We start from the raw sequence: 141,035 nt of genomic DNA, 5'->3' as shown, positions 1-141,035 counted from the left end.
AAGGACATGGGTAGTAATTATAATAAACTTATGAAAAATTTAAAAAGAACAAATGCATAAAATAAAATAAAAATTTAAAAATAAAAACAAATAAAGTATTGAAGAAAAATAAATAGAAATAGAAGATAAATAAAATTATTAGAAAAAACAATAGCAATAATTTGATGCATTTTGTACATATAAAAAGAGAAATAAAAAGAAAATATATAATACTTTGGCTGTAATTTGCAGTAAATTTTTATAGAGATGAACACATATATAATATAAGAGAATACTTAAAAATAATATAGACAATAAAAAATTGATATGATAATAATAAAATAATGATAATATATCATAATCTTAATCATTTAATATAATTAATTTTAATAAAATGATAAAATACATTAAATATAATTACATCTAATCATATAAACAACTAGTAAATGTATATAACGCCATATTGTATAAAAGTAATAATTTATCAAATTAAAGCATATACATAGTTTCTTAGGAAAAAGGATATTTTAAAAGGATATTAATATTAATGACATAAAATACTAAAATTATATTAATAACTTAATTTATTAGAATAAAAATTTACAAGAATTGAAATAGGTAAATTTTAATTAATTGAATTAGTATAAAATAAGAAAGTGATGAATAACTATCATTATAATTAATTTTAATTAATTGAATTAGTATAAAATAAGAAAGAGATGAATAACCAAAATAAATTAGGCTAAATAAACTAGGAGATATCAACAAAAAATATCAAGCCAACTATGCTATTTATTAAATAAGAAGAATATTAATTCAATTAATTCAAAATTTAATTTAAAATAAGAAAAATTACCAATAGATGAAAAAAATGGGATATGTTGAAGAATAATTATAATTTTGGTAATATATGAATAATTAAATTTAACTATTAGATACAATTTTGACGTTATTATAATTTAAATGTACAATAATTGATTTTTTATCATTATATATATATATATATATATGTATATATTCGATAGCAATTTATATTATAATTATTTTTATCATTGTTATTTATTTTTTAAAATAAAAAATTGTTATAACTAATAAAAAAATTAATCTAAATAAATCGAGAAATATCTTAAGGAGCATGTGCCATATTACCATGACTAAAGTAGAATAATCCACAATTTTCTATTTTGTGATTAACCATATTTTTAAGCTTTTAGTTGAGTCTTTTCTATTTTATTACTGACAAATTTTTTCTATTAAAAGGTTCATATTAAAGAACATTTTAAGAAAATGAAAACAACGATATCAATAAGTACATACATATAGTAAAATACACAAAGAAAAAATAAATTAATATATAATAGAATTAATTTGAATATATTTATATATAAAAAAAGTATATATAAAAAAATATAAAATAAAAGAAGAATTCAAACATTAAGAGCGATCATTCTTAAACAACGAATTTGGTTTGACCTAATAATTATTAATTTATTAGTATGTTTAAATAAGTGTTAGAGATTCGAATCTCATCTTATGCATGCAACAATCTATTAGTTAGCGACAAATTTTTAAATAAAATTCATTATGACGGATTAATTTTTAATCTACCGGATCAAGAGACACAATGAGAAAAAAATATGAACTCAATTCATATTAACTTATTTCTTTTTAAAGAAAATTAATGAAGAGGTATTAATTAGTTTATAAAATAAAAAATTTAGATATATTTAATCTCGATCATATCCCTAAAATTATAGGCGACTTATATTAATCATATATACGATAAGTGAGATAGATAATTGCACTGTTCTTAGGAAATACAAGATCATAGTCGAATCTATTTACACGAGTGATGATAAATTATTTGTAAGAGAATGAATTAATTTTTAATTTAATTGGAAAATTAATTGTTTTCATCTAATATGAACAGTTTTTTTAAATTATTTTTTAACTTAATTTTGAAATTCTAAATCATAGATAATAAAGTTAAAATCCTAAATCTTAACTTTAAAATTTAATGTCTCTAAAAAATGAGAGTTAAAAAATAATTTTATAATAAAAAATAAACCATTATATTATTGACTTAGTTAAAAGTTAATTCTATACTTTTTTTTTATTTTTTTAACTATGTTATAACTTCAATCTTAAAAGAAAAAATATTAAAGACTTATATATATAGTATAAAAAAGAATATAAGAATAGATGGTATCCAAGTTATTTTCTTATAAAATACCTTTGATCATATATAATTTATAAAATAAAACTTTTCAGTACTTATTATTTTGACTAATTTCAAATTTATTATTATTATTACTATGTTTATATAAAAAAAAAGTTGGATTAATAGACATGTTAGTACCTATTAAATTTGAATGTTTTGTGATTTGCCCTTTTGTAATTTTTTCCTTAGATATGAGCTTTTGCGGAAATTTTTTCAAAATAAATTAAATAAAGTTGTTTTTATTTGTTTTGGGAATAAATAAATTGTTTAATTTATTTTGAAAATTTTGCACCCTTTCTGCTATTCATATAATAAACTTATAATTTTATAAAATGAGCCACCCTGTATTTTATAAGTGCAATACAAAATAGTTTCACATACAATAGTATACATTTATTTTTTATGCACTGTTTAAAAAAAATACACTCCTTGTGTTAGTAAGAAGGAAAATTTACTCCTTCAACCACTACCAGAAATACGGTAGTTTACTATGAAAAATATTCACGAACAAGAAGCAGCGGTAAATCTTTATAATTATGGTAACTATTTGCAACATTTTATTTTTTGTGTGGCTAAATTGTATAAATTTTTTTCACGTTTTTATTTGTTTGTGGCCAACTTGAACTGAATTTTCTCAATTGCCACATATCTAATGCTTTCTATGATGAAATTAAGCAATGTTTACTTTCACTTTGTGCATGTTAACATGTAATAATTTATTGGCCAACGACAAACCTTAAATGGAATTAAGTAAAAAAAGATTACGCGCTTTTAGCATTTCCTTCCATCTCTTTAAAAAATTTTATATGCAGTTTTATCTTTTTTCCAAATTTAAACCTTAATAATAAATTTTAATTTTTAAGGTTGCAGGCTTATCCAGTTTGTGGATAGTTAGTTTTTTTTCACTCTTTTCCATCTATTTTCAATTGATAAGATATACATTAGTTGGAATAATATATAAAAAGAGTACTACTTATAGCTCTAATTAATTGAGAATGAATGTTAAAAATATAAAATTCATGATAAAAAGAATATATTTTTTGTCCCTAATTCACAATATGTATTAATTTTCTTAAATTTTATTTTTTTATTTTTTATATCTTTTTATTAATTTAATAAAAAATATCCGACATAAGTTAAACGTAGATTTATTTCTTAAATAATTACAAAATTTTAATATTTTTTTCCTCCAATCTTTTTTTTATTTTTTAAAATTCAACGAGCCAAAATTCATAATACTAATTAGTATGTACCGTCCTTGAAATATGATATATAATTATAATTTTATATTTTTTTATTATAGTTAACTATTAATTTAAATTAAAAATTTTAATTACTTGACTGAAATAAATTCAAATGAACATTTATAATAACACAAGTGAAATTTTGGACGAAGAAAAAGAGTAACTTTTACTTAGAATCAAAGTAAAGCTCACTTACTAAAAAATCAAAAGAACTTTCTCACATGTTCAGATTATTGTTCAATTTCTCCGTATCCTTGATAAATTTAGTATTGAGCTGCCGAAGATGCATCAATTGAAATAGTATAAAAAGAATACATACTTATTATTTTAGTTAATTGAAAATAAATGTTAAAAGTATATATAAAATTCATGATAAAAAAGAGTACATTTTTTTCTTTAATTCACAATATGTATTAGTTTTTCTAAATTTTATTTTTCTATTTTTTATTATCTTTTTATTAATTTAATAAAAAAATATCCAACATAAATTAACGTAGGTTTATTTTTGAAGCAGTTACAAATTTTTAATATTTTCTTTTTCTGTCAATTTATTTTTATTTTTTTAAATCTAACGGACCAAAATTCATAATCCTAATCAGCCGTCTTTAAAATATGGTATATATTATAATTCTATATTTTTTTATTATAGTTAACTATTAATTTAAATTAAAAATTTTAATTATTTGACTGAAATAAATTCAAATAAACGTTTACAATAATACAGTATTATTTTGTTCAATAATTTTTACCTAGCACTAATGTAAAGTTCACTCACTAAAAAATCGGAAGAATTTTTCACAGGTTTAGACTATTGTTCAGTTTTTCTGTATCCCTAAATTCAGTATTAAGTCACCAAAAAAAGGTTTCAAAATAGCAAAAATCAAGATTTTACAAGCAATCATGAATCACAAAGAAGATTGGAATGAACCTTAGCAGTCCCTTTTTTATGTTTATTTTTTGTCGATGGGATCCTCATGCAAGTTTGTATTTTCTTTTAAATTGTTCAGCTTTTAATTTAGCTTTGTGGCTTTGTAATTATTGAAACTTATATGAATATGGATAAATTTAAACTAAGTAGAAGACAATGCTAAAGGTCATGACGTTACTGTTAGAATTCTACCAACATTGAATAAAGTTGTACTTCTTCATGTTAATTTTTTTTGGCATTATTTTATTTTTATATATTTTTTAATCAACAATGTAAATTAATTTTAGACCTTTCTTTTTTGTTATTCCAATATGCATTCTTTCTTTTGTTATTGGTTTTAGATAGATCCTAAACTACTAATTGACATTTTAAAAAATATTATGCAACTAGCAATTAAAGGCTGCAAAACAATTACAAATTACATTTTCGAAGTAAGTGTTGTACCTTAATTTTTCTGATCATCCTCAAAGGAGTCAAATTATGGCTTATTAATTTCTTAGCTTGATTCTGTGATCTCTATCTTGCTTAGCAAATTTTATTAAAACACACAAAGTAACTGAAGTATTGACAGGATGTATAATTCGTGGCTGAAGTTACATTTTTTTTGCATATAGATTGTATGTGTAACAAGAAATGTAGAAATTAATAAATACATTTTGTCTGGGTACTTTTAGGCTTTCAATTTTTTGTATGATTTTAGCAAAGTCTGATATTTATTTTGTAATAGTTATATTTGAATATTTTTTTAACATTAAACCTATGTAATCCAGGATATTTACTTTTCAATACTAAGTATTAGTTAATTTCATACTTTTATACTATAGAAAATACTTATAGAAATATTATTTTTTTTTTACTAAACTACCAAAAGTAACCATGAAAGATTGATTCGCTGACAAAAGTAACTATGGAAGATCATAACTCCTCAAATATCCACAATTGATTTGCTCCGTTTGTCAAAAAATAGCCAAAGCTAATGTAGCCTTAGTAGAGTGGCATACATGGACTGTTTACTTTGACGATAACATGTGTTGGTAGGCATACATGTATTTAGTATCATTTAGGGTCAATTTGAACCCTAATTCTTCGTTTTTTTTAGTTGAAACCCATTTTTTATAGGGTAAAATTATCCCGAGCACAATCATCCAAGGTAACTATAAATAAAGAATCCGAGTTCCTGAATTAATTTATTCTCATAGAATTTGAGCAATGTAAAGGAGAGAAGTAACTACAAGTGAAGGAAGCAGATTTTTTTAGGAGCTTCACATTCAAAAATAAAGAAGAAGAAAATTATGCATGAAAGATATCACTGTGGTGAGCATGTTGTCTTGTTGGAATATTTAACAGTTATTAATCCCGAAAGATGGTTCATTCGTTGCCCCTTTTCGAAGGTATGAAACATTATTTATGATAATTAGACAAGTATAGGGTTCCTCTGCATCTCTGATATTTCGATTTTTTGGCTTCTGTAGAGTTGAGATTACAATTATTTTGTTTGGGTTGATGAAATTGATGGGGAATGGCAAAGTTTGGCAGAGTGTTTGATTTAAAGACTCAATGAGCATGAATGTGGTGTTGCTAATCAAGATGTGACGATTACTCCAACAGACCACAGTTAGAATGTTAACATACCCACGAAGGTTAAAAAATGTGGTGTTTGGCTATTTTTGACAAACGGAACAAATCAATTGTAAGTATTTGAACAGTTATGATCTTCCATGGTTACTGTTATCAGTGAATCAATTTTTTATGGTTACTTTTGGTGGTTTAGTCTATTTTTTTTAATCTTATCTGGTAAAATTTTATATTAAGGAGCTTTTTTATTATGATGTTTTTTTAATTTAACTTTTATCGTTAGTCACGAACAAAAGCATGGCAAAAAAATTCGGTCTGACCAATTTTATCATGGACAAAGTGTGATAGAAATAATTATTTTTTTGTACATTCTTTCATTTTGTCACAAAAAAAAAACGTGTCTGAACCTGTTAAAATTGTGCCTAACAAAATGTCTCTACAAATATTAAAACTATAACTAATAGAATAAAAAATGTGACTAATTAAAAACACATCACCCTCTTTAACTACGAATGTTTATTTATTGCTAAAATATAATTGTTACCGTTTTTTTAGAGTTTAGCCACGAATTTTTCTGGCTAAATCCCTTGTTTTTGGTCTCTTTATTTGATTTTTAAAATTATACATTATTTTAATCATTAAAATTTTTAAAAATCTCAATGTTGTTTTTACGATAATTTTATTATTACTTAGTTAATCAACCATAAGTTAACACATGCCATTTTATTCTAACATGTCACATTAGCAAAGACATACACGTCAGCATTACATAGCATGTAATAAACAATAATATAAACAAGCTACTTACTATAATCAATCTCCTACTAATAATAAACAATCGTATTAAAGACACAAAATAGACACCAATTAATTATTTATATAAAAATATATATTAAATATGAAATAATCACAATATTTATAATCAAATTTTAAAAATAATATAATCAATTCAGATTTATATTTATAATCAAAATGCGAATAAAATTATAAAAATATAGTCATGTAATTTTTATAATCACTAGTTTGATTATACTACTATAAAAATATTTGATTTTTTTTATGAAAATTTGATTTATTACACAAACTAATAATTTTATTGAAAAAAATGTAAAACATGCATAAAATATTTCTAAAACAAATTTGAATAACGTGCATAAAAAGTTGACCTTATTATATGGTCAATGACATGAATTCCACATCTAGAGAGGGAAACAAATGTCCTAGGCTGCGTGTGTTTATCGGTATAAAATATTGAAATAGACATATAGAGATATAAATTTGTATTTAACAGATGACATATAAATAGAGATATTATATTTAAAAATATTAAATTAATATATTTTGTATGTATCATAATAAAAAAATATAAAAATATTAATAAAAAATATAATTTATTTTTTAATATTTTTATTAGTGTTATTAATTTTGTATAATTATATTTTTAGTATTATATATATTTTTTAATTTTTTAAACAAAAGATAAAAATAAATTACATTTTTATAATTTATTTTAATTTATTATCAAATAAAATATAAAAATACTAATTTTTTTAATCTCTATATCTAGTCTGAGGAACCAAACGCAGCCTTCCACATAAGAAAGAAACAAAAAGAAATTTAAAATTACAAGCTACTAAATACCAATACTACTAAAATTAAATTCTTGCCTCGTTCCAAGTCCCAAGTCCCAATCAGTATTTAAAATTGTTACGCAGTTTTGTTGGGGTGGTTACGTTTTGGTTTTGAAAACAAAACAATAAGTTACATAACATAGCAATAGCAAGCAGTGACTGTTCAAGACAGTCTCCTAACCAAGCGGCACGCGACAACACATTCATTTTCTATGTGTTTTATTTATTTTAATTTCTTCACACATTACATTACTTGCCACCGTTACACGTAATTAATTTAATTTAGTATTTAGTTAGTACTAATAAAATAAACTAAATACTTTGCTCCGATCCTCTTCACCTTGTAACGCGTGGAAATCTTATCTTCACACAAACATGAAACAAATATGGTCCCTCCCCCCATCTCGTTCGTATTTTCCCTTACTCTGTTGCTTATTTACTTTGTTGACCGTTCATCTTGTCACTTTCTTCTCTCCCTCTCTCATCTCTCTCTTTTATTATCTATTTATTTATATTTATATAAATAAAATAACAAATAAATCTTTAAAATTTATATTTTAAATAGATTAACTTTTAATTAAAAAATATTAATTAAATTGTTTAAAATAAAAATATAAATATACTATATTTAAATTAATTTTTATAATTAAAAAAAATTAATTTAAATTAATTTATCTATATTTGTTACTAAAAATTTTTATTAGTAATTATTTTTTAAAATTAATCTGTCTAAAATATAAATTTTTTAAATTTTATTTGTCATTTTATTCTATTTATTATTTTCTGATATTACATGATGTGTGGTGTTTTGATAGTTTTAAAAGTCGGATGAAATTGGTAGATTCAATTAGATTAATTGAGAAGTAATCATTAGTTTGATTAAAGAAAATCAATTTCAAAAAATGGTAAAATTTATTATAAAAATAAAATAAAAAACTTAATGAACTAGATCAACCGATTAAATTTTATATAAAAAAATCGGTTAATTTTTTTGAAAATAATATATATTTTATATTTAAATTAATTTTGATTAAATTTTGATTAAATATTTAATTTTTTAATGATAGATTTGTTTTTTTAGAATTATTTTATATTTTTTATTTATAATATTTTTAATTTAATATTTTATATGGATTATATTAAGTATTTTAATAATTACAAGTATATTGCTTAAAATGTTTTTGTTTAGTAATTTCTACATCATGTTAATATTTTGTGATTTTTATTGTACTCAATTAACTAAACGTGTGTGTGAGGCTAGGTTAAGGTTTTGTAAAATATTAGAATAAGAAAAAAAGATGATGCCATTATTATTGTACGTTAGATGTTATCAATTGAGGAGAGTCCATGTTTACATGAAAACTAAACAACCGTACATTGTTACTCACTTACTATATCATCTTTTTTTTGGTAGAAATTGAAGTGTAGGTAATTTCATATAAAGCTAATAATTGAGAATCGTTAAATTTTATATAAAGTTAATAATTAAAAATTATTAAATAATAATTTAATCAAATTTATTAAATTATTTAATTATTTTTAACTATTAATTTTATATGAAATTAAATATAGTTAAATTTTTATCTATTTTTTAACTAATGACTTTTTTTTTTCACTACCTAATACCTATCCCTATGAATTTATTGCTATTACTATTAATGAGGGAGAACATTTAGAGTTCGTTTAAAAAATTTTAAAAGTATTTATTTTAAGTTTTTGACTTATGAAAAGTAATAATATTAATATTTGGTATAATTTTTAAAATTAAATTATAATTTTTTAAGAAATTATTTAGGAGATTATAGAAAAATAAAAAAATGACTTGTCTCATAACTACTATTTTTTATCACATTTTTATAAAATAAGTTTTTTTTAGAATTAAAATTCAAATACAAAATAACTTATTTATAAGCTATTTTTAATGAGTTAATAGTCAAATTCGTCCCTAAAAGATCATCAATTCTTCAAATTAGTCTTCAAAAGATTTTTTTAGTCATATTCGTCCTTAAAAGATAAAACCTATAAGTCAAATTGGTCCTTCCGTTAGTTAGATGATGACGGCATGATGATGTGTCACGTTAAGTGCTGCGAGGCATGATAACATGGTAGATTAATGTCACATGTCATAATATGATTAGTTGACGTCTCAAGTTAGTGATACCTAGCATGCCACGTGTCACTTGACGTGTAGAAAAGTTATTTATAATCAAAATAGTCCTTAAAAGTTTAGACGTAAATCATTTTTATCCTTAAAATTTTAAAAATTAATCAAATTAGTCCTTATATAATTTTTTTTTATTTTTTTATAATATTAAATTTAAAATACTTTTTATAGTACTAATTTTATATTATTTTTTAGACCATAATAAATAAATTTTTTTACATAAAATAATAAAAATAATTAATTATTATAAAGTTATTTTGTTATTTGTATCTTAAATTTTATATTTTCAAATTGTAATTTTTTATAGTAAATTTTTTTTAAACAAATTTATTAAATTATTATTGATTATATATTAAAAAATTTAATATTTAAAATCTTACTACATAATATAATATTTATTTTAAAATTTAAATCTTTTAAAGTTTAAAATTATGTTTTTTATTATTGTTTAATATATATGGTAGAATTCAATAATTAAAAAATCAATTCTTGAGATCACTTGTTGAATCTCAATATTTTAATATATTTTTTTAAATAACTACTATAGTTATTTAATGAGATATAAAAGATTAAAACATTTAAAATAACTACTATATTTATTTAGTGAAATCTAAAATATTATTTTGGATTTCACTAAATATATTTTGGATTTCACTAAATAAATATAGTAGTTATTTTACATATTTTAATCTTTTATATCTCACTAAATAAATATAGTAGTTGTTTTAAAATATTAAAAAACTAGAGTTTTAACATTTTTAATTTCACTAAATAAATATAATAGTTATTTTAAAATATTAAAAAACTAGAGTTTTAATATTTTAATTTCCACTAAATAAACATAGTAGTTATTTTAAATGTTTTAATCTTTTATATCTCACTAAATAAATATAGTAGTTGTTTTAAAAAAAAACTATAAATTTAAAATATTAAAATTTTAAATATATAATCAATAATAATTTGATAAATTTATTTAAATAAAAAATTATAATTTAAAATACAAATGACAAAATAAATTTATAATAGTTTAATTTTTTTATTATTTTATGTAAAAAAAAAATTATTTATTAAGGTCTAATAATTAATATTAAAATTGGTACTATCAAAAAATACTTCAAATTTAATATTATGACAAAAATAAAAAAATTATATAAGGACTAATTTAATTAATTTTCACAATTTTAAGAATGAAAATGACTTACGTCTAAATTTTCAGGAACTATTTTGATTATAAATAACTTTTTTATACGTCAAGTAACACGTGACATGCTAAGTGTCACTTACCTGACACGTCAACTAATAATATTGTGACACGTAGCATTAACCTACCACGTCATCATTTAACTAACGGAAGGATCACTTTGACTTATGTTTTATCTTTTAAGAACTAATATAACTAAAAAAATCTTTTGATGACTAATTTAAAGAATGAGTAATCTTTTAAGGATGAATTTAACTATTAACCCTATTTTTAATATAGCCATTTATTATTTAAACTATTTTTTTAAAATGAGTTTAATTAAATTGTTTACCCAAATTGAATTTTATAAATTTACAATGACGCATAAGAGCTGACCACTAGATTGGTATAATGATTAATTTATTAATTTATTTAAATAAGTGTTAAAATTTTAAATTATAATTTATATATATATATTAATTTATTGACTAATGATAAATTTTTAAATAGAGCTTATATACGCAACAGATTAATTCTTAATCTGCTATATTAAAAAATAAGGTAAAAAATCGAAAAAAAAGAGCAAGACAAATAATGTGAGGAACCAACCTCCAATTGGATGAGTTGTGAATAATTATTTCTATTTATTTTTCAAAATTAAGATTAATATTTAATGAACATTAATTCATTTAAATTAAACATCTGCTCAATTAGTCAACTTGATGTAATTATATATTTTGAATACTGTTCACTATATTTTGGGCAATGTAATTAAATAAATTAATTGAGAGAAACGTTTATCTCATTGCAACAAATAAAACTTCTTTACGTACATGTCTTATTTTAATATTATGTAATTTGTGGGAGCTAATTACAGTTTCTTATTTACATGTAAATCATGGCAATTTACAACGTTTGTGAAGGAGAAATTTTAAAAGTAAACCGTGACAGGTGACTACGGTTTAAGAAAAAAACAATGTGATCTTAAAATCCTATAGTCAATCATAGTTTATGAAGAATTTTTTAAACTCATAAATTCTTGTAGGCTCCACAGTTTACGAGGAGAGAAATTATATATATATATATATATATATATATATATATATATATATGTGTGTGTGAGCGAGATTAAAGATGCTCAAGAAATTATTATGAAAGAAGGTGCTCAATAAATATATTCTTATTATTTTAATTTTTTAATTTAAATAAACATATTTATATTATTTTAAATAAAATTTAAAATTAATATTAGTAAGTTTATTTAAAATTTAAAATTTTAATATTTTAAATAAACATATTTTTATTATTTTAAAATTTTGTTAAATTTAAATCAACGTACTCATATTATTTTAAATAAGTATATTTTTTAATTTAAAAATAATATAAATCTATTGAAATAAAAAAATTAACCACTAGTATTTTTTAAAAATCAAATAAATATAATTAATCATATGAGTACATTTTAAGTCTTACTAAAAAATTAAAACTAGTTTATCTTTTTTTTTAAGTTAGACAATTTAATTTTAAGTCTTACTAAAAAATTAAAACTAATTTATCTTTTTTGTTAAGTGAGACAATTTAATTTCAAGTCTTACTAAAAAATTAAAACTAGTTTATCTTTTTTTTTAAATATTAGAAATTAATTTTATCCTTTTAATTTATCAAAAATTAATTTGTCTAGTATTTTAAAGGATCTATTCAATATGTCAATTTTTTATTAAGAACTAAATTATTCCGTAATTATTAAGAACTGATTTGATATATCACTCGTGATGGTATGCGTTGATTGGATAGAAAGAAATATTAGCTAAAAAAATTATTGAGTTTCATTTATATGCAAGGTTTCGAAAATTAAAGCAATAAGTAAGTAAATCGATTATTATGAGTTTCATGTATATGCGAAGTTTTGAAAATCAATAATATTTATAATAATATTAAATTTTTTTAATATAAGCGATTTTTGTATTCTTTATACCAATCATTATTCTTTAGAAAACTTGTTACAATCAAACCCTAAAAATATAACAATATTACTAAATATATATTATTTGTTTTGGTGACTTATTACTAAATACATTTAATTATATGACCAGGCTATTACTCAATTAGAGTTACTTAATTGAAAGGGTAATCCATATTTACAGATAATTTTGTAGGAAACAAAGAATATCAACTTTTGCAAGTTGAAATATTTTCAACCTTTTTGTAACCTAATAAGGCCTATTAGAATCAAAGTTAGTTTAGCACTAAGCTAAAGTCCTTCTCACATATCAATGACTCATCACACTATTAGTAAGTTAGTATTTTTCTCACGGTAATTATTATGAAATCTAAAAATGGTGTCTAATTTATTAAAAAAATTAATAATTAATATTTAATTTAAAAGATAAAAAAATAAATTATTTTTAAAAATTTAAATTTTATTATAGAAGATAAAATAAACAAAATTTAAGTACTAAATTATAGACACCATAAATTTATTTTTTTTTGTTTTTTTTATAATATTTTTTAATTCGGTAGGTTAATGACTGACCAATAAGTTATTGCATGTATAAGGCGGCATTCCAATTTTTAACACCAACCCAACTTGATTATTCTATTTATAAATTGAGGTGACAAGGAAATACTTAAGCAATTATTGATGAATAAAACTCAACTTTGTGACGATTTTTACATTTTATTGGGAAAAAGTTTTGGTATTTTTTTTTTTAAATGTTATACTAACTCATCCATTAATTATTTACCATTGCATGTGGTGCATGTGTTAGCTTTATTGGACCTCCATTAACAAAAAGAGTTTCAAGTAAAAATTAAAGAGTGAAATAAAACTACTTTCTCTTTATGAAATGTAGATAAAACACAAGCATTTGAAATATGATGCATGTGAGTTATCCAAGAGGTGTAGGACATATATAGAAACGTGCAATTGTTTCAACTATCTTCTGAGTTGATAGAGCAAAGTACTAGGATATAGATGTGTTGGGGGAAAAGATTTTATGACTATGACAACTCCAAAATGAGATTAACCCACTTTGTTCATCGTATCTTTCTTTGCCTATTTATCTTTTCTTTTTTCTTTCTAAACAAAATATACAATAAAGTTTTGAATTACTACAAAAGGTATTTGTAGATGATACAAATTAAGTTGTTTTCTATTTTTAAGTCTTTCTACAAACAATTTACTAAAAATATTTCTATAAAATTTAAACAAACAACAATAACAAATTCTTGTCTCACTAGATGGAGTTGGCTATATGGATCTAACGACGCTATTAAACTCTATCATGTATCATGTCTACAGAGAGACTATTTACGTGTAGATCTTGTTTGACCACCTCATGGATGGTCTTCTTATATTTTTTTCTGTCTTTCGCCCCTTATCCATCTTTCATTTCATCCACATTCCTGACTGGATGTTCTATCGATATCGTTCTTCTTCTCACATGTCCAAACCACCTAAGATGTGATTCTACCATATTTTCGATAATAGATGCTACTCCAACTCTCTCTTTCTTATATATTCGTTTCTTATTATATAAAATTTAACTTAAAAAAAATTAAAAGAATTTAAGTAATTTGAATAATAGCAATTCTTATGACTAGAACTTCATATTTAAATACTTATTAGGTGATTAAGTAATAATATAATTCCAAGCAGTAAAATTACACTCACAATATTCTTATAAATACAAGATTATTTTTGTTATTAATTATCAATCATAGGTAAAAACAATTCTGTTTTACATTTTTTGCCTTCAATTTCAAAGATAAAAATATAAAACATTTTCAAAAGCTAAATTAAACTAGCACTAATTTGTATGAATTTAGCTAATAAAGATGACCTAATAACATGATTGGTTAATTAAAGAAATGAAAGAAAAGATATATATAGAGATTTATTTTTTTCAATACATTAAATATGTAAAAAAAAACCATTTAATTTATATTTGTAACATCATGATCAAAATTCCATTTTGCATTCACAAATTAAAGAAGCAATGAAAAATGTGGTGGAATGTGGTTTCATTTCATGCCAAGAAGGTGTGTGGCTTATTCAATTCATTCATTCTCATTTCTATCATCACATGCAAACATCCTCTTGGCCTTCTTTAGATCCCATTTTCAAGTGAAGAGACTCAAGAGGGAAAAACAATCAAGTAATGAACCCATTTTTGGACCAACATTTTAAAAGCAGGAATGCACAATTTTGGTAATTTTATACCTGGTTGTGTATGTATTTTTCTGTCCTAATTACTTTAATTTATTATTTTTTTCCTTCCATCAAGTATTGAAAACTTAACTAGGTGGGGGGAAGAATTGTAAAAATTAAAAAAAGATTACAAAATATTTTAGTTAGTTGAGTAGATCTAAAATCACTAAGAATTCTACTTGATGTAGTTAATTAATATGAGTTTATCTAATTTTGCATAAAATTTAAACAGTTATTTACAATATATTTCACAAATTAAATTAGGAAAATGTGGATTATTGTCTTATTATTACATACTGTGTTGTTTTAACATTTTCTTTCTAAACTAGGAAAACAATTTTTGATAGTTAGTTTCAACTATTTGTTTTTAATTTTTTTTATTCACAATCTCCCTTCTCACATTTTTTTTTCTGTTCATAATAATAATAATAATAATAATAATAATAATAATAATCAAATTTTACAAAAAAAAACATTTTCTAAAAATGTAAACTATAAAGAAAGATAATTTGACTTCATGTTATATCTAATATATATCCTCATATTTGAGAATAATTCAACGATGAGTAATGTCAAAATTAAATCACCACTACTTCACACAAACAATACGTCCTTTTAGAAGTAAATTAATTCACCCAAAAATAAGAGAGAGATTTGGAATGAAAGTTAAAAGGTGATTTGTCCTAAGAGTTGTAGTGTTTTTTTGTCTTTCTTATTCATTTATATATTTTAACTCTAATATAATAAAATAAAATATAAAATCCAAAAAATATGAGGGAAAATAATTATGGAGGCGTCGGTGTAAGTAAGCATGGTGTTGTGCAGACAGCGAAGCAGCAAAACCCCATCACTCAACACTATCAATAGTGTCACCCATTCAAGGCTATATCCGTAATTTCAATCACTTTTATTTTGGGTCCGCAATACCTTTCGACTCGAGAGGTTAAGCACTAATCCGTCACAGACTTGAGTTCTATTTAAAAGTTTATCGTTAGTCAATAAATTACTACATATACAAAATAAAATTTAAATTCTCAACACTTATTTAAGTTGACGAATAAATTGACAAGTAACCGAATAAGTTGGTTCATGCTTCACACCCCCCCCCCCCCTTTTAATTTAAGTCGGTTCCAATTTCTTGCAAATTGCAACATCGCATTTGCATAGTTTTTTATTGGTAATTTGGCATTGCCATCTATGGTAGTTTTCATTTGAGAAGCTACTAACAAATTAAGAACATGTATAGGACATTATTTTTTAATTAGTTAATACTGATTAATTTTTTTAACTTTAAAAATTTTCCTTTTCCAAAATTTAAAATTTAAAGATTTAAGGTTTTGGATTAATAATTTAATAGCAAAAAATAATTTAAACAAATGATTGATATTGGCTGAAAATATTATTATAAAGTCATAAGCTAATTAATAATATTGAGTAAATGATTATATAATAATAATATACTAAAGTTACAATAAGAATATAAATAAATAAACCAAAAGTATATGCATCTTAATTTGTAAAAAGGATTATCTCAAATAAAAAAATTTGCTCAACCATGCCAAGTATGAATCTTAATTATTGAGACAAAGTAAATTCTAATCTAATATAGATTCTACAGGAGCATCAAATGAATAATAAAAATTGACACTTTAAATATGTAATTGCTTTAAAACTTAGAAAAAAGGGATATTCTTATTGACTTTAGTAATATTGCATCTAATATGAGAAGAATAAGATGACAAAGAAATTTTTGAATAATTATATTTTGGAAATATTAATTTATGAAGGAAAAAATATTTAAAAAATTTTCAAAGATAGTAAATATAAATAAATTAGTTCGAATTAAGACCGTCTACTGTAATTATAGGAGTTAATTTAAGTATAATGTATTCATATCAATTATTATAAAAGATTTTATTAATATTTTTTTAAAGACTAATTTGTCTAAAGTATAAATTTTTAAAAATTTATGTATCATTTTACTCATAAAAAAATAATACATTCTATAAATATTTTTAAAATACTAAATACAAGCAAATAATTAATCAATGTGTTAAAACTAAAAAAAATATTTTTTTTTCCATTTAATAATTAATATTTGTATAACTTATAAAAAAAATCAATCATTCATCTAATCTAATATAATAATAATAAAGATTAAGGTTAAGCAAAATCAAATCAAAGCTGTAAAGAGAATAGGGTGTAGGGTTGTGGGTCCCTAGTAGATGTTCCCTGTTTAGATTGCATTAGGAGATGATTAAAATTTGTGGGACCCAAATAGGGTATGCCTCCTCTGTCCTTAGCAAAATTCCAGAATTCCCCACTCCATTTCCTCACTCTTTTCCTTTGACCCCTAACCCACAGACCAAACCCTATCTTTTCCCTTCATTTAATACTTTTTTAATTAAACCCTCCCCCTTACTTTCTTCCTTTTCATTTTCTTTCCCTTTTTCAAACTTAAACAAGCTTGGTGCTTCTATCATCCCTCTTACACGATTTTATTTTATTTTTTTACAAACATTATTTAAATAATTTGCAACTATTCAAATTTAGGTTAAATTTTATGGGTTGCCAATGTAAAAATATTTTATATAAATATCTAATCTTATATTGTAATTTACTTAATAATTCATTAATCATTTTTCTTATTCTATTTAATAACAATTAGTTACCAAATCAATTATACTACATATATACTAAAAATTAATTATTAAATTAATTATTTAAATAAAATATATTTAAAAATAAAAAATATATATTAAAAATAAATTTAAAAAATATATATTTATATACAAATATATAATAATTATTTTTTATGTGCAACTAACATTTTTGTTATGTGATACTTAAGTTAGGGCAATATCTATTTCAATAGCAATTTGGAAGGACACGTGGAGGTGAAAGCTAGTAAAGAAAAAGCAAAGGGCTCACTATAGGTTAGGTAGACTATGGTAGTTAATATTTTTTGTTTTGAATAAATTATTTTTTATTAAGAAAAATAATTGAAAAACTAGAACTTGATACTTTAGATATTAGATAAATTAGTATATAACAAAATAAAAAATAAATTAGTCTCCTAATTGTTAGAATTTAAAATAATTTAATCATTTAACCATATTTTCTATAAAAATATAAATAATTATCTTTTTATTATTGGATACTAATTAATTTATCTAATATTAAAAAATTAAAGACTAATTTAAAATGTTACTCATTATTTAGCATGTATTATATCCTATGCTGGTTGGTCAAATATTTCAATGCAACTATAAGCTTCATCATGAATAAAGTATCCTAATATTTTTTTTCTTTTTGATTATATTATAAAAATTAAATTGTAAAATTAAAAAAGAAAAAGCAAGGACACCCATTGGGTAGTATAAATGTGGTAAAAACATTGACATAACGATTAGAACTATGGAAGACAAGATACAACTTCAAAACATGTTATTGGATGAATTGATATCAAAGTAAAAATAAAAAATAAAAAAAAAAACAAAATAAATAAAATCACCCTCCTTTCTTAATTCACCCATTTTTTATTCTACCCTCCAACTTTAATAATTATTTTCCATGAGTAGTTAAACAAGGTTGGAATAAAAAGATGGTAAAACAAGAAAGAAGAAATAAAAGAGTAAATGCAGAATTGATATAAAAAGAGAGACAAAGGTGGGTCAAGGAAGTGAAAAATATGGAGGAAAGGGAATAAAGAAGGCAAATCCTCATTGGTGTGAGGAAAAGAAAGAAAAGCAAGTAAAGAAAACAAACAAACAAAAGGGAAAAGGATGATGAGGTCATGGGAGATTTTTAAGGACTTTTTGGCCTTTTTGGAGGGTTAGGCAAAGGCCTAGTAGGGGCCAAAGGGTAACCAAAGAAAGAAGGACAACACATTCATCCCATGTCATAATCAAATCATCTTTTAATTATTCATAATGACTTGTATTAGAGAGATAATAATACTAATAATTAACTTGTGGAGGTTTGCATATTTGGGTGTGTTAGATTTGTGTATATAATAATGACATGAATTTGATTAATTCTCAATTTCAAGAATAAGTTACTAATTTCACTAATCCATTATTTTATAAGTATCAAATAATTTTTAGAGTAAATGACTTTTATAAATCAAAGGCATGCTAATTTTATGTATATTTTTTAAGTAAAAAATGTTACGTAAATGTTTCGTTACATGTTCTTATGTACATTGAATTTATTGAATTCGAATTAGATTTGATCATATATACTAAATCGAATCTACTTTATTCGAATTAATTGATTTGAGGTTTACACATAAATCGAATTCAATTTAGTAGTAATTTGATTTAATTTGAGGGATACACGTAAAATTGTCATGTCTTTCGTTTATAAAGTTCATTTACCCTAATTTTTATACATTTTTATCGTTAAAATTGTTAGTTTTTAATTTTTTTATGATCGAAAATCATAGTTTATTTTTTTATAAAAGCATTTTATATCTTTTATAATTATAATTGTTACTAATTCTCAATTTCTTTTTTTTTCATTTTATCTTTTATAAAATCATTAAAATAAAAGCATCAAAAACAAAAAAAAAAAACTTAAATCAAACATCTCTTATTACTCAAATTCATCTAATTTTATTAGTTAATATTTTTATAAAAAATAAAAATTACAATCCTATCCTTTGCTTTTGGTTGGTGGGTGAGGGAATGAAGAAGACTTAAAATGGAGCAGAAGGTCACATAAAGCAAATATTATTAGATAATTGTAACACCATTATTGTCTCCTACATACATAATGTATCTATCTTTTCATTTTCCCTTCCACTATTCTCCTTAAGCTTTTCCTCCCATGAATGCTTTGTTTTTTTCCCCTTTGAATATTAGCTAATAAAAAAATGTTAATTATAAATTATATATCTAAAAAGCATGAAAAGATATTACATTTGATTGCTGATCATTAGCTACCTCTCAATTTAAGTATCTAATGATGAGTGAGACATGCATTTTGAAAGGTATGACTTTTATATACATGCAAATTATATTGTTTTAAAATTCTTAAAGGCATTTATTTTTTTTAAAAATCTAATTTATACGCTCTAAAAATATTTAAGAAAAGTTATATATGAAAATGTAAAATTGATACAATTAATCATAAATTTTGTACATGCAAATTGTACAAATTTAAACATTTTAAAGTTTAATTAAGTTGATCAACTCATTTAACCCAAGTTTGCTTTATGAACTCACAGAATCAACTTATTAAACTACTAATAAATAAAACCACTTTTTTTATTTTAAAAATATTTTTTAAGATGAAAATTATGAATTATAATTTTTTTGTTTTTGAATTTGTCTAATATTTTTACTTTTTGCAAAACAAATTTGTTAAAAATACTAATTTTGTTTCAAAACATTCTTACAAATTAATGGCACCATAATAAGTATACATATTGAGCCTTATTGAGATATTAAAATTTTGAATTTTGAATGTGTTTAATGAATGATGAACCTTAACTCAATACTTATTAGCTAAATTCTAATTTTTATATCCTAAAAAATTATAAAAAAGAGCTTATATCTAAAAATGGAAAATTGATAAATAATGTGTCATACATATATACAGAAAAAAAATCATTTTTTTTATCTTAAAATTAATTTTTTTTAATTATCCACGGTATTTCTCAACTCGACAGACTAAAGACTAATTTACCGTGGATTTGAAATCCATTTAAAAGTCTGTCGCTGGACAATGGACTGCTGCATACACAATGCAAAATTTTAACCTCCAATATTTATTTAAACGGACTAGTGAATTGACTACTCGACCAACCCAAAATTAAACATTTATTAGGATATAAAAGCACAACAGATCAATGTGATCCAGCAATCCCCAGGACAGACCAATAATGCACGTACTCACACGAGGGCTTCAGAATTCAGTACATGCATGTTTTGTTCTGCTTCTTTTTTTTTTTTTTTTAAATGCGGAATTTACTGTTTTGAAAAATAAAATAATAGACAGCACTGTGGACGGAATTATGATTGGTGTAATACATCGTACATTCTTTAATTAATGCACCAAAATACATTTATTTTAAAAAAACGAGTAAATTTATTATGCAACAGATGTTATCCAATATAGTGATAAATTTTTTTGAAATAAATTAAAATAATTTTTTATTTTCCAAATTTATTTTTTACGGATAATTAAAAAATTAAAAAAAATAAAATAATATAAATTTTATAATTTAAAATTTAAATTTTGGATAAAATATATACCATCCAATTTGATGAAAACCGGCCATACAAGCAGATGGGTATCCACGTTACCCACTAGAGTGGGCCTTCAAAAATAATTAGATTCTATAAAAAATTAATTAATTTTGGTCTTATATATCATAATTAGTTTATTAATTATTAGGACTTTAGAACTGTTGGAGTGTGGAAGATAATAAACATTATTTTTAAAAGAAAAAACTTTTTGTGTAACCCTATCAAAATAGAAGAAGTGGATTAGTTCAATTGTTTAATGAAATGTTGGCTGAAAAAATAAAAGTTATGCTGCCTCCACCTTATAACATCGTGCTTATCAGAGTTCATTAGGGTTCGTTAAACTATTATTGATAAGATTAGGATCAAAGTTAAGAAATTCTATTTATTTTGTCTTGTTTGAATTCAAGGGGTGACAAGTGGGTTTCTTTTGTTCTCTAGTCATGCATCTATATTTTTAAGGGTTAGGTTTCTTTGATATTGTATGTTAAACAAGATTGATCAAACGGTATTGTATATATATGATTTTTGAGCGAATATCCGATCTGGTTCTTGATAATTTTTTTTTGAAGAGTTACGAAATTTTTAAATAATTTTTTTATTTTTAATATTTAATTTTATAGGATTGGTTATTAGTTTTTTATCAATGATTTTTTTAAATATATTTATATGACACGTTAATTATTAATATATTATCTATTCAATTTTTATAAATAAAAATAATTTAAAATCACTAATATTTTTTAATTTTATACCGTAAATTTAACTAATTATTTGAAAAAGATAATAACAAAATAAAAACGGTCTTAATAATTATCCTTAAAAAATAACGAGACTTTCAACGAAAAAAAATTTGTTAATTCTAGTTGGTTCTTAATGGATAAATCAATAGTTTTTAATATGTTATATAAGCTTATTTTGTTAATACTTAATATAGATAAAAAATATATATTAACAGAAGGACTAATTATCAGTCTTATAAAGTAAAGATTAAAAGTCAAAAAAATATTATTTTTTATTAAAAATCTCGTTATCTTTCGAAATAATTGTTAGAGATAAATCGTTTAAGATTTTTTTCATAAAATTTTTATGGATAATAAATAACTATATATGTGTGTATATATACATTAAAAAAAATAAACACATTTAATACATTAAAAGAATAATATTTTTTGACAAGATATCCAAGAGCTTCTCATCAACAAAACCCTATGTATTTTTTCAATAATTATATTACATATATTTACATAAAAAATTAATTATTTATATAAAATATATATTAAAAAATAATTAAATAATACATATATTTATATATACAAATATATAAAAATTAATTTAATAGCTAATTTTTTTTGTGTATGTAAATAATATTTTTTTTTTAATACATAGGGTAGCACTTCTCTAATTTGCTACAAGGCTTAATTACATTTAAGATTGTGAAAGGTCAAATTTGAAATTAATAAATTTAAAGCCTAATAATAATTAAGGAGGATATTAGTCCAATTTGAGTATAATGAGGATTATTCCTTATTAATCAAATACTATTTGACAAGATTGATGGCATTAGTCATTAGATAAGCATATCACTTTCTTGGAAGCAATTATGACCACTAAACTAACAAAAAAAAAAAACCAAAAAGATAGAAAATATGTATTGCATTCGTTTTAAAGATTGCAAAGTGATTTTGTGACACATATGCTTCCATTTAAGAATATTACTTCCTTTTTCCACCACTATATATTTATAGGAACTTCATCATAATAATCATGATCTTATTTTATTATTATATTATATATCTCAAATTGATGGGTACAAGTCAACAAGTCAACTATGATTGCTTTTAACTCCAATGCATCTACTTAAAAACTTTAGCCCTAAATCCTGTATTGACTTCATCAACAAATATTTCATCACTTTTTTGCCCCCTTGAATTGTCAAAATCCATTTTCTTGTTTTGATAATCTCCTTTTTCTCGATTCCATATGCGACATGCAACCCATTGTTTATAGAAAAACAATAACGGAGAAATGTTGAAAAGGTTTTCCATTGTTTAGGATTCATTGTTGATAATTTTTTTTATGGATCTGAGTTTTATTTAAAATTCTATTTGACTAATAAATTAGTGTATATATTAGACGAAATTTAAATTTTTAATAATTATTTAAGTAGACGAATAAACTGATCACTCCACCAATCCAAATTAATTGAAAAAAAAATAACAACTTAACAACACGAGTTTGGTTTTCTAAATCGACATCGTTTTGATGCTATCAAAACATAGAAGTTAACGGTCCACACAAGATTTTCATTATCAACATTAAGTTGATGGTTGACAGAAAGATTATGTTAATTTTAAATTTTTTTAGTATATATTTAAATAAGTTTTTAAAAATTTTTATCCTAACATTTTTGTTCAATTTTTTTTATATTGAGATCTCTGAATTTTATAAAAATATGACATATAAGTTTTTCTATTACATTTTTAAAAATTTATTTATTAAAGTGAAAATAATAAATTTGACTAAAATAAAAACTTATATATCTTACTTTTGCAAAATTAAAAAATCTCATTATAATAATTTTTTTTACGAACAAAAATGTCTAACACAAAATTTTTTATTGACTTATTTGAGTATATATATTATAGGAGATCACTTTAATAAAGATACTAAAAATGACTCTTTTTAAAAATATTTATATATGTTATGTTATTATTGGACATCTTTATTAAATCAGTTAATAATTTAATTTTTAATAAATTAGAACAAAATCAATTTGTTATAGCAATAATAATAAACCCAATTGTCTGTATTATAATTATTAGACCTAGTTTGATCCGATCGAATTACACAATCTAAATCGAATATCTTTAAATTTTTTGATAAAAAGACAAATATATTTTTGACTTTTTGTTTTGCAGACATTTGAATCCCTAAAAATTTAAAAATACAATTAGATTCTTAAAAAATTTGGTTTATTATTATTGTTATAAAAAAAATCGATTTTATTTTAATTTGTTAAAAAATTTAATATAATTGATTCATTAATATGTCCAATAATAATACGACACATAAGCGTCTTTACAAAAAGACGTTTTACGCGTCTTTATAAAAACACCTCAATATTATATTGATAGTTATCACATTTAACTTGAGATCAGACCCCTATCTTAAATAAAAAAATTCATATTCTATCTCTAACAAATTTGTTTCCAATCATATGAGCGATAAATAATATATTTTCCAAAATCCCTTCTCATCCTCCTCTCTCTCTCTCTCTCTCTCTATATATATATATATATATATATATATATATATATATATATATATATATATATATATATATATAAAGGCAAGAGATGCATTATCAAAGGCATGCAAAATTCTAACCCTAATTTATGTCTCTAAGATTTATATTGAATTGTCATATAAGACATATACATTGTCCTTAAAGAGCCAAACAAGATATTCCCAAATAACTTATTGTAAAAGTGAGAGCCCCTTCAAGGATTCAATTTTAGAACAAATATAATAAATAATACTAAAATTAAAGGAACAATAAAAGATAAGATATAAATTGATATAATACATCACATCTTATAAGCACAAATATTCTTTAATAAAAACTTTTTAAAATAATAAACGTTTAACAAAATAATACCTGGAGAGTCAAATACTTTTGTTTTCATCAACAAAAAACACTTGTCATCAATTATGTTTACCACAATAATGTTTTTCTGTTTAACATAAACAAAATTATTTGACAGTTAGATTTATTTTATCAAATGTTTAATATTTTGAAAAATATTTTTATCTTTTTATTTATTTATTTTTGAGTTGTCCATAGTATTCGTCGCAGATTTGAGTTCTATTTAAAGGTCTGTCATTGACTAATAAATTATTGCATGCACAAATTAATTTGTTTATTTATTATTATTAATTTTTGAAATTTTTAAATATTATTTTAGTAGTTATTTTTCTTTCTTACTGTTTCTCTCTCTCTCTCTCTTTTTTTTTTTTTAATTTGAAAAGGATTTGCATGTAGAGGATTGGACCAGTTCATAGGTAGTGAGAAAAAGAGGCCCACGAATAATAATAAATTAATATGGCACACATTTTAACCCTACAAAGCACGTGCCACATTTTCCCCATGTGTTCGAAACGTTTCTTCCCAATTTGTGAACCACATTAATTAGCCCCTAGTGTGGGGGCTTCACTATCTCACATTAATAGGGCCAAAAAATATAATCCTTATATTACATCAACACTTTTTTTAAATTATATATATAATAAAATACAATGCCTCAAAATAAATATACATATCAAGAAATTGAAACAAGAAAACCACAAAGGCCATGCTTCCTTGTACTGTACACAAAAGACCAAAATTCAACAACTCATTCAGCAAATCATGGACTAAGCTACAATAATATATATATTATTTTTTACGGTATTTTTTAATTTAACAGAATAAAAATTAATCAGTCGCAACTTTGAATTTTATTTAAAAAATTATTATTCGATAATAAATTATTATATGTATAAGACAAAATATAAAATTCTGACACTTATTTAAATAGACGAAGAAATTAGTAATTCGATTAACGCAAGTTAATTAGCAAAATATTATTATTAATTATTAAATTATCTTAAAAGGTGCAAGATAAGTTTTAATATTGTGAAGCAAACCTGAATATGTATGCCATCTTTTTTTTTTTTTGAATAAATTTTTCCAACATAAATAAACAAATGTTAGAGTCCATGAATCCCACGTGTATGGCATTTTGGGATTGGTTCATAACTTTATGCAACCATAGAAACATATCCTAAGTTTGAAAATACCATAAACATTAAAGTTTTAAACAAGTCTGTTCTGATGTATTAAAATCTGTCTAGTTCACATCCAACCATCTTGATGGAGTCAATAAAATAAACAACACAAAGCAGGTTATCACTAACAACTGCTCAAAGACTATATATGTTTATCTTATCTAACTATACTTTATATTAATTATTGTGTGGCCAATTTGCCATATATCTCAATACAGCTGTATATAATAATAACATATACACATACACATACACACTTGGGATGAAATAATTACGCATTTTTTCTCACGATATCTTCTAGTCTATTAGGCTAGTTAGTAGTTACTAATCTATCGCAATTAGTCAACTGATAGATAAATAATTTAGCTATAGTTTTGACACTCCAAATTTTATGGTTTTGTTTTTTATGGAAAGACAAAAATTACCCACCCAATAAAACACATCTATAAAAAAAAAAGTATTTTACACTTTAAATATGATAAATCAAATTTCTAAAATAAAAATGTATATATTGAAAATAAAAACAAGAAAATGGAGCCAAAGTCAAAGGACAAGTATTTAGCAAGAACAATTAGTTAATTATAATGTTTTGTAATTGAGTAAGAGAAACAACAGGCAAGGACTTAAGAGGTTTTCGGCTGAAGCATCACTAGATTTAGTTTTGATTATTTGATATTATAAAATTATTGTATTATGGGAGCAATATATCACTCTCTCTCTCTCTCTCTCTCTCTCTATTAAATTAAAGTATAAAAATATTTTCGTGTCTAATTGACTATATAAATATTATTAAAATTAAAAATATTTTTTTATATTTTGATATTTTTTATTTTTTAAATAGAAAATATTAAATAATTAAAAAATACTATTTTAAATTTTAACAACACTTTTAAAGCATTGTAGTCATTATAATTATTGTAACATATCCATAATAATGGAATGAACATGTATATAAGAAACATTGTGTTAGTTTGTTGAGTCTTCAAGATTTTTAAGGCTTCAAAGGGAGGTTTGGAGTAGATGAACAAAAAATGTGTTAATAATAATAATAATAATAATAATAATAATAATAATAATAATAATAATAATAATAATAATGTATGAGTACAGTGATGCATGGTAATGTTTGAAAATAAAATAGTGATGGCATAAGAGTGAGAGGTCATCAAGTTTATTATGTTTTAAGGTGAGACAATACATAGTAGCTTAGGTTGGTAGTTCCTCGTTATAAAGAGACCAACCAATCAACTCAAGAATGCTGCATACACCATTATCACTACTTCATTCTCAAACCTACCTTTCATCATTTCATCTATCTGTCTTTGTAATAATTACTTGTTTATATATTAATATTCATATGTTATTGTTCCAAGCTCTTAGATTCGAAAATTTAATGGCCTACTAAGAATTAAGTAGATTATTTAGTGTGCTTGTTTTTTTATTTTCATTATCTTTTTTTTTTCTCCCAATAAATTTCAATGTCATGCAAATAGTCTTATCAATTGCTAGAGTAGAATGTGCAGCGACAATCGATCAAGTATTCATGTGCATGTTTGTGTATAAATATCTCACAAACAAATATGACAAATCCTTGAATTTTGCAAAAAAAAAAAAACACATCTTCGTTATTGTATTAATTAAAAACAAAAAGACGAATAAGTCCTTAGTTTTTTAATTCAAAGATACAAACGTTTTTGACTAATTCAACAAAGAGGTTATCGATCGATCTTTTAAAATATGAGACATTTAAATTTTTTCGTCCAAAATATATAAGAACAAATTGATCCTTTGATCGAATAAATTTAGATGTCTCGCGTTTTAGAAAATGAAAAACATTTTTATATTTTTAATTAGTCGATAGTTCTCCTTATTTAATTTGTCTTCGAGATAAAAAATAAGAGATTTATTTGTCATTTACTCTTAAAATTAAATTAAGATATTCCATTGGAACAAATAAAAATAATGATATTCATTTTGAAAAGCTTCACGCAGTAAAATTATAGGAAAGTTTTTAAATATATCAATATATCGATATTTTAGTAAATTTTAAGATTTAGATTTTTAAGATTAACTATTAAAAATAACTAAAATACTAATATACCAGTATACTTGAAAATTTATCAAAAATATAATGTTAAATAGAATCATGAATATCTATAAATATATTAAGTAAAATCTAAATTACTAGTGCATTTTGTTTGGGCTTTTAGGAGCAATATTTAATGAATAATTAATGACAATCACCAAAATAGGTTACAAAGGTAATGATGAAGGATTGAAGGTTACATCAGAATGTGTCCATTTTCATGCCACCACCACCACCATAAGCTCATTCTTCTGCTTGTGACAAAAACCCTGAAAAAGTAACTCCTTATGGGGATTTACCATGCTTGGATTTATTGGACAGAAAAAATTCAGTATAATCAAGTGAGCAGTGAGGTATATATATAGTTTTGTTGAACTAAGTGCTAAGCGGGTTCAATTTTAAATTAAATAAAATCAACTAATATATTAGAGAAAAAATTTTAAATATTTTTGATAATTATCTCAAAAGACAATAATATCTAAAAAAAATTTTTTTTTGGTTCTTGATCTGTTTTTCTTATGAGACGAATAAGCTCTTCTATAAATATTTTATCTGTATTAATAGAATAAACTTACAAAATATATTAAATGGCTGATTAATTCACTAAGATGTGAAGAGTAACAATACAAGTGAAGTATCTTAGGCCCATAAATAAGTGTCATATTAGACCCATAAATAAAGGTCATTAGTAATGTATAAAAATTAAAAAGAGATGTCATAGTATATAGATTGTACAAGACTTAACAAGGTAACAAAGGATTCCAAAATCAGAGATCTCTAGTTTTTTTTTTTTCTTTCTTATTTACAAGGTTACAACTCTTATTCTCTTCTCTAGTATATTCTGTCACCGGTTGTGTTATTTTTTCCTAGCCTGAATCATCTTCACATAAGAGTCAATTAAAATTGATATTTTTTTTTGGAAGTTTCATGATCTTTTAAAGATAATTATCAAGGCTATTTAAATTTTTTTAATTTTTTGTTATTTTTTTAAATATATTAACTAAATTTATAGTGTATAATTAAAAAGTATTTGTGATTTTTAAATTATTTATACTTATAAAAATTAAATTGAGAATATATTAATAATTAACATGTCATCTAAATATATTTTGAAAAAATATCATTAACAAAAGAGATAATCAATCCAACAAAATTAAATATCAAAGATAAAAAAAAACATTTTTTTGTCAGAAACTTCAAAATTTTTCAAAAAAATTATCAAAGAATTAAAATGAATATTATAGATTTATTATTATAGATTGCGCTACCTTGGACATTGGCACAATTTACGGTTAATGTTTTAAGATTTATTATTATAGATTGTAAGAGAATTGTAAAGTATATAGTAGTATATATATATATATATATATATATATATATATATATATATATATATATCCTACTGAAATCGCAAAAAGAGGCAGAGAAAATGGATCCTTGTAATAATGCATATCATATATCAGCAAATAAACGAATCAAAGTTGATCGCACTATTTTATATCTATATATACGTTAAAAAATAACTAATTTTTTAATTTTATTTCTTCACCCTATATAACACATATGCTCATATATTTATGAAGTGATTATCTTACATTGAGAGGGGTCCATTTATTTATTTACTTTTTAAATAATGCAAAGAACGTGTTTGATATTCGATACTGTTATCTTATTATTATAAACCGATCCTAACTTATTAAAATAATAAAATCCAAGTTGTGCAAAGAAATATATTAAAAATAATAAATGGGTCAAAATTATGAGAAGGAAAAATGGTGGGTTAAATGAACCTCTCATTCTCTCAACTATAATGTGAGCTTGGAATGTTACCATCAAAGACTTGATCAAGCAAATGGAAAATCAAAGTGTTGTGAACACTGAATCTAACAAGTGCTGTCATAATCACTCAGATTTTTTTATTTTTTTTTTTTATCTTCGTTTTTATGATCCACGTTTCGTGAAACTTCGGTCCATGGTCTTCTTATCTTCTTGATCCACATGTTACTCCATTGTCACTCACGTGGCCAAAATGGAAGCTGAAACCCTATTTATTTATTTTCAGATTAATTTCTAATCTTGTTAATGGAATTTATGAAATTGTCAAATATATATGATTTTATTGGATGAGGAGTTATACTGATGTTTGGCAAGATTTTTTTTTTTTCTTTTTTGGGAGGGTCAGAATCAGTCTTGTCCTATTACACCTAATTACTTCAAATATTTTTAATTTTTCTATACACATACTTTTCTTTTCTTTTCTTTTCTTGTCCTATTACATCTACATATCTCTCATTCTCTCTTTTGTTTACTATTCATCATCTTGAAATATAAATTGATATTTTCTATTATTAAATAGAAGATAAATAATAAAAATGAAATTGTTCACGTATAATACAATTGTGCCTATTAATTCCTTAGTAGAAATTAATCACCTTTTCCTCGTTGAACCTAGTTGAATAATCACTTAGTTAACTTATATTATGTAAAACTCTTGGTGAGATTGATTTGATCATATGATACAATCTCAAAATTTAAGATGGATGGACATTACAACAATGTGAGATTATACTATATGAGCAATACTAGGGGCCAGCAGTTTTATTGAATTTTGGCCAGCATGTGACCAGCAGAGGAAGGTGAGCCATTGGATGAAATTTCACACCAATCTTACACCATCAAATCATCATTGATGGCTAGGTGATGGCTAACAATCACAAAAATTGCTGGCCCCTAGACTTTTCCTTATATTATATATAGCTATATACAACAGAAGAAGATAACTATGAACAGGTGACCCAAAAGGCCTCTTGGGCTAGTTGCTTTCTGTTGCCTAATTCAAAATCCAAGCCCAGTGTGGTCCTCAATGTTTTTTTTGTCTCAATCTTAGTTGTGGCTTAAGCTTTTGTTGGAGCAGACCCAAAAAGAAAAGGAGAGTGTGTGAGCATGTCATCTGCTTGATATCAGACCAACAATTTCACTGCTAGGTTCTGATTTAAGCATGAGAGGAGTCTTGCCTTGTTTATCTACTACATGTGTATTGGCCCCCCTGAAAATAATAAAATTAAGGATTAATTGTATGTACTGTAAGTAGAAATGGAAAAAAAGTTTATACTTTATACACATATCAAATCATGTGTTTATCATATTCACAAAAATGTCTGATTCAACCAAACAATTATCTCAATAATGAACATAAAATGAGTCATAATGAAACTGAATAAATGCCCTGTCCTTTAATAACTACCTCAGAGAGTGGCTGATTCCAACAATTAAAAAAAAAAACCATGCATGAATATAATGCTCTCAAGTGTTGTTACTCACTTTAAAAGTATCAAATGTATATGTATTACTTAGAAAAACATGCATTATCCAGTCAATTATAACAATGTTTCACTAGCCTTAATTCTATGAAGTTTCTCCTGAACTAGATGCCTAGCACATAAAGTAAGATAAGAAATGTGATTACAAGTGCAGAAACAGAATATAACAATAAGAGGCAGGGTAGATCTTCATAGCTAGGATAGATCATTTCAAAGGCATATAATATGTAGGACACACAGTATGAAGAAGAATGGGTTTGTCTCCTCTTAAGTGCAGCCTGTGACAAGTTGCACTTTAGAGCATAAAGTACATCATCTAAACTTCAGATGTAATCTAAAACTATTTTTTTTCATCAATGGTTCAGATGCTGAACTTCAGAGAAGCTAAAGAAATAAAGATATTTGATAGGGATATCAGATAGAACTACTGACATAACAACCTTTGAGACTTTCTCAGAATACTACAATAGGAGAAAAGATCAGGTTTCATTTGAGAAATATTTGTACCAAGTTTTTAATTGAGGAAGAAAAAGAAAATGTATCTATATTTAAAGAGAAAACTGCTTGTTTCGCTGTAAAAGAAAAGTAAACGAAAATGATATTTTTACAATTACCAAAAGTTGTCCAAAATTGAACAACTTTCAGTTAATAACTTATATTACTAGTTTGTAATTATAGTTTAAAATGTTTGGAACTCGAAAGGGGCTTATAACTTTAGATGAAAAAAGAAAAGAATAAGTTAAAAGACAATGTGCGAGATCCATGTATTAATTATTTTCAGTGAAAGTTGTCCAACAACTTTGTATTGTTGAAATAACACAACTGATAGAGGAAATGGTTAACAGATTAAGGAACAAGGGATAAGCATTCATCCTCTTAGCCTAGAGTGTACTGATAAAAGCTTAAATGGCATATTTTCAAGAACCTGTTCACCAACTTCACACTCACATGACATGGACAAAATGGCATGATACTTTCTAACCAGCAGAGTATGAAATTTTAATTTACAAAATGGAGTTCAAGAACACATTGAACATTGACCAAAATTTTAACTATGTACTAAGTTAACATGTACCTACATTCTCTAGCAATGAATATAACTCTGTAGCAATCAATTCTTTCAGGATTATGGAGCAACATATAGGATTATACTCTTATGAATTAATGCATGTCATTTAAACTTAGTGGTGGGTCTGGCCACTAAAAAAGACCAAGTTAACGGTGCAGTTCCCCATTAACTAAGCTCAAATTGTATGCAGTGAGCCAGTAATTGGTTTGGAGAATAGATATGTGTCTGAGAATACACATTGGATAGATTTAACAAGGAAAAAAAATATATTAAGAGGGTATTTGGACTTGAATAAAATGAAGGTTAACCTTTTGGTCAGGAGCTTAATCCAAACCGAAGCCTAATACTGCTAGAATCCAACATCCTTAATCCCAATAAATGCAAAAGTCATCATGGAATTCAAAAATAAATTCAATGTCCCTTAAAATATCCAATAGATTAGTGCAAGCTTAATTCTATCTCGCACTCCTTCGCCATGCAAGAATTTCTCCTTTTACACAGTATTCTAAAGATGGAAAAAACTTAAATAAAGAACTTTAGCAGAAAATTTTAAAATATACATTTAATTCCCACAGATATATTTCTTTCCAACTAGGAAGCAACTTGAAATTTTCATTAGATTAATGGTTTATTACCTTTGCATGGATGAACCTCTCCTTTAGTGAAATGGGATCATCATATGCAGGTTTTCTTGCATGAAATAATTTGGTTCTGGTGCCCTTGGATGATCTGAATTGGGAAGGTGCATGTCAGAAAAAGTTCTTAAAAGCTAATAAATCCCCCTTGGTGTTGGAAATACTTACCCATCAAGAGTATCATCTGTTGAAGTTTTCGAATGCAATAACTCCTCCCAAACTGAGTTTGCAAAGAGATTGCCAAGTGATTGAAACATGCTTAAAACTGAGGAATCCCATACTTTCACATCAAGTGTCAGTGATCTTACCTGCAAAATATGTTTTCCAGTTTATACCTTAGGCAAAGTGAATATTAAATACAAATTTATTTTATTTATTTGGTTAGAACATAAAATCATTCATTTATATGACTCCATTCAACAGAACAAGATTTTCAAACTGGTCTGGATTTCAAACATGCTTCACCCCCATTCTTCTAAACAAAAATTGAATTTTGACACAAGGCAGATGTAGTTTATGCATTATCCACTCTTCCAAGCCCAAGGAGGCTTGTGTGAGAGAGCATGTTAGGATATCTCTACCCAACAACATTAATCCTTTGGGAAGATGCAGTTCTGGTAGTTTTCACTTCTATGATAATAAAAGCAACAACCAGACATGGTGTCTAGCAGCCATGATACTGATGCAAAAACTTAAACAAGCAACCTCAGCTACTTACTTTGGATATATGTACACCAAGATTTCGATGAACACCAGAACATTCAATGCATACAAGGATGCCAAGGTTTAAGGATACCCAGTCTGGTTCAGATTTACCACAATCAGCACATTTGTCATTCCCATTAACCCTTCGAAGAACATCGATTGGCTTTTCACATTTTATACTGTGTTTATGCTTCTGCAAGCCACTAGGTGACCTATTTGACTTGGGGGTGATCTTGCATGCCAAACCTGAATTTACTGCCATTTCCTCATCAGAAGAACTTTGTACTGAATCAGTTGGGCTGGCAGAATCCCAGTCACCACCTTCTGAGCGAGAAATTACAGGCTGAGGCTGCAATACAATTTTTTAACAATTATAATAATCTAAATTACATGCATTTTTTTTAAGCAACTCTATCAATATATGGATTGTTCTATGTTTGCCAAAATATGGAAGTCACCTCTATCCTTTCTACAATTTCTCTCTTATAATTCCCCCACCCCCCCCCCTTTTTTTTTTTGTCAAAATCCGATGCACTACATATTAGATTATGATACACAAGAAAAGGTGTTCCTTGATGCACTACACTGCATGTTGAATTTGACACATTTTCTTTTGAGATGTAGTTTGAAAATGCCAAAAGAAAAATTGATAAAATGACTATGTACCTTTCCCAGTGTGTGTATAGTGAGCAAGGATGCAATTACTCCGGTTATCTTTTCCATCCAATCCCTTTGGTCCAGGGCATTTTCTGCCTACATTGTTTCCTTATGTATTATCAAAAATATAGTAACAATATCAAAACTCAAAAGCCAAACACATGCGTTAAATACATTTTTGGTATGATTACCTGCAATGTATAAACCTTTGAAGGAGAAACAATCCTAAAGCAGAATCTTAAATCTGTCTGTTCCGCATCAACCTTGATTGTTGATGTAAGCAAGTTCACCGTATGACGAGCAACGGGCTTTTCATCATTGGCTCCATGAATATGTGAAGATATCAACCGACTCAAAATGCCAGAAGAATTATCAAAGGTATGATGACTCTTCTGCGAGTTGGCACCCTGAAATGGTTTTCATGCTAAAAAATTATTAAGAAGATCAATTAATGAGATAAGCATAATCAAGCTTATAGTACAAATACTTGATAATTACTACCATAGTTTCAAGATAATTATCAATTTGTATAAAGTGGAATACTAGAGAATCAATGTATCTTGACAATTATACAGATTCTGTTACTGCATCTAACACATCACTTGATATCCTAGAAAATGGAGAGTCTCGACCAGGAGAATCATAAAATCCCTTCAAGGACAACTTACTTTCTTGATGAACAAGTTGCTTGTACTCTATCATTCTTTCAAATAGAGAAACCTGCTCCTCATTGTGACTTTCCCTTGCTTTTTGTACATATGACAAAACCTGAAACATGGCAAATACAAGAAAGGAAAATTCTTCCATTCATTCTTATATCAAGAACAATAATAATAATTCATAATTACAAACCAAAAGTTTTGCACAATATGATTGAAAGAAACATCATCTACAACCACCTATCCATGCAAAAGATGTATAAAGTTAGTGGCAATACCAGTTTGATTCTGTTACTTAGGACCCTAGTAGTCAGTGGCAGTAATAATTAGTCTTACAGATAATAGGAGGATTATATAATTTTATGATACTTTTTTTTATCATATATTAAGAAACCAGGTAATCAGCAATGATTCCTTAGGATTAGTTTTGACATATACTTTAAGTTCATGATTGATTCCTTATTTAACTAGGATTGGGAGCATAGTACTATAATTAGGGATTAGTATATTGATTATGGTATCAGATCATATTCTCTCAGAAATATATATCCATATATTCTTTTGTAGTCTTTTGCTCTTACATTCTCCATACTTAGTTTGCTAGGGTATCAGCACCAACAGGAGAAGGAAAGTGTAGAGTAAGAGTTTTTGGCATCTTTTAGCATATTGGGAGAGTTGAGATGTCTCTCTAATATCATCTCTATCTTGTAATTCATCAATAGACACTACTCCTCGATTCTAGTTCTAGCAGTTTACCATCTTTAACTCAAGTTAAAAACAGAATGAGTAAAGAGATAGTGGGAAAACCTCAACAATGAAGGGCTCCAACTGATGTAGTAGTTCATATCCCTGCAAGAGAAAGAAGTTTTAGAAATAGCATAGTATGGGAAATCCATATGTGATATGTCACAATGTTATATACCTGTCGAAAATATTGAAGATTAGCATCCATTACTCCAGTGACAGCCTCCAAAATTGTGAAGAGCACTAATCTAGGAGATAACATATGTTCTGTATTAAAGAGCTTTCGAGCTTCCTGCAACGATTATTTGAAGCATGAGAAGGCTAAATAAAAAGGGAAGGAAAAAAGGCTTCACAAGACATGTGATTTGTAAAGATCTTACTTTTAGCTTAACTAGAATGAGATCCGCGCGATGCGCACGAAGGTAAATTAATAATAGTATATAATAAATATTAAAATTTGTTATGTTTTGTTGAAATAAATTAAATATGTGTAAATTGAAGTTAAATTTAAAAGGTGTTTTATTTTTAATAATTTGTAGTACAAAAGATTTGGATGTTGGAGTTGTATAAAGTAATATTTTTATTTGGTGGTTTGATTTTTGCATTTGTTTTAGTTGAGGGACTTAGTCATCTTATGTGGTGCTCGTCCTCCTTTCTTTTGTTGGTTGTTAGAGTTGGTGCTTTCTTCTTTTTGTCGTAGGTTCTTGTGAAGACATGTTCTTTATGAATTGTTGAGTTTGATGCACTTTCTATTGTGTTATTTGGTTCCATCTTTATATGTATGTTCTTCTTCCGAAGATGTGTCTTGAATTTATATGATTTTCTTTTTCCTTAATCTCTTGATGGGGTGGTACTTCAATGTCATTATTTTTCTGAAATGTCATTAGATTTAAAGCAGTTCTGCCCAATAAGTTTTTTGCGTCGCCATCAAATAGTACAAAAGTTGTTGTAACACTTTGATCTAAAACCTTTAATTGAATTCTGAACCTAAAATAAGTATTGAGTTAACAACTAATAATTTGATAGATGAGATTATGAAAAGTATAGAGTTACCTTATTGTTGGATATTGTGGTGTTTGATTACATGTGTTACAAATGTAGTTGTTTCTTTTCTTATATATGCTTTCTTCTGGCACTTTTTACATTTAACACAGTTCCATCTTAATTTGTCATAAATTTCGTTTATAATTGCTAAAATTGTGAAGATCTTTTCCTATTTCAATATTCAATTTATGTTATCATTAGGTATATGGTATTTGAGTAAGTATGAATGTATGATGCATGTTGTGTTTTTTTTTTTGTCATACCTGATCATCAGATTCTCATTGCATGGCCATTAGATCTAATCGTTCTGCTTTGAGAGAATGATGCTCTATTGAGTAAGTTTGAGATATGCAGTTCGAAAATAAATTTTTTGTGTTCAATTTGATGTTATATAAAGGAATAATAATAAGAAACTTATATATGTAGTTTAAATGGTATGGAATTTAAATACTTATAACGTAAACTTTATTATGATTAATAATATTATTATGACATTTGTAATATGGATGTTTATTACCTTTAGTGAGTTATTTATAAAAATTAATAAATTAATTGTTGTGGTTATAAATTTATTGTATTGTTTATAACGGTAAGATATAATAAATATAAGAATATGAATTCAATGTATTTGGAGGTTACAAATTTATTGGATTCTATTTTTTAGTTTTTTATTTGTATATTTTATTTTTTTGCTGATTTGAAAATAATAGTTGATTTGGCAAGAATTGCGTGGTTGATTCTAAAGTTGTGCCGAATAATAATTATTCTAAAGTTGGCAATGCAATTGACGTAGTCAATGGCCTAAACTTATGAAGTTGCGGTCAACATAATTATTGTAATAATTATATATTTAGATTTGTATCCATGCATGATGTATCTTTATATGTACAAATATATGCAACAAAAGCTAAAAGTTAAACATTTTTTGTAAAAAAAATAGTTAATTAATGTTTTGAGGTAAACATGCATGCATATGCATCTTATATACTACAAATGTATCTAATATAAAAATGTATGTCTAATATCATATATTTTTTGGTTTTGTTTTGATACTCTTTTAATAATTTTTTTTTTTAGTTTTCAAATATTCTTTTCAAAATTTATATTGGTAAAATAAAATAGAATGTTTTTAATAATAAGTAAAAATTAAAATGATTATTTTTTTACCAAAGATATAGAAACTCGAACTCGCGATCAATATGGTTGACTATGTTATTTGAGGTATAACACATTGGCAAAAATTAAAATGATTATAATAAACATAATTATAATAATAAAATATATTTTTCATTTTTTAAACTTTTAATTTATAGATAAATTGTTTCGGTTATAAATTTATTGTATTGTTTATAACGATAAGATATAATATAGATATATGAATTCAATGTATTTGGAGGTTACAAATTTATTGGATTCTATTTTTTAGTTTTTTATTTGTATATTTTTTTTGTTGATTTAAAAATAGTAGTTAATTTGGTAAGAATTGAGTGGTTGATTTTAAAGTTGTACCAAATAAACAATATTACTGACATGACATTAATAAAAAAAAATCTCAAAAATAATATGATGCATGCTTATATATCTACTTTTATATATTAAAAATAGATTCTATACATTAGCAAAGTAAAAAGGTTTTACAAAGTCATCCAATATGGCCTTTCGAGATATTCAGTGGTTGACTAAACACTTCTGCTAATGCGATAATATATGATTGGATCTTAATGTAATTTTTCAAACATAATATCAACCCTTTGGGGAGTTATTCTTTACAAAACTGTCTTACTTTAAAAATTGAGTTCCATCATTGATAGTTTTCATATCTATGACATTTTTATTAAATTTGAGAAAAAATATTTTTTTTTAAAATTAATAAATTTTTTTTATATTCTATCATCTATCTCTTTTCATTTTTTCTATTTTTCTTACGCTTCTCACTCTATATATAATTTATTATATATTTGAAAAAGTATAAAAAATTAATAGAATATTTGTACAATGTGTACAATGGAGGTTTAGGAAATATTAAATATATAACTATTAGTGTTATCTTTTTCATCAGTGTAAGTTTTTGGGATGAGTGGTATCATGACATGGTATTAAAACTCTAGATCCGAAAAGTTAAGAGTTGGAACCTTGATCATTTTGTAACTCATATAGCTTATTGTACACATTGAACAAATATTTTCATATAGCCTATATATTTATATATTATTATCCAATTTAATAACTAAATGTCTCACATAACATTCTCTTATTAAAATTGAGAAGAAATATTTTCTTCTAAAATTAATAAACTCCCTTCCTAAATTCTCTCATCTATCTCTCTCTTTTTTTATTTCTCTCTACCATTCCCACTCTGTATATAGTTTATATATAGTTTATATTAGTAGTTTGAGGAATCAAAATGCATCACCTGATATTTTTTTATTATAATTAAAATAAGAATAAAGCTTTACATGAAAGCAAAATATTTATCCAAGTTGTTATAACAATTTTTCAAATCACGCCTCCTCCTTCTCCTCCTTCTTATTCTTCTTTCAAATTTGCGAAGGTTCTTCTTCCCTCCTTCTTTCAAATTCACATATGCAAGTTTTTCTTTTTTCCTTCTTCTTCTCCTCTTTCTTCTCCTCCTCATCCTTATTCTGCTTTATCGTCATCACCAATAACATCAACATTTTTTGCAAACATCTTTGTTAGTTTTGATTTTCTCTGCATATCATCGTTAAATAATTTTGGTTCATTTCTCAATTTATTTCGGTTCATTTGTGTATTAATTGTCGGTTCATTTATCTAATAAGTATTGACCAATTTTTTTATTCACAAGTGAACTGAAATTAACACACAAATGAACCGAAATCAATTCACAAATAAAACAAAATAAACTAAAAAATGAACTGAAATTATTTAATAATGGCAGAAAAATTAGAACCAATAAAGATGTTACCAAAATGTTGGTGCTGTTGATGATGGTGATAACGAAAGAAGAAAAAAAACCTACATGCGCGAATTTAAAAGAAGAAGAAAGAGGAGGAGGAGGAAATGGAGAAGGAAAAGAAAAAGGAGAAGACGAAGATGAAAAAGTTGCGTTATTAAAACCTGTGTGTTATCACGCTCTTTTAATGAAAATGATTTTTATTGGTATTGGACTTATTTAGATGAATTTTGATAAAAAGATATTTAAATGTGTAGCATTGTATAAAATCAAATTTACTCATCTACATCTTCTTTATGTATTTCTTTTTCAAATTAAAACTATTAATAAATTGTTGACATTAAATTAAAAGTCCATTTTTTGTATGTGATTATCACGTTAATACCTAAAAAAGATAATAAAAATATTGATCAAATTGTACTTAATCTGTTATATCTATTTCTATTTTTCTTATTTATTATATAATACTAAATTTTTAAATAATGCTCATATAAAATGAGTAGTTTTTTTGAAGTATCTAAATTTTAAAAAAAGTATTTAAATAAAGATTAATCTATATGTGTACAGGATTTTTTTCCCCAGAAAAACTTATGTAATATAATACTACCTTTTAGTATGTAAAATAATTGATTATACAATCTTAGTGTGATTGAATTAGAAGCAAACTGAAAAAAAAAAAAAGACATAAACTATGAACTATGAATACTATATAAAATTAAGATTAGGATTGACACTGGTATTAATTAGCTGTCAGAGTAAAAAAAATAGTGATGTTAACAATGAACATTATGTAAAAATAAACTAAAAAAGAATTTTAACATTTTAAAATCAAATTCAAATTTTCACTCTCTCATACAATCAAACAATATAAATTAATTTCATAATGATTTTTTTAGTCTCTTTCAAATTAACCTTCAAATGGTTATTATGTTCTTTTAAATTAATAATTTCAAATATAGTTAAACGACTTTTTTATAAAAGAGTTTTTTAGCCTTTTTAAGATTAATATTTAAAAGTTATCTTTTTTTTTTTTAAATTAAATATAAGAGTACTTGAATCTTTTTAATATTAAAGTAAAGTTTTTAATTTTTAATAATATAATGAATCAGACAATCTTAACTAATCCTTTATGGATAATTTAGTCTTTTTAAAAAATTAACGGTTAAAAGATATTTTAGTACTTTAAATATGAATTATAAGAGTTATTTTTTTTAAAATTAATGTTAAAAAAATTTGTTAGTCTCTTGAAATGAACTATGCACAAATTTTAGTCTTCTTATAATTAAATTTTAATTTTAATTTCTAATACAATTAAATATCTTTAAATTTAAAGAGAATTTTAGTCTTTTTAAAAGTAATCCTAATTTTTCTTTTGAGTTTTAAAGAGAGTATTTTAATAATTTAAAATGAGCAAAAAAAATATTTTATTCTTTAGCGTATTTTAGTTGTTTTAAAAGATCAAAATTTACAATTTATAATACAATTAATCAACCTTTTATTTTAATTATTTTAAGATTAATCCTAAAAATTTATTTTGATATTTTAAAAATTAACTATAGATAATTTAGTATTTTAATATTGAATTAAATTTCCTTATTACTAATAAATAAAAAAATTAATTAATCCGACAAAGATATTTTAATAATTTTAAAATTATTATTTAAAGAATACTTTAATCTTTCTAAAATTGATAATAAAAATTATTTAATTTGTTAAAATAAACTCTGTGATATTTTAATATTTTTAAATAAAAATTAAATTTAATTTGTAATACAATTAAACATCTTTAAATATAAAAGAGTATTGACAATATATATATATATATATATATATATTTAAAAAATACTTGATTGTTAGACTAGTTCTCATATTATTTGAGGCTAAATAGTTAGTCAAGTAACTTTTTTTTCACTTTTTTTTTTTTTTTAAGCCAACAGCTAGCAATTAGTATACATCTTTTTTTAGCGGGTCATTTACGACAAATTCTTTTTTAATATAGGAATAATATAATATCGTTAATTCATACTTCACTACATGACAAAACAACACTAGGCAGTAGGCAAAGTGATTGTACAATGGAACATTAAAGTTTTATTTTCGTACGTGGAACACGGGATAATTTTCCAGTAATATATATATATTAGAAATAGATTTTTTATTTAAATAAATAAAATAAATGCATTAATTACCAAAATAAATAATTTTAAAAAATTTATCATTTTAAGCTTTTCAGTCATATCTCGTATACAGTGTAAACGAGATTACATTACATGTATTTTGTTTACTGTGTAAACGAGATATGACATGTTATCTATCGGTAAACGAGATACATGGAATTGTGTCCTACCGACTATAAAAGGATGTGTAATCCTTGGTATTCTTGACTAGGGGTGCACATGGGTCGGGTGAAGTCGGGTTTGATGTGACCCAGACGCGGCCCGAAATATACACCGGGTCTATTTATTAGACCCGAACCCGGCCCTAAACCCGATGAAACCAATACACTTTCGGGCCACAATTATACCGGGTGAAAACCGGGCCGTTAACATTACATTACGTTGATACCTTCTTGTAAACTAACATGTAAAAATATCCAAATTTCCAAGGCTCCAACCATTAGTTAACATGGTAAAATTCACTTAGAAAAATATAACAAGAACCAACCATTCTTCAAAATTAAAGCATAACCACAATCAATACTAATATTGTCTAATAATACCAAATATTTAAATCAATACAAATAACACAATCTTATGTATTAGTCTAAAATCTTATGCATTCTAAACATAAAACATTAACTTATAGTCTTATAATGACTAATAACACAAAATATTAAGGTTTACAATACTTAAATTCTACGTAAGAATAGTCATGATCCATCACTAATAACACAAAATATTAATTGTGTATGATGACCGGGCCACTGGGCCGACTTCGGATGACCCGAGCTATGGCCCGAACCCAACCCGAAATAATGACCGGGTCTATTTTTGAGACCCGTACCCGACCCTAAGCCCGATGAAATCACTCCAAATTAGTTCCTAAAGTGTTCGGGACCGGGCCGGGCCGGGTCTGTGCACCCCTATTCTTGACAAACTTTTCGTATTATATTTCTCACAAATATAAGGCATGGCCAGTAATAATCCGTACATAATTGTGCTTGTGTATCCCAATTGCCGTATGAGAAACGGCGATAACGGGGTGACATTTGAGTGCGAGGATCCGATATTGTTTCCCATTCAACGTGTGAATACGTTGTCGGATTTGAAGAGTTTGATACTGAGCAAGTTCGGTGGTACAGTAGCGAGGGAAATCGGAAGGGTAGCGGATAGGTTACTGGCCCCCATGGGTAATGGAGTCTTCCGATTTCGACTATTTCGACTCCAAGGGGACGAGCATGTGCGAGTGATGTTCGACATCCATGGGAGGATCATGGTGGAGCAAGTAATGGAGCTGTCTGCAGAGGTTGGACACAGTGGCGGTGGTCCTTCCGTACACTCGACCTATGTGCAGGACAACTACCTCTCGCACCACCACCCATTCATGTTGCCGTTCCAGTGGATGAGGCGGAGGAGGGCGAGGAGGAGTCGGACGAGGATTACGCGGCGGACAATGGTGAAAGCGGATTGTCCGATAGTGGGGATGAGAATGAGTGTGTTCTGGAGACACCCGTTCCGATTGCGACCCGCCATGTCCTGCCTCCACCTCTTCCGATACCAGCCCATTTTGGCAGTTCCCTCTCACTATCACAGCCTGGATTTGGACGCCATGCACGAGAGGATTCCGTTTCTTGACACGGGTGAAGAGGATTACAACCTAGACGGCAGTGTAGAGTTTTGGGTCGGCCACAAGTTTAGAGGCAGAGAGGCAGTGCTTCAGAGTGTGAAAAAATACAGTATTCAGAGGAGTGCGGAGTACCGAGTGATAGAATCAGACCGATTAAAGTATCATGTGCAGTGTCATCAAGTTGATAATTGGTGTCAATGGAGCCTCTGTGTGGCCCTTTGACAGAACCTCAGATACTGGTAATATTAAATTTATCTGTGCCTTTCAATACTTCATTACGATATACTAAGTAGTTGTACGAAGTGTCTAAAGCAATCTTATGTTGTTGTGTTCAGGCAGGTTCGGAGGGTGGGTGGAGACTTAGGGATGGAAAAAGGCCAGGCGGCCTGCCAGGGGCCTGCAGCCTGGCCTGTGTTTGGCCTGGCCTGGCCTGGCCTGTTATAAAATAGATACAGGCCAAGGCTCTTTTAAAAGCCTTAATACATTAATAGGCCAAGCCCAGGCTCACTAATTAGCCTTATAGGCCTGTCAGGCCTGCCTGGGCCTGTTAAAATATAATTAAATATATAAATAATTATTTATTATTAATAAAATTATGAGATATTTTAAATTTATTATATTTTATTATAAATATTTTTGTATATTTTAAATATGTTAAAAGTTAATTTTTTTACAAATATTAAATATATGACATATTACATATAACTAAAAAAAATAATTTTTTTAAATAATATTTTTATTTTTGTAAAAAAAAATTATCAGGCCTTTTAACAGGCTTCAGGCCAGGCCAGGCTGAATAACAGGCCAGGCCTAATACTTTATAAAGAGCCTATAACAGGCTGCAGGCCAGGCTCAGGCCAATCAACTGTATGACAGGCCAGGCCTATTAAGAGCAAAGCCTGGCCTGGCCTGGCCTGTTTCCACCCCTATTAGGGGTGGAAAAAGGCCAGGCGGCCTGCCAGGGACCTGCAGCCTGGCCTGTTATAGAATAGGTACAGGCCCAGGCTCTTTTAAAAGCCTTAATATATTAATAGGCCAGGCCCAGGCTTACTAATTAGCCTTATAGGCCTGGCAGGCCTGCCTGAGCCTGTTAAAATATAATTAAATATATAAATAATTATTTATTATTAATAAAATTATGAGATATTTTAAATTTATTATATTTTATTATAAATATTTTTGTATATTTTAAATATTTTAAAAGTTTAAAGTTTTTTATAAATATTAAATATATGACATATTATATATAACAATTTTTATTAAAAAATAATTTTTTTAAATAATATTTTTATTTTTGTAAAAAAAAAATTATCAGGCCTTTTAACAGGCTTCAGGCCAGGCCAGGCTGAATAACAGGCCAGGCCTAGTACTTTATAAAGAGCCTATAACAGGCTGTAGGCCAGGCTCAGGCCAATCAACTGTATGACAGGCCAGGCCTGTTAAGAGCAAAGCCTGGCCTGGCCTGGCCTGTTTCCACCCCTAGGTGGAGTGCATAGTTGTCTAGCACCCTCTATGCAAACTGAATAAAAAAATATTTAACAGCATAACAAGTATTACAACACAGCAAGTATAAGGAAATATCAAAATATTTAATTTCATGACTTACCTCATCGAACCGTAACCGGTCGATAGATAACCTATAGTGCAAGACCCTGGACTGGTGCTGGTCTCTACTCTGTTGCTGCAATCCAACCAATCTGAAAGTAACAAAGACATATACAACTTCTTAAGTTACAAACAATGCGAATTAACAGCAAAGTTTAACATGAAACAAAAAAATAATATTTCGATACTTGGCAGCTAGCGGGTACTGGTAGACTCCTCTATCTAGTGAACACCACTGAGAAAATTTCTGGTAATCCAACTCATCAGCAGCGGAGTGCAACCAGCGATATCCGTGACTCCCCGCTGTGCCGCCAAACAGAGTGACTGGTAAGTCCAGGCTAACACAGCAGAGCTCCATGATAACGCCCTGCACTCCGCGAAGTCCTGTAGAAGCAGTAGCCACCGTACGTGCACCAGATTGTTGGACTTGTCTGTCAGCAGATACCCTCCGATCAGTAACATAATGTAGTAGCGGGCATACTGTCGGAGGGTCTCAAGATCGTCGGTGGGGGGCATCTGTCGAACACGATTACGCAACCAGACTAACTTCAGCATGAACGATTCCTTCCTCTGCGCCGCCTGCTGTGCCATCACTGGAGGCCTGGCACCAAGTAGCTATTCCACCATCGCCCATGTCTCAGTGTTGTACCACCGACCAAAGTCACGAAGGCACCCCAAACGGCGTTTCTGTGTGCACGTAGGCCCAGGTGGTACGCCACGTCCTGCAGGGTGATAGTGACATCACCCCACGGAAGATGAAACGTGTGCGTCTCCGGACGACATCGCTCCATGAGTGCCGAAATTAGGAAATTGTCAAATGTGAAGTCCCTGAGCGGCACGGTGTTGCCAAATTCGGCCTCAACCAGATACGGGACGATGGTGTCGAGTGGAGGAAGGGTATGGCTGACTTGTCGGGACAACAGAAGGCGAGGCCTCTGCAGAATGAAAAATAAGATTTTAACCTATAAATAGATAATAATACAATTTTTCTACTCTACTTAAGAACAGAGTACTACTCCTACTTAGGAACATACTACCATGTGTCTACTCTACAGCTGTCTTTAACTTACTTATGTCGGTAAGCAAATCGTAATTAAGTCATACAAATCTTACACAAGCAAATATTGTTCTAAATTAATCATACAGTCCAACCCCTAAAGCATCTTACTAAGTTCTTGTCACTACGAGACTACCCTAACAATATCAACATACTTAGATTAACTGAATATAACGCAACTAACCTCAAAGTTGGCCGCCCCATCGTAATGCAAAGTCTCATTTAATTTGTTGATGTCACTGTCGTTGCCCGCCTGCCGTGCCATCACCGTATAGGACTCAAATATGGAAGAAAACGGTTAAAGAGGGGAGAAAGAGTTTGACTAGGTCAACGTGGGGTGCAAAAATACTGTGTAAACGACTTATACTTATAGATGCTGTTCAGTCTTATCTCGTTTACAGTGTAAACGAGATAGACACGACGCAGTTGATGTGTCATATCTCGTTTATACTGTAAATGAGATATATGCAATGTCATTTTGTTTATACTGTAAACGATATATGATTAGATAATATAAGACGGTAAATATTTTTAAAATTATTTATTTTGATAATTAATGTATTTATTTTATTTATTTAAATAAAAAATTCTAGTAGAAATAGATTATAAAATGAGTGTGATTTACTGAGTGGATCATATCAAAATCAAAAGGAGGATAAATGTTGACTAAAAAGTTGATCCGCCGTAGCATGCAATGCATTATTGAAGCAACTGAAGAACTGCCACGTCACGGGCAGCAAAAAGTAAACAAAACATTCTGATTCAACGTTAACACCACACTACACTACAAAGGAAACGGGGCAAAACTCAAATCCACGCTCATCACGATGAAACCAGGCAACTACCTCACATGTCACTTTTAATGGTCCATTATGGCATTATAAGAAAGTTATGTGCACATCTTTAATAATTGGATATTTTAGTTAATATTTAAAATAGTTTTTAAAATTTAATTTTTTAATTTTTAATTAATTTAAATGATATTTTAAAATGTTAAGATATAATTTAAATTAGTTTTTTTTTTGTCACTAAAAAAATGACATAGTACATTTAAACAATGTCATGTCAGCAAAAAAATAACGTAACATGATTAAACGACGCCATTTTACTGTTGACGCTGACGTAATTTTACTTCATTTGTTTTTCTTTTTTTTACCTTTTTAATATTTGAACCTCTTATCCCATTGTCACCGCACTCAATCATACCTTCTCAACTCCATTATTCTCATCTCCTCCCTCTCCACTCCCAACTATCACCACCATCACTATTAGTCTCCTTCTCATCTCCCTTTTCTTTCTCTTTTTCTTCAATTTAATCAATAAATATTTTATTTTTCTTCTTCCTTTCTTATTTTTTTTTTATAGAATCAATGCAATGATAAATGAGACAACTTGATTATGTGATCTTAAACAACCATCACTCTAAAAATAATTTTCAACTCACTTTCATTTTAACTGGCTGCTGCTACTACTTGTGAGATGGTAGAGCATGTAGGTGAGGCTGATGATAATGAAGATGATAATAATGGAGTTTTATAATTTGTTTTATTTCAATTTTTTAATATTGTGAGACTAATTTTTTTAAGTGAAAATTTACGTATAATTATCTTAACATGAAATTGATAATTCAAAACTATTAGATTATAATTTAATTAAATCAGTCAAATTATTTAATAATTTTCAATTATCAATATTATATCTAAAATTTTTATTTTTTTTTATTTTTTTACAAAATATTGTAAATGTATATCTTATATTTTTAATATTTTTAATATATTGAATATATTAAAATTTTAAAAATATTATTAATTTTTTATACTCTTAAAATATATTCTTAAAAGATAAAATAACTATTTTTTTTATATAATTTGAAAAAGTTATTTTTTTGATACTCAATTGATTGATTTTTTAATTCAAATTTAAATAAAAAGTTATATGTTTTTACATGTAAAGATAATGGATAAACATTGTCAAATAATTTGACATATTTGAGAAAATTATTTAACATAATAGTTATCCATACATTAATTGTCGTTTCATGTGAATATTGACTCCATAAATACTTCGTTTCCAAATTAACTTTCTCATTTGATTGAAAAACCATTAACTATGTGATCCGAAATTTGATTCCTAACGATAAACGTAAAACATATCCTATATCTAATTCTTATTTTTAGTCATAATAGTAACGGTGGCCAATAACTATAATCAGAACCAGCCAAAGACATGCATGGGACCATAAAGGTTAAAAAAAGGATCAAATGATTTCGAAGTCTTCAAAATTTTGGTCCTACTCGACAAATAATAATTCATGTATAATAATAATAATAATAATAATAATAATAATAACAATAATAATAATAATAATAATAATAATAATAACGTTCCACATACATTATTGACTATATATATATGTGTGTGTCTGTGTTTTCCTTGTACTTGGTTTTTTCATGATGGTGGCTACTTCGATAATGGAGAGTGTAGTGTGTTCCTGTTTGTGTGTTTTGGTGTTTTTGGGGTGTTTCATTTCATCAACGGAATCAAAGTACATAAAGTACAACACAAGTTCAAACATTGTTGCTGGGAAGCTCAATGTTCACTTGGTTGCTCACACTCATGATGATGTTGGTTGGTTGAAGACCGTTGATCAGTACTATGTCGGTTCCAATAACTCAATTCAGGGAGCGTGCGTTCAAAATGTGCTCGATTCGCTTGTGCCTGCATTGTTGGCGGACAAGAATCGCAGGTTTATATATGTTGAACAGGCAAGCTAAGGCTCTATCTGTTTTGATTTATCTGAATCATGATGATATTATTGTGGAAATTGCTGTGGTTGAAATTGGTTGGTGCATTGGAATTTGTAGGCATTTTTCCAGCGTTGGTGGAGAGAACAAAGTGAAGTTGTTCAGAACATAGTCAAACAGCTGGTCAACTCTGGTCAATTGGAGTTCATGTATTTAAACAATTTTACCCATTTCATATTGATTCAAAGTTGTATCTAATTTGGAGTCTGCTCTATAATTTGCATTATCTCACTTCTGTTGCCTGAGATTAATATGATAATCACTTCTGTTGCATTATTTTCAAATTTGCAGAAATGGGGGTATGGTTATGCATGATGAGGCTACTACACATTACATTGACATGATTGATCAAACAACACTTGGACACCATTTCATCAAACAAGAATTTGGTAAAACCCCAAGAATAGGATGGCAAATCGATCCGTTTGGACATTCGGCGGTGCAAGCATACTTGTTGAGTGCACAGGTAGGTGTGTGTTTGTGAGTTAAGATCCAAACTTGTTTTGAGAAGGAAACAGATATAGAAACAAACAAAATATCTCTATCCTGAGACCTAATTTACCCAATTTCTTGGTATTTCTGTCTTGAGACACTTGCCAAACACAATTTAGTATATCTTGGTATTTTTTACATAGTGTTTCTTCCACCTGTTTCACTAGCATGGTTATGCAAAATGCTTGTTGGCATAGGTTGGGTTTGATTCCCTATTCTTTGCGCGGATCGATTACCAAGACAGAGCTAAGAGGAAAGATGAAAAATCTCTTGAAGTTGTGTGGCAGGCCTCTAAGAGCCTTGGTTCATCTGAGCAAGTAAGTAATCCAACTAGTTTATGCTTTACACTGATTGATGCTGCATAAAGAAAAAATGTTCTTGAACATTTTTCATTTTTTGGCTTCTAAAGTATGCTTCTACTAATTGATCCTTAATATTGTGATGTTTATGTAGATATTTTCAGGTGCATTCCCTAAGAACTATGAACCTCCTGCTAATTTCTACTATGAAGTAAATGATGATTCTCCAATTGTACAGGTAGGAATCTAACTCAAGTATTATTCTTCAGGGCTAACTAGTGTTCATTTAAAAATGTGTGGTTTTTAACTTGAAGGATGATGTCAATTTGTTTGACTACAATGTCCCTGAACGTGTAAATGAGTTCGTTGCAGCAGCGATTTCTCAGGTGTGGAACTTATCCTTAGATAGCTGTTTTGTTCTAAATTTGTATTCCTTTTAAGTTCATAAGATGCTTTGAAGTTTTATAGACTGCTGGCTATCCTGTTTCAGGCGAATATTACGCGAACCAATCATATAATGTGGACAATGGGGACAGATTTCAAGTACCAATATGCACATACCTGGTTTCGCCAATTGGATAAGTTTATTCACTATGTTAATCAAGTTAATATCATCAACAATTTCCTTAATTCATCACTTTCTTTTTACTTAAGTATTGATTTCAAGCTATGTACTATCTTCCATCTTGGCCTGCTAAATTTGACTGAATCTAAATTAAATAAAACTTGTTTTGTTAAGCATTTGTGTGTTTAGAATTTTTTGAGATACTAATGGTACTTCTGGACAATGCTTCTTCAGGATGGCCGGGTTCATGCCCTTTACTCAACCCCATCCATATACACCGATGCGAAACATGCTGCTAATGAGGCCTGGCCAATCAAGACTGAAGACTACTTTCCGTGAGTCCGAATGCGAATAATTCAATGAATAAGCTGTCAACTTAAAATCAATCCTTCCAACTTGTTGTTTATATATTTGTGCCATGAATTTGTTAGGTATGCTGATGTGGAAAATGGCTATTGGACGGGGTATTTTACAAGTAGACCAGCTATCAAAGGCTATGTTAGATTCTCAAGTGGCTACTACTTGGTAATCCTTCTAAGTACTTACTATTATTGTTAAGTTCACCCAAATATTCTATGCAAATGTCTTCATTCAAATGTATATTAGAATCTCATTAGAATTCAGAACTCCACAATCTGGTTCTTATTGTGAAATAGGCAGCAAGGCAGTTAGAGTATTTTAAAGGGAAGAGTGCCTTAGGTCCAAAAACTGATTCTTTGGCTGATGCTTTGGCTATTGCTCAACACCACGACGCAGTATCCGGTACAGAAAAGCAGCATGTGGCTAATGATTATGCGAAACGGCTTTCAATAGGCTATACAGAGGTAAATAATTGCTTGTATATGTGCTCTTGGATCTTCTTTTTTTCTTTTGGTCTTAAATAGAATCTCAAAAATGTTATCATGTGATATGTTATTCAGGCTGAGAAGGTTGTTGCAGCATCACTTTCTTACTTGACAGATGCACCAAAAGCTGGTCATCAGATTCCTCAGGTTAAATTTCAACAGGTAAGTGGTGAATATGTGAACTATTAAGTTGTTAGTTATCACATAATTCAAATGGCTTTTTTCTTGTTTCTCCCTTCACATGATATTCATAACATTTTCACAATGGTGAATATAGAGTTATTAATTCTTACTTATATCTTTTCTCTTCTGTGTTCCATCTTGTCATTTTAGTGTCCACTTCTGAACATAAGTTATTGTCCTGCGTCAGAAACTGACTTCTCGAATGGAAAAGACCTGGTGAGGATCAATGACATCTAAATCCATTGCTTATTGGAACACAATTTTTTATATATCAAGAATCTTCTGAGATAATGGCTTTTCTGTAGGTTGTAGTTGTTTACAATCCACTTGGATGGAAAAGTAGAGAGGATGTAATAAGGATCCCTGTGAGTCTTTTTTCCTTCAACCATTACTGTCTTCAATATCTTTATTTCAATATATGATGGACAATATACTAGCATATTGATAGTCATTTTGACACTGTTGTTATATTTATAAATCAATATAGCAACAAAGTCAAAACGACTATCAATATGGAATGAAGTATCAACTACATTTGCAAGCATTTTCATGCTTTGCTTTTATGTGGCAATCAATGCCTTTTTAGGTAAAGCATTGCACATTTATGATGCATTTTATTTCCTTGTTCAATTGAGTTAACTTATGTTCATGAATTGCCATGAATGAAAAATGTTTCAAACTCAAAACAGGAAAATCATATTGCAAGAACAAACACTGTTTCTGCTTGAAGTAACTTGTCTATCAACTTTTCTGTAGGTTGTAAGCGAATATGTTGTTGTTCGAGATTCAAGTGGAAAACAAATCCAATCACAGCTGCTACCAATACTGGATACTTTTATTGGTTTGAGAAAGTACTACACTGCAGCATACCTGGGAGTATCTTCAACTGTAAAACCTAAATACTGGCTTGCATTTTCGGCTACTGTCCCGCCACTTGGTTTTAGCACTTACTATGTATCTAAAGCTAAACAAGCAGGTTAATCCTCATGGGTGATCCAATTCTCAGAACATGATGAGTCATGCTTATGATAGCAACTAAGAAAAACTTTTTGTATGTGATAACTGATAAAATTATTGTTTTTACTGCTATTGCAGCTACTATTTCAGATACATATACACCATACAAATCAAGGAATCAGAAGGATACAATTGAAGTTGGTCCAGGAAACTTGAAACTGATTTATTCCGAGAAGGAAGCAAAACTCATTGAATACATCAACAGCAAAAGCAAGGTATGCAATTTGGATGGAACCTTACTTTTCCACTTCATTCTCTTACATTTGTCACTTTGAAAATCTAGTATATCATTGTACTTAGATACAATTTATATCCAAATACATTGATCTAAGAATTTACTAGATTTTTAACAGCGAAAAATAAAAGGGAACAAAGGGTGTATAGATTAAGATTTTATAAGGCATGTGTTCTAAATTTTTGCTCACAATGAAAGGTCAAAGAATCCATAGACCAGGCATACAAATATTATTCTTCATATGGAGATGATGGAACACAAACTTCTCAGGTGATACATTTTCCTGTACTCAGAATTTTGATCAGGCATAGATGAATTGATTGTTATGTGAGAACTTATTAAAGTTATTGATTTAAATGTTCTAAATTGTTAAAAGCCTTCCGGCGCATATATTTTTCGCCCCAATGGTTCATCAGTTCCAATCAAATCAGACAGAAAGGTGAAAATCTCTTATCAGAACTCTTGTGATGTTCAATCATGAATACTCTATGGTAGCAAGAGACTAATAACTGTTCTTAGTTGAGATCTTTCAGTCTCCTCTCACAGTCTTCCGCGGGCCAATTGTGCATGAAGTTCATCAGAAGATTAGCTCATGGATATACCAGGTAGTACTTAACTTTCTTTCTAAGAACACTTAAATATGTCAGTGAAGCTTGGACATGCCAAAATTTGGATGAAGACATAGACAACCTAGATAATAAATAGTTAGTTGAACTTTAAGCTTAACAACTTTCTTTATAACCTTCATACACAATTATATGAGAGGTTGAGAGCTACCTTATCAAAAGCTTTATCAACTTCAATATTTGACCATGGCTTAAAAATTCAACAGATCACTAGACTGTACAAAGGGAAAGAGCATGCTGAGGTCGAGTTTATTGTAAGTCTCCGGTCACTTTCTATTACTTTAAGGTGGCTACTTCCACGAAGATGTCTTCATGTGAAGATCATATTTTGAACTGTTAGATGGTTCAGTCAAACATGTCAAATCATCTAACGGTTCATAATATCGTCTTAATCTTCATTGAAGTAGCTACCTTATTTTAATGCTTGTGCTTGCTACTAAAAACAAAAATCTCTTTGATTCAGGTTGGACCTATACCTACTGATGATGGAGTTGGTAAAGAAATTGCAACAGAGATTACAACAAGTGTAGCAAGTAGCAAAACCTTTTACACCGATTCCAATGGACGCGATTTCATCGAAAGGGTAGGCCTAATAGGTTGATCAGCTGATTTAGAGTTCTCAATATGAATGCCTAGGCAAATGTATTATATTATGGTATTCCTGATTTGTTGCTAAAACGGTGTACACTTTACAGATTCGAGACTATAGAAAAGACTGGAAATTGCAAGTAAATCAACCTGTTGCTGGAAATTATTACCCTGTATGTTGTTCTGTTGAATCAAGTCTGTTGAAATTATGCTAATACCAATACACATGAATGATGATTGAAATCTAGTTTTTTGTTTCAGATCAACCTTGGGATTTACCTGAAAGATAAAAGTAAAGAGCTCTCTATATTGGTAGATAGGTCTGTAGGGGGATCCAGCATCAAAGATGGGCAATTAGAACTAATGGTTCATAGGTTTGTTAATTGTTATGCTTTGTTCAACTTTTTAAGCTAATTAATTATGTATCATTCTAAACTCTTAATTCTACCAATCAAATTGTTATAGGAGATTGCTTGTAGATGATTCTAGAGGTGTTGGTGAGCCGCTGAATGAAACAGTTTGCATCCATGATAAGTGCGCCGGGTTAACTGTAAGTAGATTCAATCAATCTCTGGAATTTTTAGTTGGCAAGGACCATAAGTTATGCACTTATGCATACTTTTTTCAATATGATATATTTGTTTTGCAGGTACTAGGGAAGTACTATTTCAAGATTGATCCTGTGGGAGACGGTGCGAGATGGCGTCGATCATTTGGTCAGGAGATATACTCGCCGTTTCTATTAGCCTTCACAGAGGTAGTAGTTAAAGAGTGGCTTTTAGAAGTATTTGGCTGAACTTGTGAAAAAATACTTGCATGCTCTAAGAACATTTACACTACTCTCTTTTCGCATTTTTTCCTAGAGTGAAGGTAACTGGGGAGACTCCCATGTTACAACTTTCTCAGGAATAAATCCATCATACAGCTTGCCAGATAACGTTGCAGTCATAACCCTTCAGGTGAGTATCAGTTACCTTTGTTAATGAAGAGAGATTTTAAGATTTTAATATTTTCAATGAAGTTGTGTAAGTTCAATAATGAAGCACTCTTGAATGTTTATATGACTTTTGATAATGTCATGCTATTTTCTTGAGCTTTGCAGGATCTAGGTGATGGAGAAGTTCTCATAAGGCTTGCACACTTATATGAGGTACATTCTATTTGTTATAGATATATAGTATTCTTACCATGAATTAATCTATGCATAGCTTAGAAATATGGGTTGGTTTTGTTCCTTTTCTGCATTATATTTGGTTTTCTACATACTGAATTTTCTATTTTTGATAATAAATTCAAGGTTGGCGAGGACAAGTATCTCTCAGCTAAGGCAACTGTAGAACTCAAAAAGGTGTTCCACAACAAACAGGTAGAACAACAACATGAATCACAACTTATAATGTTTTTGTGTTTTCCATTGATGATTAGGAGCTAGCTTAACTCTGCCTATGTTTACATAGCCGGTCCCAAGCCCGGAAAAATGAGGAGAGTTGTTCGGTGTGGGACAACCAACATAAAACAATGTCGCATCCTAATGCATGACCACGACGCAATGACGTCTTTCAAGCCATGTTAGGTTGTATCAGGCTTGCGACAGCCAATGTAAAACAAGGTCGCATCTCAAAGCATGGACACGACACAATGACGTCTTTGATCCATGTAGCCGAGCCCAGAAAAAGCCGTCTAGAAATTGATTAGGAGCTAGCATAGTAGTAGACCAAGTCTTGAGCTGTGAGCCTTTTCCCAAACGTTAATGGTTTAGGATTTAACTTTGTTTTTGTACCTAATCATTGCACAATTTGTCTAAAGTATTTCATGACATAAATATAATTCTCCATGGTGCTTAGGTTATCAAAATAAGTGAGATGAGCTTATCTGCAAACCAAGAAAGAGCAGAAATGGAGAGGAAGAGATTGGCATGGAAAGTCAAAGGATCAACTCAAGAACCACATATTTCAAGGGGAGGACCAGTTGATCCTCAAAAGCTTGTTGTAGAGCTTGCTCCAATGGAAATAAGGACCTTTATTATAAGTTTCAAGCATTAAGGTCCTCAAGGACCACTATTGCAAAATAAGAGTTAAGTGTGCTTATTCAAATAGTGAGAACAAAAACAACATTTCTCTTGCAATTAAAAAAATAAGTAATGTATTCAAATATGTCCATTGTGTGAAGGGGTTGTTTGTTTGACTAAGGTTGTATGAACTTTAGTTTCTTACCAATAAAGCTTATATTGTCCCTATGCTCTTATCTTTCACATGCAATGCAACTAGACTCATAACTGCATATTTTGGTTTTGCTAGAAAGGTGAAAACTCAAGTGCAGTCGACTTCACGTGAAATTGATATCTGAGAGCCGTTGGATGAAAATTTAGTCAAATCAGTCAAATCATTTAACGATTCTCAGATATTAACTTCACGTGAAGTCAACTTCATCTAAGTTTCCACCTGCTAGAAATAAAACATATAAATGATTGATAAATATATTTAGACATAAAAATAGTTAGAAATCCAAGTAAGACAAAAAAAGATAAATGTAACAAAATTCTATGGGTAATTTATAATGCAGTGAAAATTTGATACAATAATGTTTAGAAAACAAAAAGAATCAGACAATTAATAAATATTAATAGGATTAATTTAATTTTTTTTTATCTTTCTAGTATTACCAAATTTGATAATATAGCAAAATGTTAAGTACCTGTCGATATCTTTGACTGCATTGAATTATTGAAATCACATTGATATCCAGTAATATAAATGTTTTATATTAGGCCCTGGCAAATACAATATTGTCATTAAAAAATATTTTATATATTCTCTATCCAAATATAAAAGTATATTTTTCTTACAAAAGATTGTTAGTTCTATCATTTAGCCAATCTTAATGTGTGTATAAATTGATTTATGCAATTATTGTATTTTCTAAACATAATATCTAATTATGTATTTTCATGAGTAAATTATTAAATTACTATTTTTATTTATAAAAGTTAAAATATCGATAAAGTTATTAAAAAATAAATAAAATTAGTTTTTTTATTTAAACGTTAGTTTTATTCATAAATAAATTTACAATCTCACTACATTTATATCTTTTATAATAAATACTATTTTGATATCAGTATTTTTTAAACAATCAAACACACAATTTTTTTTGTTTTATTAGTTAAAAAATAATTTAGATATACAATTAATTAGTAACAACCATATTTTATAGGGCGGCAATAGTGTTTAATATATGAATAATGTTTTTCATAAATTTATTGGTTTTCTAAATTTTTATAGATAAAAATAAAAATTTATTTTTTTAAAATATAAAGTATATCTTTTTGTCTTTAAAATTTGTCAAAAATTTTAAAAATATTCTTAAATTTTTATTTTTATTTTGATTTTATCCCAAAATTTGTTGATTTGTATCAAATATATTATTGATTGCTAAATTTTCAAAACATTGAAGATCAATCTAACAATAATTCATGATAACTATCTCTAGTTTGTTTTTATTAATAGTTGTTCTTATAAATTGTTGTTAAATTAGTCCTAAATTTTTTAAAAAATTAACCGTCAAAAATATATTTGATATAAATAAAAAATTTTAATAGAAAAATAAAATAAAATAAAATAAAATAAAACTTAAAATTTTTTTAAAACTTTTAACAAATTTTAAAAACAGAAAAATATACTTTACTTTTTTTTAATATAAAATTACGTCTAAGCTATTTTATCAAATAAAATATATCTTTTAAGAATTATTTTATTATGATCTTTAAAAGATTATTTTATCAAAATCTAAACCTTTAAAAACCAAAAAATTATTTATTCACCAACCAGCTACAACTCAAAATGACATAATCTTTCTATACTCATTTAAAGGTTGCAAATTTAAATCTCCCTATTTTTTAAAAAAAATTACTCTCTTTCATATTTAATTAATAATTAATACTATGATTATTGAAGAACTTGATTGAGAAAGAAAACAAGTTAGGAGGCTTTCGGTGCAGCAATTTCATTCTCCATATTGTAATTTGTAACCTTCATACTCACTCACTGCGCCTCAATCAGGTTCTCTCTCTCTCTCTCTCTCTCTCTCTCTCTCTCTCTCTCTCTCTCAATTCCCAGATCTGTAGCATCCGGAAGAAAAAAAGAAAAAAAAATTCAACCCTTATTTTCTAACCAGCCAAAAACGCATGCAATTTATAACAATTTAACTAGAATCTTAATTATTATTGTTGTGATTGGAATATATTTGACTAGTGAACAACACCACACTCCATGGGGAAAGATAACCACCCTTCCGCTATGGAAATCGACGATCCTAAATCCGCCAATTCCGATCAGATTGTTCCCAAGTTCTCCATCAACGGTTAGGTTTTTCTTTTTGTTACCCCTCTCACGCTGTTGTTCTTATGCTCCTTTTTTTGTTTTCTCAAATTTAGGTCAATGTTATTCCTATTATGTTTCACTTAGCTGATGAAAATCAATAATTTAGGATACAACAGCGAAATTTGAATCAATCAATAATGTATCTTTTTTTTTTTTTGCAGTGCTGCAGCTCTTGAAATCTGCACAAATGCAGCACGGTTTGCGGCATGGAGATTACACTCGATATCGGTATGTGTCTTTGAGATTGAACTTGGTTTTTCCTGAGATAGTTGAGTAGCTGAATTGTGACAATGACAGTGAAAATCGCCAAATTTGGTGTCAATATATTTATGGAATTTCTTTTGTACCCTTGTTTTTATGAGGGTACGAGTACTTTGCGCTGAGATTTAATCACGAGTTCTGAAACAACTAAAATTTTGAAATTCCCATATTCTGGCTATTGTCTGACCTCAACAGCAATGATTTTAGTGTTACCATTATACTTCCTTGATCAATCATACGGAAAGTTCATTCAAGCCATTTGATTTAATATGATGAAATATAAATTGGTAATTGATTTTTTTTTTTTAATTTCCCCTTAATGTTGTAGGAGGTATTGCACAGCTCGTTTGAGGAGGTTATATAAATCATTGAAGTTTACTCATGGTCGAGGCAAATATTCAAAAAGAAACATAACCGAGAGTACCGTCACTGACGTAAGGTATACTTTATTTTACTGTATCTTCTTCATTGACATGAGCTCTGGGGAACATTTTATGTAACTAGTTTACACTGAGTGTTATAAAAGCGAGAGTATGAGAAACTTAAGGACCTGTCGCATGTTAGGCTTTAGAATCTTCCTCTATCAAATTATTTCTGGTTTATCTTGATAGTATTTGTTTCTTCTAGCCTCCTGGATTACCTTAAAGATATTGACGATGATGCATATTGTTATCTCAACTAAAACTCTTGCACCATTGCTCTTGAACCACTTTTAGATATCTAAGTGCGTCAGTTAATATTAGTGTTTCTCAGACTTAACCCTAAACCCATCCTTGTGAACGCCTTCATTTAAACGTTGATTTCATTTTTCTGGTGATGTTTGAGAAAAACGGATTAAGAGACATTTAATCATTCTGTCTCCCTTTTTTTTAAATGAAATTATCTATTCATGGGCAGCATGGTTAACATTGAAAGATATATTGTCAAAATTCAGGTTTCTTCATGTGCTTCTATATTCGGCAGAGAGAGCTTGGAGTCATGCCATGGAGAAAAGACAGCTTCCAGATGGCCCAAATGCACGTCAACGTATCTATTTGATTGGCAGGCTGCGGAAAGCTGTAAAATGGGCTACTTTGTTTTCAAAATTGTGTGCCATCAAGGCAGATTCAAGAACATCTCTTGAAGCTGAGGTCTGGATTTCTGCCAGTTATTTCAGAAAAAAAATTATGTGTAGTGATGGTTGTTATCTTCTTCTGATTTAGTTGTGATATCAGATACTTCATCTTTATTTTGTTTCGTATGTTTACTCTTCCAATTAGCTTAGCTTTTCAAATGCCTGTTTATTTATTTATTTTAAAGTTTCATTGATATATGTTTGTGTTTCTTATAAGGCTCATATGTTTCATTCAATCTACATAGGTATTGTAATAATAGAAATAGAACAAAGATTTACATGAATCCACAAGAACTAAACAAGTCATGATTCATGTTATGATCTTGAACATTTTGTTAAGTTTTGGTTTCATCCTCATATATAAATGTTCAAGTAGAATCTTTGTATTGTTATCTTATATAAGTTTTTGTCCAGTGGAGTGCTTTAACCAAGACAGTATATGTCATGAAAATTATTCGAAATAAACAACATTTTATTGCATTGAATGAATAAGACTAAATTTAAAAAGATACTGCATTATCTTGGAATTGATAAGAAACTTGATAGTTTTTCCTTTAACTGTGTTCAAGTTCATTAGTTCTGCACTTATTCAAGGATCGTGCACCAAATTTGGTGTTAATTTGGAAGTATTAGAATTAATCTTAAATTGAAACTTAATGGAGAGGAGACTGAAACTTCGCCCCAGATTTAGGTACTAAAGTATATGTTACTTTTATTCATCATCATCATCATCATCATCAACAACAACAACAACAGCAACAACAACAAAGCCTAAAATATATTTTACTTTTATTCATCAAACTATCTAAGTTATCTTGATTGCTGGTTCCAACATCCAAGATAACCTGTACATTCTACTATGTTCCTGCTCAATGATTATGTTTTTCAACTTATTAACAATGATTGTGAGTCTTAGTGTTGTCAAAATGCAAATCATTTGATGGTTCTACTTTTTGTGGTTTTTGGGTAAATGCTGCTTCCTTTTTGTTGATGAAGAATGAAAGTTCTTTATCTTTTCTGTTTATTGAATTTCAGGCCTATGCATCCTATATGAAGGGTAATTTGTTGTTTGAACAAGATCAGAACTGGGATGTGGCTTTAATGAGCTTCAAAAGTGCCAGGTACCTCTACTTGTCTCCTTGTTTGCTGCCTCAGAAAGAAGATGAAATAACTGTCCGTTATTAAAAAATGTATGTCCTTTTTGTGACACTTGTTTTGTCTCTTAAATTAATTTTTTTTCCTTATTTGACAGGGCTGTATATGAGGAATTAGGGAAATATGGAGATTTGGATAATCAAGTTTTGTGCCGTGAGCGAGTTGAGGAACTGGAACCTAGTATACGATATTGCCTTCATAAAGTTGGCCAGTCAAATTTACAGACCTCTGAACTTTTGAACATTGGTGACATGGAAGGTCCTGCATTAGACCTTTTTAAAGCAAAGTTGGAGGTTGGTTTGGATGTACTTATACATATCAATGGAGAAAAAAAGTGGAAAGAAATATAGCTACACCATTGACCACCTACAAATCATGAATAGTAACAGGCTGATTTGCAAGATATGCATATTAGTCTTTATTTGTGATATTAAGTGTGAACTAGCTTTCTTGAATAACATTAGGAACTTCCACCATCTTAATTTTTCTTAGAAACTCAATTCCTTTCATTCTGGTTGAATCCTACCAAGGATCATTATGTAGAAGTTTATGTCAATATATGATGCATACTGATCACTGTTGCTTTTTTTTTTTTTTTGGTTATGATACAAATTCTATTTTCATTCTAGAGTCTTAATGAGCTATATTATTTAAAGCAATAACATAACAAGCATCTTTGCAAACACTTCCTATGATATTGAAGAAAGAGTATGATTATTGTTTGTTGCAGGCTGTTATGGCAGAAGCAAGATCACAGCAGGCTGCTTCCATGACAGAGCTCAATTGGCTTGGCCATAGGTTTCCAGTATCAAATGCAAAAACAAGGGTTGCCATTTTAAAAGGTTATAATAATCTCATTTTAAAAGCGACGTATGTGAATCTCTGCACTCCTTTATCTCTTTGGGTATGTTTGGTTGGGAGGTGAAATGGGGTGGAAAATTTATTGATGAACTTCATGTGGATTTTTATGGATTTTGTAAAAATGATTCAAGCAAGAATTCTTTTGTGAATTTTCTTTATGGATTTTGTTATGTGCTTTAACATATGGTAGCTTTTCTCTGGTTCATTCTCCATAGTTCATTCTTTACTGAGTAAATTTACTCTTTGGTTAATTTTCTCAGCTCAAGAGCTCGAGAAGGATTTACATGGTTCATCGGCAGACTCAACTCCATCAGACAAGAAACTTGTTATTTTTGACAAAATATTTTCTGCGTATCACGAAGCCAGAGGTTATATTCGAGCTGATTTGGTATGGGAAATTACTTGATATTCTTACCGTTAATTATAGATAAGGTCTTCTCTTAGCCTTGTTGCAGGGGTGGAAACTGGTCCACCCCTGGGGATAGTTTATCTATTTCTAATATTTTATACGTTTTAGGCCACTGCAGGAAATGCAGAAAACGTGAAGGATGATTTGCATGGTCTTGACAAGGCTGTCAGTGCCATGTTGGGAGAAAGAACTATTGAGCGCAACCTTTTGTTGGTTAAGGTTGCAAAAAGTAAACTTGCTAGGCGTCGTGATGATAAAAATGATAAAGTCACCAAACCTGAAGAGCTTGTTCGTTTATATGATCTCTTGCTACAGGTTGATATCCATGATTTTTCAAGAACATTTGTATCAAATTATCACATTTTCTCTTGTTTAAAAAATATGTTTTCTGCTGTATTTTCATGTTATGCTCCTCAGATGAATGACAATGTTTGTGTGTGTTTGGCAGAATACAGCCGATCTTTCCGATTTAGTCAGTTCAGGAAGGGATAAAAAGCCAGAAGAAGTGAGCTTTGCTGATGAGTGTGCATGCAAAACCTTGGCTTTTAGAGCAGAAAGGTCTGATTCCTTGGAGCAATTATTTTAACTTGTTATTGAAAGACCTCTTGTAAATTTGGTTTTGACTAAACTTAAAAATTTTGCTGCAACAAAAAATTTTACAACTTATAATCATTAGTTTGATTGCCGAGTGTGGTAAATTTCGGTGACATTGAATGATTATTGATTAGAGGAATGTTAGAGGGCCAATAGAATTTATTGTTTTTGGCCCGCAGTTAGCCAACAATGTTTGAAAGTGTGGGCTAAAACTATGTTGTTGGGTTGATAGACTAAAGGAATTAGGTTGATAGCTAAAAGTGATGGCCAAAAATAATAAATTATGTTGGTCAATGAGCTTTTCTTTATTGATTATTTAATAGTGAGTCCTTGTAACCTTCATTAATCACGACAAATATTCTCTAGCTTGACCCTAGGTCAAGATTGAACTTTCTCCTTACGCTCTTTGTGTACCTAATTAGATAATAGCTTTTGTGTTCTGTTTTCACTGTTTTCTGAAAACTTGCTTTGACTTTCAAATACACATTGACCCGAACTCTTAGGCTTCAACAGAACCCCGATTTACCTTTCCCATTTATGGAAAATTTTCTATTGATGTAAGCATTTGGATATATTTCCCCATACTATTTTGCCAAGAATTGCAGCAAAGTTTTTTTCTTTTTCGAGTCATTGAACGGGTTTGGGATTTGACTGCAATGTAAAGCAATATTTAGTTTCTTCTTTGTCTTTCTTGTTTGTTTGGGATTTCTCTTCTATTGAGGGCCATGGGAGAGATTAGGGAGATAGGAAATTGGAAATTATTATTTGCTGGTAAAGCTAAATGTGTATCTGGCTTGTTGACAACAATCATGCTTTATCTAAATATATTGTTGGGTCTTTAAAGGATGGTATTTCCAGAACTAAGTTACATGCCTTCAACTTATGTGCAGGTGCTTTTATGTGGCAAAGTCATACAGTGTGGCTGGAAAGAGGGCTGAAGCCTATGCTTTGTATCATCATGTTCGCAACTTAGCAGAGGATGCCTTAAGAAAGTTTAAATCGTTAAACGGTGACTATAAGGTAATATTACCCTATCACATTTTCAGGGAAAATCACACCTCATTTCCCGTGAGTTCAAATATATACACTTTTGGCCCTAATGATTAGAAAATGCTGGAATTGTTGATAATCTAGTTCAAACTAATTTGAGAGTCCATCTGCTGTGCATCCAATACTTTATTTTTTTTTTCTGTTCAATGCAATCAGAATCTGGTGTGTATGCTTTTGAAACTTTTGTAGGATTTAGTTTTGGTGCATTTACGCTATTTTAAAAGATGAATAATTAAAGCATCGTGTTTGGTTGCCTATAATTTTAGATTCATCTTTAAAATTCACTGCGTTAATAGCCAAAGCGTCGTGTTTACTTTGATAGCTGTTATATTTGATTCCTTTTAAGTGTGTATTAAACCCCACGTGTTGGCAGAATATGATAAAAGACCTGGAGGAGTTGTGCAAGCAGTGCAGATCTAACAGTTGTATAGAACATGCCTTGGGGATCATGGAAGAGAATAAGGATCAAGAAAACATCTCTGAAAGGATCTCCAATATATCATTGACCGGGGCTGAGCGGGTACTTAGCATTCTATTAAAACACGCTTTAAATTGTTTGTTTGTTTTGGTCATCTTATATATATGTATCTCTTTTGGGAAGGCTTGCTACGTATTTGTAGGACCTAACAAGATTATAATAACTTTTAGGTTTGATTATACTACAAGCACCGCTTTACTTTAACTTAATATTTACTTAGGTCCTTATAATATTAAAATAAAGTTGCTTAAACTTTGATATTTTACAATATATCCCATTCTTATTTTGTCAAGAGTCAAACACACAAATTTGTTCAATTAAACCAAAACTTTTTTGTAACCGTAAATTGCTCTATAACCTTGATTACAGAAAATGTATTTAGTGTAGGAGCTTGATTGAAAATTTTAGGAGCTTGATCGAAAATTTTTAAACTAGAGATCTATTGGAAAATTAGGTCAAACTATAAAGACCTACAAATTAATTAAACCTCACTTTGATGGATTTATCCTAACATGTACCCTTATCTGTTTCAGTTGGAGAAATTCCTCCTTGATAAACTTGATGTTTATGAGTCTGCTGTTGGCGATTCCAATGTAAAATGTGCTCCCCGCATTGCATCCTTCCCCCCACCTTTCCAGGCCATTTCACGCACTCCAATCGTGTTGGACCTGGCTTATAACAACATTGAATTCCCATCTCTTGAGAGTAGGATGAAAAAACAAAAGGGCGGCTTCATGAGTAGAATATGGGGATGAGTATCCTGGTTTAGGTTTTTGGTTCTTCAAGTTGAATGTTGTTTAACAAATATTATGGTATTTACCTTTGTTAATTATCGTTATGAATTTGGTGATGTTGATATGAAAAAATTTTGGTCGGTCTAGATGTTTGAAAAGCTTCCGGAAAGATTGTGTTGCGTCACACTTTTGTTGTAACCTTTGACATATACTAGGCAGATTCTAAGTTGATTAGGAAGGGAAATTGATGAACGAGTCTGTTGGTTATTAATTATTTTATATAACTAAAAGTAGGTGTTTATTGACCTAAGTTTATTCATCCATTGTGACATTTAATGTGAAACCTGAATAATATAGTACAATGAACTCATTGAACCACTCATATTGGGTTTAACAAGAGGAGCTATATATGGAAAACAAAAAGAATAATATAATGAAGCTAATGAGTTTATTACTTATTAGATGAAGTGACTTGAACATAATTGTTAGTGTAGGAATTTTGTGAGAACAAAAAGAATAATAGATCAAGTGCTTCCTTTCTGGATAATGCTAACATAAGTCATCATAATTAGTTTCAATAACATAAGATAGAGAATGAATTTAAGATACATTAGAAGTTGTCTCATCCTTAATACAAGATACTGCAGCTAGAACACTTTCTAATTTCTACTGATTAGGTATTGCTTGAGGTTCAAGATGCCAACTATCCTCAGGAATACCATACATTTCAATTCCAGGAACTCTGTAAGCTATAACTTGATGAGAAAACCTATGCATATCTGCTTCAAAAACAGTAAAACATAGATCAAAACCTTCATGTTTTTGCATCCAGAAAAATGTTACACAATTTTGCACCTCTTCTAGTTTAGCAACTCTTATCCCATTTTCTTTGGAGAAGTCTGAAATAATTTCTACTATTCCAAATCGACATTTTTCATAATCATCATTCCCCCAATTCCTATCCCAATTCTTGTACACTGCCCAAATTTCACCCTTCTTGGGATAAATCATGTAGTGTTGTTGTGGCCTAGTTGCACCATTCACATAATTGACCAAATGAGAGAAACGTGACATATTCAACATGACCTTACTATTACAAGGTTTGAACATTCCACAAGCAATGAATCTATCTCCTATCAATCTTTTCTCGAAGTTTTCTAATTCATGTTCTAAAAGTGTCACACAAACATGCTTATTAGAAATTACACTATTCACCAAAACATATTGGCGTGGCATCATATCTTTTCCACAATAAATTGCCCAAACTTGGCCAGTGGAAAAACCACATTTTGATAAACTTTTCTCACCAACATCACAAGGATTAGTATCCTTGAAGATGAGGTTGTTGGGCAAAGCCATTTGGTCCAATTCAAATAAAGCTTCATCTCTTCCTCCAATAAGCCTATGAGATAGGATCTTATGAGAGAAAAGAAAAAGTTTTTGGGGAGGAACATGAAACAAAGTAGGACTCTTTCTTCCACATGTTAGTCTTTTGAAGACACTGCAGAAACCATTAACTTTCTCCAAAGGAACAAAGTCTCCACCTTTGCATTTTGAATAATCAGAAAGCATTTCTATGAATCCAAGCTTGCTCCTTTTAAGTTCTTCAGGATTGCACCTCCAATCATCAAGAACCCCATCTTTGTAAACTGCCCAAATTTCACCCCTTTTTGGGTAAATCTCAATCTGATGCTGATTCTGATCATTCATCAAACCAATATTCCAACAACATTTGTAGGAAAAGATCTTAGTCCTCACATGATCATCACATGCATTTGTGTCTAGGCAAAAGACTCCACAAGCAAGAGGAAAACCAGCATTACACAACATTCTTTCATCATCATTAAATGGAACTGGTTTCAACCATGTAACACTAAGAAAATCACCACTTCTGACATTGATCTTTGCATAAGGGCATTGGTTGAATTTAACCTCATCATGTTGATAGTGAATAGCCCAAATCTGGTTTGGTTCAAACAAAATGGCATTTCTTTCTTCCTCAAAATTATAGAATTCTTGTTTTTGTTGACATTCTTGATCTTCAATTAAGGATCCCTCCAAGCTCCTATGTTCAAATGGAATTTCAAGATTTGGGAAATCTTTCTCCAAAGTGGAGGCAGATTCTGTGCTCTCTCCATCAAGAACCTCGTTCCAAGAAACGGCATCATTTTTCTTCCTAAAGTGATGATCATGAAAACGCTTCTCTTTATCCGAAACCATGTCCAGTGCTTTCTTTACAATCTCTAGTGCTAACTCAGATCCAGGAAACTCATCTTTGATTCCATTTATCAATGTAACAAGATCATGAAGATAACATCTAGCATCTGAATAAGTGGCTGATGGATATATCAAATCAAGAATGCAATCAAGGTGAATCTCATTACCTGATGATAATCTTACAATTGAAGCAAGAAGTAGTATGTCACAGATTGTAAGCATAAGATTGATGTTATCAAGTTCAGGGTATAATTTCTGTGCACTGAGGAGCTTCTTTCTTGCACCAATGTATTCCTCACTTTGCATCAAGATTGAAGCACCCCACATTTCTTTTAGAGCCTCTACCTTCTTCTCATTCAAATCTTCAATAATCTCTTTGGAGGTAACATTCCTGATGAGAGAGTTAGCCCTACCACAATGTGAATGTTCGCGGCTCGCACCAGATTGCCTCCTTTGCAAGATACCTGTGATCTTGAACAAATATATATATATAAATTACAGTGAATGCTAAAACGCTCCAGAAAAAAAAAAGAAAAGAAATGCAATGCTTCTAGTGTAGCACTCTGAAATTAACTTGATATTAAAGATAACAAAAAAGGACAAATAAAAAATAAAATACTTCAAATCCTAATAAATCCTAAATCTGAACCATTAATATAAAATATAATAAATGAAAAGTTTAGATTTGTTTAATTAACAAAGAGTGCAACACTCCTTAAGGATGAGGCATAAATTATAGCACCTACTTGTTTATAAGCTATGGTGGAATTGGTATGTGGCAGATTATTCTATGGCGGTTTCAAAAAGAAAACTAGAGACTCATTACATTTTTACCAAAAAAAAAAAAAAAAGTTTAGAATAATGGTAACAGTATATTATTTATGCTCACCTTTCATGGATACTGAGTTAATTGATTCTCCTCTACTATATAAGTATTAATTCTCTATTAAGAATGTTAATTAAGAGCAAAGTGTAGTGTTATGTGAATGCAATTCAAATCCATTTAGATAAGCCCAATTTATGGTGAAACTGGTAAAGTGTTCTGTTCACATTTAACATGAACTCAGCCAAAAATTGTGAAATAAAGTAGAAAATGAAGAATTTATGCTTTTTTCTTTAAAAAAAAAAAGAAAAAGAAAAAAGTGTTGGTCAATGTCAGTAGAGTCCCAATGAGACAAGATCAGAAGACAAGATCAGAAGTTTTGTGTGAATGTGATGAAGACAAGGTCACAAGACCCACGTTTCTGTTCTTTCCTTCACTATTGGAAAAAGATATGCTTCTCCAAACATCAGATTCTCTTGCAGTTCTTTTTAATGTGATTTTTACTCTATTCTAAATTTTTATTTTTCATCATTAGATTGACTTAGGTGTATATTATTATTATTATTATTATTAACTTACTTTGATATCTTTCATCTTATATATTCTTTAAATTTTTCTGTGCTTTCCAGAGACTAATTGTTTTTTAGTAATTATTCTGGTATTGTTCGAAATTAGGAAAAAAATTACCATTTTTCATGTCACATAATAATTCTCATTATACCCATAATAGAAATGAATCTCCTTATATTTTATTAAAATATAGAGTATTATATTTTAATTAAATTTTAAATAACTAATTTATTCTATCATTTGATTGAACTATAAAACTTGATAAATAATTGTGTGAGTTTATAATATATTTATTGTGTTCTGAAAGTTTATTTTTATTTGAACTTTAATTTATTGAATTGGTTAAATGTATAAATAGTTTGTTTATTAGAATTGTGCAAAACAAATTTATTATCCAATAATATGAGATTTTTAATTTTGAAAAGATGTAAGAGTAATTGTCTTTTTTTAGTTTAATTATTCTGCTGATTCTTATAATTTTACAAAATTTATAATTAAAACTTTTTATTTTTTTTAAGTAGGTCCTTACATTATTTTTATTTTTAATTTTGTAATTAAATTCTTTTCATGTCAAAATCATTAAAATTAACTTAATTTAAAAAAAAAATATGTAATAAAAAATTTAAGAAGATTTTAAATTATAGATAAATATTTAATTAATTCTAATACTTTTTATATTAAAAAAGACTTAATTATAAAATTAAGAATAATATAAAATTTTAATTAAAAAATATAATAACTTAACTATAAATTTAATAAAAATATAAAAAATCATAAAATAATTAATTTTTTTAACCTTAAGCTTGCTAAGGTATATAATAATAATAATAATAATAATAATAATAATAAATCACCAATAATAATAATAAAAAGAAGAACAACAACAACAAACAAAACGTCCAGTTAATTTTATATAAATTTAATAACTGAAAATTATTAAATAATTTAATAAATTTAATTAAATTGTTATATAATAATTTTTAATTATCAATTTCCATCAAATAAACGAGATCTAAGTTTTTACCTAGTTAGTTAGTTGGTAGTTGGAGAGAGAGAGAGAGAAGAGCAATTGAGATTTTCGAGCGACAGAGATCAAAAATCGCAAACAGCAATGCCTTATTAAGTAACAACATTTATTAATCAATCTTCATCCAAACAAGAAAAAAAAAAACAAAAGAGAAAAGAACTCAGAAAATTACACAAGAAAAGAAAATCAAATGCCTCTCGTTTCTTCTCTTTTCTCTTTTGATCCAATAACACAACAACATCAACATCCTTCCAGCATGTATTTCGCCAAATTACAGGACTCTCCCATGTTCCGCCAGCAGGTTTAATCATTTACGTCATCGTTGCGTTTTTCTGCTTCGATTCGTATAAAAAAGAGTGAATTTTACGTAGATTTTTCATGTCATGCATGTTTTTCTTTCCTTTTATTATTTACTTTTGGCTGATGATGGTTGAATGGATTGTGTGGATGCATGATTCGCAATGCAGCTGCAGACCATGGAAGAAGGTGCAGAATCGTTACGCGCCAGATGCTGGAGATTCTACAAAGGGTGTAAAAAGTACACGTAAGTTTTCATTTCTCGTGCAATTTCATTTTTGTTCTTTAATTTCCCTTTTAAGTTGTTTCTATACAGACCATCTTCCATGTGATTGATGATATTCCTCTGTGGTTGCTAAGTGAATATATCGCCATATTTATAGGCTTAGTTGTCCTAGAGCACTAAGTTTGGTGTGTTTTGACTTTTGATCGCTTTTAAATTAATAATTCATAGTTAGTTATGTGTCATTCTAACATTTATACGTTAGAATGTTATTTTGTAAGTGGAGAAGAACGAGTATATCCAATCTGATACCTCACAACCACACAGGAATTTCTTGTAAATTATAATCTCTCCGCTCTCCTAAGAAGGCAGAGAGGGACTTTAATATATGTTAGCGATATTATTGGCTTAGCCTTGTTACTCAATTCTAAAATGGTATTAGAGCTTATTATTTCTTAGAAAGTTTGCCTGTTCTTCCATACTTTAAGCTCCAAATGTTCAGTCCTGGACATGAGGGAGTGTATCAGAAGTATCACAGTGTTAGTTGATAACTTGATATAGTCATGGTAGGCGTAGCCTCTATATTCTATATTAGTGTTGGCAATAATCCTCTCATCTTGAGCTAGCTTTTGGTATTGAAAGCATGGAGTAGCCTAACTCAATGATATCTCTAATTAATTTTTTTAAAAAATGAAAAATAAAAAGACTAGAACCTCAGCTGCTTCCACTTCCTTACTTGACTCGCAATTACTTGACTCGCGATTCTCTAATTAATTAAGTAGAAGTATTTTCATGCCATTGAATTTCTTGTGGTCTGATAATTTTAACCCCTTTTGTAGGGATGGGCTTTTAGATGCATGTGATGGAGACTTCACCTTTGCAAGTGCCCTCGAAAATTTTGGGGGAGAACATTCTGATCCTTTATTTGTAACTTTGGGAGGTAAGGCTTGTTGGTCTATTCCCTCCTCTTTGTCTTTCCTGATAAAGCAAGCCCAAATGACTGCTTTTTGTATGCTTATTGCTTTGTTAGAGATCTTGGCTAGATATATTGGAGGTTAAACATTAGGTTATTTATTCACCCTGAGCTCACAAGATTGAAGGAGCATTAGATATGTTATTCTGTGATTTGGATCCTTTAAAGTGAGAATGCTTTGAAATGAGTTGCACGCCTAACTTTATTGATCTTTACTTTAGGGGAGCCTCCTCGTTTTTGGTCTTCTGGATATATACTCCAATTCTTTGCATGATATGTTTAGGCCATTAAAGGAGCTTCTAACATCCCATGGGATAGGAAATGTGGTCAAAGATGTCAAGGCTTTGTTGTTGTTGTTGTTGTTTGCTAATCTGCTTCATTCTAATTCAAGGAAAACTTGTATCCTTTTCTAATTTCCTAGTAGTTTTGATCAATTTTGTTTTGGCATCCTTAGGGCCTGTTATGACCAAATTCTCTATGGCTTTGAGAGACATCAGTACATTCAAGGACGCTCTTAGGACACAGGTAACAGTTTGTTTAGTATTATCTTCTTTCATATTTTTCTGTTCTTTTATCAAGGATAGAAAACTGGCGAAAAGTTGTGGCTTTACAATCTTTATTTTCTTTTAGAATGCAAGATAAGGTTTGTTTGATTTCTCTATTTATGATTTTGTGAAGGAAAAGTGAAAATAAGAAATGGAAAAGAAAAAAACAAAAAGAAAGGAATTTTATTATTTTTACTTTGTTCTTCACAAAATACTAAAAGTAGAAAACATAGAACAAACAGACTCACACTGTTGAAGATCTTTTTAAGTAAGAGAGTGAAGTCTATGATAGCTATCATTATGCTGACTATATAATTTTAACAACAATTATAAAGTATTAAAGTTACATTTTTTTACTATTTGGTAACACCTTTTTACTTTAAAAAAAAAAAAAAAAGTTTTCCAATAGTTAAAAAATGTGACCTTAATTTTAGCAATACTTTTTAAGTATTTCCAGTGTTACTTAGTTACCATAGCTACCACAATAATAGCTATCATAGCATGCACCAAATTAGAGCCAGATTTGTGTTTGACATTTGCTAGGTTGACTAAACTTGTTTTGGCTTCTTAGGTGGAGCAAATGTTGACTGACCGTCTACTTCACATTTACAATGTTGAAATAATGGATGTCAAGGTACGCTTAAGTAGCGCAAAACTTTAAAAATGTTCATAGATGAGTGATATAGTGTGATGCCGCCATCCTCTCTCAAGAGGCTACTATGCAGCTCTAATTTGTATGATATAAGACTATCAGTTGAAACTATGGACATGGAAACTATCAGTGATGGAACTCAATTTTTAAAGTAAGACACTTTGTAAAGAATAATTTCCCAAAGGGTTGATATTATGTTTGAAAAATTACGTTAACATCCAATCATATATTATCGCATTAGCAGAAGTGCTTAGTCAACCACTGAAATATCTCGAAAGGCCATATAATCACAAATTTTTTTATTGGATGACATTGTAAAACCTTTTTACATTGCTAATTCGTAGAATTAAGCTAAAAAGTAAGATCTTTACAAATCACATGTCTTGTGAAGCCTTTTTTCCTTCCCTTTTTATTTAGCCTTCTCATGCTTCAAATAATCATTGCAGGAAGCTCGAAAGCGTTTTGACAAGGCTTCCATTGCATATGACCAGGTGCTTCTCAATTGCTGATGAAGTTTGTACTTAAAAGTTGTCAAGTCCACGGGAAAAAAGTTAGCACATTTGAAAAACAAAATATAGGTGTTGAAACTCCATTGGCATATCTCTTGATCATAACACAATTTAACATGGATTTTTCGCAGGCACGGGAGAAGTTTATGTCATTGAGGAAAAGTACTAGGCAGGATATCGTCATTGCAATAGAGGAGGTATGTCCAAAATCTTACCTTTGGTTTTTTCCCAATATACATTGTATTAGGTTGGCATTGGCCACCATGAATTTTTTAATCTAATCTGGTAGAGACATTCCAGGAATTGCACAATGCAAGAAGCTCATTTGAAGAAGCCCGTTTCAATCTGGTAATTTTAGTTAACAAGATAGGTTGCTTTGAACAATACTGTAAACTATAGTATTTGTTTAGCTCTTTAATACAGAACATATGTTATCTCCTAGATTAGTGCTCTTCACAATGTCGAGGCCAAAAAAAGATTCGAGTTTTTGGAGGCTGTCACTGGAGTAATGGATGCTCATCTTCAATATTTTCGACAGGTATATAACATTGTGACATATCACATATGGATTTCCCATACAGAGTATCACGCCTATGCTATTTCTAAAACTTCTTTCTCTTGCAGGGATATGAACTACTACATCAGTTGGAGCCCTTCATTGTTGAGGTTTTCCCACTATCTCTTTACTCATTGTGTTTTTAACTTGAGTTGAAGATGGTAAACTGCTAGAACTAGAATCGAGGAGTAGTGTCTATTGATGAATTACAAGATAGAGATGATATTAGAGAGACATCTCAACTCTCCCAATATGCTAAAAGATGCCAAAAACTTACTCTACACTTTTCCTTCTCCTGTTGGTGCTGATACCCTAGCAACCTAAGTATGGAGAATGTGGGATTCAAATAGGAAAGGAAGAAAGCAGAAGAGCAAAAGACTACAAAAGAATATATGGATATATATTTCTGAGAGAATATGATCGGATACCATAATCAATATACTAATCCCTAATTATAGTACTATGCTCCCAATCCTAGTTAAATAAGGAATCAATCATGAACTTAAAGTATATGTCAAAACTAATCCTAAGGAATCATTGCTGATTACCTGGTTTCTTAATATATGATAAAAAAAGTATCATAAAATTATATAATCCTCCTATTATCTGTAAGACTAATTATTACTGCCACTGACTAATAGGGTCCTAAGTAACAGAATCAAACTGGTATTGGCACTAACTTTTTAATCTTTTGCATGGATAGGTGGTTGTAGATGATGTTTCTTTCAATCATATTGTGCAAAACTTTTGGTTTGTAATTACGAATTATTATTATTGTTCTTGATATAAGAATGAATGGAAGAATTTTCCTTTCTTGTATTTGCCATGTTTCAGGTTTTGTCATATGTACAAAAAGCAAGGGAAAGTCACAATGAGGAGCAGGTTTCTCTATTTGAAAGAATGATAGAGTACAAGCAACTTGTCCATCAAGAAAGTAAGTTGTCCTTGAAGGGATTTTATGATTCTCCTGGTCGAGACTCTCCATTTTCTAGGATATCAAGTGATGTGTTAGATGCAGTAACAGAATCTGTCAAAACCGGAAAGGTATTATAGCATATGGCAATTCATCCTCTTTTCCTCTTTGAAATATGAATCTAGTCTTTTTAATATCTGAGTTATATCCATTGGAATCTGTTCGTCTCAGAAAAGTGCCCAAATAATGTTTAGGTTCAAACCATTCGAGAAGGGTTTCTCTCAAAACGATCCAGCAATTTAAGAGGCGATTGGAAGAGAAGGTATTTTGTTCTTGATAGTCGCGGAATGCTTTACTACTTTCGCAAACCATTGACTCTCTTCCATGTAAGTGTCTGATTAGAAGTTACTCCCTCGATTCCAAAATAACTAGCAATTTGGACAAAGTAGTACATTAGAGAATCAATGTATCTAGGCAATTATAAATAGCCTAGATACATATAATTTCCTAGACACATTGATTCTGTATAATTGTCAAGATACATTGATTCTCTAGTATTCCACTTTATCCAAATTGATAATTATCTTGAAACTATGGTAGTAATTATCAAGTATTTGTACTATAAGCTTGATTATGCTTATCTCATTAATTGATCTTCTTAATAATTTTTTAGCATGAATACCATTTCAGGGTGCCAACTCGCAGAAGAGTCATCATACCTTTGATAATTCTTCTGGCATTTTGAGTCGGTTGATATCTTCACATATTCATGGAGCCAATGATGAAAAGCCTGTTGCTCGTCATACGGTGAACTTGCTTACATCAACAATCAAGGTTGATGCCGAACAGACAGATTTAAGATTCTGCTTTAGGATTGTTTCTCCTTCAAAGGTTTATACATTGCAGGTAATCATACCAAAAATGTATTTAACGCATGTGTTTGGCTTTTGAGTTTTGATATTGTTACTATATTTTTGATAATACATAAGGAAACAATGTAGGCAGAAAATGCCCTGGACCAAAGGGATTGGATGGAAAAGATAACCGGAGTAATTGCATCCTTGCTCACTATACACACGCTGGGAAAGGTACATAGTCATTTTATGAATTTTTCTTTTGGCTTTTTCAAACTGCATCTCAAACTATAAATAAGCAGGGAGATGTCTCTGGTTTTGGTATAGCTTTTGTAATATGATGTTTTGTGATAATTAATCAGAATATGATCTCTCTCTCTCTCTCTCTTTCTCTTTTATTTATTTTTATGTTAAAATCCACCATATTGCATTTTTGGGGTCCTGGCACAAAGAAAATGTGTCAAATTCAACATGCAGTGTAGTGCATCAAGGAACACCTTTTCTTTTGTATCATAATCTAATATGTAGTGCATCGGATTTTGACAGAAAAAAAAAACGGGGGAAAATTATAAGAGAGAAATTGTGGAAAGGATAGAGGTGACTTCCATATTTTGGCAAACATAGAACAATCCATATATTGATAGAGTTGCTTAAAAAAAATGCATGTAATTTAGATTATTATAATCGTTAAAGAATTGTATTGCAGCCTCAGCCTGTAATTTCTCTCTCAGAAGGTGGTGACTGGGATTCTGCCAGCCCAACTGATTCAGTACAAAGTTCTTCTGATGAGGAAATGGCAGTAAATTCAGGTTTGGCATGCAAGATCACCCCCAAGTCAAATAGGTCACCTAATGGCTTGCAGAAGCATAAACACAGTATAAAATGTGAAAAGCCAATCGATGTTCTTCGAAGGGTTAATGGGAATGACAAATGTGCTGATTGTGGTAAATCTGAACCAGACTGGGCATCCTTAAACCTTGGCATCCTTGTATGCATTGAATGTTCTGGTGTTCATCGAAATCTTGGTGTACATATATCCAAAGTAAGTAGTTGAGGTTGCTTGTTTAAGTTTTTGCATCAGTATCATGGCTGCTAGACACCATGTCTGGTTGTTGCTTTTATTATCATAGAAATGAAAACTACCAGAACTGCATCTTCCCAAAGGATTAATGTTGTTGGGTAGAGATATCCTAACATGCTGTCTCACACAAGCCTCCTTGGGCTTGGAAGAGTGGATAATGCATAAACTACATCTGCCTTGTGTCAAAATTCAATTTTTATTTAGAAAAATGGGGGTGAAGCATGTTTGAAATCCAGACCAGTTTGAAAATCTTGTTCTGTTGAATGGAGTCATATAAATGAATGATTTTATGTTCTAACCAAATAAATAAAATAAATTTGTATTTAATATTCACTTTGCCTAAGGTATAAACTGGAAAACATATTTTGCAGGTAAGATCACTGACACTTGATGTGAAAGTATGGGATTCCTCAGTTTTAAGCATGTTTCAATCACTTGGCAATCTCTTTGCAAACTCAGTTTGGGAGGAGTTATTGCATTCGAAAACTTCAACAGATGATACTCTTGATGGGTAAGTATTTCCAACTCCAAGGGGATTTATTAGCTTTTAAGAACTTTTTCTGACATGCACCTTCGCAATTCAGATCATCTAAGGGCACCAGAACCAAATTATTTCATGCAAGAAAACCTGCATATGATGATCCCATTTCACTAAAGGAGAGGTTCATCCATGCAAAGGTAATAAACCATTAATCTAATGAAAATTTCAAGTTGCTTCCTAGTTGGAAAGAAATATATCTGTGGGAATTAAATGTATATTTTAAAATTTTCTGCTAAAGTTCTTTATTTAAGTTTTCCATCCTTAGAATACTGTGTAAAAGGAGAAATTCTTGCATGGCGAAGGAGTGCGAGATAGAATTAAGCTTGCACTAATCTATTGGATATTTTAAGGGACATTGAATTTATTTTTGAATTCCATGATGACTTTTGCATTTATTGGGATTAAGGATGTTGGATTCTAGCATTAGGCTTCGCTTTGGATTAAGCTCCTGACCAAAAGGTTAACCTTCATTTTATTCAAGTCCAAATACCCTCTTAATATATTTATTTTCCTTGTTCAATCTATCCAATGTGTATTCTCTCAGACACATATCTATTCTCCAAACCAATTACTGGCTCACTGCATACAATTTGAGCTTAGTTAATGGGGAACTGCACCGTTAACTTGGTCTTTTTTAGTGGCCAGACCCACCACTAAGTTTAAATGACATGCATTAATTGATAAGAGTATAATCCTATATGTTGCTCCATAATCCTGAAAGAATTGATTGCTACAGAGTTATATTCATTGCTAGAGAATGTAGGTACATGTTAACTTAGTACATAGTTAAAATTTTGGTCAATGTTCAATGTGTTCTTGAACTCCATTTTGTAAATTAAAATTTCAAACTCTGCTGGTTAGAAAGTATCATGCCATTTTGTCCATGTCATGTGAGTGTGAAGTTGGTGAATAGGTTCTTGAAAATATGCCATTTAAGCTTTTATCAGTACACTCTAGGCTAAGAGGATGAATGCTTATCCCTTGTTCCTTAATCTGTTAACCATTTCCTCTATCAGTTGTGTTATTTCAACAATACAAAGTTGTTGGACAACTTTCACTGAAAGTAATTAATACGTGGATCTCGCACATTGTCTTTTAACTTATTCTTTTCTTTTTCATCTAAAGTTATAAGCCCCTTTCAAGTTCCAAACATTTTAAACCATAATTACAAACTAGTAATATAAGTTATTAACTGAAAGTTGTTCAATTTTGGACAACTTTTGGTAATTGTAAAAATATCATTTTTGTTTACTTTTCTTTTACAGCGAAACAAGCAGTTTTCTCTTTAAATATAGATACATATTCTTTTTCTTCCTCAATTAAAACTTGGTACAAATATTTCTCAAATGAAACCTGATGTTTTCTCCCATTGTAGTATTCTGAGAAAGTCTTTGTTCGCCGGATACCAAACAACAATCGTCTCCGTACAGTGGCACAACTGGTCTGGGAAAGCATCTTTGCCAATGACAAGAAATCAGTGTACCGGCATATTGTGAGATCCAGTGTGGATATCAATGCTTTAAATTTAAATGGTCAATTTGATGGTATATCTCTTTCTTATCCAACCATTCTCAAACTCATGGAATCTTATTGCTATTGACAATAGCATTGCTTGAAGTACTGTATAATTAATAATTGGTTTCTGTAATAGGAAATTCTTTTGCCACGCCTTCTTCAAGTCACTCAAGCATGTCATCTGAAACTGAAATCCAACTAATGGAGGACATAAAAGATGGCTCAAGTGTGCTTCACTTGGCATGCCTTGTATCTGACGCTGGAATGGTGGAGCTGCTCCTACAGTATGGTGCAGATATAAATGCAGTTGATTCAATTGGTCGAACACCATTACATTACTGCATGTTTAGAGGGAAGATTGCAACTGCAAAATTACTTATTTTAAGGTAGTTATGTCAGTAGTTCTATCTGATATCCCTATCAAATATCTTTATTTCTTTAGCTTCTCTGAAGTTCATAATCTGAACCGTTGATGAAAAAAAATAGTTTTAGATTACATCTGAAGTTTAGATGATGTACTTTATGCTCTAAAGTGCAACTTGCCACAGGCTGCACTTAAGAGGAGACAAACCCATTCTTCTTCATGCTGTGTGTCCTATATATTATATGCCTTTGAAATTATCTATCCTAGCTATGAAGATCTACCCTGCCTCTTATTGTTATATTCTGTTTCTGCACTTGTAATCACATTTCTTATCTTACTTTATGTGCTAAGCATCTAGTTCAGGAGAAACTTCATAGAATTAAGGCTAGTGAAACATTGTTCTAATTGACTGGATAATGCATGTTTTTCTAAGTAATACATATACATTTGGTACTTTTCAAGTGAACAACAACACTTGAGAGCATTATATTCATGCATGGTTTTTTTTTTAATTGTTGGAATCAGCCACTCTCAGGTAGTTATTAAAGGACAGGGCATTTATTCAGTTTCATTATGACTCATTTTATGTTCATTATTGAGATAATTGTTTGGTTGAATCAGACATTTTTGTGAATATGATAAACACATGATTTGATATGTGTATAAAGTATAAACTTTTTTTTCCATTTCTAGTTACAGTACATATAATTAAATCCTTAATTTTAATGGCTAACTCAATTATTTTCAGGGGGGCCAATACACATGTAGTAGATAAACAAGGCAAGACTCCTCTCATGCTTGCATCAGAACCTAGCAGTGAAATTGTTGGTCTGATATCAAGCAGATGACATGCTCACACACCCTCCTTTTCTTTTTGGGTCTGGTCCAACAAAAGCTTAAGCCACAACTAAGATTGGGACAAAGAAAACATTGAGGACCACACTGGGCATGGATTTTGAATTAGGCAACAGAAAGCAACTAGCCCAAGAGGCCTTTTGGGTCACCTGTTCATAGTTTATCTTCTTCTGTAACTATATATAATATAATATATAGTATAATCTCACATTGTTGTAATGTCCATCCATCTTAAATTTTGAGATTGTATCATATGATCAAATCTCACCAAGAGTTGTACATATTATAAGTTACTTAAGTGATTATTCAACTAGGCTCAAGGAGGAAAAGGTGATTAATTTCTACTAAGGAATTAATAGGCACAATTGTTAAGCCTCTTTTTCCTTTTCAGTATTATACGTGAAAAGTTGGTTCACAAATTCATTTTTATTATTTATCTTTTATTTAATAATAGAAAATATCAATTTATATTTCTACATGATGAATAGTAAACAAAAGAGAGAATGGGAGATATGTAGATGTAATAGGACAAGAAAAGAAAAGAAAAGAAAAGAAAAGTATGTGTGTAGAAAAATTAAAAATATTTGAAGTAATTAGGTGTAATAGGACAAGACTGATTCTTTGATGGTAACATTCCAAGCTCACATTATAGTTGACAGAATGAGAGGTTCATTTAACCCACCATTTTTCCTTCTCATAATTTTGACCCATTTATTATTTTTAATATACTTCTTTGCACAACTTGGATTTTATTATTTTAATAAGATAGGATTGGTTTATAGTAATAATATAACAATATCGAATATCAAACACGTTCTTTGCATTATTTAAAAAGTAAATAAATAAATGGACCCCTCTCAATGTAAGATAATAACTTCATAAATATATGAGCATGTGTGTTATATAGGGTGAAGAAATAAAATTAAAAAATATTGTTATTTTTTAACGTATATATAGATATAAAATAAGACTTATGATTTACACATATAATAAAATAGTGCGATCAACTTTGATTCGTTTATTTGCTGATATATGATATGCATTATTACAAGGATCCATTTTCTCTGCCTCTTTTTGCGATTTCAGTAGGATATATATATTTTTACTACTATATACGTTACAATTCTCTTACAATCTATAATAATAAATCTTAAAACATTAACCGTAAATTGTGCCAATGTCCAAGGTAGCGCAATTTTAGAAAATGAAGAGCTTAAAAAATAAAAAAGGAACATACAAATCGCCATGTTGGTACTATTTATTTAATAAGTATCATTATTCTTCGAATTAAATTGAATAAGTTTAAGTCTTGAACAGGGTACTTGATGATTTGACTCTTAAGATTAAACGATTTATTTGTATTTTTTTTATGCTAAATTGTAGTGGATAAGAACGATGATAATACTAGAAATAGAATAACTTATTTAGGCGATTTATTCCGAATAAAATCTTGTATATCACAAATATTAGAAAGCCAATATATTTTTTTTTGTGTATCTACTAAAAGTGTTTGTCTTCTAACATTTTCTGGTATAATATTACGGGAAGTAAATTTATTGAGTGAATATTCATTTCGATCCGCTGATAATTTTTTCGAAGAATTTTGAAGTTTCTGACAAAAAAAATATATTTATTTTAATCTTTGATATTTAATTTTGTAGAATTGATTATGTTCTCTGTGATTAATTTTTCTTCAAAATATATTTATATGACACGTTAATTACTGATATATTTTTAATTTAATTTTTATAAATAAAAATAATTTAAAAATTATAAATATTTTTTAGTTTTACATCATAAATTTAATTAATGTATTTAAAAAAAATAATAAAAAATTAAAAAAATAAACGACCTTAACAATTATTTTTAAAAGATAATTAAACTCTCAACGACAAAAAAATTTGTCAATTTTAATTGGCTCTTGTGGTGGTGGCGGCGGCGGCATAAAAATGGACACATTCTCATGTAACCTTCAATCCTTCGTCATTACCTTTGTAACCTATTTTGGTGATTGTCATTAATTATTCATTAAATATTGCTCCTAAAAGCCCAAACAAAATGCACTAGCTAGTAATTTAGATTTTACTTGATATATTTATAGATATTCATGATTTCATTTAACATTATATTTTTTATAAATTTTTAAGTGTACTGCTATAATAATATTTCAGTCATTTTTAATTATTGATCTTAATTATAAAATATATATATATATAATTAAAATTAATAATTAAAATTTATTAAAACACTGATATACTAATATATTTAATTTAAAAATTTTTCTATATTTTTACCACGTGAAACTTTCCAAAATGAATATCATATTGTTTTTATTTGTTCCAATGGGATATCTTAATTTAATTTTACGAGTAAATGACAAATAAGTTTTTTATTTTTATTTTAAAGACAAATTAAATAAGCTATCGACTAAATAAAAATATAAAAATGTCTTTCACTTTCTAAAATGCGAGACATCTAAATCTCTTGAGAAATTGACTTGTCCTTATACATTTTGGATGAGAAAATTTAAGTATTTTATATTTTAGAAGATTGAGAATGTCTTTATATTTTTAATTAGTCAAAAACTTATATACCTTCGAATTAGAAAGTTAGAGACTTATTCGTTCTTTTTTCTAATTAATACAATAATGAAGATGTGTTATTTTTTCTGCAAAATTCAAGGATTTGTCATATTTGTTTGTGAGATATTTATACACACATGCACATGAATACTTGATCGATTGTTGCTGCACATTCTACTCTAGCAATCGATAAAACTATTTGCTTGACACTGAAATTTATTGGGAGAAAAAAAATGTAATGAAAATAAAGAAACATGCACACTAAATAATCTACTTAATTACTAGGCCATTAAATTTTCGGATCTAAGAGCTTGGAACAATAATATATGAATATTAATGTATGAACAAGTAATTATTACATCGACAGATAGATGAAATGATGAAATGATGAAATGATGAACAGCAACGTGCATTGGCAGCAGGAGTAAGGTACCCGGTGCAGAATAATTAACAAAGCAAATCAAAGAAGGGATATGATTGGATTCAAACTAGGACTTTTTTTTCTTTTCTTTTCTTTTTTTTTTCCTTTTTTTTATTTTATTTTTCCATTCCCATGCATATGGTTTTGTTACTTTGTAATGGTAAAACCGTGAAAGGCATGTCTTTCCGATTTTAGAGAAACCAAGTCACACAAAACTTTTATAGTTGGTTAGTAGGGAATAGGAAAAAGGGTTAAATCAAATATCACCACCTTTAATTTAGCACTTTGGATTCTCTCATTGATCTTATTATGAATGAACGTAGTACGTACCTAGAATCTATCGTGCTATTATTCACTACATATATGCTTCGCTTTAAGCATGTTAACTTTAATGAAAGTTGGTCGTCTTTACATGTTTTCTATTTATAGAAACTATGCTCTGCTTTGTATCTTAGCTAGATATATATTCATAAACCAATCAATGGAACCAAAATAGAATTCTTTTTCAATTTTTAGATGGTATACGTGGATTGTTAACATTACACATATTACTCATAAAGTTTGTAGTAATTAAACCCGTGATCACTACTAATATTATACTATAGCGAAATATATTCATATCAAATCATAATAAAAGCACAAATAAATTATTGTGTTATTATTATTGTTAGGGCAATTTATATAAATAAAATAAATGGGAGAAAGTGTTACGTAAATATAATATTTTAAAAAATCAGATGCAAATGCAACAAACCTAATTATATGTAATCTGCGATACTTTAATGCGGTTTTTGATTACACCTAATTTGTTAGACTCTGTCGCGGATTACGTTCAAAAGCTGCAAACACATAAACCGCTACATTTTATGAACAGATGGGCCCAAAGTGTATTCCGCAAAATCCTGTAGCGGATTATGAAGAATTTGGCTCACTATATATTATATAAACCGCGATATCCTACAGCGGTTTCTTCACAATGTGGTTGCCTAGAAAATGCCGAATGCGTTGGAGAAAAGAGAAGTGATTCCACCTCTGAACATAGGGTTCACGTGAAGTTAAAATTTGTTGCTTCTGCGTTCATGTTTATGGTGGCTGGTTACTGTTGGAAAACTAGATAAAAAACTATTGATTTATTCATTAAGAACTAACTAAAATTAACAATTTTTGTTGTTGAAAGTTTCATTGTCTTTTAAGAATAATTATCAATGTCGTTTTTATTTTTATTTTTTTATTGTCGTTTTCAAATAATTAACTAAATTTATTGTGTAAAATTAAGAAATATTAGTGATTTTAAATTGTTTTTATTTATAAAAATTAAATAAATAATATATTAGTGATTAACATGTCATATAAATATTAAAAAAAATAATTGATAAAAGGCTAATAACCAATCCTATAAAATTAAATATTAAAAATAAAAAAATTATTTAAAAATTTCGTAACTCTTCAAAAAAAAATTATCAAGAACCAGATCGGATATTCACTCAAAAATCATATATATACAATACCGTTTGATCAATCTTGTTTAACATACAATATCAAAGAAACCTAACCCTTAAAAATATAGATGCATGACTAGAGAACAAAAGAAACCCACTTGTCACCCCTTGAATTCAAACAAGACAAAATAAATAGAATTTCTTAACTTTGATCCTAATCTTATCAATAATAGTTTAACGAACCCTAATGAACTCTGATAAGCACGATGTCATAAGGTGGAGGCAGCATAACTTTTATTTTTTCAGCCAACATTTCATTAAACAATTGAACTAATCCACTTCTTCTATTTTGATAGGAGAGTTGAGGATTACACAAAAAGTTTTTTCTTTTAAAAATAATGTTTATTTATTATCTTCCACACTCCAACAGTTCTAAGTCCTAATAATTAATAAACTAATTATGATATATAAGACCAAAATTAATTAATTTTTTATAGAATCTAATTATTTTTGAAGGCCCACTCTAGTGGGTAACGTGGATACCCATCTGCTTGTATGGCCGGTTTTGATAGTATTATGAATTTCAGGAATATAAATTATATATGGATATTTATAGGTAGATCAAATTGGATGTTATATATTTTATCCAAAATTTAAATTTTAAATTATAAAATTTATATTATTTTAAAATTTTTCTTTTTTAATTTTTTAAATTATTCCGTAAAAAATAAATTTGCGTAATTAAAGATTTTTTACTTATTTTGAAAAATAAACAATTATTTTAATTTATTTAAAAAAAATTCTCACTATATTGGATAACATCTGTTGCATAATAAATTTACTCGCTTTTTTAAAATTGATGTATTTTGGTGCATTAATTAAAGAATATACCATGTATTACACCGATCATAATTCCGTCCACAGTGCTGTCTATTATTTTATTTTTCAAAACAGTAAATTCCGCATTTTAAAAAAAAAAAGCAGAACAAAACCTGCATGTCTGAATTCTGAAGCCCTCGTGCGAGTACATGCGTTATTGGTCTGTCCTGGGGATTGCTGGATCACATTGATCGGATGTGCTTTTATATCCTAATAAATGTTTAATTTTGGATTGCTCGAATGTTTAATTCATTCGTCTGCTTAAATAAATATTGGAGGTTTGAATTTTGTATTGTACATGCAGTAGATTATTGTCCAATAACAAACCCTTAACAAATATATTTTAGATCTGTGACGGCTTAGTTTTTGGTCTATCAGACTAAAAAATACCGTAAAAAACTGAAAAAAATGTTTAATTTTAAAATATTTTTTTTTTGTGTGTATGTATGACACATTATATCAGTTTTCCATTTTAAAATATAAGCTCTTTTTAAAAACTTTTTAGTATATAAAAATTAGAATTTAGCTAATAAGTATTGAGTTAAGGTTTATCATTCATTAAACACATTGAAAATTCAAAATTTTAGTATCTCAACAAGGCTCAATATAAATACTTATTATGGTGCCATTAATTTGTAAGAATGTTTTGAAAAAAAATAGTATTTTTAACAAATTTGCTTTGTAAAAGTAAAAATATTAGCCAAATTCAAAAAAAAAATTATAATTCATAATTTTCATCTTAAAAAAATATTTTTAAAATTTAAAGAAAAAATAGTTTTATTTATTAGTAATTTAATAAGTTAATTCTGTGAGCTCATAAAACGAACTTGGGTTAAATGAATTCATCAACTTAATTAAACTTTAAAATGTTTAAATTTGTACAATTTGCATGTACAAAATTTATGATTAATTGTATCAATTTTACATTTTCATATAGAGGAGTGCTAGAAGTCAGTAGATTTGGTGAGTTGTAGTCATCAATAGTATATTTAATGGTGTGAAATTTTATCTAATGATAAAAAATCACTCATTTTTATTTTGCTGGCCAAATTTTAATAAATCTACTAGCCCTTAGACTTTCTCTATAACTTTTCTTAAATATTTTTAGAGCTTATAAATTAGATTTTTTAAAAAATAAATGTCTTTAAGAATTTCCAAACAATATAATTTGCATGTATATAAAAGTCATACCAATGACCTTTGGCCCCTACTAGGCCTTTGCCTAACCCTCCAAAAAGGCCAAAAAGTCCTTAAAAATCTCCCATTACCTCATCATCACTTTCCCTTTTGTTTGTTTGTTTTCTTTACTTGCTTTTCTTTCTTTTCCTCACACCAATGAGGATTTGCCTTCTTTATTCCCTTTCCTCCATATTTTTCACTTCCTTGACCCACCCTTGTCTCTCTTTTTATATCAATTTTGCATTCACTCTGTTATTTCTTCTTTCTTGTTTTACCACCTTTTTATTCCAACCTTGTTTAACTACTCATGGAAAATAATTATTAAAGTTGGAGGGTAGAATAAAAAATGGGTGAATTAAGAAAGGAGGGTCATTTTATTTATTTTGTTTTTTTTTATTTTTTATTTTTACTTTGATATTAATTCATCCGATAACATGTTTTGAAGTTGTATCTCGTCTTCCATAGTTCTAATCGTTATGTCAATGTTTTTACCACATTTGTACTCAATGGGTTTCCTTGCTTTTTCTTTTTTAATTTTACAATTTAATTTTTTATAATATAATCAAAAAGATAAAAAATATTAGGATACTTTATTCATGATGAAGCTTATAATTGCATTGAAATATTTGACCAACCAGCATAGGACATAATACATGCTAAATAATGAGTAACATTTTAAATTAGTCTTTAGTTTTTTTTAATATTAGATAAATTAATTAGTATTCAATAATAAAAAGATCATTATTTTTATTTTTATAAAAAATATGGTTAAAGGATTAAATTATTTTAAATTCTAACAATTAGGAGACTAATTTATTTTTTATTTTGTTTATACTAATTTATCTAATATCTAAAGTATCAAGTTCTAGTTTTTCAATTATTTTTCTTAATGAAAAATAATTTATTCAAAACAAAAAATATTAACTACCATAGTCTACCTAACCTACAGTGAGCCCTTTGCTTTTTCTTTACTAGCTTTCACCTCCACGTGTCCTTCCAAATTGCTATTGAAATAGATATTGCCCTAACTTAAGTATCACATAACAAAAATGTTAGTTGCACATAAAGAATAATTATTATATATTTGTATATAAATATATATTTTTAAATTTATTTTTAATATATATTTTTTAAATATATTTTATTTAAATAATTAATTTAGTAACTAATTTTTTGTATATATGTAATATAATTGATTTGGTAACTAATTGTTATTAAATAGAATAAGAAAAATGAATAATGAATTATTAAGTAAATTACAATATAAGATTAGATATTTATATAAAATATTTTTACATTGGCAACCCATAAAATTTAACCTAAATTTGAATAATTGCAAATTATTTAAATAATGTTTGTAAAAAAATAAAATAAAATCATGTAAGAGGGATGATAGAAGCATCAAGCTTGTTTAAGTTTGAAAAAGGGAAAGAAAATGAAAAGGAAGAAAGTAAGGGGGAGGGTTTAATTAAAAAAGTATTAAATGAAGGGAAAAGATGGGGTTTGGTCTGTGGGTTAGGGGTCAAAGGAAAAGAGTGAGGAAATGGAGTGGGGAATTGTGGAATTTTGCTAAGGACAGAGGAGGCATACCCTATTTGGGTCCCACAAATTTTAATCATCTCCTAATGCAATCTAAACAGGGAACATCTACTAGGGACCCACAACCCTACACCCTATTCTCTTTACAGCTTTGATTTGATTTTGCTTAATCTTAATCTTTATTATTATTATTATTATATTAGATTACATTAGATTAGATGAATGATTGATTTTTCTTGTAAGTTATACAAAATATTAATTATTAAATGGAATTTTTTTTAAGTTTTAACAAATTGATTAATTATTTGTTTGTATTTAGTATTTTAAAAATATTTATAGAATGTATTATTTTTGTATGAATAAAGTAATAAATAAATTTCTAAAAATTTATACTTCAAATATATTAATTTTAAAAAAATATTAATAAAATTTTTTGGAATAACTGATATAAATATATTATCTTTAAATTAATCCCTATAATTAAAGTAGACGGTCTTAATTTGAATTAATTTATTCATATTTACTGTCGTTGAAAATTTTCTTAATATTTTTTTCTTTCAAAAATTAATATATCCAAAATATTATTATTCAAAAATTTATTTGTCATCTTATTCTTCTCATGTTAGATGCAATATTACTAAAGTCAATAAGAATATCCCTTTTTTCTAAGTTTTAAAGCAATTACATATTTAAAGTGTCAATTTTTATTATTCATTTGATGCTCTTGTAGAATCTATATTAGATTGGAATTTACTTTGTCTCAATATTAAGATTCATACTTGGCATGGTTGAGCAATTTTTTTTTTTTTTTGAGATAATCCTTTTTACAAATTAAGATGCCTATACTTTTGGTTTATTTATTTATATTCTTATTGTAACGTTAATATATTATTATTATTATCTAATCATTTACTCAATATTATTAATTAGCTTATGAGTTTATAATAATATTTTCAGCCAATATCAATCATTTTTAAAATTATTTTTTGATATTAAATTATTAATCCAAAATCTTAAATCTTCAAATCTGGATTTTAATTTTAAATTTTGAAAAAAGAGATAGAAATTTTAAAGTTAAAAAAATTAATCAATATTAACTAATTAAAAAATAATTTCCTATACATGTTCTTAATTTGTTAGTAGCTTCTCAAATGAAAACTACCATAGATGGCAATGCCAAATTGCCAATAAAAAACTATGTAAATGCGATGCACTTGAGGTATTGGGTTCCCACCTTTATATTGGCACTTGAGTTCATTGTTCCATATGACCAATATATTGGCACTTGAGGTATTGGGTTCCCACCTTTATAGTAGACCTATTAAAGATTGGCATAGTGCTCAGGGGCGGAGTTACATACTCACCAAGGGGCGACGGTCCCCCTAATTTTAATTTTTTTATATGTAAGTTATATGTAAATTTTAGTTTAGTCCTCCTTAAAATTTTAGTTTAATTATTGTATAAATATTTTTAGTCCCCTCTAATATTTTATCTAGTTCCGTTCCTGATAGTGTTTTTGTAAAATTAAAAAGCTTTTTACATTGATCGATAGATGTCTACTAACCTAACAAAATCTGGTGACTTAGAGATGCATGATTTGATTAAAGAAATGGGGAAACACATTGTCATTCAGGAATCTCCAAATGATCCTAGCAAGCGTAGTATCAATCTTGTTCTTATTCAAAACAAAGTAAGCGTAGCTGTTTCCACTTACCTTATTTTGAGTAAGAACAAGATTGATGTCCTCATAACCCCGCAACCTACTACGCTTGCTAGGATCGTTTGGCGATTCTTGCATGACAATGTGTTTCCTCATTGCTTCAATCAAATCATGCATCTCCAACTCACCAGATTTTGTTACGGTTAATAGACATCTATCGATTAATGTGAAAAGCTCTTTAATTTTGCAAGAGCACTATGCCAATCTTTAATTGGTCTACTATAAAAGTGAAATTTGGACAGTGTACAAGAATTGGGATAGAAATTGGGAGAATGATAATTATGACAAATGTCAAATGGTAAAAATTATTTCAGACTTCTCCAAAGAAAATGGGATAAGAGTTGCTAAACTAGAAGAGGTGCATAATTGTGTAACATTTTTCTGGAGGCAAAAACATGAGGGCTTTGATCTATGTTTTACTGTTTTTGAAGCAGATATGCATAGGTTTTCTCATCAAGTTATAGCTTATAGAGTTCCTGGAATTGAAATGTATGGTATTCCTGAGGATAGTTGGCATCTTGAACCTCAAGCAATACCTAACTAGTAGAAATTAGAAATTATTCTAGCTGCAGTATCTTGTATTAAGGATGAGACAACTTCTAATGTATCTTAAATGCATTCTCTATCTTATGTTTTTGAAACTAATTATGATGACTTATGTTAGCATTATCTGGAAAGGAAGCACTTGATCTATTATTCTTTTTGTTCTCACAAAATTCCTACATTAACAATTCAAGTCACTTCATCTAATAAGTAATAACTCATTAGCTTCATTATATTATTCTTTTTGTTTTCCATATATAGCTCCTCTTGTTAAACCCAATGAGTGGTTCAATGAGTTCATTGTATTTATTGATTTTAATCAGGTTTCACATTAAATGTCACAATGGATGAATAAACTTAGGTCAATAACACCTACTTTTAGTTATATATTATATAATAATTAATAACCAACAGACTCGTTCATCAATTTCCCTTCCTAATCAACTTAGAATCTGCCTAGTTTATGTCAAAGGTTACAACAAAAGTGTAATGCAACACAATCTTTCCTCGGAAACTTTTCAAACATCTAGACCGACGACTAAAATTTTTTCATATCAACATCACAAAATTCATAACAATAATTAACAAAGGTAAATACCATAATATTTGTTAAATAACATTCAACTTGTAAACATCAAGTTTATCAAGGAGGAATTTCTACAACTGAAACAGATAAGGGATAGATTGTAAAATATCAAAGTTTAAACAATTTTATTTTAATATTATAAGGACCTAAGTAAATATTAAGTTAAATTTAGTAAAGGGGTGCTTGTAGTATAATCAAACCTAAAAGTTACTATAATCTTGTTAGGTCCTACAAATACGTAGCAAGCCTTCTCAAAAGAGATACATATATTGGAGATCCTTTCAGAGATGTTTTCTTGATCCTTATTCTCTTCCATGATCCCCAACCCCAAGGCATGTTCTATACAATTGTTAGATCTGTTGGGAATAAGACACCATTCCTCTTTGAGAAAACACCTTTGACAGAGAAATAAAATAGACACAATCACAACACAAAAATTTAACGTGAAAATTTCAATTATCGGAGAAAAAACCACGGCCGTTGTCAAATGACAACCAGAGAATATCACTATGTGAAAATTGTTACAACACATAGACTTCTTTCTCTCTAACACCGGCATCCCAGTACACCCACACTCTCTCAAAGCAAATATCTAACTACACCTCACAACACTCTCTAATCAAAGAGTATAGAGGAAAAGAACAATCAGATACAAGCTTAAAGTGTTTCCGACTGATGCAAAAACAAATGGAGAACTTAGCCTCATATTTATAGCCTAGGCCACCCACTCCATTTGCTATCCTAAGCAATGTGGGACTAATTCAACCAAATCCTAACAATCTCCACCTTGATTGAAATAGTCACACATCTTCAGCTTCCATTGTCAACACCGACAATTCTTTGCTGCCATTGTCTATACCGACAATCATAGTTCAGAGAACTATCATACTCCACCATGAAAGTATACTCACTTGGAATTAGACCACTCCAAGCATTTCGCCTTGGTACAGATCGAAACCTTGCTGAAAATTCATGGTGCAACTTCCAAATTGGCTTTTCCTGGAAGTTCTTCAGCCATCGACCTAACTCTGCCACACACCTTGCATCTCAACACCAACCAATGCCCGTGTGCAATTGTGGACCCGATTGCCACAACTTATCCTTATCCATGGCAGTGCGGTAATACCATGAGGATACTTCTTGTCTTCTAGAGAACATCATCTTCTCTCATAGAGAGAGCAACCAAAGATCTTCTCCTTCAACGCCTTGTGCAAACCTGATTGTATCAACACATCCTTGACTTGTATTTGCCACAAGCCAAAATTGATTCTTTCATCAAATTTCTCTATTTCAAGCTTCACAGCACTTGAATATCCTGACATTGTTGCAACCGTATACTGGAATAGTATAACTCAACTGTAGACTGTGCACTAGGAAGGGTCCCTAAGAAAGAGAGGTGGGTCACAATGGACACACTTAAATACCAGGTCTTTCCTTAGTCAGAACCTTTCCAAACTGCACTCTCACAGTGTCACACTGCCTTCCAGCAACAACAACAGCAACCAAAGATCAACTTCAAGCCACAGGACAAAATTCCTTTCTGATGTGGAAGGTTAGACTAGGCTGCAACCACAGAGCATACTAAGAATAAATTCTACCAAACTGAAGCTCTGGTACCACTTGATGGGAATAAGACACCATTCCCCCTTGAGAAAACACCTTTGACAGAGAAATAAAATAGACACAATCACAACACAAGAATTTAACGTGGAAACTCCAATTACCGGAGAAAAAACCACGGCCGTTGTCAAATGACAACTAGAGAATATCACTATGTGAAAATTGTTACAACACATAGACTTCTTTCTCTTTAACACCGGCACCCCAGTACACCCACACTCTCTCAAAGCAAATATCTAACTACACCTCACAACACTCTCTAATCAAAGAGTACAGAGGAAAAGAAAAATCAGATACAAGCTTAAAGTGTTTCCGACTGGTGCAAAAACAAATGGAGAACTTAGCCTCATATTTATAGCCTAGGCCACCCACTTTATTTGCTATCCTAAACAATATGGGACTAATTCAACCAAATTCTAACAAGATCTGCACTGCTTGCACAACTTGAACTCCTCCAGGTCTTTTATCATATTTGCCAACACGTGGGGTTTAATACACACTTAAAAGGAATCAAATATAACAATGATTAGTTTAAATATCTTATATATATATATGATTATATCTCTATTTTCTCATTTTACCAATTTTATTAGTTTGTTTGGATTTTTTTATTAAAAAAATATTTTTTAAAAATATTTTTATTAAATTTTAAATATATTTAGATACATTTTTTTTCAATAATATTTTTATTAGAAAAACAAAGCCAACAATATTTTGTTTCTAAAAGAAGAAAAACCAAAAGAAATTTTTAATATTTTAAATTCTTTAAAAAAAGATTCAAATATAAAATCATTTTTTACTAATTTTTTAAAGAAATAAAAAGATAAAATCATTTTTTCAAAAGAGAATTTAAACTAATCCTTGTTTTAGAAAAATCATTTGATCTATCAAAATTTTAACTTTAAATTAAAAGAGTAATACTAAAATCTGTCATATTATGTGTATGTAAAAAAATTAATTATTAAAATAATTATTTATATAAATATATATTAAAATATAAAATATATATTAAAAATAAATTAATCAATATACATACAAAATGTACATAGTATTTTTTTTAATATGTACATAGTATTGTTTAACCAATATATATATAAAATGTGAGATCGTAATATATAGTTGGATTTTTAAAATATTATATAAATTATACATGTTATAACACTTTATAACAAAATAATTTAACGAAAAAAAAACATCAACATTCCACGGCTGGCGGAGAAATACACACCTCCATGGAACCATATCCCGCATTCCCGCTCAAATAAGAGACAAGTCAAAACAAAGCATCGAAGTTTAGCTTTATTCATCAAGTGAGAAAATTTAAATATAATTCTGTGTTGTAAAATAAATAAAAATAAATAAATATAAAAATAAAAATAAAATAAAAATAATTTTATTAATATTCTTTAATATTTGTATCTCATTATAATTAAAATTTTATAACCTACTTATAATAAATAATACACTCATTATAATATTATATTAATCGCTCTTTGCAAATTTAAAACATACATGTTGATTTGTTATTTATTTCAGTTGATATCAAATGTACGGCCTATTTATAGGTATAGATTGGTTGTTTTTTTATTCGGTCAGTGGGTTGGACAATTTCTAATTTTAAGTATACAATACATTCATAAAATTCTAGACTTTAGTAATAGAAAAAGAATAAAATGCTATCTGAGTTAAAGTTCTTCGGCATAATTTGGTTTGTGATACACAAATAACAATAACACAATAATAAAATTAAGAGAGTACATAAAAATAATTATATTTTTTATTCAATTGAAAATAAAAAATAACTAATTGTGTATATACACAAAAATAAAACAAATGACAGAATTTTAAATTTTAAATTACGCTAACAAACAATAGAATTCTAAATTTTAAACTTTTTTATGTTTCTGAAGGTGGTTAATTACCCACAAACCGAAAGATGGTATATATTGGTATCCAGAATTGGATTTGGATTCAAATTTTTTAAATTTTAAATTTTATTTTAGAAGATAAAGTATTATCTATTATCATTTATTTCATAGATGAGATTGAAAAAGAAAATATGAGAGAAAAAACATTCAATGGTAAGCGATCTCATTTTATTCTCTAAAATAAAAATTTAGAATTGAGAGGATTTAAATTTTCAAGAACTAGGATAGAGCCTAGTTGAGACCATAGAGAGCCACACCCCCAAATTTTTTATAAAAAAATTAGTAATACTATTTTAAAAAATAAAAAATAGTTTAATTGACTCAAATATTTTACTGAAGTTTCCAAGTTTAATTCTTATCTCTTATTTTTGTTGTTCAATAATTTTTAGTTTTAAACATTAAAAATATAATAGATTTAGACTGAATTCGGTAGATCTTTATTAGCTTTCATAACACATCAAAATTAAAAAATAAAACAAATCAAATAAAAAAAGTTATCTAACAAAATAAAATAAGAATAAAAAAAATCATCTAACAATCAAATCAAATAAAAAAAGTTATCTAATAAAAAAAGATAAGAATAAAAAAAATTCCCTAACAAAAATAAAAGATAAAAACCATCCTTATAAAAACACGCTGCTGCTAGCAGTTTTTCTATTCAATTTCGTAACTTTCTATTCAACAAGTGAACCTCTCTCCATTTTTAGGTTCAAATATAAAAAATTAGGTTTTTTTTTTTTCAACTTTAGGTGTTTCCAATCTCTATCTCGTTTTGCCAATTTGCTTCCTCATAGCTCAATTCTCTGTTGCTCTCTTTGGCAGCTGAATCTTCACTCCTCTCTCTCTACCTGCATCATTCTCTACGCTGTCTTCCTGCAAGGTATTTGCTTGAAATCCATCAAAATGAAAACGTGGGGAATATTGCTGCTCCTTCTTTGCTTACAAGCCGTCACTTATGCAGTGATTGGTGAATCTCAAACTTGCCCTGCTGAAAATGTCGGTAAATGTGACGATTCAGATTGGGAGGGTGAATTCTTTCCTGGCATTAACAAAATCAAATATGAGGGTCCCTCTAGCAAGAATCCGCTTTCATTTAAATGGTACAACGCAGAAGAAGAAATTCTTGGGAAGAAAATGAAGGATTGGTTCAGATTTAGTGTTGCATTTTGGCATACATTCCGTGGAACAGGTGCAGACCCGTTTGGTGCACCTACCAAGTACTGGCCGTGGGAAGATGGTACCAATTCTTTGAAAATGGCTAAAAGAAGAATGCGAGCAAACTTTGAGTTTATAAACAAACTTGGAGTTGATTGGTGGTGCTTCCATGACCGTGATATAGCCCCTGATGGAGAAACTCTGGAGGAAGCTAATGCAAACTTGGATGAAGTGGTTGCCCTTGCCAAAGAGCTTCAGATGCAGAGTAATAAAAAAGTTCTATGGGGAACTGCTCAATTGTTTATGCATCCTCGTTACATGCATGGTGCTGCTACTAGCTCTGAGTTAGGTGTATATGCATATGCTGCTGCACAAGTGAAGAAAGCCTTGGAGGTCACACATTATTTGGTGGGAGAAAATTATGTTTTCTGGGGTGGCCGTGAGGGTTATCAATCCCTATTGAACACGGATATGGAACGAGAACTTAATCATTTGGCTAGGTTCTTTGAAGCTGCTGTTGCATACAAGAAGAAGATTGGATTCAATGGGACACTGCTGATTGAACCCAAGCCACAAGAACCTACAAAACACCAGTATGACTGGGATGCTGCAACCACCGCTAATTTCTTGCGCAAGTATGGACTTATAGGGGAATTCAAACTCAACATTGAGTGCAACCATGCCACCTTATCGGGACATAGTTGTCACCATGAACTTGAAACTGCAAGGATTAATGGACTATTGGGTAATATTGATGCAAACACTGGTGATCCTCAAGTTGGTTGGGACACAGATCAGTTTCTTGTGGATATTCAAGAAGCAACAATGATTATGCTCAGTGTGATTAGAAATGGTGGAATTGCGCCAGGCGGATTCAACTTTGATGCCAAATTGCGGAGAGAGAGCACAGATGTTGAAGACTTGTTCATTGCCCACATCATCGGTATGGATACAATGGCCCGCGGCCTCAAGAATGCTGCTACGCTAATTGAGGACGGTACTCTAGCTGAGCTTGTTCGGAAGAGATACCAGAGTTTTGACACTGAAATTGGTGCTCAAATAGAGGCTGGTAAAGCTGACTTTGACTTCTTGGAGAAGAAAGCTAAGGAATGGGGAGAACCCAAGGTTGCTTCAGCCAAACAAGAGCTAGCTGAGATGATTCTCCAGTCTGCGTTGTGAGAATAAAATCGTTAGCATCCTCCTCGGTTGGCAAAACCTGCTAGTTTCCGCAGGGGACGACTGACGAGACGTTACGTTAGCGAATTTATGTGAATCCTAGTCGGCTTGTCGTAGACTCCTAGTAATAATTAGGTCCATTAGGTATCTGTTTTATTTTATCTATTAAATATTATCTATTGTGCATATATAAGGAGGACAACCCTTTCTGTGTCCAATTCTCTTGCGTTTTTTTATTTAAATTAAATAAATATAATATTTACTAAAATAAATAAACATTTAAATAGTTACGAAAATACAACTTTAGTTATATTTCGGATGTTGAAGGAATGTCGAAAAACATGAGCTGATCTTAGAATCTTAGATGCACAGATCCAGTTCTGTGATAGGCTGGATATGAGTCATATTTCGGATGCACTCGTAATATGTACATACGCTGATATCGGATACTGAATATCCGAGATAAGTGCATTTCGTGTTTGGGGTTTCTGCATCCGAGATAAATGCAATTGTGGTGGATAGGGACTCAACATCCGAGATAAGGGCATTAGCTATATATAAGTCACAGCATCCGTAATTTAAACCATTTTTTCAAGTTTTGTGAGTTTCTGGACTGTGTTAAATCGAGTTCCTTCACAAAATATGGCCTCCCAATAATATATCTTTGAGGAGGACATCAACAGACTCAATAATATTTGGCACATAATTGTAGTGTTAGACTTTGAAGTTAGTTTAATCTTTTTTATTGTTAGTTAATAATAGGTTTAGATGTTTAGTCTTTAGTAACTTAGTTAGTAGAATGGGTATAGTGAGTTGACAAAGTTTAAAGAATTACATTGGTTTATTTGATATATCTGGGATCGTTGTATGAGTTGTATAATTGATTATAATTATTTAAGTTAAATAAATAAAATAAGTACCTAATTGTGAGTTAAGTTAAAGAAATAAAATAAAAAAAAACTCTGGTTGAACCTGTTAGAACAATAAATTCCATTGTACAAGAACAAGAACATGTAGAGGAAAGAGATAGAGTACCAAAAATTATGGAAAATTTGAGGCCAAGATTTAAAAAAGAATACCAAATATGTTCAACGTACTATGTATTTATATCAGACGTGTGCACTAGATGGTTGCTTTATCATTCTTCTTGGCCTCTTTCTTTCGCTTCCTCTCAGATGAAGGATCTCTCGCTTTTAAATCGTTGGAGAATGTCCTCAAATAACTAGACACATGTTCATTTCGATGTGCTGAATGAAACCAAAATACATGAGATTAAAGAACAAGGACAGTTCACCCTGAAATCAGTCAAAGAAAATGATACTTACCAGAAAGTATGACATCTTCCATGTTCACACATTTACGATTTGCATGCTGTGCAAATAGCTGAAGATCCTTGGCTAGCCCCTCTGCACACAGAACATATTCTCTAACTCAATTCATCAATTCAAGAAAAATATCAATATTGTGTATCCTTGAACAATAAGCGTAAAGGTGATTTTAAAAAAGCTAAGAAAATTTAATAACCTGAGTCCCCAATCCTGCCTAATAATGCGAATTACTTGTTCCAAATTAAAGAGACTCTTCGCACCTCAATACGCATTATACAGCACTGAATATGAACTTAATTTTGACATTCTATCTAGGTATCTTACAATGCGAAGTAGTTCTTCTAAAAGTTCAACAGTTTTCAGTAACATATAATTAATTGAATAACCATAAATTTTGTGAAGTGATTGTGCATAACAACTGAATCCTCGTCTGATCTCTCAAAAGTTACTAATCAAGAAAAATTCAAAAGCACATTTCAGATTCCGGAGTCCATTACAGCCATCCCTAACAGTTATTTAGTTAGTCCTGAATCTGATTACCTATAACTGCATGAAATGAATCTCATGGATAACTCAAAATCTCTAATGATAAAAAACTAACTGTATAACATTGAGTTATTATTCACTCTTTCAATTTTCAAAGGTACCAATATAACGTGGATTATTATGCAGAAAATCATAATTAGTGAAAGCAATAACTGATAAAAGTTACTCACCGGTGAATTTGTATGCCAAATCAGCGATGCAAGAGACTAGTACTTTAGATATTTCCATGCCGTTCTTACTTGCTGCAAATCGACGTTTATGAATTATCAGGAACTCGAATTTTCCGAAAATTCGTTGAAATTAAGTAACAAAGATTCAATTGAAGAGATCGCGTAGTGTGTGGAAACTGAATTAAAGGTTTTACCTTCGGATTCGGCGATGGAGATGGCGGAGAGTCTGAACCTATCGCGCAAGAGCTTCGCTTCGGAGTCATGTTCTTGTTGTTGTTCTTCTTGTTCTTCTCCTCTTTCGATTTCGCTGCTGCTACCACACAGTACGCGATCCGTTGCCATTTGCTTCTTCGAGTTTCGATTTCTGGGATTTGTTTTCTTTTCTGGCGCTCTTTCTGTTTTGGAATGGAGGGAAATGAAAATTGCCCCCCCCCCCCCCCCCTCTCTCTCTCTGATAATGGGCCTCAACTGCTCTTTTAAATAATTAATTCTTGGGCCGGACTGACGGAGAAAGTGATTGATAAAACGGAAGGACTTGAGTATATTTTTAAAAGCCATACTGAAAATACACCCAAATTGTCACCGACAAAAATATACATTAACAAAAAATATCTTTAAATAATTTTAAAATGCGATAAAATATCCAATAATAATGTATTTTCAAAAAAAAAATAAATATTGAATTTTGAAGTGATTTTTTATAAGTATTATTAGAAAAAAGGGATATTTTTATTTTTAAAATTTAGTAATTTTTTGTTAAGCATATATTTTTTGTATGTTTTTTTGTCGACAACCAATAATACTTTTAAAAAATCATAAAAATTATATACTTAGTAAAAAATTATCAAAATTTAAGAATGCTAATATCTCATTTTTCTAATCATATTTGCAAAAAATCGCATCAAAATTTAATCTCTAAAGTACTTTTTGAGAAATATATTTTTATTGTTAGATAATTTTGTCTCGTTTTTGAGAAATATAATTTTGAGTAGTGTTAAATGAGACTGTCTCTCTATTTAAGCAGTTCTTTTATTTTATTTGTTTTATTTTTTCTTTTACTTAATTTATTTCAGTCACCAAACAAAAATTATCTAAAGACATTTTTGTTAATAACAAAATTTAAGTACATTTTTGTCAATAACAAAATTATTCGAATGTATTTTTAGTAGTTTATTCTTTAAAAAAATGACAAAAGATAAATATTTTTTTATGTTCTTAAATCTTAACTAAAAAAGTTAATTCATGTTATTAAAACTTTTTTTATGTTTGAACTACTTTTTAAAATTAAAATAATAAATAATTCAATACTATACCAGTTTCAAAGTATGTCATATCTTTATATAGGGTGTCTTTTTCTTTTGAAAGTTATTAAGTTGAGATTAACCCTAATCGATTTAAAATATGGGTTAATTGAAGAAATGTCCTTAATTTATATTTTAGGTTATTTAGAAAGATAAAATTCTCAAAGTGACTTGATAAAACTCTTAATTTATGTTTTATGATAGAGGATATAAATTATAATTAATAGATAGACAATGACAAAATTTTTATATTTAAGATATAATTTATTTATATAAAATTATAAATTATATTCATGTTATTTGTATCAACTCATAAACTTGAAGTCGAAATAACTCAGCAAATTTTTGTTAAATTAAATTTGTTTTACAAATACACTCGATTATTAACAAATTTAATTATAAACCGAACTTAATTTTTATAAGTCGAGTTTAAATTTGACATAATTCATTTTAGTTCGACTCACTTCCAAGTCTCAGCCTCTGTGATTCGAACCGTGCAGAAAAATGGTAATACCACCCGAACTTGCGGGTACGGGATATCCACTCCGCCCCAACCCACTCGGAGTGGGTAATTATCTGTCCTGCACTGGAGGCGAATTTTTTTGTGGGGTGGATTCTTGTGCGGTGCGGGACGGGTCGGGTTTGGGTAATACCCGTCCCAGTGTATATATAATATATAATTTTAATATATAATATGTGTAATATATGTAAACTAATTAGTAAAATAATTGATAACATTATATCAATTTTACTTTAATTTATGTTATGTATGTGATGATAGTTATATAAATTTTAAAATTTTATTTTATTTGTTGAATTTTAATAATTTTGAGACAGGTAGAGGCAGAACAGATACCCGCAGGATGGATTAAAGTTCAACTTTTTACTACTCGTGGATAACAGTGTGACAGATTCTATACGAATTATTGTAGGGTGAGACAGGGTCGGATAGAGTAAAAATCTGCCCCTAGTAAAAATCTGCCCCTACCTGCACCCCGTTGCCATCCCTAAAGCATGCAGTTTGAAATTTTTTTTCTCTTCATCATCAAGTAGTTGCTACTCTTTTTTTTGTATTAAAATGGGCCGATTGTCAAAAAAAAAAAAGCTAAGTACAAACTACTGGAGATAAAAAAAACTAAGTACTTAATTAATTTGGGTTGGTCGAGTGGTCAACTCACTCGTCCGTTTAAGTAAGTGTTGGGGATTCGAATTCCGCCTTGTGCATGCAGCAATTCATTGGCCAGCGACAGACCCTTAAATGAAGCTCAGATTCACAACAGATTAGTTCTTGACTTGTCAGATTAAAAAATACCTAAGGCAACTAAAAAAAACTAAGTACTTATTATTATTTATTAGTTTATTATTATTATACAACAAAACTCATAGAACAGTCAAAAAAAAAAGAAAAAACTCATAGGGCAAAAGGGTAATGAGTTTCTTCATTTTTGTCAAACATGAAATAGGCTTGAATAATTATTTTTTTTTTCTGGACGTAACAACAAAAGTCCAGAGCAAATCACAAAAAACTCTCTATTCCCGGATAACCACTTTTAAATTTGGCAAATTCATTAACGCAAGTTGGCACAGATGGATGAGGGTCTGTGTCTCTTTAACCATCTCTCCTGGTTCGATATTTACTGGAGGATGAGAATGGAGCTTGTTTGTTTGTGAGAGTCGCCCACTTTGTGTGTCTCTACAGTACCCGAGGAATTAATCATTGAGCTTCCGGCCTGATGGATACCCTCGTGCAAACCAAAAAGAAAAAAGCTTCTGGCCTGATGGATACCCTCGTGCAAACTAAAAAGAAAAAAAAAATTCGACAAATTCTTTAGTATACCCTATCTAAAAACATCTACATATATAAATTTGTATTAGATGAGCTTCTAATTCTAACAAACTATAGTTTAAAAAATATAGTCTTCTCATCTTTATTTAAAAATTTTGGATTCAAGTATCACTTTTAATTTAAAAAAAAGACCACTTGAACCACATAATTATCGACATAATTCTTGCAATAGTGATCGGACACCTTTATAACTTTAGAATTATTAATAATCATTATTCAGACTAATTATTTTTTGTTTTTTGTTAGATTTATTCTCACTTATGTTTTTTTTTTTTGGCATCAAGATGAATAAATAAACTCACCAATTATTTTATGTTAAACAAAACTTTTTAAATACAGGAATAATCTAATTCTATATGGTGATACTTCTACAACTACTACCACTACTAATGATTTTCACAGCAATAATAATACTTATTATTAATATTTATAATATTAATAATAATAATCATAAATATTACTACTTTAACAATAACAATTTTAATTTTAATAGTAGTACAGATAACAAAATTTATAACAACCCTAATAATAATAATAATAATAATAATAATAATAATAATAATAATACTTAAAAGATAAATTACATTATTCATATTATTAACATTATGATTTAGTAATTTTTTACGATAATAATTAATCTAAAAGAAATAAATTATGCTGTCTAATCTACTAATAAGTATCATTGTTCTAAGGTGAATTTGTATTAGTACCATGTGTATCAGCGTTATGTTATTGGATGTGTTGAGATTTAAAAAAAATGTGTCAACATTAATTAAGTATGTGCAATTGCATAATAATACGGGTCCTCAAAGTGATTTATGGCATGGATGCTTTTATTGGGCTTGTGAAAGTATGAAAAATCTAAAGTCTGTATTTTAGAGAGTAGTTAGTTATTGTTCTCTTTGGGTCTTGGCCCCTTAATTTCACCGGAAAAAAAAAATAGTCTTCACTCTCTCGCTGGTTTTATTCGTTTGAACCGAAAACTCTATTAGCCGTTGACTAATTTACTATGGAGTAGTGGTAGTAGTTGTAACATGAACTACTATATAGAACTAGATCATTTTTCCATTTAAAAAAAAAGAAAATTACACAAAATAATTTGTGAGTCCATTTACCCATCTTAATCTCACAAAAAAAATATAAGTGAGAACAAATCCAACAAAAAAAAAATTCAGCTTGCTAATTAGTCTTAATAATACTTCTAGTGGGAGTTGAGGCTTTTGGATCAGTTGCACGAGACTTTGCGACCTGTAAGACTAGTAAATACTAAGGAGGATAGAGTGGTGTAGAAATATGATAAATTTGGTATTTTTTCGACTGACTCTTTTGTGCAAGTGTTACAAGAGGGAATGATTGGAGAGGATATCACCAGTTACAGCTTCACTAACTCCATTTGAAAAGGTTTAGTTCTACCAAAAGTAAAGCTGTTTATCTGGTTTGTATTGATAGACAGGGTGAACACGAAGAAAAGGCTGAGTCGGCTTGGGATTCTCAATCAGGATGACACGCGGTGTGTCTTATGCAACAGGGATGTTGAGCAGGTCTATCACTTATTTCTTGGATGCGATTTTGCCCGGTAGGTGTGGAATGCTTGGATATCAGTGTTTCGCCGACTATGGTCTCTTCCGGAATTGATGAAGGACCACTTTTTAAGTTGGACAAAAGAGCCGCGTAGAAAGGAGGATCGCAAGCAGCAATTGAGATGCTTCTGTGCGATCATCTGGAACATTTGGATGGAAAGGAATAAGAGGATATTTCATAATGAAAGCAAAGATGTCAAGAAAATCATCAATATGTCCTTGCTTAGCGATAAAGAGTGGGAAGGTGTGCGCTCTTCGTGTTGTTGATAGTTATGATGGAGATGACATGAAGAATCTTTTTATATTGTGTTTTTTCTAAGTGTTGTTCGTCTAATTATTTTTAAGTTTGCTCCATTCTTTTGTGTTGAGCTCCTTTATTTAAAAAAAAATTAGTCTTAATAATAGTCATTAACAATTCTAAAGTTATAAAAGCGTCTTACCATTATCATAGGAATCGGCGTTGTTAATTTTGAGGTTCTCGTAGTCTTTGTCTTCTACAAGGGACCATTGTCGTACAAGAAATTTATCCAATACAAATCTACATATGTAGATATTTTTAGACAATCTACACCTAAAAATTGACTTTCAAATTAAATTAGATAAAATTTCATACACTGAAACTAGGGCTGGAAGTGAGTCAAGCCAGCTCATGAGCTAGCTTGAGCTCGACTCGTTAATAGCTCGATAAGCTAAGCTCATGAGCTAGTGAGCCAAGTTTGAGCTTGGAACTGAGCTCATAAATTAAATGAGCCGAGCTTGAGCTTGGATAAGCTCAGCTCGTTAGCTCGTGAGCTGACTCGATTATATATATATTAATGATCTTAATTATTTAAAATTTTATATTTATTTTTTATATATACTTTTGATGTAGGACATAAATAAAAAATTTATAATTTATTGATAGATAACAATATATAAAATTGATCTTTTTAAATATTTTTTAAAATATATAAGTTATAATTTATTGATATAGAATTATAGATTATGTATTTATGTTTCTATTATTTGAGCCGGCTCGCGAGCTTTCGGTGAGTCGAGTTTGAGCTTAAGAAATAAGCTCGATTGTTAATTAGTCGAGTCGTGAGCCAAGCTCAATTTTTATGAGCCAAATTTGAGCTTGGTCTAGCTCGACTCAATTCCAGCCCTGTCTGAAACGAACTGGGACGTGAACACCAAAGAGAATAGAGACGCAAAAAAAATAGATATGCACTACTTAGTTAAGAGATCGAACTCCATGAATAATTAATTATTTGAGTTAAGTAAGATTTAGTCTTGGGTTTAATTTGTAGAATCTTCACTAACGCATTTCTCTCATTCAAAATCTTGGTTTAGCGATAGTTTTTATACTTTGCAACGAGTGTATTTGAGTTCAAATTTTTGTTAGTATTAACTACCAAATAATAGATAGAATCCTTAATATTATATGTATAAGTGTGACATAAAATAAACTTATAATATTTAAAATTAAAAACTATCCAATCTATCTAACATTTCTAACTAAAAAAATGTATTTTATATAGCCTTCGTCATTGATGCATCTCCTCTACCTCCAACACTGATAAAACAATGTGACAATTCAAATAAAATACCAATTAGTTTGCATATAGAAGGTGTAGATGATATATTTCCCTAAATAAAGTAGTGATGAAACAACTGAAACTTAAAATATCATAGAAATCGGAAAAATAAAGCGGTAATCAAAGTTTCCTAATATTTGTGAAACAAGTTATGCAATAATTCATGTTTTGAAGCATTGCTAAGTCACTTTAAGAACTTTATACTGGTGAATATGTTAATAATCAAAATCGTCTTTAAAAATATTTCGATTTCTATTTCAATTTTTGAAAGATAAAGTTAATTAAAATAATTTCTGAAAGATATGCGAGTTAATCACATTCGTCATTTTGTCATTTTTTTTTTGCTAAATTGACTAACGTTTGCTGACGTGTAACATTAATAGCCACTGTGACAGATCAAGAAAAACGACGCAGTTTTGATTGAATGCGCTTCTAACCCTAATGCGTCGTCGTTTTGTGTCCAGAAGAGATTTAAAACGTTGCAAAGTCTCACCCCATCTCATAACAACTATCTCTTTATGTTTGGCTCCAAAATGTTTCGTCTCTCTCGAGCTATGTCCATAGCCTTTTACCTTTTATTCGAACCACGCCATTAACCTCTGTCAGTGTTAGTTGACGATTAAAGCAGAGTAGGTATCGCTACTGAAAACAGAGTTCATCATCTCTTGGAGCAACATTGATTGCAGAAGAAGCAATCGCGACGGTTAGAGGTAAGGATGAAAGCTTTTTTATAGGACTAGTTAATACTTAGGTCCTCTCGTAAACCTACTGCAGCTGCACCAGTGGCTAACTCTGTTGAGACAATCAAAGAGACTAGTTCAGCCACTGCTAAGAAACTGGCCAACTTTATGACCTTCGTGTCTACTCCAGGCTTCAAGCCCCCAAGAAATACTGATAAATAACTTTGATTAGAAATAAATGTATTCTGTTTGACTTTTTTTTTGTTGTGTAGGGATACTTTATGTCTTTTGTACAGGAAAATTGAAATTTCATTATAAACACTGTGATTATCTGTGTAATTAAAAGTTGTATTTTGCCCTTTTATTTTGGTCTAGCCTTTTTTTAGGTTTGTATCCTCATGTAAAATCTTATAAATTTGCTATAGTGTTTATCCTTAAGACAATTTGACATTTAGCCTTTTATGGCAACACAATGCTTAAGAGTACTTTGACTACTGATTATGTTTATGGCTTAATATATCTTATTGTAACAGTGATTCTGATTAATTTGGAACACTTGATGGATAGTTTGGTCTTAGTCTTAAAAAACTAAATGCAAACATCTATTATCATTTAAGGCATTCAATTCACTACACCATAACATATCAACAGAAATTGGTTTACTTGAAACTACATAACAAACAACAAAGGATCACATTAATGACAACTACCACAAACATAAAAATTATTAGTAGTTTCAATGCTTTAACTTCAACTTTCAAGCTATCGAGTCTCCATGCCGCCTTCAACCTTCATTCATTATAGTCACTTTCAACCTGCAAATCAGTCCCATAATCTTTCTTTGTTCCACTTTCAGCCACCCCTTGATAGTCATCATCATCGACCCACTTAAAGTAATTGTAGTGACTGCTCTTCTGCAAATTCAAAAATCAGAAAACAAAAAATTGAAAAAATACCCAACAACACAAAGCAAGATAGAAAACCTTTAACTTTTTACACAATACTCACCCGGTACATTGGACATGCATAGAATATTCTATCTGGGTTCTTTGTTGTCCCAGATTTTTTTATCACAGCCTTCAACCCACAGAAACATGATTCCTTGTAAGTTTTTCTCTTGGTTCGCATTGAAGCGTTGGAACCATTACTGCCGTTCGATGGAAACGACACACCACCACTACGACCTCCGTTTCCTGCCTCCATCCTCGCCACAAACCAGCAATTTCAAGGTCTACCCAGCATATGGCCCTCTGAACACGACTTATTTATTGTCGAATTTAGGATTATGGTTCAAATATTAAGGGACTGATTTGAATTGTTTTAACATAGTTACCTTGTCAGCAATAACAGGGTACACGTAGGTGTTCGCTACGGTGGCAGTTAACGTCACACATCAGCCGTTAGCTAACTCAGCGAAGGAGGTGACGGAAGGACAAACGTGATTAACTCGCATATCTTTCGAGGACTATTTTAATTAACTTTATCTTTCAGAAACTAAAATAAAAATCGAGGTATCTTTTAGGAACAATTTTGACTATTAACTCGGTGAATAACCTAAAAGTCTAAAACATAACCTAAGGACATTTACGTCTTATCCAAAATTGGTTAACGAACTATTATGTGAAGGGAACTTTCTTATAGTGTTAACTGTTAACTAGAAATAGTCCAATTACTCAATTAGCCTCAATTGCGCCGGAAAAGAAGGATGGGGTGGTTGAGCTCTTACGCCGGTGCAGTCGCACTAGCTCTTGCTCCCACAATTGCTCCTTCTTTTCACTCCACACACACTCTTTTCTTCCAACAATTCCCAAACCATCTCTTCAAATGCCACACCTTTTCAACTCTCTCTCTTACTTATCGCAAGCTGTTGGTGCCCCCTCCGTGCCACGCGCTACGCGCTGCTGCACAACCTTCAAGGGATGATTATGATGATTCTGATTTCGTGGTTGTCAATTTCTACCATTTTGTGTTTATCAAAGATCCTCAAGCTGAAGTCACTAAACACCTTTCGTTCTTGGAGGTTCCATTTCATTTCCTTTTCTTCTTATTGTTACTATCATTTTTCTCTTTTACTTTGTTTAAACAGCTTTAGTTTTATCTTAAATTGGAGCATAGAAAATGTAGAATAATGATTAGCAGCACGATACGCAATGTATTGGTTAATAATGATGGGGAACGCAGCATGAAATTTCAAGTTGTTTAGTTTTAGTCCCAAAATTCATTGTAAGTCTGTTGACAGGGTCTCAATCTTGACATCAATGGAAGAGTTTATTTGAATGAACAAGGGATTAATGCGCAGGTTAGTTTTAATGCTTTATTTTACACAAATGCTGCTCTGTGCTTACTAATTTCTTCCAAGGGTTAAATTTTTCTTTTTGTTTCCTCACCAATGAACTTTGGCTGCCTCTTTTGAAAGCGGGGCTTTATTCGTCTATATGGAGGGACCGAGGGATTGATATAAGGATTGATTTGTCTAACAAAATAAAAAGTTAAGGACTGATTTGGTGATTAAAATTTGTTGAGGATTAAATTGTTCGACTAAAATTTCCTTGCGAAGTGATTTGGGATATTACTCTTTTTTTTGTTTCCTCATTAATGAACTTTGGGTGCCCCTTTTGAAAGTGGAGCTTTACCACATTTTGGGTCTATCTCTTTTCATACAATTGTTTGAGCTATTTTATTGATTGAAAATACATGCCACGGTTCTAACTATGTTGCACCATAAAAATTTAGTTGGCTTATTTCAGTGTTTACACAGTAGCCATTAGGCTTCCTTCAGTGTAACAGAGTCTGAGTATGTCATTCAATTCCACTGATGTAATATGATTACAGTTTAGTGGACCATCAAAAGATGCACTGAAATATGTCAACTGGTTGAGAGAGGATAAGAGGTTTTCAGATATCCTGGTTCAGATATCTCCATCACAAAATGGACATGCCTTTCCAAAATTGAAGTTGCGGTATAAGCCCTCATTAGTACAGGTAAGGGGATATATGTCACAAAATGGACACGCCTTTCCAAAATAGAAGTATCATTGCTCTTTTCTTTTTCATCTTATTATTGTTTTGAAATCTCATCTACTTGGGGTTTCCCTATGTTGAAGCTTTAAAACAACTCTGTATGCTTCTCTACCCCAAGTGTCCCTATGTTTGGGATGAGTTAGGTGACAGTGGTTTTAAAACAATACTATCAACTTATGACTTCTCATTTGTTTACAGGTTGAAGGTGGCGTATCACATCTTCCTTTGCTTGATCCTTCAATGCGGGCAATACCTTTAGAACCTTCAGAATGGAGAAATAGATTGGAACCAACCAATAAAAATGATCTTACATCAAAAGAATATCTAAAGAGGAATTACATTCTATTGGATGTAAGAAATGGTACGGGTTCTACAGCACTTTGATGAGTATACCTGTATTTCTCATTGGAATTTTTAACTACCTGTATTTGCCATTCCTTACATACTATCTGAAATATTTATAGTTTTTATGGTTATAGTTTTGGGGATGAATAAATTAGTGCTGTTAATCAGGTTATGAGTGGGATATTGGACATTTTAATGGGACCCAACGACCTAATGTGGACTGCTTTAGGAGTACTTCATTTGGTATGTCTCAACAAGAGGTAGGATCATTATTTGATGTCTTAATCACCTAATGTCAATGATTTAGTATTGATATGTTATCATGGTATAAGAGTTTTTTATTCATTAATCAGAGAAATAATATCATTTTTCTTTCCTAAACTTTATCTAGCATAGTTCAAATTCGTAAAATATTTTTGTGCTAAGAGTTTGTGATTTGATTAGAACTGGATTAGAATCACTCACAAATACGATAGGGATTGAGGTACATTTACCTCACTGAATCAACATCAAGATAATGTTCAAAACATGATGGAAATATTAAATGAATATAAAACATTATAGGACGAATATTACCACCCTCTCTTAATTGACAACCTTTTTCAGTCTCATAGGTTCAGGTCCATAAATAAAAAATTGTCCCATAACCATTGTCGGACTGATCTGTGCTGTACTAACTACTGAGTTGAATTTTAGCTCTACATCCTCAGTGTAATAAACAGTTGAGGGCAGTATATAAATGCTGGGAAATGTATCTAAGGTAGCTTAACCAGTTGGTATCTTATGAAGCACTGGTTAAAACTTAAAAGGTTTCTATATCTATCTGTCCATTGATACGTATTAATGTAATACACTTTCATATGCCTCTTTCAGATCTCTGCATCAGATCCTTTATCAAATGTAGATAAAGAAAACACAAACATATTGATGTATTGCACTGGAGGGATTCGCTGTGATGTATATTCTACAATACTAAGGTAATTATTATTTCATAGTTTCTATTCTTAATGTGCTTATTTTTCAATATTTTTAACCTTTTATATGCACAATTTTTCCGCCTTTTTTTTTTTTTGTGGAATAATTCTTCCGCTTTGGTATCCCTCTATACAATTCTACCTCTTTATACTAGTAATAGTATGTGAGCCCTGCCTGCTATATCTCCTTTGGATTAGGAAAACAATTTTATTTACGAAATTGATATTTCATCTTTGTTTCCCCATCTTTTCATGTTAATGTCAGCCTTTTGGTTTGATGCTGTTTGGCAGGCAGCAAGGATTTCAGAATTTATATACCTTGAAAGGAGGTGTTTCTCACTATTTAAAGAATGAAGGTCCTGCAAAATGGGTAGGAAACTTATTTGTATTTGACTCTCGTCTCTCGCTCCCTCCGTCTGTGTACTATCCCCAGGCCACAACTGAAGCAGACATGACCCAAATTTCTGGAGTTGATAAGTTTGCAAAATGCTACCTATGTAGTTCAGAAGTCAGCGAATTGAGACATAGGAATTGTGCAAATCTTGACTGTAATTTGCTGTTTTTGTAAGACTCCTCTTTAACACAGCATGAGCCTGCCATTTTCCTTTGGTTGTTTATGTTTTACGCTCAATTCAAAATACAACTCATCCATGTTCAATTTTAACCTTTTCTGTTGCAGATGCTGCAGTCAATGTGTAAAGGACCTAAGGGGATGTTGTTGTTTGAGTTGCACTACTGCCCCGCGGCTTAGACCTGTTCTAATCGGAGATTCGAGATACAAGAAGTGGCACATCTATCGCGATATGGATTTGCAACACAGCATGAAAATTTCAGCTTGAATAGACATTTTTTTATTAACCACAGCAGCATGCCATCATATAATTTCATAAGGCCAGTTATTTGGTGAGGATTTGTCTGCACTTCTATCTAGTTTCTCTTTATTCTTATTTAATTTGGTAATCTAGTAGGAACAACGCAAGTTAAACCAGTCAATATATTATGTGTATTTATCTGTTTTATCTCTTTTATTTTTCTAACTCCGCCTATGTTACACTCGCGGTACATAGCCGGTCCCAAGTCCGGATAAAGGAGGAGGGTTGTGTTAGGTCTTCGGCAACCAACGTAAAAATATAGTCGAACCCCCCATGACATGAATCAAAGACATTATTGCGCTAAAGCTAGGTCGTTACCCGGAAGTAACGCGCCGTATGGCTCGAGTACGGTGTCAAAGCAAGAGCCGCTGCATCGGTGCCCGGATGTAGTGTTAAATGAGCAAGGGTTCTCGCGTTTTCGTGAACGGACGAGGGTAAATAAGCTAGTTCACAAAGGAAAAGGTAAAGGTCGAAGCGATAAAAGGTTGAGATTTGGGACATGGAACATAGGCACTCTAACAGGAAAGTCCATGGAGGTGGTGGACACCATGACAAGGAGGAAGATTAACATTATGTGCCTACAAGAAACGAAATGGGTTGGTGCAAAGGCTAGGGAGTTGGATTCTTCTGGTTTCAAACTTTGGTATACAGGAAAGGTGAAGAATAGGAATGAAGTTGGAATAATTGTGGATAAGCAGTGGAAGAAGGACGTAGTTGATGTCAAGAGGATGGGAGATCGAACCATCTCTATCAAACTTGTGGTGGAGGGAGGTGCTTTCCATGTGATTAGCGCCTATGCACCGCAAGTGGGTTCGGACGAACAACACAAGATAAGGTTTTGGGAGGATCTAGAGAGTTTGGTTCAAGGCATACCTTTGGGAGATAAGATTTTCTTAGGAGGAGATTTAAATGGCCATGTTGGGAGAGAAGTGACTGGATATGGGAGTATTCACGGAGGCCATGGTTTCGGGGTGATCAATGCCGAGAGTAAAACTATTTTGGACTTTTCCTCAACTCTTGATCTTCTCATCGCAAATACATGTTTTAAAAAGAGAGACGAACATCTTATAACCTATAAGAGTGGCATGACAAGCTCTCAAATCGACTTCTTCTTGTTGAGGAGAGTCGACCGGAAATTTTGCATTAACTGTAAAATTATCCCGGGAGAGAGTTTGACAACACAACATAGGGTGCTCGTCATGGATTTTCGCGTTGAGCAAAAGTTGAGGAAAAGACATCATACGAAGAACCCAAGGACGAGGTGGTGGCGGATGAAAGGTGAGGAACAAAGAAGCTTCCTAAGACGGGTAGGAGAAGAGGCGAAGTGGGATGGGAATGGAAGCGCGGAAGAGATGTAGAGGGAGATGGCAGAAGTTATTAGAAGAACAGCAAAAGAAAGTTTTGGTGAATCTAAAGGAATAGGACCAAGAGACAAGGAGTCCTGGTGGTGGAATGCGAGTATACAAGAAAAGATAAAGATAAAAAGAGAATGCTTTAAAGAGTGGTCTTTATGCCGCAATGCAGATAACTGGGAAAAATATAAGGCGGCTAAGAAAGAGACAAAAGTGGCTGTAAGTGAAGCAAGAACAAGAGCATATGAGGGTCTCTACCAGTCTTTGGGCACGAAAGAAGGAAAAAAAGGTATATATAGAATTGCAAAGAGCCGGGAAAGAAGAACGAGAGATTTGGATCAGGTTAAGTGCATAAAGGATAAGGATGGAGAGGTGTTGGCTCAAAAGGAGAAGATTAATGAAAGGTGGAAGAGCTACTTCTACGAGTTATTTAATGAGGGACAGAAGACTCTTCCGAGCCTTGGTCGATTATGCACAAGGGAAGAAGATCAAAACTTTGACTACTATCGAAGGATTCGAGACTTCGAGGTAAAAGAGGCTCTAAAGCAGATGAAAAATGGCAGGGCAGTAGGACCTCATAATATCCCGATTGAGGTTTCGAAGGGTCTTGGAGGAAAAGGCATCAACTGGTTAACCAAGCTTTTTAATGAGATTTTAAGGTCAAAGAAGATGCCTGATGAGTGGAGAAAGAGCACCTTGGTACCTATCTACAAGAATAAGGGGGATATACAAAGTTGCGGAAATTATAGAGGGATTAAGCTTATGAGTCATACTATGAAGTTATGGGAAAGGGTGATAGAACGGAGGTTGAGAAAAGAGACACAAGTAACAGAGAACCAATTTGGATTTATGCCAGACAGATCTACCACTGAAGCGATATACCTATTAAGAAGAATGATGGAGAGGTATCGTAGTAATAAAAGGGATCTACACATGGTGTTTATTGATTTGGAAAAAGCGTATGATAGGGTACCAAGGGAGGTCTTATGGAAGGTTTTAGAAAAGAGGAGAGTAAGGATCGCATATATTCGGGCAATTAAAGACATGTATAATGGGGCCACAACTAGTGTGAAGACTCAAGGTGGTGTGACAGAGGAATTCCCTATTGGTATAGGATTACACCAGGGATCATCCTTAAGTCCATACCTTTTCACATTAGTCTTAGAAGTACTCACAGAGCACATCCAAGAGCCTGTGCCATGGTGCATGCTTTTTGCCGATGATATCGTCCTTATGGGAGAGTCAAGGGAAGACCTAAATAAGAAGTTAGAGTTATGGAGAGAAGCTCTAGAAGTGTATGGTCTGCGCATAAGCCGTAGCAAGACGGAATATATGGAATGTAAGTTCAGTCTGAGAAGGGAAAACTCCAATATAGAGGTGAAAATTGAAGAGAACACCCTACGAAAAGTTAAAAGTTTTAAGTATCTTGGGTGCATCATACAGGATAATGGAGAGATTGAACATGATGTAAATCATAGGATCCAAGCAGGTTGGTCAAAATGGCGGAGTGCATCTGGTTTTATATGCGACAAAAAAGTGCCTTTAAAACTTAAAGGTAAATTCTATCGCACCGCTATAAGACCGGCTATGCTGTATGGTATGGAGTGTTGGGCGGCTAAAGGGGAGCACGAACATAAGTTGAGTGTGGCAGAGATGAAGATGTTGAGATGGATGAGTGGTCATACGCGATTGGATAAAATAAGGAATGAAGATATAAAGGAGAGAGTTGGAGTAGCACCTATTGTGGAAAAGATGGTTGAATCGCATCTCAGGTGGTTTGGACATGTGAGAAGAAGACCGATAGAACATCCAGTCAGGAGGGTGGATGAGATGGAAGATGGACAAAGGGCGAAAGGCAGAGGAAGACCTAAGAAGACCATCCATGAGGTGGTCAAACGAGATCTACATGTAAACGGTCTCTCTGTAGACATGATACATGACAGAGCACAATGGCGTCGTTTGATTCATGTAGCCGACCCCACTTAGTGGGACAAGGCTTTGTTGTTTGTTTTGTTGTTGTTATCTCTTTTATTTTTCTCTTCTTACAGGATTGTAACTGTTTATGAAGCGTGCAGTGAAAAGCCATGCTGCAGTAAGCTAATGTTGTAACATTATTGAAATTTAACCATGTAAGTATTTAACAGAATTTGCCAACGAGTTATAGCTCAAATGATATAGTCTCACCTCCTCACCTAGAGGTCTCGAATTCGAGTTACACTCCTAACTTTGAGGAAAAAAAAAAGTATTCAACGGAATTTTGTTCATGTAAACGTGCTCTATTTTTGCTCAGTCAAGTTAGTCTTTACAAAGTTTCCAATTCGTTGTGCGATCTTTTTTAGCGTTGGACAGTTTTACATCCCCCCGCACTAAACCATTTTCTGGGTTATTTTCATTTGTAATGAAAATAAAACTATACTTCATTTACAGAAAGTAATTATAGAAAATAAAAATGAAAACCTAAACCCTAAATCCTACGACGATCAACATGCTAGTACACTATCGTATCAATATGCGTTGGTCGCTTCTTACGTCCTATTTAGATGGAAAATTAAATGAACCACTGTGATATAAAAGGATCTTAGTATTACTCTAGAAAAGATAATTTCTCAATTCCTAAACATTTACATGAAACACTAGAAATTAATTTGAGGATAGAAAATGGTATGTCATTTGTTAATAGGTTGTTAAGGTAAGATTTGAATCTCTAATAATTATTTAAACAGACAGGAGTAATTACTCCATGAACTCAGGCTGGTTTACAGTATCAATTTATTTATTACTTTTTCTTCTTAGTTTATAGCATTGTTTGCAGGGGAAAAATTGTAGAATCAAGTGAACATTTTATGGGCCGAATCCTCGAATTGCTTTGGACCGATTAACTTTCATTAGTTTGAGGCCCAATAATCAGGCCCATGGTTTAAACAGAAGCTCAGTGCCTCAGTACCCTTTCTCTTAGGCAGAGACACTATTTTCATTTCCCTCCATTCCAAAACAAAAGAGCGCCACAATAGAAAGAGAATCCGAAAATAGAAGCAAATGGCAACGGATCGCGTAGTGTGTGGTAGCAGCAGCGAAATCGAAAGAGGAGAAGAACAAGAAGAACATGACTCCGAAGCGAGGCTCTTGCGCGATAGGTTCAGACTCTCCGCAATCTCCATCGCCGAATCCGAAGGTAAAACCTTCAATTCAGTTTCCAAGCACTTCAATTGCACCACTGTTACTTTGTTTCAACGGATTTTCAACAGTTGAAACGGAAAATTTGAGTTCGTAATGATTCCCAAACTTTGCATCGCAGCACGTAAGAGTGGCATTGAGATATCGAAAGTCGTAGTCTCTTGCGTCGCTGATTTGGCATTTAAGTTTACAGGTAACCTTTTATCAGTTTTTTCCTTAACCGATTTTGTTTTAGCGGTTTATAACCAATTTCTGTTGCTACGTCTTACCTTTAGTTAGATATATATGCACCGTCGCTTTACAAATTTCACGGTTATTCAGTTGTATTCAAGGTCGAGAGATTTACATAAAACATGAAATGTAACCTGATTTGAATCTTAAAATCATCTGATTTTGTCTCAGCATGATTGACTTATTCAAGTTTTTAATATCAAAAAATTTTAAATCTAAAAGCTTAACCCACTTTTCTTACTAAATTGAGATGGATGCAAGACTCAACCACTAAGTCTTATGTTGTTGTTGTTGTTGTTAATAGCAGTTTAACCCTTACAATAACTACTTTATATCATAGGATAGCATTACCATCAGATACTTAGAATAACAGAATATCAGGAGTGTCCGTAAATATACAACAAAGAGTACTGAGGTGAGGAAAGTTTTTTTAGTTCATTACAAATAAAATAATTCACATTATTAGGAGGGTAGAAGCCTCAATTATCAATTTTTTTTAAATTTGCTTTTTGAGATCTTATAGTTCAAGGACATTCAATATTTTAATATTTCAGCTAATAACTGTCTAGCAACGCTCACTTCAATTAATGAATTAAGCTAATATGTTTTATGAGCAGAGGGGCTGGCCAAGGATCTTCAGATATTTGCACGGCATGCGAATCGTAAATGTGTGAACATGGAAGATGTCATACTTTCTGGTGAGTTTCATCATCTGTGACTGGTTTTCTGGGTGGTTGACTTGTTCTTTTTCTAAAACACAAAAACTGTTTTTGTTTGCAGCTGTATTCTTTAATCTCATATATTTTGGTTTCATTCAGCTCACCGAAATGAACATATCTCTAGCTATTTGAGGAGTTTCTCCAATGATTTAAGGGCCAACGCATCTGAAAGGAAAAGAACGAAAGAGACCAGGAAGAATGACAAAACACCCATCTAATGCACATGTCTGAAGTAAATATATAGTACCATGAACATATTTGATATTCTTTTTGTAAATTTTGGCCCCAAATTCTGCATAACTCTGTTCTTGTGTTAGTACAAGAACATAGCTGCTTTTTCTTCCTCCCTCTCCTTTTCTTACCCTTTTCCTCTTTCATCTTCATGCTCTTGTACTTCTATTAGTACAATGGAATCTACAAGTTTCACTTTTGATATTTCTGCAGGAAGTGGATGCTCTAGAAGGCTAGAACATCATCATATTAACCACTTTGTAAAAGGTATATAGCCTCTCCTTGGTAGTAGGCAATGTACTTAATGAGCTTAAGATTCGATTGCATAAACACTACTAAGATTTTTCCTGGAAACTTAGTGTACGTCTAAAATTTTTGGTGCTTTTAACTGACACTGACAATTGCATATAAGGACAATGCAATGATGCACAAAGATAAACTTGGTGTATCATGCATTAAAGTAAATTAATGGTATAGATCTTAGCATATATATTATATATAATAACTTCTAATTCTACACCATCACATTATCTTGATTCATGGTGAACCTAGTTTAGCTTGATGCATTAAAGTTATTACCAATATAAAATTAGTTGATAGTATCATCACATCAGTGTTAGGTAGACAGAATAACCTTCTTCAAGATGCTTCAAAATATGTGGCTAGGGCCTGGTTGGTAATAATAATAATATATGAAGGAAGAGTAAAAGAAAGAAATACAACCGAGACATAAGAAAAAGGTCAAGATTTATCTCCTTGTTTAGTATCATCAAATAGAAAAAGGAAGGACATGAAGGTCATTAAATACAGAGTGATGTTAATATTGATATGCATATATAAGCATATTCCTAATCTTCCTCCTAACTTTTAAACAAAGAAAATAAGCACAAGTCTTTTTTGTTTAGAAATTAGGAGAAGAATTAGGAGGATGTATAAGGAGAATTTAACATTGTTGTTAACTAAATTGTATCTATGTTGCGAGTAGCCAAAGAAAGGAGATTCCTTCCTTTCCACCCAAGAAGAGAATGATGGAGAAAAATGTTACCCTATGAATAATACCTTCATCCTCTTTATTTTTTTCCCCTTATTCCAATGTGCTTTCCTGCTTCACTTTTCTCTTTTCATCCAAAACATACGATGCCGTATGCTAAACAGAACCTTTAGCACAATCACTTATCACATAATCATTATTTCTTTTTGCTTCTTTTTAAAAATGACATAGATTGTTAAACTGATGCAATAGCCTGTGAAACACTTTTTGGATGGTGGAAGACATGTTTGTCTAATGGAGCTTTCCCGTGTGTCTCCATTTTGTTGATATTTTTCTTAATGCAAATCTACTAATCTAGCTCCTTTCATTTACTCGTTGTTTGGTTTAATGGAAAGAATGAACGAAAAAATGTGGAAGCGGAAAATAGTGAATTTTGGACATTTTGTTTGATTGTTTGAGAAAATAAGAGAAAAAATTGTGTTGGATTTTACTCTTATACTAATTAAGAATATACACATCATTTAGGTTAAACTATACCAGCTGTTTTAAGGTTAGATAACAATGTGTAATATTAGCAAAAAGGTAAATAATCTCTAATATAAATGGGAAAAGTTTAGGGGTCAGCAATTTTTGTGTTTTTTGGCCAGTACTTAACCATCAAAAAAAGAGGAAGTGATTTATCACAATTGGATATAATCTTACACCATTAAAAACACTATTAATGGCCAATTGATAGTTACAAAATATCAAAGTTGCTGCCCCTAGCATTCTTCATATAGATGATATTAATGGCGCTGTTTAGTGCTTTCACTATAAGTTGTATTAAAGAATACATTGAGTTTTGAATATGACTATGTAAAATAATTGTTTTGAAACTATAATTCACAATTAAAGGGTAATAGGAGACATGAAAAAGTTGCAAAGCATCTGAGGAATTAAATAACTGTTTAATCTAAAATATTTCTGTAAATTAAAAAATTGAGAAACGTTAAATAATAAAAATTATTAAATTGTATTATAGTAGAATCATTCCTTATTAATTACCTTTAATATTATTTAATTATTCAAATAAATAATTAATGTGCAAATAATTATGAAAAAAGATAAATTTTATAACCGAAAGAATTATACACTAAAACAACCGTTTTCACACGTGGTGGAAGTTTCTATTAATCCAATATACAAATGGCGGGAAAAAAAATTTCATGGTCCTATTTTTGGCATTGCGCGCAGCTCAATGTCTGAATAAGAATCTTGAAATTTGAACACTGCATTCATTCTGATACACTCAACCTTAGAAGGGACAGTGTGAGACAGACACATGGAAAAAGCATGTCTGGCTGCTTCATCACTAATAAAACAGTGTGATGATGAATATCATACAGAAAAATATAACACTGTTCACTTTTGGCACTTTCTTCTTTTGTAAATTGTTATCCCTATTTGAATGGATGATGCATGAACTCCAACTCTTCAAGTGGTTCCAAATGGGTTTTATATTTGTGATTCATTTTTTTTTATACAAAATTATAATTGACAATCACTACCATTAATAATCCTCTAATATAAGTTTGTGAAGCTCATGTACTTTTAGTAGGTCACACAAACTTGTATTAGATGCTTGTTGGTCAAATTGTTTATAAAAGTGTAGTTATATAGTGTTTAAGCCTAACATCTATGAAGAACTTAAATAACTATCTATTTTAAATTCTATATAAATATATAAAATTTACTTTATATAATATAAGTTTTATAATTCATATTCCATATATTTTTTTTAATAAAAAGTTATAGACTCAACCTATAATAATATATTATCTACAGATAGACACCAATAGCAACAATGACATTAAATTATAGTAGTATATGTTTTATTTCATTTTTTTAGTATTGATGAAGGGAAATGTAAAATGTAAAAGACTAATAATGTAATCTTAAAATAATATACCAAATCTGTTCTTAAAAACTTGTAGTCTATCAATTTAATTTTTAACAAATTTAAATTACTAAATCAGTTTTTAATCTTTTATTTTTGTCAAATTTTTATAAAAACATTAGACAAATTAATTTCTATTCTTATTAATTAATACAAACAGAATAATTTTTAAAAAATTTTAAATTCTCATATCAGTATTTTATATAGACAAATAATTTGATGTGTGAATTAATTTGTTTAATAAAATAAAAGCTTAAGAAGTAATTTAGTGACTAAAATTTGTTAGTAACTTATTTGGAGTATTACTCAAAATATTATTATTATTATTATGCAATTTTTTAGAATATAATATGATCAGTACTCAGCAGAGCCAATGTATAAGCTCAAAAAGGCTGATGATGAATGCTTTGGTTTCAGTTTGAAAACGTTTACCAGTTCTCACTTCTCAATCGTCATCACTGAAAATTTGATCAGATTTTAAACATTCTGGCCAGTGTCTCACATGCATGTCTGTTCAAGAGATTCCTCACTTCACTTCTAGCCAAGTTGTTTGTGATTTGTTATTAATCATAAGATTCTCTAAATTCAGAATTAAAATAATGTAAACGTTAAAACAAATGATTATGAAAAAATAAGAATAATATCTTACCCTTGCTAATATGACAATTTATAATCATGTCTCCTTTGTTAGTTTAGATCATCTAGAGCGAAAAAATTAATAAAAAGTGAAGGATTAATTATTGTTAATTTTATAATTTTTATAAAATATGTGTCTTATTATCTTAATTTAAGAATAATTAATTTTTTATTTTATTATTTTACTAATTTTTTATTTTAAAAGATCTTAATTCTGTTAGTGGGTGTGGACTCTTACAAAATCCAACTATTATATTATTCTTTTAATGAGTTTTGAAATCGAATCATTTTAAGGATTAAATAGAGTTGTAATATAAAAACTCTTAACAATTATTCAGTTAAAATAATTAAATTTATTATGAAAAATTTTAAATGACACAAATAAGGGCCAATTTTTTTTAATATGAAAAAAATATTGATATTTTTGTTGAAAATGAGATTATTTGGTGTAATTACAAGTAGGTAGATTTTGCAGACAAGAAGTCAATACATGGAGGCATGTTGGACAACATTTTGACCAACATGTGGGGACGTATTGAATAACTTCCACAATATTATAATACACTTCAATGCAAATGCCAATATTCAACCAAAACATTATTTATATTTCCATATTAAAAATAATTTCTGACAAATAAGTGTTAGCTTCCTTATTTAAATTTTTTTTCTATCTTTAACAAATTAAATTTTTATGGATTAAAAAATAAAAAAAATAAACAAGAAATTCAATAATTTAACTCAACTGAAATTCAATAATACAAAACCAATTTTTAATTAGCTTGTCTATCAATAGTAAAATTCATGACAAACTTTGAATAAATCCAAATATAATTACGAAGCTTCCTTAAAGCTTCCTTAAACCTAAACTTTAGTTAAATAAAATAGATTATCGTAAGGACATATTAAACTTTATCAAGACACAATTGTAAAAAAAAAAAAAAGACATTTAATGGTATGGATAAAATGACAAAAATGAATGGTTTGTTAAGGGTTGAAAAATTCAATTTCAACAATGAGGTAGGGGTCCACTAATGAAAGAGTGAGTGAGAGAGAGAGAAGAAGTTTCATGATCCACTAAAAAGTGAAGTCTTTGTGATTCCGGTTTCAACAGTAATAATAAAGTGCACTGTGTAATGTGTATCTCGAAACCCTTCTGCTTTCAACTGTCCAACTCTTTTACTTTCAGCAATAATAATAATAACTACACACTTCACCCACTTCAAACTTCAGACTTAGGTTAGGTTAGGTTACATACTTAGATTCCAAGGAGCCATCCAATCTAGTTTGGCTTTATGTGCTTCAATTTTTTCACCATCTATATCTCATCCTGAATTTCACTTTTGTTACTATTAATCTGTTTTAGTATTTTTTAAATTAATTAAATAATAAACTAGTTGAAAACAATAATAAATTTAATTTTAATATACTAATAATAATGTAAAAAATATTTGTAAATATAATATTATATAACAAAATTAGTTATTTTTAACAAATTAATGTGTGAATGACTATTTAAATTTTAAACGAATGGATATGATTAAATAACTGTGTAAATTAAACGTAAAATCTAACGCTAAAAGATAAATTAGGATAATTTTTGTAAATATAGATTAAATTATAGAAGATATTAAAAAATTATTTGTAAATTATATAGATTAAATTTTGCTGTGATATTAACATAAGGACTTAAATGTATAAACTCTTTAAAAGAATCATTATTAAAAATAAATTCCTTAAGAAGTAATCTTTGTCTCTAATTAGATCATCTTAAGAAACACCCTTAAATCAATTATGTTTAAAGATGTTAATATATTAATATTTATTATCTTATTTTATATTATATTGAAAAAAAATATTTATAAATACTTTTAAAATGTTACATTATCAATAATCATACTTTATTTTAATAACCTTTTTAATCTGTTGATGTCAAAGAGACACCGACATTAATTATTATGATGATTATCAAATATTGGTGGTAGCAACTAATAGAAAGAATCACTATTTTTTTCCCAATGGAATTTATGAAGTGAATATCATAACATGTAAAATTTAAGTGTAACAAAAAAAAAAAATATGTAAAAAAAAAGTTTTTATTGATATAAACTTGAGAGAATTCTTTTCCCCAAAATAGTGGTCCAATTTCCAATTTTCTTTCATCATTCATCAACCTTCAGTTCATCCTCACAAGTCACAGTTCTCAAAGTTCATGCCATCCACAAACGCTTCATAAATTATTTCACTGCCCGAAACCGCAAGTCACCAATTATCGAGCTAGCCAACCTCATTAAAATCGCTAATTAGTAATTAATTTATGGTTTTTCTTTTTTTTTAAATAATGTCAATTAATAATATATTCATGTATATTCATTATCTATTATATATTATTAATTTTATAATAAAAATATAGTACATAAAATTTTTTATTATCATTAAATTAAAATCTTTTTTCTAAAATTAAAAAAAAATTTCATTTCTCTTTTTTCTTATTATATCTCTCTTTTTTTATTCATTCTATTTTTTTATATATTATTATTAATTATTAATTTTTATTTAAAATCTAAAATATATCACATAATATTTTTTCATTACAGTTAATATTAAAATTAATTATATAGAATAAAATATGTTTTTTGTTTCTAATGTTTGTGACTTTTAAAAAAAATATTTCTAATATTTAATTGTATTTAATTTTGTCATTAATATTTTCGGTTTATATTAAAATTATCCATAGATATTAATTTCATCTGAAATATTAGAGACAAAATTAAAAATATTTAGGGATAATTTTGAAACAAATTAAAAGCGTTAAGGATAAAATTAAATGAATCAAAAAAATTAAGAACAAAATTGAATAAAATTAAACGTTAAGAATATTTTTAAAAAAATTACAAATCTTAAAAATAAAAAATATATTTTACCATATTATATATTATTAATTTGACAATAAAAATATCACATAATATTTTATCTCATTGTAATTAAAATAAAAAAATTTTCTCTAAAATTGAGAAATTTTTTTTGTCTTTTATCCTCTCACTCTATCTCTCTTGACTTTTAAATCAATATACCAAAATTTCTAAAACTTATTATCAAAATGTTATTCCTTTCAAACTATTTATTCAGATATCATTATTTTATTTATCAATGTGGCACTTTTTTTTTTGTATTCTGATTGAAAGACGTCTATTCATCAAAAGACACTAAAATAAAACCTAAATATCATATCTCTTTTTTTCTCTTATTTGATAAAATCTTTAAAATTTACTACAAAAATTATTAAATATTATTAAATTTTAAAATTTTATAATAAAAATCAAATATTAAAGTATAATTTATTTTAAAAACTTTGTCCGTAATAATATGACCGACAAAAATAGTTGTCATGTACAAATAGAAGTGACCCTATAATATTCCAACATAAGAAAATCAACCTAGTTTAAATACATAACCAAAAGTATGGAACATGAATGAATAATCAAATTTTAAAGGCACAATAATCACACATTAGAAATAAAGCAATCAACCTTGTAACATGATATGACAAGGGTTTGATTAATAAAATGAGTGTTTGTTAGATTTTGTCTTATCTTGTAGTAGATTTATTTCAAAAGTTCAATAATCAAACATATGCATGCAATTATGCAAATAGAAAAAAAAAATATGATGGGACTTAAAGATATTAGAGATCAGTGAGAATTGAGAATGAGAGAAAGAGAGCTAGAGAGAATTGAGAGCTAGAGAGAGTAACTGAGAGAAGAGTATGAAGTGATTATTTATTGTTATAAAAATTAAAATGTAGTAAGCTACTTATATACTGAATTAGTTATAGCTAATTGATGTCAGCTCAGCATAGCACTAATAACTAGGGTGGCAACATGTATCCTACGTGTGGGTATTCAACTTGATCCTATTCGATTGAGTAGGGTTGTCAACTCGATCCGCAGCGGATAAGATAAGATGCGGGTTGGGTTCTCGTGCGGATCGGATAAGGTGCGGGTTGAGCTACAATCCTATCCGACTAACACACATCCTATTTATGTATATGTTATATATTTATATAAAAATATATTTCAAGTGGATGTTGAACCAAAGACTTCTCACTAAATGTAAAAGATTTTTAGCCACTAAAAGAAGAACATTAATTGATAATTTAATATTTTTTTTACATAAAGTTAGTTCTATTTTAAATTATCATGAAGTTATATAATAATTTTGCATCTTTTTTGTAACCCGTGGGTAGGGTCGGGTACCCGCGGATTGAGAATGGATAGGATTAGGGTTGGAATATTTTCAACTCGCGGATAGAGTAGGGTTGAGTTTATATAAAAATCTCAACCCGCGAGTAGGGTTAGGGTTGGCTTCAAACCCTACCCTACCCTACCCATTGCCACCCCTACTAATCACTATAAATTTTTATTTGAGTTTTTGAATGCAGATTCTAGAGTCAATGTTTTAGCGGAGTGCATTGAAACATCTGTCCAATTCTTGTTGGAGCAGTATAGTGCAGCTCTAGAGCGGGTGGTCTTTAAAATCAATGACGCAGTCTTAGTGAGATGGGCCAAAGGATAAGGTGATAACTATTGGAGGCTGGATTTTGAAAGAAATAAAGTGAAATTTTTTTTACAAAGTTTCAATAATATCAAGATTCAATATGCTTCACATAAGGAGTTTAAATTCATCAACAATTAGAGAAAAATGGTCAATAAATAGAATGAGAGTAGCAAAGTCTTGTGGTGCTAATGAGAAGCCGCATGATCACCAAAATGATATACATGTGCAACTGTGGCGATGATTATAGAGATGTGGCCTTATATACGATGCTGGAGACGGAATAATGCAACAAAAGGTAGAGATGACTTAGCAAAAGTTATTGTAGCCCTAGTATTTAGTGGGAGAACTTTCTTTTTAATTTGGTGTTAGAACTTGTGTTAGGTGTTATTTTCTTTTATTCCGGACATTTTTTATATTAGTAGTGATGTCCTATTCTTGATCATTATTCTTGATGGCAATGTCGAAGGGGATATTACTAAAATGTAAGATTTGTTTTGTGTCTTTTCTCTTTGTTTCGGGTCGAGTTTGTAATCTAACAATCGAAAAAAATTTTAGCTAATGGACTTGACTCTAGATGCTTCTTGAACTCTTAGCCATTGAGGAATTCATAGCCTTTCGGTTGCACCATATGGACTTGTTCGTGCAAATCTCTATTCAGGAATGCATTGTTTAAGTTGAACTATCAAACTTTCCAGCCACTTATTATGGCAACAGATATAACAGTTCGAAGTGTGGCAGCTTTGGCTACGGGATTGAAAACCTGATCATAGTCCAACACTGCTCTCTGGTGAAAGCCCTTAGCTACCAACCACACTTTGTACTTTTGCACCTTGTCATTGATTGTCTTTTCACTCTAAACACCCACTTGCACCCAATCGGTTGGATAGTGACTGTGATAGAGACCAGTGTCCAGGTTTTATGCTTTATTAAAGTATTCATCCATAGCTACCTTCTAATGAGGGGCGTTGAGTGCTTGAGACACAGTTAAAGGTTTAGTTTGTGTGAGATCAAAAGTTGCCTCTTGGAGTTGATGATGGTAAACTTTGGGCTTGAAAATCCTAGCACATGCTCTACTGATCATGGGGTGCGTCTGGGTGCATCCAGGAGGTGGTTGATTTGAACTTTCAGTTAACCCTACATCAGAACAAGAGAAAAACACAGCAGCAGAAGAACACATATTTGTATTGTTAGATAATGAACATGCATCAACATTATTAGCATTGACAATTTGCTCTATAGAATGGGCGACGTATTAGAGTTGATGTTGGGGGTAGAAAGAGTATAGGATATATTGTGTTGATTTGGGGGAAATCATTGGGTTAAGGTCTTGGGTGGGGTCAAGGTCACCATTGAGGGATGTGGTTAAAGGAGTTGAGTACGGCTGTTGGGGTTCTGAATTGGGACAGGGGACTGGGTTTATGGTCTGAGGTTGATGTGGAGTTTGCTGTACTATAGAATTGGTAGCTAAGAAAGGTAGGATAGGTTGATAGAGTTGGATTGGTACTATATGAGGTTGGTGTGGTACTGAATAGGTGGTATATGAGGAGTTTGGAAAAAGCTCTGGAAATAGAAACTCAATTTCATCGAATAACACATGTCTAGAGATAAGAATTTTGCCAGCTTAAGTTAAACATTTGTAGCCTTTGTGGAAGGATGAGTAGCCAAGGAATAAGCACTTAAAGGTCTTGAAGTCAAATTTGTGGGACTGGTAGTGTTTCAATTGTGGTAGCATGTACAATCAAAGGACTTAAGAGTTTTTGTAGTTTGGGGTTTGCTTATTCATTAGTTCAGAGGGTGATTTTTGATGATTGACAGATGAAGGAAGCTGGTTTCCTATGTGTGTTATTATGAGGAAGGCTTCATCCCATAACCTTAATGGCATTGAGGCTTGAGAGAGAAAGGTAAATTCCATTTCTGTGATATGCCTATGCTTATACTTAGCAGTTCCATTCTGCTCATAAGCGTAAGAACAGCTCATTCTATGAGCAATGCCATGTTGCATCAGTGTCTTAATAAAGGTTTGAGAAGTGTGCACTTTTTCATTGTCAGTTTGTAGTGTCTTAATCTTACAACCAGTTTTGTTTTCAAAAATGCAGTTTAAATTGAAAGAAGGCTTGATACGCTTTAGATTTGTTGTGCAAAAGGTATATACATGTATATCAGGTTGCTGCATCAATAAAAACTATGTAGTATCTGTACCCTGAATTACTAACCATGGGGCTAGTCCCCAAATGTCGGAGAATACCAAGGGTTGGGTGTAGGTGGTTGATGCAGGAGCATATATCTTTACATTTGTGTTATTAATTAAAATAGTATAGTTTAGCATATATTATTATATTATGTTATGAATTAGTCTCAGATTGCCCAAGCCATGAAGGTTCTCTTTCCTACTAGTATAAATATTCATATGTACTCGTTTTGCTTATGAGGTTGAGTTGATTGAGTTATATATTAAATAAGCTGTGTGCTTATTTTTCTCTAGGCTCTTTGAGAGTAAGCGGTGCATCCTTGGCTTAGCCAACCAAGGTGAATTCTTGGCTATTTTCACCATAGTGGGGTTGTTAACCTTACCAAGATTCATGACCCAAACGACGTTCCGGCGTCAGTTCGGTATCAGAGCAAGGTCGGTCATCATCTAGTTCCAATAAAAATTTTATTCGTTCATGGGGGCAGGTCTTTAGTGCGGTGATCTCGCTGTTGGTATGAGTCGTCATCAGTGCGGATTATCTGCTATGGAGTTTGGGGTAATATCGTTCTTTTATCTTCTTTTGGTGCCTTTACCATTGGTATTATCTTAGTGCATTCCCATCATTATCATCTAAAGGTTGTGGTAGGCTTAGAGAAGGGGGGTTGAATCTATGCCCTCCTTTTAAGTTGCTGTTATAACCCTTTTAAATAAACTTTCAATTCTGCTTCTGTTTGTTCTTAGCAGCAGAAATTTATGAGACAGTTTATTTCTGTCTCATGAATATCAAAAAACAGAACACAACAGAGAAGAGAAAAGCTAACACCAGCATGTATCCTGGTTCGGTTGTCTTGTGCTATACAATCTACGTCCAGTCTCCTTCACAACAATGGAGGAATTTTCACTATAGTTAAAAGTATTACATACACCAATTTCACAAGATTGACCCAATTCTTTCACACTAAAGTTCTAACCTAACGTGACATTGGCTATGCTAATACCTAACTCTTCACTCTTAGTGCTAACCCAACTAAGAAATGGATACCTTACAGGTACAAGATACAAGACATAGACATACCTAAAGAAATCAGAAAATAACTCTAGGCTTTTCTCTCAAGTGTATCACTCAGCCTTTTTTCACTCATGGCTTTTACTTGAGCTTTCTCACTTATGCCTTTTCTCACAAGAAATTACAGAAAGATAAACATAAAAAAGTACATCACAATCTGTAAAATATGAAGGAGATTGACTTCATCAGCAGCCTCTTTGCTATGTGCAAAACCAGATTTGTAAACCTCATAAACAGTTCTTCAGTATTGGCCGAATGCTTCTTTGAAAGAAAGCATTATCCAAGTAGAGGAATTTCTTTGCAGAACACAACTTTCAAACTCTGGTTTTCTCTCCTTGGTTTCTGAATGAACAGCAAACCTCTTTTATCTCCTTGCATGTTGCTTAGTTGCTCTTCTTAGGTCAACTTCTTGAGTCTTGAGCTTCACCAACCCAACCGTTCACTTTTTTCCATTTTTACTCAAATTGGAGACTTTGCTTCTGACCATCTTTTTGACCGAAAGCCTCAATACAACAACCACAACAAGTCTTCTAATGGTAAATTAGATCTCAGCCCTTGAAAATTAACTTGGTCCCCAAGATTCGTTTGAGACCGTAGATACACAACAGAGAAGAACATAAATTCTCTTTTTCATAGAGCTCAAAACAGAGTGGCAGAGAGTTAAAGATGAAGAGAAGAAAGTGTGTTGCATGTAAAAGAAAATGGGTTACCTTTAATCTAAGTTTGATTTGGTTTGATATCACTGATTTTACATCTGCCTTTCAAACATAATCTCTCTCTTTCTTGCTTCTTTGGTAATTAGCTTAGGAAAAAAGCTCTCTCTTTCTCTTTTTCACTTTTTTGAGTTTCTGACCATGATGGAACAGATGAACGTTGCTTTTGGGTGAGAGCAAAATGGAGAAGTTTGAATGAGATAGGCAATCGGGCTTGGATCGAGTTTTGATCATGTTCAGCCCGTTGGTTTCTTGTCCAGATTCCTTTTGGGCTTCGCTTGATTTGTTAGACCATCAGCCTTGTTATTTTATTTTCATTCCAATTGGGCTATGATTCAAATTTTGGCCTGCAACAATAAATAATTAGCAATATGCAATTATAATTAATTAACAATAATTATTTATTTTGCCAAAAAATAATATTTGTCATCACTAATTAATTTAGTTAATTTCTTAACTCAACATCATCATTGGTGCATTCCCATCATCATCGTGCATCATCATTATCATAACATCGGCACCCTAGCATCAACCTCACTGCATAGTAGTAAAAGATGGCACCAAAGCATAGAACTACTCAAGAGATTGAAATAGAGGAGTTATGCCGTCAAGTTAAGAAGTTGCAAGAGCAACTTGCAAAATATAAAGCTGCTCAAAATAATTATGGCTAGCAAAGTGATGACAATTCTTCTAGTGAAGAGGATAATGCAAATCTATTTCATTATTCTTCTTCGTCTAAAGATTTGTCCACACAAAAAGCATGACACAACACAACTCACAAAGCTAAAGATTTAGGAATCAAAGTTGATATTCCTGAGTTTGAAGGGAGACTCCAACCTGATGATTTCATTGACTGGCTTTGCACAGTAGAAAGAGTGTTCGAGTTAAAAGACATTTCAGATAACAAGCACGTGAAGCTTGTAGCAATCAAGTTGAAGAAGCATGCGTCAGTATGGTGGGAGAATCTCAAGCGTCAGCGAGAAAAAGAAGAAAGAAGAAAGATCAAGACATGTGATAAAATACGTCATGAGCTCAACCACAAGTTCCTTCCTAAACATTACAAGCAAGATACCTTTATCAAATTTCATAATTTGAGACAAAAGTCATTATCTGTAAAAGAATATACAATGGACTTCAAAAAGCTGCTTATATAGTTGAAGAACAAACAATTACTTGTTATCTTTAGGCATTAGATTTTGAAATTTTTAAAGATATTATATGCATAATTTTTTCTATAAAACCTCTCATTTTAGTATTTTTAATAAGTACTATAAAAATATTTGTTAATACTATAAAATCTATTATTTAAATAGTAAAAATATTAATTTTTTAGAGTTTGATAAATAAATACTATGGGCTAAGGTTATTTAAATAGGTCATTTATAACAATTAAAAATGAGATTGACTCCTAAAATTAATATCAGTTATGTGTTATCAGCTCATTTTTTTGGATATGAAGATTGTATGTGTGTTATTATATGATATGGAGGTGGGATGTGTTATACAATGAAGTGGTGATAATTTTTTTTTATTTTATAGAAAAGAGATGAACAGTTTGATTTCGTTGTTGGAGAAGATAGGTACAAATTGAACGGTCCAATTTATTTGGCGTAGGAAAATTTAAAATTCTAAAGCACTCAAATTGGTAGGTCCAATTTTGTTGTAATTATAGTCGGCCTAAATCGAACCGTTTGCTTTGTATTTTTTTTAAAAAATAAAATGGTTAAAAGCAAATTAGACCGTCCGATTTGTTTGATTATATATACTCCACGCCTAAACCATTTGGCAGAAGTCTCCTCTTCTTCTTCATCCTTGAGCTCTTCAGAACTATCCTCATACTATCTTTTTTTGTTTCGAAAAATTACAAGTGATGTTGAGTGTTTTTAATGTGAGAAAAAAATAAAATAGATGATAGAATTATGTTAAAAGTATATTATCATGGTCAGATTTTGTTACAAATATTTAAATGAGTGAAATTTATATGTGAGAATTTATTCGATATTGTTATTTCATTCATACTCTTATTTAAAGAACTAAAATGTGTAATTTGTGAGAAGATAGATTTTCAAATATCAAGGAGAGTGTCATGTATTTGTATTTGGTGGGTTCATTCAGTTTCAAACCAAATATGCACTCTATAAAGCGAGCATGCAAGATGTGTTTTTAATGTATATTGAAACTTACTCTCAGATGTCGTTCATGGAGCTGTATATTGAGTTCAAATAATCTGCAGCCGGTCGACATATCGAATGAAAAAATTATAATAGTGACAGCGATGAAGAGTTTGAAAGCAATTATAAGGTCATTGATCCAAATGAAGATAAAGATCAAACTAACAACACTATGCTAACAGATGTCATGAAGGTGGCAAATGCATGAGCAAACCATCATTTGTTTGAGAGGTCATCTTTCATGTATGCATTGGAATTGGAGGTTATGCATGCATCAAAATTTTCTAAATACATGAATGTAGGTATATAATTTCGATATTTGTATAATAGATTAAAATTTTGTTTTTTTATATTGTAGATCAATTAATTACTTATATGACATGTTGAATATAACTAATTAACATTTATTTACATATTTATTTAGTTAAATTTGAGATAATTATCTCACTAGGTTTGGCTAACTTTTTGATTAAATTTTAGAAATGTATAATTATAATTTATTTTAAAAATACAAATTCATAAATATTTATTTATAAGGTATAATTTTAATGTATAATTTACCAACAAATTATAATTCAAATGACATAATTTTTTTATACTAATTTAAAAGGTTGCGTATTCAAATTTTTTTATCTTTGGTAAAAAAAATTAATGATCAATTACTTAAATTATGCTAGTCGGTTACTCTCATCTCAATTCGGATGGTCCAGTTTATTTAAAATATTTGTTCTCCAATAACACAATGATACATCATTTTTTTCCCATTTCAAAATTAAAAGATACGTCACGATCTAATGGCAGCATACATATTATTTAAAAAAAAAGTAAAATTATTAAATAAAATAAATAACATATTTTTATAGTAAAAAATTAAATATAAATGACTTTTTAAATATTTGATAAACTTATTATATAATTTTAGTAAAATTTGTATTAACAAATATTTTTTATTCTTCAGGATAAATTTTGAGTACTAAAAGTTTATCATTTTTTTTGTTAATAAGAATTAAAAATGGAATTGGCTCCCAAAATTAGCATCAGCCATGCGTTTCATGGTCTATGCTAGTAGCTGTGAAGTTGAACAGATGATATCAACATGGCATCACATACCTAAAAAATAAAATTAGTTAAATAAAATAAATAATTTATTTTTATAATAAAAAATTGAATATAAATGAATCATTAAATATATAATAAAATCATTATGTAATTTTAATAAAATTTGTATTAACAAATATTTTTTATTCTTTCAAATAAATTTTGGGTCATACTCTTTTGTTAATCTGGCTAATTAAATTATCACGTTAAAGCATAAAAATTAGGTAAAAATTCATATGTAGTTATGAAAATTTAATCAAATTATTTAAATTATTTAATAATTTTTAACTATTAATTTTACATAAAATTAATTATATCACTCAAAATTTATTTTAAACTTTAATTTTATGAGACTAATTAAATAATTATTTCGTAATTTTTTATTAATAAAAATCAAAATGAAAGTTTACTTTTTTTTTTTAATATATATTTGAGTCTTATCCTGATTATATTATGCTACTTTTAATCGGAAATTATCAAAATACTTACATAAGAGGTTTCATGTACATATTTTTATTTGTCATAGTGAAATGGAGCCTTTTGTTCGCTCTCAAAGTTATCAATGCTTTTATTGATACATCATACATGTATCTCAGCGTATAATCTATACACCGTAAATATATATTCAAAATAATATTTTTTATTTTATAATTTTTATTGATCCAATGTATATCTGTTTGAATGTGTACATTATATACCATCAATATATATCAAAATTAATATTTTTTTATCCTACATGATTATCAACGCTTTTATTGATACATCATGTACGTGTCTTTGTATGGAAAATTGCATCGTTACATAAGCAATCTCATCCTTTCCCAAGAATAGAAACACCCAAAACTCAAGTTTCGGCCATGTTTGGATCAGGTTTTGACGTGTATAGCTTCCTTACGCCATTGTCACATGGATTCATTAATATCATCATATCTATCTATACATTGCACTAAGGAAGTTACATAGTTGAAATTAAATTAGAAGAGGGACTGTAACCAACCATTCTTTGATGATAAACCAAATTAAAGTACTTTGGTATGACCAATGCCTAATAATCTTCTTAAATTCGTTATATGCTTCTATGTATGGTTTAAATGGAGAAATCAGGTAGAATATATTAATTCAAATATTTCTATTCCTAGGACTATTTGTTGCCTTTGAGAAGGATAATGTAATCTATAACGTAGGATTTGGTGATAGAGCAAACAATGCAAAATAAAGTGGAGATACAAAGTTTTGTTGTTGATAAAATTAATTTTGAAAAAAAAAATGATAAGGAATGGAGAGATTTTCAATTGATTACCTTTTCATGTAGAATTAAAAATTAATTATAAAAGATTTAACTAATATATATTTTAAGAATTATTTCAATCATATCTCATTTTTCAAAATTCATATTTAATTTGTATCAGAAAAAATTAAAAGATCAACGGTTAGAAGGAAAAAAAAAAGAGTACGTCTTTACTTGTAGATCTAAGAGATAGAATCCTTATTTAGAAAATTTTGTAGTATCAATTTCTATTTGTCATGTGTCAAGTTATTTAGAAAAATAAAAATAATTAAATTAAAATAAGAATTAGAATATTAGAATAGTAGTAGTTGGAATTTGTTCTATAAATACAATTTACACATATTTTTGTTGACACAATTTTTTCTAATTTTTTTATTTGAATTTCTCTAATTAATATTCTGTTAATGTTTTATTAAAAAATAGGTCCAAATCAATTCAATTTTTTTTTTCAATTACTTATAGATTCTTTCTCAAAATTTAAATATCTAATAATCTCAATATTCAAACTCTCAAAATTTAAATAAAAATTTATACTACCAAAGACAATTGCATAAACTTTATAAAAATAAAATTAATTAAATAATTATTTAATAATTTTCAATTATCAACTTCATATAAAAATAACTATAAATTTTTTTATATTTTTTCAACATAAAAACATTTATGTTAATAAAGCACATAAATTAATCAGATAGTATGACAAAAAAAATTATGCTTCTCTTATCTCTTTTTAATCTAAGGGCAATTTATCAAAATAAATAATTTGACTTTTAATTTTTTTAGAATACACACTTTCTAAAATAGATACTAAAATACATCTTTTATAGACCACGGTTTATAAATGAACCTAAACCGCTGCAGAGATCTCGCTGATTACGTTTAAACCCAAACTGCACATAATCGGCGATAGGGGTGTCGCGATTTGTGTGTGAATTGCAAACGTGCATAAATCGCTATACCCTTTACAGCAATTTGTGTTGATATGCAAAATGGCTAAAAACTGCGACAGGTCGCGATTTCTCTGTATTTTTCGCTCCCAGTTGAACATTTTTTCAACCTAAACCTTCAAACTTAGCATAGTTTTCACCAGTTTCAATACTTCACTCATGTCTAACATCTCATCGTGGAAAGAGAGAAGGGGTTGTTAAAAATAGATTTAGATTTTTTTTAAAAAATAATTTTTATTTTTAATTTTTTACATTTATTTTTTTTAAAGATGCCGTATTTTTACATGTTAAAAATAATAAAAATATATTTAGCTGGTCTATAATAAAAAAAAACTTTCAATTTGTTAAATTTTTTTTATTTAGTACTGAGTACCTACTATCTGAATTAAAAGAGTTATGGTAAATAATAAATTAACTTACTAGTCTTATTTTTTAATAGTTGATCTATATAAATGCAATTAATTATTTTAAGATTGTAATTTATTTCATATTTGATATTATATAAAAATAAATTATTCTTAAACTTAAAAGGAAGAATTAGGAGCATCATTAAGATTCTCTTGATTAAATGACAGAAAACCAACATTCCAGAGCAAACAAAAATTTGATCTTTTGATAAAATTAAAACAAAATAATCAAAAGAGTCGCTAAAAAATAAATAAATAATACATATAAAAAAAGAGAAAGCGTAATAATTTGATAATTAAAGAGCATGATGGGAGAATAAGTAATGCAGTGGGACTAATGCCAAGGACATAGTGATGCGTGGTGATTCAGAACAAAAAAATGGAGAACGTAAATACGAAAAGGGTAATAGTTTCTAATTCACACACAAATTACGACACCCTTATCGCGGATTATGTGCAGTTCATAGATCTCCTATTTGGTTTATATAATTTATAAAAAATATATATTTTAATATTCTTTTTGTAAAATGTATATTTTGATAAAATTAAAAGTCAAATTATTTATTTTAATAAATTATCCTTAATTTTACGTATAACGCCTTGTCAAGTATTCTGTATCTTTCAAATTATATTTTTGTTAATTCTTTTTTATATCAATAAACACAAAATTGAACTACAGTTATAAATGAATTAGCTCGAGTAGTGTGCTTAGTTTATGATGAAATTAGCAATGTTTGCTCTAATAAAAAATGGTAAGATGATAATGAGGGTGTTAAATTGTTAATGGCGAAAACAATGCAAAGGCATGGGTCACGTTTCTAAGATCCAGGAAAAAAACAAAAAAGAAAAAAGAAAACTTAACATCTGTTGATGAATCGATGAATGATGACGTGAAAACTGTAAAAGTTTGTCCAATGATAACTGATATTCCAGCCATAAAATAAAGACTTTACCCTATTAATAATTAACCTGTTCAGTTTAATTTAACTGTGACATGCAATTTTTTTATATTTTTTTGTCTACATTATTATTTTTCAATTTAACAGAATAAGAAATTAATCGTTACAAATCCATATTTTATTAAGTGTCTATTACTAATTAATAGGTTGATATAGCACAAGACAGAATTTGAATTTCCAACACTTATTTGAGTAGATTAGTAAATTTGGTTATTTGTTTTTTTTTTTAATATTTGGAAAAAAAGTCCATATAAAATTGTAAACTAACCATATGTGTGTCCTACAACTACACATTTAGTTATTATCCCAATAATAATAATAATAATTATAGAATGATATATAGGTAACCAAACCAATAAAAAATTAGATTATAAAATTGTAAAGTGAGATGAGAGGCTGAGAATAAATGATTGGCATGTGGTTTGGTAGATGAGCTAATAAAAGTTGGTCTTGATTGGGGGAAAATAGATGGTACAAATTAGGAGCAATTATCCACACACATTACCTAAAGGAAAGAGAGAGGAGACATACTCATATATATATTATTCAACTTTGTCTAATGAAACAAACAAATCGAATACATTATATACATATATAGATTAAATCAATTATTCTTGGAGTGGAGTTGGGGCAGGATCTTATCCCAAAGTATTATATTAATAATTTACTATATATATATATATATATATATATATATATATATATATATATATATATATATATATATATATATATATATATATATATATCAAATGGAACAACTAATTTTTTGTTCTTTATTATATATAGAGATCAATAACATTATTTTAATTATTTTAACGAATAATCTAATCATTTTTAAACTGGTAGTTGTACTTACTTATATGTTTAAATTATACTATATATATAAACAAAGTATTACAATTTACAATGATAGATATAATTCAACACCAAATTATGAAATTTAGTATTTTTTTTCTTTTAGTGGATAATGTTATTACATTTTTTTGTTTGAACAAAATTAACATGATACCAAGTTCATGAAAATAAGACCAAAACATATAATCACTTCACTCATACATTTAGAATCCGAACCAATGCTATTAGGTTCGTATTATTTTTTTTAAAGTAAAATATAATAATCTATATACAATTTTAAACTTTAAAATGTAAAATGCACTGAATTATGATATTTATTTAAGTATAAATTTGATGATGTATTATTTTTTTGTTTTTATAATTACATATTTGCATACATTTTTTTTTAATTTCAATATCAATCCGATACCCAGTTATTTAAATCAATCCGATTTAATTGATTCAGGTTGGTCCAAATTCACTCACATAAAAATAAAAATACAAATTCAAATCAATTCAAACCTATTAAAATTTAATCGATTCGATTCTTATTTTAATATCTTTTCAAACTCGAATCCTAAAGTCCTAAATATGAAAAAAATATATGGACCATATTAGCTAAAGTGCCTACAAACTAATACAAAATTAATTATTCTATTCGACATAAATAATTTAATCATAGACCAAAAATCACTTCTTATTTTTAATATTGGAGAAAAAAAAGTGTATTTTGTTGGATCATAAAATTGTAAAAGAGAAGTAAAAAAATCGGAGGATAAAATCTGAAAACCTAAAAATCTAAAAGTTAGATTTATGTTTATGATTTTTTTAAATTAATTTTTTATTTTTTTAAAACCACAAATTTGATGGTCAAATTTATGTATTTGTAAAATTTTATTATGAAATCTGACTCTCAGATTTTTTATTTTCACAATTAAAAAATATTCAATTTATTCACACCAATGAATAACACATCATATTTATTCATTTAAAAAAATAGTCTAAAAAATCTACATAAATTTGATTATTTGTATATATAAAATTTTTTATAGAATCATAAATTATATTAAATTCTTAACAATTATAATAATTGTCTAGTAATTATAATTGTCTAGGTGATTATTATATTTTATATAATAATCACCTAATTATATTTATTCTTTTACATAATTATTTCTGCAAGATAAGTTTTTATAACATCAATTCAATAAAATTAAATTATTACAATAATTGTAATTATTATTACAAAAATCTAAAACACCATCCTATATATTATTTTAGTCATTTTTCTTTTCCTAATATATAGTTTCAAAGATTTTTTTTATCTTTGTTAAATTTAATTTTAATATCAATATTTTTTAAACCAATTAATACCCTTCTCTTCTCTCTTCTTCTATGGAAAAGACTCAAATTATATAAGTATATATTATCCAGTTTGTTTGAGAACAAATTCTTTTTCTCCAAAAAAAACAGAGAAGGAATTCCACGGTTGCAATTAAAATTTCGAATGTTGGATTCCATATTTTTTTTATTTGGTGTTGTTTATTATATAGAAGAAAAGAAAATATTTTAAAAATTATTTAGTAGAAATAGATTAATTTTATATTAATATTTACATTACTTATTTTATTTTGATCTTTTTTTTCAACGATAAAATATGCATAACGAGATAATATAATAGAAAATAAAAGTGAGGAGAGTTTCTACATAAATCTCTTTTTTACAAGTTTTTAGGACCCTCTCCAAAAATTCAATTTTATTTTTGTTGATTTTGAAGAAAGAGATAAAAAAAAGTTTATTACTCATGTTAAAAACTCCTTTGTATTTTTCTTTTTGACATGTTAGATTAAACTGTTTTTAAAACAAAAAAATTGAATTTATTATCCTTATATAATACCAAGTTCATACAAATAAGATCAAAACATATAACCACTTCATTCATATATTCTTAGTGACATTATCTAAAGTTTTGTGTATAATTTTCGTAAGTTTTACAAAGCACAAATATCATTCTAAATATATTTTTGGATAATTCATACAAATTTATTTTTGGATAATTATGCATTCTTTATAAAAGATAGTCTAAATATCAGTCTAAATAATTAATAAAAATAAGAATATTTATCTTTAAATTTTAATCAAGAATCACAAAATGTAATAAAATAACACAAAATTTTCTAAAATTATCTTTAACGTTGTCATTAACAAAATTTTTAAAGACTACATCATATGTACTTATTATGAGAGATTTTTTTTTAAATATTTATCTTCTCTTTGTAATTAAAGTATTATATATCATTATATTTTGATTAAAAAAAAGTCTTATCCAAACTTTTACCAACTAAATTTTAATTTGTCATGATTAAATTCTGTTTATCTATTGGTTAGAAATAATCTGTAGAACATAATGGATGTGTTAAATTTTTTATAAATAAATCGCTTTTTAATACTTGTTTCATTGGTATATAGTCACTGCGTATGTGGACATGCACTCAGTAAACAAATATTTATCCCATCAAGATTTTGTAAATAAATAATAATTTAAAAAAACTTGAAAGCAAAAAATTATTTTTTCGTATCTGAGTAAAATATTATTTAATAACAATAGAAGTATTATACAACTAAATATTAGTGTTAAATTAATTTATATTCATAATATATATTATTTAATTTTTTCTAAATTTTTTTCTCATGTTATTTTAATTTAAACATGAATATAATTATTATAAAATAAATATGAGTTGTTATATTACAAATTTTAAATAATAATAAATTATAAATTTAGATGTACATGTACCTTTTAACATTTTTTTACAAACTGATCTTATTCATAAAAATTATCATTTGTAATTTGTACAATCATGACTATTACAACACAGCCAATCTTCAGTGTTGTTTTGTTATATCTTAACCTCATGCTTGCTATTATAGTTATTAAAACTGAACCGTTAATTATTTTAATAAAAATATTGAATTAACGGGATACTAATTTAACTGTTGGGTGATTGATTATATCGTTTGATCGCTGATAATTAAATAATAATATAAAATTTTTTATTATTTTTTATTTATAATAAATAAATTTAATATTTTTATATTTATTTAATTATTATTTTAAAATTTGAATAATTTATTAATTAATATATACTTATATTTTATAATTTTTTATTAAAAAATAATAATAATAAATATCATATAACTATAAATAAAAAAATATTTTATAATTAATAAAAGTCTTTATTTTTTAATAATCATGTATAATTAAAAATATAATTAATTTAAAAAAGAATTAGTATAAAAAAATCTAAAATTATATAAATATTTATAATTTTTTATTTGAGGGTATATATAGAATCATTAGAGAACATGTTGGCCTAGTAGAAACTTGAAAGGCCACTTGTAAGTATAATACCCACAACTAATTGGCCCTAGGATCACTCACTCATATAAATGATACTATCATATTTTTCATCTCTCAAACTCACTAACACTCATAAAACAAGGGAGAGAATTTTCACATTTCAAAACATACACATTTCATTATAGAATACACAAAATACATAAGGCATATATGCCTTTATATAGGCAAAGTTTCATACTAAAAGTTCATGATTCTACTAACTTCTTAATACACATACTTATTCAACTTTGCTTCTTACTTTGACTATTCAAATAAGTAATTTCTAGCACATCTTGAAAATTCTTCATTAAGCTTAGTCATCAATCTTGAACCTTTCAATGCACTTCATGATTCTTCTAGTATGGAGGTGATGAGTGCAACTTCCTTTTAATTCCAATTCAATTTGATTTTGAATTTCTTCATTGTTGTAGAATGTTGTAGTTATACTACTCTCTTGAATGTTCTTCAAAAATCTTCAAGCTTCCAACATTAGCTTCTAGCAATATCTAGCCAATTGATGATTATTGTATTCAACTCAAACTTTGCTTCTTCAATTCTTTAACCATGTTTCATGAAGATTCTAGTCCATGCAAGTTGATTTAAAATTTTAATCAACATTGCCTCCCTTAAATCAAACTTGCAGAATTAAGCATCTTCTTCAATTTGTAAAATAACTCGATCTTCAATGGCTTTATAAATATATCAGCAACTTGTTCTTCAGTTGGACAATACTCGATCACTAGTTTTTGTTTGTATCCTTTTGCAACTAATCTTGCTTTGAAACGATCAACTTTGCCATTGGGTTTGTACTTAGTCTTGTAAACCCACTTTACTCCAATTGGCTTCTTATCTGTTGGTAAATCTGTCAGCTCCCATGTGTCATTCTTTTCAATGGCATGAATCTCCTCATCCATTGCTTTCTTCCAATTGTTGTCTTTAAAGGCTTCTTCAAAGTTCAACGGCTCACAATCTGAAAATAGAGAAAAATTTATGATTTCTTCATCAGACGGATCGTTGTCATTGTCAACTTCTTAATCTGCTAATCTAGCAGGTAGTCTCCGCTCTCTTTGAGGTCTTCTAGATGATTCAGGTTGTTCGGTTACATCTGGTTGTCTTTCTTCTTCATCATCACATGTATTTGAAATTACAATCGGATGTTTTTCTGTCTTTGTGTCCCAGTTCCACATGTCTTTCTCGTCGAACGTCACGTCTCTGCTGATGATTACTTTCTTTGTTTCTGGATTGTACAACTTGTATGCTTTTGAGTCTGTGCTATAGCCAATAAAGATACACTTCTCGCCTTTGTCATCTAACTTCTTCCTTAATTGATCTGGTACGTGGGCATAAGCTATACACCCAAAGACTCTGAAATGATGAATGGAAGGCCGCTTTCCACTCCAAGCTTTCTCTGGAG

The 141,035-nt window shown here is 29.2% G+C and overlaps 10 protein-coding genes across 15 annotated transcripts; 7 read left to right on the top strand and 3 right to left on the bottom strand.

The window, feature by feature from the left end:
• Positions 1–30,751: 30,751 nt before the first annotated feature.
• On the bottom strand, positions 30,752–36,439 carry LOC112705487 (ADP-ribosylation factor GTPase-activating protein AGD1). Its single transcript, XM_025756311.3, has 9 exons — positions 36,267–36,439; positions 36,152–36,193; positions 35,259–35,453; positions 34,877–35,092; positions 34,695–34,781; positions 34,042–34,377; positions 33,492–33,631; positions 33,324–33,417; positions 30,752–31,345 (listed from the first exon to the last, which is right to left on the bottom strand). The coding sequence occupies exons 1-9, from the start codon at positions 36,348–36,350 to the stop codon at positions 31,319–31,321; spliced, it is 1,221 nt and encodes a 406-aa protein (XP_025612096.1). The 5' UTR covers positions 36,351–36,439; the 3' UTR covers positions 30,752–31,318.
• Positions 36,440–48,904: 12,465 nt separating this feature from the next.
• Positions 48,905–56,403, top strand: LOC112708105 (probable alpha-mannosidase At5g13980). Of its 3 annotated transcripts, XR_003156248.3 has the most exons (29): positions 48,923–49,277; positions 49,377–49,465; positions 49,608–49,782; positions 50,006–50,125; positions 50,262–50,345; positions 50,422–50,493; positions 50,598–50,711; positions 50,907–51,007; positions 51,104–51,197; positions 51,329–51,496; positions 51,593–51,679; positions 51,851–51,916; positions 52,006–52,065; positions 52,457–52,676; positions 52,796–52,932; positions 53,151–53,222; positions 53,329–53,391; positions 53,486–53,557; positions 53,785–53,832; positions 54,042–54,161; positions 54,274–54,339; positions 54,428–54,540; positions 54,632–54,716; positions 54,816–54,923; positions 55,030–55,125; positions 55,269–55,316; positions 55,464–55,532; positions 55,624–55,894; positions 56,011–56,403. XR_003156248.3 is itself a non-coding variant. In XM_025760243.3 (28 exons), the coding sequence occupies exons 1-28, from the start codon at positions 48,963–48,965 to the stop codon at positions 56,206–56,208; spliced, it is 3,060 nt and encodes a 1,019-aa protein (XP_025616028.1). In that variant the 5' UTR covers positions 48,905–48,962; the 3' UTR covers positions 56,209–56,403. The 3 variants fall into 3 exon arrangements, 2 of the variants coding, with proteins under 2 accessions (XP_025616028.1, XP_072057709.1); XM_025760243.3 differs by lacking the exon at positions 55,624–55,894 and having other exon boundaries at positions 48,905–49,277; XM_072201608.1 differs by lacking the exon at positions 55,624–55,894 and having other exon boundaries at positions 54,632–54,720; positions 54,823–54,923.
• A 1,558-nt stretch (positions 56,404–57,961) lies between these two features.
• LOC112708107 (uncharacterized) lies at positions 57,962–65,511 on the top strand. Its single transcript, XM_025760245.2, has 14 exons — positions 57,962–58,224; positions 58,417–58,525; positions 58,707–58,773; positions 59,135–59,245; positions 59,741–59,936; positions 60,956–61,041; positions 61,173–61,368; positions 61,806–61,917; positions 62,197–62,324; positions 62,454–62,660; positions 62,794–62,903; positions 63,830–63,959; positions 64,363–64,509; positions 65,001–65,511. The coding sequence occupies exons 2-14, from the start codon at positions 58,435–58,437 to the stop codon at positions 65,220–65,222; spliced, it is 1,803 nt and encodes a 600-aa protein (XP_025616030.1). The 5' UTR covers positions 57,962–58,224; positions 58,417–58,434; the 3' UTR covers positions 65,223–65,511.
• A 356-nt stretch (positions 65,512–65,867) lies between these two features.
• LOC112708106 (uncharacterized) lies at positions 65,868–70,149 on the bottom strand. Its single transcript, XM_025760244.3, has 2 exons — positions 70,033–70,149; positions 65,868–67,889 (listed from the first exon to the last, which is right to left on the bottom strand). The coding sequence occupies exons 1-2, from the start codon at positions 70,147–70,149 to the stop codon at positions 65,868–65,870; spliced, it is 2,139 nt and encodes a 712-aa protein (XP_025616029.2).
• A 137-nt stretch (positions 70,150–70,286) lies between these two features.
• LOC140174762 (ADP-ribosylation factor GTPase-activating protein AGD3-like) lies at positions 70,287–72,018 on the top strand. Its single transcript, XM_072200275.1, has 4 exons — positions 70,287–70,382; positions 71,198–71,298; positions 71,786–71,856; positions 72,010–72,018. The coding sequence occupies exons 1-4, from the start codon at positions 70,300–70,302 to the stop codon at positions 72,016–72,018; spliced, it is 264 nt and encodes an 87-aa protein (XP_072056376.1). The 5' UTR covers positions 70,287–70,299.
• Positions 72,019–72,451: 433 nt separating this feature from the next.
• LOC112708104 (ADP-ribosylation factor GTPase-activating protein AGD1) lies at positions 72,452–80,168 on the top strand. Of its 2 annotated transcripts, XM_025760242.3 has the most exons (16): positions 72,452–72,510; positions 72,975–73,019; positions 73,169–73,234; positions 73,338–73,385; positions 73,480–73,575; positions 73,662–73,703; positions 74,428–74,637; positions 74,761–74,892; positions 75,197–75,412; positions 75,508–75,594; positions 76,067–76,402; positions 76,813–76,952; positions 77,026–77,119; positions 78,358–78,526; positions 78,634–78,883; positions 79,610–80,147. In XM_025760242.3, the coding sequence occupies exons 1-16, from the start codon at positions 72,457–72,459 to the stop codon at positions 79,707–79,709; spliced, it is 2,085 nt and encodes a 694-aa protein (XP_025616027.2). In that variant the 5' UTR covers positions 72,452–72,456; the 3' UTR covers positions 79,710–80,147. The 2 variants fall into 2 exon arrangements, with proteins under 2 accessions (XP_025616027.2, XP_029144511.2); XM_029288678.2 differs by lacking the exons at positions 78,358–78,526; positions 78,634–78,883 and having other exon boundaries at positions 79,610–80,168.
• A 14,628-nt stretch (positions 80,169–94,796) lies between these two features.
• On the top strand, positions 94,797–96,701 carry LOC112708103 (xylose isomerase). The gene has a single exon (XM_025760240.3). The coding sequence runs from the start codon at positions 95,056–95,058 to the stop codon at positions 96,484–96,486; it is 1,431 nt and encodes a 476-aa protein (XP_025616025.1). The 5' UTR covers positions 94,797–95,055; the 3' UTR covers positions 96,487–96,701.
• Positions 96,702–97,438: 737 nt separating this feature from the next.
• On the bottom strand, positions 97,439–98,980 carry LOC112708492 (protein MHF1 homolog). The gene is made up of 4 exons (XM_025760633.2): positions 98,722–98,980; positions 98,528–98,599; positions 97,809–97,889; positions 97,439–97,730 (listed from the first exon to the last, which is right to left on the bottom strand). Exons 1-4 carry the CDS (start codon positions 98,867–98,869, stop codon positions 97,606–97,608), a joined length of 426 nt encoding a protein of 141 aa, XP_025616418.1. The 5' UTR covers positions 98,870–98,980; the 3' UTR covers positions 97,439–97,605.
• Positions 98,981–107,134: 8,154 nt separating this feature from the next.
• Positions 107,135–110,870, top strand: LOC112708102 (rhodanese-like domain-containing protein 8, chloroplastic). Its single transcript, XM_025760239.3, has 8 exons — positions 107,135–107,531; positions 107,751–107,810; positions 108,344–108,493; positions 108,731–108,893; positions 109,046–109,137; positions 109,751–109,854; positions 110,143–110,415; positions 110,531–110,870. Exons 1-8 carry the CDS (start codon positions 107,217–107,219, stop codon positions 110,688–110,690), a joined length of 1,317 nt encoding a protein of 438 aa, XP_025616024.1. The 5' UTR covers positions 107,135–107,216; the 3' UTR covers positions 110,691–110,870.
• Positions 110,871–114,322: 3,452 nt separating this feature from the next.
• On the top strand, positions 114,323–116,784 carry LOC112708100 (protein MHF1 homolog). Of its 3 annotated transcripts, XM_072201607.1 has the most exons (5): positions 114,323–115,247; positions 115,371–115,442; positions 116,098–116,178; positions 116,299–116,431; positions 116,644–116,784. In XM_072201607.1, the coding sequence occupies exons 1-4, from the start codon at positions 115,112–115,114 to the stop codon at positions 116,415–116,417; spliced, it is 408 nt and encodes a 135-aa protein (XP_072057708.1). In that variant the 5' UTR covers positions 114,323–115,111; the 3' UTR covers positions 116,418–116,431; positions 116,644–116,784. The 3 variants fall into 3 exon arrangements, with proteins under 3 accessions (XP_072057708.1, XP_025616022.1, XP_025616023.1); XM_025760237.3 differs by lacking the exon at positions 116,644–116,784 and having other exon boundaries at positions 116,299–116,634; XM_025760238.3 differs by lacking the exon at positions 116,644–116,784 and having other exon boundaries at positions 116,261–116,634.
• The last annotated feature ends 24,251 nt before the right edge of the window (positions 116,785–141,035 follow it).

Source organism: Arachis hypogaea, chromosome 8 (assembly GCF_003086295.3).
Source record: "Arachis hypogaea cultivar Tifrunner chromosome 8, arahy.Tifrunner.gnm2.J5K5, whole genome shotgun sequence".
Classification (NCBI taxonomy): domain Eukaryota; kingdom Viridiplantae; phylum Streptophyta; class Magnoliopsida; order Fabales; family Fabaceae; genus Arachis; species Arachis hypogaea.
The sequence above is the reverse complement of the archived record's forward strand: the minus strand, read 5'-3'. Positions and strand labels throughout refer to the sequence as shown.

What these genes read in the sequence shown, in the direction of transcription:
- LOC112708102 (XM_025760239.3), top strand. Translation starts at nt 107,217, where the DNA reads ATGGGGTGGTTGAGCTCTTACGCCGGTGCAGTCGCACTAGCTCTTGCT. An exon ending in TCTATTGGATGTAAGAAATG is followed by an intron (nt 108,894 to 109,045) that starts GTACGGGTTCTA and finishes GCTGTTAATCAG; the next exon opens with GTTATGAGTGGGATATTGGA. An exon ending in GTATATTCTACAATACTAAG is followed by an intron (nt 109,855 to 110,142) that starts GTAATTATTATT and finishes GCTGTTTGGCAG; the next exon opens with GCAGCAAGGATTTCAGAATT.
- LOC112708100 (XM_072201607.1), top strand. Translation starts at nt 115,112, where the DNA reads ATGGCAACGGATCGCGTAGTGTGTGGTAGCAGCAGCGAAATCGAAAGA. An exon ending in CTCCATCGCCGAATCCGAAG is followed by an intron (nt 115,248 to 115,370) that starts GTAAAACCTTCA and finishes TTTGCATCGCAG; the next exon opens with CACGTAAGAGTGGCATTGAG. An exon ending in TTTGGCATTTAAGTTTACAG is followed by an intron (nt 115,443 to 116,097) that starts GTAACCTTTTAT and finishes TTTTATGAGCAG; the next exon opens with AGGGGCTGGCCAAGGATCTT.
- LOC112708107 (XM_025760245.2), top strand. Translation starts at nt 58,435, where the DNA reads ATGGGGAAAGATAACCACCCTTCCGCTATGGAAATCGACGATCCTAAA. An exon ending in GGAGATTACACTCGATATCG is followed by an intron (nt 58,774 to 59,134) that starts GTATGTGTCTTT and finishes TTAATGTTGTAG; the next exon opens with GAGGTATTGCACAGCTCGTT. An exon ending in TTTTTAAAGCAAAGTTGGAG is followed by an intron (nt 61,369 to 61,805) that starts GTTGGTTTGGAT and finishes TGTTTGTTGCAG; the next exon opens with GCTGTTATGGCAGAAGCAAG.
- LOC112708103 (XM_025760240.3), top strand. Translation starts at nt 95,056, where the DNA reads ATGAAAACGTGGGGAATATTGCTGCTCCTTCTTTGCTTACAAGCCGTC.
- LOC112708104 (XM_025760242.3), top strand. Translation starts at nt 72,457, where the DNA reads ATGTTGACTGACCGTCTACTTCACATTTACAATGTTGAAATAATGGAT. An exon ending in CTTCCATTGCATATGACCAG is followed by an intron (nt 73,020 to 73,168) that starts GTGCTTCTCAAT and finishes GATTTTTCGCAG; the next exon opens with GCACGGGAGAAGTTTATGTC. An exon ending in CAAAGGTTTATACATTGCAG is followed by an intron (nt 75,413 to 75,507) that starts GTAATCATACCA and finishes GAAACAATGTAG; the next exon opens with GCAGAAAATGCCCTGGACCA.
- LOC112705487 (XM_025756311.3), bottom strand. Translation starts at nt 36,350, where the DNA reads ATGTTATCTCCTAGATTAGTGCTCTTCACAATTTTGGAGGCTGTCACT. An exon ending in TGGAGCCCTTCATTGTTGAG is followed by an intron (nt 35,454 to 36,151) that starts GTTTTCCCACTA and finishes GCCATGTTTCAG; the next exon opens with GTTTTGTCATATGTACAAAA. An exon ending in TTGGTGTACATATATCCAAA is followed by an intron (nt 33,632 to 34,041) that starts GTAAGTAGCTGA and finishes CATATTTTGCAG; the next exon opens with GTAAGATCACTGACACTTGA.
- LOC140174762 (XM_072200275.1), top strand. Translation starts at nt 70,300, where the DNA reads ATGCAGCTGCAGACCATGGAAGAAGGTGCAGAATCGTTACGCGCCAGA. An exon ending in AAAGGGTGTAAAAAGTACAC is followed by an intron (nt 70,383 to 71,197) that starts GTAAGTTTTCAT and finishes CCCCTTTTGTAG; the next exon opens with GGATGGGCTTTTAGATGCAT. An exon ending in TTTATTTGTAACTTTGGGAG is followed by an intron (nt 71,299 to 71,785) that starts GTAAGGCTTGTT and finishes TGGCATCCTTAG; the next exon opens with GGCCTGTTATGACCAAATTC.
- LOC112708492 (XM_025760633.2), bottom strand. Translation starts at nt 98,869, where the DNA reads ATGGCAACGGATCGCGTACTGTGTGGTAGCAGCAGCGAAATCGAAAGA. An exon ending in TTTGGCATACAAATTCACCG is followed by an intron (nt 97,890 to 98,527) that starts GTGAGTAACTTT and finishes TTCTGTGTGCAG; the next exon opens with AGGGGCTAGCCAAGGATCTT. An exon ending in GGAAGATGTCATACTTTCTG is followed by an intron (nt 97,731 to 97,808) that starts GTAAGTATCATT and finishes GGTTTCATTCAG; the next exon opens with CACATCGAAATGAACATGTG.
- LOC112708106 (XM_025760244.3), bottom strand. Translation starts at nt 70,149, where the DNA reads ATGATTAAACCTGCTGGCGGAACATGGGAGAGTCCTGTAATTTGGCGA. An exon ending in GAAAAGAGAAGAAACGAGAG is followed by an intron (nt 67,890 to 70,032) that starts GCATTTGATTTT and finishes TATTTGTTCAAG; the next exon opens with ATCACAGGTATCTTGCAAAG.
- LOC112708105 (XM_025760243.3), top strand. Translation starts at nt 48,963, where the DNA reads ATGATGGTGGCTACTTCGATAATGGAGAGTGTAGTGTGTTCCTGTTTG. An exon ending in AAGACTGAAGACTACTTTCC is followed by an intron (nt 51,008 to 51,103) that starts GTGAGTCCGAAT and finishes TGAATTTGTTAG; the next exon opens with GTATGCTGATGTGGAAAATG. An exon ending in CAATCAAATCAGACAGAAAG is followed by an intron (nt 53,392 to 53,485) that starts GTGAAAATCTCT and finishes GAGATCTTTCAG; the next exon opens with TCTCCTCTCACAGTCTTCCG.